The sequence below is a fragment of the Tamandua tetradactyla genome, chromosome 25 (genome assembly GCF_023851605.1).
Source record: "Tamandua tetradactyla isolate mTamTet1 chromosome 25, mTamTet1.pri, whole genome shotgun sequence".
NCBI classification, from domain to species: domain Eukaryota; kingdom Metazoa; phylum Chordata; class Mammalia; order Pilosa; family Myrmecophagidae; genus Tamandua; species Tamandua tetradactyla.
Window position 1 is genome coordinate 4,914,470 of NC_135351.1, and position 130,749 is coordinate 5,045,218.

A 130,749-nucleotide genomic window follows, 5' to 3' on the forward strand; every position below is an offset into this window, starting at 1 on the left:
GTTTTGGCTGAGAAATATGGACATCACAAAATTCAAAGCAGTACCCCTAATATAAACCCAACCAACAACTAAATCCTGAAAAGAGAGAGAAAACAACTTTTGGAATAGACCCATCAAGATAGTCTAGATGACCATATTGCAGCAAAAAATTACAAAGCTTACTGAAACTCAAGAAGAAATGGTCCTGTCAAAGGAACAGATAAAAAAGTTGAAGAAGACACAGAACCTGGAACAATTAATAAAAGTATGCAAACAAATCTCAAATCTTCTTCAATTCAAAGAAATAAAGGAAAATGTGTATAAAGAGATGAATGATGTTAAGAAGAAGAGCATAAAGAATTTGAAAGAATAGATGGAAAAATAACAGACATTATGGAAAAAAGGAAACCGTAAATGAAATTAAAAATACTGGAGACACACAACAGCAGATTTGAAGGGGCAGAAGAAAGAATCAGTGAGCTGGAAGGCAGATCAACCAAATTCAAATAGTCAAATGAATAAATGGAGAAAAAACAGGAAAAAAATTGAGCAGGGTCTCAGGGCATTGAATGACAACACAACACATGCAAACATATGCATCGTGGGTATCTCAGAAAGAGAAGGGAATGGAAAAGGGCCAAGAAGAATATTCAAGGAAATAATGCTTGAAAATTTCCCAGTCCTTATAAATGACATAAATAAAAATCTAAGAAGCCCAATGTCTCTGAATACACCTACTCCAAAACATATAGCAATCAAACAGTGATATATATAAAAAAAAAGTAGAAAATTCTGAAAGAGAAAAGTGATTTAGCATGTACAAGGGAAGCCAAATAAGACTAAGTGCTGATTTCTCATCAGACATCATGGAGGCAAGAAGGCAGTGGTATGATATATTTAAGATACTGAGGGAGAAAAATTGCCAGCCAAGAATTCTCTATCCAGAAAAGCTGTCCTTCAAAAGGGAGGGAGAGTTTATAATACTCCCAGATGAACAGAAGCTGAGAGAGTTCTTTACTAAGAGACTGGCCCTATAAGAACTACTAAAGAGAGTGATGCTGGCTGAAAACACAGGAAAGAAAGGTACAGAATTGAAGATTATTAGTAAGAATAACTTAAAGGATAAAGAGAGAGAGAGGGAAAAAAAGATCTGACAAATAAAAACCAAAGGATAAGAGAGCTGAATTAAAAACTGCCTTTACAGTAATAACATTGAATATTAATGGATTAAACTCCCCAATAAAAAGACACAGATTAGCAGAATGGATTAGAAAATATGATCCATCTATATTCTGTTTATAGAAGACTCATTTTAGAGCCACTGATACAAACAGATTGAAAGTGGAAGGAGGGAAAAAGATATTCTATGCAAGTAGCAATCAAAAGAAAGCTCAGGTAATTACACCAATATTGGGAAAAATAGACTTTAAATGCAAAAATGTTATAAGAGATAAAGAAGGGCACTATGTAGTAATAAAAGGGGCAATTCATCAGGAAGAAATAACAATCATAAATATCTATGCTGTAATCAAGGTGCCCCAAAGTACACAAGGAAAACGCTGGCAAACCTGAAGGAAGTAATAGATGCATCTACTATAATAGTGGGAGATGTCAACACATCACTGTCCCCAGTAGATAGAACATCTAACCAGAATCAAAACAGAAACAGAGAACTTTAAATAATACGAGAAGTGAACTAATAGACATATATAGGATGTTGCACCCCAAAACAACAAGATACACATTGTTCTCAAGTGCTCATGGAACATTCAGATAGACCGTAGGCTGGTGGTCTAAGTAAGTGTTAATAAAGTTAATAAGATTGAAATTATACAAAGCACTTTTCCTGACGATAGTAGCACGAAGCTGGAAGTAAGTAACAAGTGGAGAACTGGAAAATACTCAAATATATGGAAGTTAAACAACATGCTCTTAAACAATCCGTGAGTCAAAGAAGAAATTTCTGGAGAAACAGTAAATATCTTGAGACAAATGAAAACAAAAATACAGTGTATTAAAACTTATAGGATTGGGGCCAGGCCACGGTAGCTCAGCAGGCAGAGTTCTTGCCTGTTGTGCCAGAGATCCGGGTTCAATTCCCGGTGCCTGTCCTTAAAAAAAAAAAAAAAAAAAAAAAACTTATAAGATTAGATCGTGCAATGGTGGCTCAGTTGAAAGAATCATTGCCTGCTGAGCTGGAGACCCGTGATTGATTCCTGGAGCCTTCCCATGCCAAAAGAATGAAATAAACAAACGAACAAAAAAACCTGATATCGTGCACAGAATTCTCAGCTGCCATGTGGGAGACATGGATACAATTCCTGGTGCCTGCTCATGCCCCCCACCCCACCCCCCGAAAAAAAGATACTCAAGACCTACAGGATGCAGCAGAGATAGTGCTGAGAGGGCAGTTTATAACCCTAAATTCCTGCATTAAAAAGGAAGAAAGAACCAAAACTAACAGCCTAACTGAACAACTGGAGAAACTAGAGAAAGAACAGCAAACTGATCCCAGAAGTTTTCATTTGCTAAAACTGCCAGGGTGTAATATACCAGAAATGGATAAGCTTTTATAAAGGGGGATTTATTCAGTTACAATTTTACATTTCTAAGTCATAAAAAATGATCAAATTAAGGCATCCAGAGAAAGATAACTTGACTCAAGAAAGGCTGATGTATCTGGAACACCTCTGTTATCTGGGAAGGCACATGGCTAGTGTCTGCTGGTCCTTTGGCTTCTGGTTTCTAGCAGCTTCCCCAGGGGCGTTTTCATTCTGCATCTCCAAAGGTCTCTATCTGTGTTCACTCTGAGCTTTTTAAAAAACTTTTTTATTGTATAGTATAACCTATTGTGTTGGTTGAAAAGGATGCATGTACCCCAGAAAAGCCATGCTTTAATCCTAATCCCATTTTGTAAAGGGAACTGTTTCTTCTAATCCCTATTCAGTACTGCATATTTTTAACTGTAATTAGATTATCTCCCTGGAGATGTGACTCAATCAAGAGTGGTTGTTACGCTGGGTCTTGATTAGTTTACTGGAATTCTATAAAAGAGGAAACATTTTGGAGAATGTGAGAGATTCTGAGCAGAGCAGAACAATGTAGCCGTGAGAGGTAGAGAGTCCACCAGCCAGTGACCTTTAGAGATGAAGAAAGAAAATGCTTCCCAGGGACCTTCATGAAACAGGAAGTCAGGAGAGAAAGCTAGCAGATCACCCTGTGTTCACCACATGCCTTTTCAGATGAGAGAGAAACTCCTGACTGTGTTCACCATGTGCTTATTTGAGAGAGAAACCCTGAATTTCATCGGCCTTCTTGAACCAGGGTATCTTCCCCTGGATGCCTTAGATTGGACATTTCTATAGACTTGTTTTAATTGGGACATTTTCTTGGCCTTAGAACTGTAAACTAGCAACTTATTAAATTCCCCTTTTTAAAAAGCCATTCTGTTTCTGGTATATTGCATTCCAGCAGCTAGCCAACTAGAACACATAGATACAGAGCAAAGAAATTAAAAAAAAAGCAATAGTTTTCAAAGCACTCTTCAACAAGTAGTTACAGGACAGATCCCAGAGTTTGTCATGGGCTACTATACCATCCTCTCAGATTTTTCCCTCTAGTTGCTCCAAAATATAGGTAGCTAGAAGGCTTAAATATTTTTTTATCATAACAAATTACTTTTTCCTTCTTTTTTGTGAAAAATAACATATATACAAATAAAGCTATAAATTTCAAAATACAGCACCACAATTAGTTGTAGAACATATTTCAGAGTTTGACATGGGTTGCAATTCCACAATTTTAGGTTTTTACTTCTAGCTGTTCTAAGATACTGGAGACTAAAAGAGATATCAATGTAATGATTTAGCATTCATATTCATTTGTTAAACCCTATCTTCTCTATATAACTCTACCATCAGTTTTGATCTTTCCATTCCTCTTTTTAGGGGTGTCTGATCTATAGCAATTCTAACTTTTTCATATTAGAAGGGACTGTAACTGATATGGGGTAGGGAGATGGAATTATCTGATGTTTTGGAGAGGCTGGGCCTTCTAGGTTTCAGGACTTATCTGGACCAGGGACCCATCTGGGGTTGTAGGTTTCTGGAAAGCTACTCTAGTGCCTGGAACCCTTGTGGAATCATATATATTGTTCTAGGTGTTCTTTAGGACTGGCTGGAATGGTCCTGGTTGGGGTTTGGCAGGTTATGATACATAGCATAGCCTAGCTGAAGCATATGTAAGAGCAACCTCCAGAGTAGCCTCTCGACTCTATTTGAACTCTCTTTGCCACTGATACTTTATTAGTTACACTTCTTTTCCCCCTTTTGGTCAGGATGGAATTGTTGATCCTACAGTGCCAGGGCTGGGCTCATCCCTGGGATTCATCTCCCACATCACCAGGGAGACTTTCACTCTGGATGTCATGCCCCATGTAAGCGGGAGGGCAATGATTTCACTCCCCCGTGTAAGAGGGAGGGCCACATCTGAGCCACAAAAGAGGTCCTCCAGAAGTAACTATTAGGCATGCATAAAGGTAGTCTAACCTTCTCCACTGGCTGCATAAGCTACACAAGAGTAAGCCTCAGGATCAAGGGCATAGCCTATTGATTTGGTTGTCCCTAATGTTTGACACAGTATCGAGGGATTCCTTGATGGTAAAGTTTAATAGTTTCATATTTTTTCTCTCATCCCTCAAGGGACTTTGCCAGTATTTTTTATTATCTGCTTAATATACTCTAAGATATATCCAAGCATTGCATTAACCTATACAGGGTTAAAGGGCCTCTTTCTTATTCTGGGCCCCCTGTGTTTCAGTTGTTCTAATGACCTATATAGATAGGTTGAGTTAGATTACGCACTACAGAAAATTTCACTTCCAGACTAAATAAAGCTTTCTTCCTTTGTTCTCAAAGAGTGTGTGCAGTTCTAAAATATAGACACTGTCTCCCTTACCCCTATGTTCTGAATTACTTTAACCCCAACCTGATCAGCTTTGTTTTTATCTCTAGATATAAGGTTATATATATAACCTTATGTGTGTGTGTGTGTATAGCTTCTTGAAATCCAGAAATAATAATCATCACTCCATACTTAATGTGTTTGCTATTAAAGCTTACAATCTAGGCCCCTGTTTACTTATAACCATTTTCCAAAAGACACCATACCATTGTTGTTGTTTCATTTCTGGCTTATTTTGCCTCACCAAATGTTCCACGTGTTCATTCACATCGTTACATGCCTCATGACTTTGTTCCTTTTGTAGCAGCACAACCTTCATTCATAAGTATACACCATCACTTGCCAATCTACTTCTCTGTCAGTGCATCCTTCAGCCACCTGCATTCATTGGGCATCATGTATAGGGCTCACAGTCCACAGTCCATCAACATTCTCAATTTTACGTAATTTCATCATTTCCAAGAGAAAGAAAACCAATAAACACATACTCGCCAAATAGGAAATCTAAACCTCCTCTTAACTCCTGTCCCTCCCCCCAGTATTTACCTCTGCTGTTGCTGTGATAATGCTGATGGTTTCCTTTTGAACATGGCCCACAGCATGCAATAGCAGTTTTCCCCCTCTACCCTGGACTTAAACACTCTGTACAAGAATCATATCTTTGAAGTAGTTCTTGCAAGAACTAATTCATATTTCTTGTGTTAATCAGTGGAACACGTAGGTCTATACAACCCCTTTCAATTTTGTTCATCTTCAGTATGGTAATATTTCTTGTAGACCCATGAGAGAACTGCCTTCATTACTATCTATTCCCTTACACCTCATTAGCTAACCATTCACCCAACTCTAGCTTCTATATATCTCTAAGTCCCCTATATTCTGTACTGTAAGCCTTTGATTTTACCTTCATGTGGTCATAAAAATGGAATCACACAGTATCTATCCTTTTGTGTCTGGCTTATTTCACTCCGCATTATGTCCTCAAGGCTCATCCATCTTGTCATGTGCTTCAGGACATCATTTCGTCTTACTGCTACATAATATTCTATCGTATGTACATACCACATTTTGTCAATCCACTTGTCTTTTGATGGGCATTTAGGTTTTTTTCCATCTTTTGGTGATTGTGAATAATGCCGCTATGAACACCAGTGTGTAAATGTCTGTTGTGTCATTGCTTTCAGCTCTTCTGGGTATATACCAAATAATGCTATTGTTGGGTCATAGGGCAACTTGATATTTAGTTTCCTAAGGAACTGCCAAACAGTCTTCCATAGTGGTTGCACCATTATACACTCCCACCAGCGGCGCATAAGTGTCCCAGTTTCTCCACATCTTCTCCAATGTTTACAGTTTCCTGCTTGTTATAGTTTCTTGGTCGTTCTTATAAGTGTGAGGCGGTATCTTATTGTAGTCTTGAGCTGCATTTCCCTTATAGCCAATGAAAATGAGCATCTCTTCATGTGCTTTTGAGCCATCAGTATTTGCTCTTCAGAAAAATCCCTATTCATATCTTTAGCCCATTTTATAATTGGGTTGTTCATTCTTTTGTTGTTGAATTGTATGATTTCTTTGTAAACACAGGATATCAAACCTTTATCCAATATGTGATTTCCAAATATTTTCTCCTGTTGAGCTGGCTGCCTCTTCCCCTTTTTGACAAAGTCTTTTGAGATGCAGAAGCATTTGATTTTGAGACATTCCAATTTCTGTTTTTTTTTTTCTTGTGCTTTGTGCATAAACTTTAGGAAGCTACCTCCCATTACGAGGTCTTGAAGATGTTTTCCTACTATTTCTTTTTTTTTTTTTTAATTTTTTTATTAATCAAAAAAAAGAAAAGAAATTAACACAACATTTAGAAATCATTCCATTCTACAAATGCACTCAGTAATTCTTAGTATCATCACATAGCTGTATGATCATCATTTCTTACTACATTTGCATCGATTTAGGAAAAGAACTAGCAAAACAGCAGAAAAAGATATAGAATGTTAATATAGAGAAGAGAATTAAAATAATAATACTAATAATATATATATATATATATAAAGGGAAAAGAAAAAAAACAAAAACAAAAGATACAAACACACAAACAAACAAACAAAAAACCGTATTTCAGGTGCAGCTTCATTCAGTGTTCCAACCTAGTTACATTACACTTAGGTATTATTGTGCTGTCCATTTTTGAGTTTTTGTATCTAGTCCTGTTGCACAGTCTGTATCCCTTCAGCTCCAATTACCCATTATCTTACCCTGTTTCTAACTCCTGCTGGTCTCTGTTACCAATGATATATTCCAAGCTGATTCTCGAATGTCGGTTCACATCAGTGGGACCTTACAGTATTTGTCCTTTAGTTTTGGGCTAGACTCACTCAGCATAATGTTCTCTAGGACCATCCATGTTATTACATGCTTCATAAGTTTAGTCTGTCTTAAAGCTGCATAATATTCCATCGTAGGTATACGCCACAGTTTGTTTAGCCACTCGTCTGTTGATGAACATTTTGGCTGTTTCCATCTCTTTGCAATTGTAGATAATGCTGCTATAAACACTGGTGTGCAAATGTCCATCTGTGTCTTTGCCCTTAAGTCCCTTGAGTAGATACCTAGTAGTGGTATTGCTGGGTCGTAATCCATTCTGCCATTCTATGTCTTTTGATTGGGAAATTCAGTCCATTAACTTTTAGTATTATTACTGTTTGGATAATATTTTCCTCTACCATTTTGGCTTTTGTATTATATATATCATATCTGATTTTCCTTCTTTCTACACTTTACTCCATACCTCTCTCTTCTGTCTTTTCGTATCTGACTCTAGTGCTCCCTTTAGTATTTCTTGCAGAGCTGGTCTCTTGGTCACAAATTCTCTCAGTGACTTTTTGTCTATAAATGTTTTAATTTCTCCTTCATTTTTGAAGGACAATTTTGCTGGATATAGGAGTCTTGGTTGGCAGTTTTTCTCTTTTAGTAATTTAAATATATCATCCCACTGTCTTCTAGCTTCCATGGTTTCTGCTGAGAAATCTACACATAGTCTTATTGGGTTTCCCTTGTATGTGACAGATTGTTTTTCTCTTGCTGCTTTCAAGATCCTCTCTTTCTCTTTGACCTCTGACATTCTAACTAGTAAGTGTCTTGGAGAACGCCTATTTGGGTCTATTCTCTTTGGGGTGCGCTGCATTTCTTGGATCTGCAAATTTAGGTCTTTCATAACAGTTGGGAAATTCTCAGTGATAATTTCTTGCATTAGTTTTTCTCCTCCTTTTCCCTTCTCTTCTCCTTCTGGGACACCCACAACACGTATATTTGTGCGCTTCATATTGTCATTCAGTTCCCTGATCCCCTGCTCAAGTTTTTCCATTCTTTTCCCTATAGTTTCTGTTTCTTTTTGGAATTCAGATGTTCCATCCTCCAGTTCACTAATTGTAGCTTCTGTCTCTTTAGATCTACCATTGTAGGTATCCATTGTTTTTTCCATTTTTTCTTCTTTGTCCTTCACTCCCATAAGTTCTGTGATTTGTTTTTTCAGATTTTCTATTTCTTCTTTTTGTTCAGCCCATGTCTTCTTCATGTCCTCCCTCAATTTATTGATTTGGTTTTTGAAGAGTTTTTCCATTTCTGTTCGTATATTCAGCATTAGTTGTCTCAGCTCCTGTATCTCATTTGAACTATTGGTTTGTTCCTTTGACTGGGCCATATCTTCAATTTTCCGAGCGTCATCCATTATTTTCTGCTGGTGTCTGGGCATTTGATCAGATTTCCCTGGGTGTGGGACCCGGCTGGTTGAAAGGTTTTTCTGTGAAATCTCTGGGCTCTGTTTTTCTTTTCCTGCCCAGTAGGTGGCGCTCGTGGCGCTCGTCTGTCTGCACGACAGTCAGCCCGGGAAACCGCGCGTGGAGGCGGGGGTCGCTGGCCGCCGCGGCTTGGGAGAGTGCCGGTCCTAATTGCCCAGCTGGCCCGAAACGCCAAGCGTGACGGGAGGGCCCCGCTATCCAACGTTCCCAGTCAGACCGGGGAGCCACGTGCGTGGAGGGGACCCCAGTCGCCAGCCGCCCCGGCCGGGAAAACGCGCGCCCCTCGGGTATCTCACTGCAGCAGATTCTCCCTGCCCGTTCAGCTGTTCCAGAATGGGGTACGCTGTCTTTTTGGTCTCTGTCATGACTCCGGGAGCTGTTTCGTATTGTTTCTGTTTCTTTAGTTGCTTTTCTGGAGGAGGAACTAAGACCCGCGCATCTTACTAAGCCGCCATCTTCTCCGGAAGTCCCCTACTATTTCTTGTAGCAGCTTTATGGTGCTAGTTCTTATACTTAGGTGTTGATTCACTTTGAGTTAATTTTTGGGTAGGGTGTAAGATAGGGGTCCTCTCTCATTCCTTTGGCTATTGATATCCAGTTCTTCTATGCCCAATTATTGAAAAGACTATTTTGTCCCAGTTCAGAGAATTTGGGGCCTTGTCAAAAATCAGTTGACCACAGATTTGGTGGTCTCTTTCTGCACTGTCAATTTGATTCCATTGGTTTGTGCAATGACCATGCTGTTTTAACCACTATGGCTTTATAATAGGTTTTAAAGTCAGGGAGTGTTAATTCTCTCACTTCATTCTTCTTTTTAAGGATGCTTTTAGCTATTTGGGGTCTCTTTCCAGATGAATTTGGTAATTAGCTTTTCCAAGTCTTTAAAGTAGGTTGTTGGAATTTTGATTGGCAGTGTGTTGAATCTGTAGATCATTTTGGGTATAATTGACATCTTAACTATATTTAACCTTCCTATCCATGAGCAAGGAATGTCTTTTCAACTATTTATATCATCTTTGATTTCTTTTAGAAATGTTATGTAGTTTTCTGTGTACAAGTTCTTTACATTCTTAGTTAAGCTCATTCCTAAGTACTTGATTATTTTAGTTGCTATTTTGAATGGAATTTTTTTCTTAACTGACTCCTCAGTTCATTGCTTCTGTATAGAAATGCAATTGATTTTTGCACATTAATTTTTATATCCTGTCACCGTGCTGAATTTGTTTATTAGCTTAAGTAACTATGCTGTAGATTTCTCAGGATCTTCCAAGTATAGAATCATGTCCTCTGCAAATAATGAAAGTTTTACTTCTTCCTTTCTGATTTGGATGCCTTTTGTTTCTGTGTACTGCCTGATTGCTCTAGCTGAAACTTTTCACACAATGTTGAATAATAGTGGTGACAGTGGGTATCCTTGTCTTGTTCCTGATCTTAGAGGGAAAGCTTTCAGTCTCTCTCCATGAGGAGATATGCTATCAGTTTTGCATATATTCCCTTGATCATATTGAGGTAGACTCCTATCTTTTGGAGTGTATTAATGAGCAAAGGATGTTGAACTTTGTTGAATGCTTTTTCAGCATCAATTGAGATGATCTTGTGATATTTCCCTTTCAATTCATTAATGTGTTGTATTATATTAATTCATTATCTTGTGTTGAGCCATCCTTGCACTCCTGGAATAAACCCCACTTGATCATGGTGTGTAATTCTTTTAATGTCTTGTTGGATTCAATTTGCTAATATTTTATTGAGAATTTTTGCATCTATGTTCATTAGGGAGATTGGCATGTAGTTTTCCTTTCTCATAGCATCTTTGCCAGGTTGTGGTATTAAAATAACACTAGCTTTATAAAATGAGTTAGGTAGAGTCCTTTTCCCTCAATTTTTTTGGAAAAGTTTGAGCACAATTGGTGTTAGTTCTTTTTGGAATGTTTGATAAAATTCCACCATGAAGCCATCTGGCCCTGGGCTTTTCTTTGTAGGAACATTTTTGACGACTAATTGAATCTCTTTACCTGCTATTGGTTTGTTGAGATCTTCTGTTTCTTCATGAGTCAGTGTAGCTTGTTTGTGTATTTCCAGAAATTTGTCCATTTCATTTGAGTTATCTAGTTTGTTGGCATAGTAGCCTCTTATGATTTCTTTTGTTTCTTCAGGGTCTGTGGTAATACGCCCCTTCTCATTTCTAATTTTGCTTACTTGCATCCTCTCTCTCTTTTTTGTTTATCAGTCTTGCTAGTGGCCCATCAATTTTATTGACTTTTCTCAAATAATCAACTTTTGGTCTGATTGATTCTTTCTATTGTTCTTTTGTCCTCCCATCCATTTATCTCTGTTTTAATCTTTGTTATTTCTTTTCTTCTATTTGTTTTGGAGTTAGCTTGCTATTGTTTCTCAAGTTCCTCCAAGTGAACAGTTAAGTCATCGATTTTTGCTATTTCTTGCATTTTTAATATGGGCATTTAGGGCAATAAATTTCCCTCTCAGCGCAGTCTTTGCTGCATCCCATACATTCTGATTAGTTATATTCTCAATTTCATTTGTCACCATGTAGCTACTGATTTCTCTATCAATTTCTTCTTTGACCCACTTGTTGTTTAAGAGTGTGTTATTTAATCTCCATATATTTGTGAGTGTTCTCATTCTTTGGTGGTTATTGAGATTCAGTTCATTCCATTGTGATCAGAGAAAGTGCTTTGAATAATTTCAATGTTTTAAAATTTATAAAGGCCTTTTTTTGTACCCCAGCATGTGACCTATCCTGGAAAATGTTCCACGAGCACTAGAGAAGAATGTATATCCTTGTGTTTTGGGGTGAAATGACCTATATATGTCTGTTAGGTCTAATTCATTTATCAAATTATTTGACTTCTCTATTTTCTTGTTGATCTTCTGTCTGGTTGTTCTATCTATAGCAGAGACTGGTGTATTGAAGTCTGCTACTATTACTGAAACATCTATCACTCCCTTCAGTTTTGCCAATGTCTGTCTCAGGTACTTTGGAGCTCCTTGACTGGGAGCATAAACATTTATGACAGTCATATCTTCTTGGTGAATTGGCCCTTTAATTAGTATATCATGTCTTTGCCTCTTATGATGTCTTTACATTTAAAATCCATTTTGTTCAATATTAGTATAGCTACTCCTGCTTTCTTCTGGTTACAACTTGCATGGAAAATCTTTTTCCATCCTTTCATTTTCAATCTGTTTGTACCCTTGTGTTAAGATGAGTCTCTTGTAAGCAGCACATATCTGGATTATATTTCTTAATCCTTTTCACCAATCTCTATCTTTTAATTGATAAGTTTAGTCCATTATCATTCAAAGTTGTTACTGAAAAGGCATTTCATGAATCCACCATCTTATCTTTTGGATTTTATTCATCAGATCTATGTACTCTTTTCCCTCTTTCTCTTTTTATCCTTTAAGTTACCCTCACTGGTAGTCTTCAATTCTGCACCCTCCTCCAGACCTCCTTCTTCTGTCTTTTTTTTCAGCCAGCAGAATCCCTTTGATATTTCTTGTAGGACTAGTCTCTTGTTGACAGATTTGTTCAGGATTTGTTTGTCTGTGAAAACTTCAATCTCTCCCTCAATTTTTTGTAAACAGCTATTTTATTGATCAGTAAGTAATTATTATTATTATTTTTTTTTACATGGGCAGGCACTGGGAATCGAACCCGGGTCCTCTGGCATCGCAGGCAAGCATTCCTGCCTGCTAAGCCACCATGACCCTCTCCCTCAATTTTTAAGGACAGTTTGGCTGGGTATAGAATTCTTGGCTGGAAGTCTTTCTCTTTCAGGATCTTAAATATATCATACCATTGGCTTCTTACCTCCATGGTACTAGTTGAGTAATCTGAATTCAGTCTTATGTGGTTTCTTTTGTATATAATAGATTGTTTTCCTCTTGCTGCTTTCAGAGTTTTCTGCTTCTCTTCAACATTTGACAGGCTTATTAGTATGTGTCTTGGGGAAGGCCTATTTGAATTTATTCTGTTTGGAGTTTCAATTCAAATTTTTCCATCTTCTTTGTCATTTGCTGTTTTGAATGTTCAAAGTCAGTTATTGTGTCCTCTGTATCTGTTATTCTTTCTTCTGTCTCAGCAAATCTGTTGTTGTGTGCCTCTGGTATGTTTTTCATTTGGTCAACAGAGTCTTTAATCTCTGTGATACTGCTATTTTTCTATTTATTCTTTCAAATTCCTATTTATGCTCTTCTACTGTCTTCTTGATCTCCTTTATGTCATTTCCCTTCCCACTTATTTTATTAAGTAGAGTTATATGAACACCTTTGATTAGTTGTTCCAACATCTGTGTCTCCTCTGGTGTTTTAATTTGTTCATTAGGCAGGGCTATATCTGGCTGCGTTGTGATACGCTTAGTGATTGTGCTGGTTTGAAAGGATGTATGCTCCCTAGAAAAGCTATGTTTTAATCAAAATCCCATTTCATAAAGGTAGAATAATCCCTATTCAATACTGTATGTTTGAAACTGTAATCAGATCATCTCCCTGGATGATGTGATTTAGTCAAAAGTGGTTGTTAAGGTGGATTAGGTGACGACATGTCTCCACCCATTTGGGTGGGTCTTGATTGGTTTATTGGAGTCCTATAAAAGAGGAAATGTTTTGGACAATGAGAGATTCAGAGAGAGCAGAAGCAGAACAGCATAGCCATGAGAAGCAGAGTCCACCAGCCAGTGACCTTTAGAGATGAAGAACGAAAATGCCTCCTGGGGAGCTTCATGAAACAGGAAGCCAGGAGAGAAAACTAGCAGATGATGCCATGTTCACCATGTGCCCTTCCAGCTGAGAGAGGAACCCTGACCATATTCACCATGTGCCTTTCCAGATGAGAAGGAAACTCTGACTGTGTTTGTCATGTGCCCTTCCACTTAAGAGAGAAACCCTGAATTTCATCGGCCTTCTTGAACCAAGATATCTTTCCCTGGATGCCTTAGATTGGACATTTCTATAGACTTGTTTTAATTGGGACATTTTCTCGGCCTTAGAACTATACACTAGCAACTTATTAAATTCCCCTTTTAAAAAGCCATTCCATTTTTGGTATATTGCATTCTGGCAGCTAGCAAACTAGAACAGTGATCTTCTGCTGTCTTCATTGCATGTAAATATCTGATTTATTTACTTTGGGAGTTGATTTCTTTCAGTAGTCTAAGGCCTTGTGTTTGTGGGATGGATGTGAAATTGGGAGCAGGGTACAGGGTGGAGCACAACACTGTGGTAATTTGTTTCAGGGCAGATATAGGGGCAGGATAGGGATGTTATCCTGGTGCTTGTGAATGTGGGCACCAGTGTCCAGGGAAGATGTAGTGTGCATGTTCACCAGTCTGGGGGTCATGACCCTGGTATGCACTGGTCTAGGGTGTGTGGCCCTTTGTGTGCATGCAACTACCTGGGTAGCAGGTAGTTGTTATGCTGTCATGTGTTGCAGGCAGATGTGATCTGGCTGTTCAGGTCAGCACTTTCTCAGAGCTAGGAAGCATGCCTGAGGGCTGTGCACATGCATGGGTCTAGGAGTGCCATAAACTGTAATTTGCAGAATGAAGGATCTTTTGGGGATCTGTGTGCATGCATGGGTCAAGGAGTGCCACAAAGTGGTGTGCAGAGCTCCAGGGGAGTGGGGTAAGGCTGTGCAATACTATGGGCAGGTGATGGGAGTAGCCTGGGTATGGATGGAGGTTAGTGTCTGCAGCCTTTATGTGCTGGCAACAGCATCTTATTCCCTGCCTCCCAAACTGTGCACTCCTGTGGGCTCTGCACCTCTACACCAGAAATCATTTCTGTTCAGATGGCTATGGTCGAGATCACTGGTTTTAAATTCTGAGCCTCCAAACTAAATATGACTGGAGGGCCCTTTCTTTAGCACAGTGGCTTAAGCACCTGAGATGCCCTCCTCATTTAAATCCTGCTCCTTTCACAGGCTCCAGGCTGTAGGTCTGCTCAGACCTGGCATTGCCAAGACAAGACTATCAAAATCACTTTGGCTTACAACAAGCCATCTACCTGACAAGTCTGGAGAATTTAAGAAAAATCCTCAGTTTTTGGTTCATCCTGCTAATTGTCACATATCCTCCTTTAAAAAAAACAAACAAACATGGTTCACAAATGATAAATTGCCTGAGGGAGCCAACACCTGCCCAACACACTGATCCCAATCCCATGGCTTTGACGAAGCCCCTTGTGTCCATGAGGTACCCTCCAGTACACTTGAGTATTGTTTGTAAGCCTGCAGAAGACTGGGCCAGCTTCACAGAGTCTCCAAACTCTAACACCCACCCAGGGTGAGCTTCTAGGCCTGGATGGCTTGACTTGGTCCCAGCTCCTAGGACTCACAGCTGAGCTGAGCCTGGAGAGTTAGGCTGTTGTCTGCTGACCTCTGGTGGTGGGTTGTGGGGTGAGCCAGGGTTCAGGCATCTGGCCTCTTCCTGTAAGAGATCAGGGCCCTCCTCTGGTTCTGGGTTCCATGGATAGATGCTTCTGTTTGATTCCAACTCTACCCTCAGACCATTCCCAGACACCTGACCCAGAGATTCATGCATTTTTTCATTGAGCACTGATTATAACAATGGAAGATGTTTATAGAATGTTTGCTTTGGGCCATGCACTATGCTACATACTTTGTGTGGTGTGTGTCATCTAATCCTCACAAGACTATGGAGTAGGTATGAGAGATAAGGGAACAGAGGCATGCTAGAGACCAAGAATATTGCTCAGTTAATGGATTACCGAGCCAGGTTAAGACCCCAGGTCTACCTTACTACAGAGTCCGAGCTCTTGCCCTCTGCTCTACTGCGTCACGCGGACCACTGGGTCTGATATGCATTGAAACCCACATTAGCATGACCTCCATCTTTGGTAACAGAGGACAAAGCATGGCCTACTACCAGTACTGAAGCTGTAGGCTGGTCGGTGCTAGTGCATAGGTGGAAGTATCCATGGGTATAAAGATCTAATCCAGGAATAGAAGACCAGTACAGGAACACAGCCTTTAACATTATACCTTGGAACCTTACCCAGATCAAGCCCAAGTTGGCCAGCAACATAGTATCCCAAGTACAGAAAAGGGCAAGACCATTCATCCTCTTTATCATGGGTCCTCCCTTGATTGGGTCCTTGATTTGAGCCATGTATGAGGAGCGAATGGTGCCCAGCATAGCTTTGAACAGCCCTCCTTGAAAATCCATAGAAAAAGGCCCTTTCTATGGGACAGAGTGCTGGCTACAGTGGTATGCAGGACAGTCATGGATTTGGCCCACACTCTCCCATCCCTACAGCCACATATGACGCGAACACTGTCTTAGTTTTCTTGACCTGCTATGACAAATACCACACAATAGGTTGACTTAAACAATGGAAATTTATGGGCTCACCGTTTTGAGATTAGAAGTCCAAAATTGAGGTGTCAGCAAGGCAATGCTTTCTCCCCAAAGTCTATAACATTCTGAGACTGGCTGCTGGTGTGCCTCTGGGTTCCTTGACTTGCATCCCTGCCTTGTGTCATGTAGTGATGTTCTCTCATTTCTCTTCCAGGTTCCAATGACTTCCAGTTTCTAGCTTCTCCCTGTGGCTTTCTGTCTGTCTGAATTTCTTCTGCTAATAAAGGACTCTAGTAATCCAGATTAAGGCCCATCTTCATTCAGTTGGGCCACATCTTAACTAAAATGAAATCTTTAAGCAGTCCTCTCTACAATGAGTTCACACACACAGGGATGTGGATTGAGATGAAGAATATACCTAAATCGAGATTCATTATTCAATCCACCACAGACATCATAGAATAAAAGGAATAAAATAAATCTGATTTATGTCAAACCTGCCTGATCCATCCAGGTGGATGACCCCTTTCATTCTGAATAGTTATCAGCTTATCTTTAGATAGAATAAAGATGCACTATGTGTGCAGGAATTCCCTCCAAACTGAAATGTTCATTTCCTTTGAGCCGCATCGGTCTTTTGTGTGGTCCTATCCCCAGTGCCCACTGTATTGATTCAGTGTGCCAGCTGTCCTGGATGGACGGGGTACTGTGCAAGGATTCTCTTTTGAGCCACCAAACTATTATGGATCTGGCTTCCTTCCTGTTTGTGCTTGGGGATTGGTAGACTTCTTGGGTTTATTAAGGAGGGTTCATAAAACTTTAGATTTCCTTACATGTTTCCCCCCCATCTTATCAAGTTAGATTTCCAATCTACTAGAGATGTTTGGGTTTTTTAATACAACAAATGTTCATTAAGAAATTATGTGCCTTGGGCCACGGTGGCTCAGCAACCAGAGTTCTCACCTGCCATGCTGGAGACCCGAGTTCAGTTCCTGGCGCCTGCCCATGTATAAAAAAAGAGAAATTATGTGCCTTCAGTGAGAAAAAAAAGATGATGAAAATACGGACCAAGCTCTAAGTGAATTATTAAACTAGAAGGGATGCAGATGCATAAGTAACTATAATACATCATGGCAGGGAATGTTGTATCTGTTTCTATCCCTGGCCTTGAATTTCTCTCCTGAGTTATTCACTCATTTATTTATCTGTATAATGTATGGCGAGGTTCACATTTCATTCTTTTTCCATATCAGTATCCTGTTATTGCAGCATTACTGTTGAATTTTTAATTGTTTTCTTTTTGTTTGTTTATTTGTTTGCTTGTTTGTTTTGGGAAGTGCATGGACCAGGAGTTGAACCCAGGTCTTCTGCATGACAGGCAAGAATTCCACCACTGAACTACCCTTGCACCCTCTCCTGGGTTATTATAGACACTTGAGCTGGATGTCACTTCTGCTCCTCGTCGGTTCTTGCCTTTTCCCTACTCCTCACCAGTTCTTACCTTTCTCCAGGATAAATTAGCATAGCTCTCCTTCATCATGGGTTGCATAGCAGAGATGTTCATCAAAGCAGGATCCAGTGGGGATTACCACTACTTCCTATGTCCCCTACAAATACTTCAACTATGACTTCTCCCTTGCAGCTGCATGTCACTCAACCCAGATGTATCTACCTTCTGTCTACCTCTTGCCCCTCCTCCGAGCAAAGGAGCAGCCCCTGCCTGGGTCCTTGGTCATCAAGGGTTATTTGAGAACTGATTCTGAACCAGAAAAAAAATTGGAAGATGATGCTGCATTTTGCCTCGTTTGTGCTTTCTCTAGCACTATGTGAATGGTAGAGAATGACTTCCACTCATAGGTGATGAACTAAGTTCTTTTGGATGGAGTCAAAAGCAAACTCTATGCACTGTTCTTCCTGTGGCATGACAAATTTTTCACAATTGTGAGAGCACAGGTAATAAGTGCTTAGGACAGCCCAGTAGCACAAGATCTGAAACAAAGTACAGTTATCCTAGAAACACTTCGGGAAGCATAGTCTTAAAGGAAGGAGCACAAGATGTTATTCCTAAGAAGAAGTCTTGTCTACTTAGAAAGGTGATGGGTGGTGGTTCTAAGAACTAGAATTCTGAAGGAAGTGAGGTGCTTTAGGCTCCTGTTGCTACAGGAGGCCACCAAAGTTCTTTGTCCCTATTATTATTACTTGCTATTTTCTAGTTATTATTATGTTGCTAATGGAAGGGATCCTCCCTGATGGAGAGAAATCGACTGTAGGTTTCTGTAAAAATGAAGTTTCTGCTGTCAGGTCAAGGACATAAAAGAGCTGCATACCTTGAAAATAAAAACAAAATTCAGTGGAGATAGAACAGATAATTTCATGAATAGTCATTGGAAAATTGGTTTTCCAAATGGAAATAAATTAGATCTCTACTGCATCTCTCTTATGAAGTTTCAGGTGCATTGAAGACGAAGTTAGGAAATATAAAAATATCAGATTCTTAAAAATATATATATATCAGAATTTATTTATGACGTAAGGCTGGGGAAGGATTTTTAAAATACATGTAATTCACAGACCATGAAGAAAAAATAGTAAGCTAGCCTATATAAAAACTGAACTGCACACAACGTTAACAAAATTCAAGGACAAGGGTCAGACCTGGAAAAAAATTCCTCATCACACAAAACTAATATATATTTAATATCCAAAATATGTAAAGAACTTTCACACAAGTAGGATAGAGTAAAAAATACTTGGGTGATGAATATGAACTAATAAAAGAAAACCTGGAATGACCAATAAAAATGGGAAAATTTTCCCAGTCCCCCTAGATGTCAGAGAAACTCAGGTAAAACCAGCTATGACCATTTCATATCCACCAGATTGCTGGGGTGTAAGTCTATTATCATGAAACATAGAAAATGGGAGTGTAGGTAAGTGCCACTACTATGGGAGCCATCTAGCAATTCTTGGTTTTGCTGAATGTGCACATTCCTTACTCCCAACTCTAGGTACAAGCCAAGAAAAATCACTGAGTGGGAAGCCAGGTACAAGGACCTTTCCTGCAGCATGATTTGTAGAATTGGGAAAACCTAGAAGCAAACTAAATGTCTATCAATAGGGACATATAAAATAAATTGGGTAAATTCATGTAATGCTTTATCCCACCGAAGATAAGATGAACAAACTAAGTCACAAATCAAGAACCTGGAAAAAAATTATCAGTGAAAATAGCAATGAAGAAGGTTGCTCAGTTCAATAGAATTCCCTTACACAAAGTTTAAGAACAAAACAATTCTGTCTATCGTTATAGCTCAAAAAATAACAGCCACAGGAAGGATATACTTGGACTGTGTGAGAGTATCAGCTGAAGCAAAAAGAACAATAAAAAACACGATGCCAACCCACACATTGCCTAGAGAAATATTCCTAACTTTAGCACAGTCATCATTTTCGTATTTTTCTTCATGGCTTTCATTTTTTGCACGTGTTCTTTAGAAAAACTTCCCCATCTTAAGGTCATAAATGTATTCTTGTATTTCATGTTCTAATGGTCTTTGGGTTCTTACTTTTCAGTCGGAGATATTTAATCTATCTGGAATTAATTTCTGTGTTTGGTAAAGTTAGGGATCCAGTTTGGTTCTTTAAATGACTAAAAAGTTGTCTTTTTATTTATTGAAATGTTCATGCTTTCCCTCATCGATCAGTATGCAAAGTAAATCAAGTTTTTTAAAGTGTAAGATTATATCTAGTCTATTCTTTTCAACCCACCAGTTTGTCTATCCTTTTGCTAATACCATTCCATCTTAAATACCACAGTTCTGTAATAATGCTTGATATTTGATCTCCACACCTTCTTCTCTGGGAGTCTTATCTATTCTTGGTCCATAGTGCTTCTAAATAAATCTTAGAGTCAGTTTCTCAAATCATGCACATATACACACATCTTTTTGTATTTTAATTGCAATTGTATTGACTCTATAACTCAATCCTTACAATACTGGGTATTCTAATCCATAAAGATGACATATATTTCCATTTATTTAGGACTGTGGTTGTGTGAAGCTGTATGTCCCCCAGAGAGATATGTTTTAAAATCTAACTCATTCCTGTGGAAGTGGAACCATTGTAAGTAGGATCTTTTTTTTTAAATTTATTTATTAATTAAAAAAAATAAAGAAATGAAATAAAACAACATACATAATCAGTAATTCACAATATCATCACTTAGTTGCATATTCATCATTTCTTAGAACATTTGCATTGATTTAGAAAAAGAAATAAAAAGATAACAGAAAAAGAAATGAAATGATAACAGAGAAAAAAAGTTATACATACCATACCCCTTATCCCTTGCTGTCATTTTTCACTAGCATTTAAACTAAATTTATTTTAGCATTTGTTCCCCCTATTATTTATTTTTATTCCACATGTTCTACTCCTTTGTTGACAAGGTAGATAAAAGGAGCATCAGACACAAGGTTTTCACAATCACACAGTCACATTGTGACAGCTGTATCATTATTCAATCATCCTCAAGAAACATGGCTACTGGAACACAGCTCTACATTTTCAGGCAGTTCCCTCCAGCCTCTCCATAACATCTTGAATAATAAGATGATATCTACTTGGTGCATAAGAGTAACCTCCAGGATATCCTCTTGACTCTGTTTGGAATCTCTCAGCCATTGACACTTTGTCTCATTTCCCTCTTCTCCCTTTTGGTCGAGAAGGTTTTCTCAATCCCTTGATGCTAAGTCTCAGCTCATTCTAGGGTTTTTCTCAATCCCTTGATGCTGAGTCTCCGTTCATTCCAAGATCTCTGTCCCACGTTGCCAGGAAGGTCCACACCCCTGGGAATCATGTCCCACATAGAGAGGAGTAGGGTGGTGAGACTGCTTGTTGTGTTGGCTGGATAGAGAGGCCACATCTGAGCAACAAAAGAGGCTCTCTTGGGGGTGACTCTTAGGCCTAAATTTTAAGTTGACTTGACCTATCCTTTTGGGGTTAAGTTTCATATGAACAAACCCCAAGACTGAGGGCTCTGCCTATAGCTTTGGCTGTCCACACTGCTTGTGAGAATATCAAGAATTCAACTTGGGGAAGTTGAATTTCTCCCCATTCTCACCACTCCCCGAAGGGGGCTTTGAAGATACTTTTCCACTCACTGATCGAATCACTCTGGGATTCATTGGGGCATCACTCTGGACAAACCAGCAAAATCTCATGTCTTACCTGAGATTCCAAGTACTTATGGCGTTCAATCAAACTATCTGTAAGTAGGATCTTTTGATGAGCCTACTTCAGTTAACCTGTGGACCAGACGAATTAGGATGGATCTTAATCCTACTATTGGAGTCCTTTATAAGCAGAATGAGATGCAGAGAAAGAAAGAGAACGCCACAGGAAGCAAGAAGTGGAACAACAAACGAACATCGAAGGGAATGGAGAGGCTAGGTGATACCGCCATGTGTCACGACATATGACAAACTAAGGACCATGAATGGCTGGCAGCTAGCCCTAGAATGCCTACGTCTTCAGGAAGGAAGCATTTCCTTGATGACATCTTGATTTGGACTTTTTCCCAGCCTCAAACCATGAGTGAATAAATTCCCATTGTTTACCCTGACCCATTTCATAGTATTTTCTTGAGCAGGATAGGAAACTTGAAAACAATGCCTAATCTCATTCAACAAAATGTTATACTTCTCCCTAAAAAGGTCTTACACAGGATCTTAAGACCTATTTCTTGGTACTCTATATTTATTTAATGATATTATAAATGGAACTTTATTTTTTATAGTTTCTTCTTGCTGCTGATGTGCAAAATCCTATTGGAATGTTTATTTGCATCAAGTATTTCTCTTATTAATTCCAATAATTTTTCAGTAGAATTTCTGGATTTCTTCCATATGTGTGTATGATGTTTTTTTCCTTTTTTCCCAACCCTGCACATTTTTCTGTCTTTTTTGTGTTTTTAGGGGGATCTCTTGTACAATAGTGATAGACACCTCTATCCTGTCACTAATCTTAAACTGAAAGCTTTTAATGATGCACCTTAAGTGTGATGTTTGTGCAAGCTTTCTTGTAAGTAATGGCTTATCATGGTTTGGAAGTTCCTAGTCATCTAAGAGTTTTAAATTATGAATGGTTGTTGAATTTTATCAAATATTCATATCTGAGATAATCATGCTTTTAACTTTAACCTGTTTATATAGTGTGCTGGTTTGAAGCTGTTACATACCTCAGAAAACGCCATGTTCTTTTAACCCCTTCTTGTGGGGGCAGACCTATTGTAAGTGGGATCTATTAATTACATTTTTTCAATTGGGATGTGACTCACACAATTCAAGATGGGCTCTAATCCTTTACTTGAGTCCTTTATAGGAGGATATAAGGCAGAAATATGGAGAGAGAAACACCCAGAGAAGAAAGCAAGGAACCACAGAAACTGAAAGAGCCAGAACCTGAAGGCAATGAAACCCAGGAGAAAAGGATCAACAGATGCCAACCATGTGCCTTTTCATGTGACAGCAAAACCTTGGATGCCATCAGGCTTTCTTCAGAGAAGGTATTGTCCTGTTGATGTCTTATTTGGGCCATTTTCATGGCCTTAGAACTGTAAATTTGTAGACTGTTAAATCACCAATGGATTGACATTGTAAAAGCTAATCCATTTCTGGTATATTGCATTCCACAGCTTTAGCAAACCAAAACACATTGTAAATTTTATTGACTGTTTTTCTAATTTTAAACTACACTTGCATTCCAGGGAAATCAACTTTGGTCAGAGAACTCTAACATAACCCTACCCACCCCCTAGATACACAATCCATCACTTTTAAATTTTGGACACATTTGCCATTATCTATCTATCTATCTATCTATCTATCTATCTATCTATCTATCTATCTATCTAATCTATCATCTATATAGCCTATCTATACTACCTATTTTTCTGTTAACCTATTTAACAACCCATTTTCTGAACACCTGAATGTAGGTTGTACACATCATGCTCCTTGGATACTTAATACTGCCATGCATATTTCTCAAGACGAGGATATATTGACTTATGTAACTACCTAAAGTACAGTTATCACATTCAAAAAGTTTAACACTGATACACAGCTTACAGTCTATATTCCAATATTTTCTTGTCCCAATAATGTCCCTTAAAGCTTTTACGCCTCTCTTGTTAGATCCTGTTCTAGTTTGCTAGCTGCCGGAATGCAATATACCAGAAATGGAATGGCTTTTAAAAGGGGAAATTTAATGAGTTGCTAGTTTACAGATCTAAGGCCGAGAAAATGTCCCAATTAAAACAAGTCTATAGAAATGTCCAATCAAAGGCATCCGGGGAAAGATACCTTGGTTCAAGAAGGCTGATGAAGTTCAGGGTTTCTCTCTCATCTGGAAAGGCACATGGCGAACGCAGTCAGGGCTTCTCTCTCGGCTGGAAGGGCACATGGCAGACACGGCGTCATCTGCTAGCTTACTCTCCTGGCTTCTGGTTTCATGAAGCTCTCCGGGAGGCATTTCCCTTCTTCATCTCCAAAGGTTGCTGGCTGGTGGACTCTGCTTCATGGTGCTGCAGCATTCTCTGCTCTCTCTGAGTCTCTTTGAATCTCCAAAATATTTCCTCTTTATAGGACTTCAGTAAACCAATCAAGACCCACTCAAATGGGTGGAGATGTCATCCCTAATCCAGTTAAACAACCATTCTTGACTAAATCACATCACCTAGGAGATGATCTTATTACAGTTTTAAAATACAGTATTGAATAGGAAGTATTCTACCTTTAAGAAATGGGATTTATATCAAAACATGGCTTTTCTTAGGGGGCATACTTCCTTTCAAACCAGCACAGATCCCATCCAGGATAATTTATTCCATTTAATTGTCATGGTCTCTTTAGTTGCTCTTCCTCCCTCCTTCCCTCCCTCCCTTCCTTTTCTTTTTTGAATTGTGGGAACACAACATAAACTTTCCCATCTCAACCATTCCCAAGCATAGCATACTGCACGATAGGATTAATTACTTAAATAGTAATATGGTACCTTTACCTCCTTTCATTATAAAACTTTCCCATCCCCCCAAACAGAAACCCTATACCCATTATGCATGACCTCCCCTATTCCTTCTGTTCCCTGCCATTGGCAACAATAAACTTTAATTTCTGTCTCTATGAGCTTGCATATTCTCCAATATTTTCTTTGTAGTTACCAAGGCTATTTCCTTTGTAGTTACCAAGGCTTTAATGTAGTATCTTAAATCTATAACTATCTCTATTCCTTTGACACCAGCTTAATTTCAATAATATTCACAATGTGCCTATATCATCTGTATAGGGATAGATATGTAGTTCTTATTATAATTATACATTTATACTTTATGAGTCCCAAGTCGCTGATTTATTAATAAATTTTAAGCACTTGCCTTTTAGATTCTGTTGGAAGTAAAAAGTGGAGTTAAAAACAAAAAGTTTATAATAATACTGGCATTTATAACTACCCATATCATCACCCTCACTGGAGATCTTTATTTCTTCATGCAGCTTCAATCTATTTTCTAGTGTCTTCCTTCCAGATGCAGAACATTCTTTAGCATTTTTTATAGGTCTGATCTAGTGGTAACAAATTCCCTCAGCTTTTTTTTTTTTTAAATCTGGGAGTGTCTTAATACTCATTTTTGAAGGACAGTTTTTCCACTTAGAGAATCCTTCATTGACAACTTTTTGCTTTTGACACTATAAATATGTCATCCCACTGATGATCCCAGTGGATGACCATCCTTATCTCCATGGTTTCTGATAAGAAGTTGGCACATAATCTTATTGAGGCTTGTACCCAACACATTGCTTCTTTTTGCAGCTTTCAACACTGTAATTATAATATGCCATGACGTGGGTCTATTTCAGTTTATCTTGCTTGGAGTTTGTTGAATAACTAGATGTATATATTAATATAGTTTATTAAATTGGGGGAAATTTCAGCCATTACTTCTCTGAATATTCTCTCTGATCCTTTCTCTCTTTCTTCTCCATTTGTGATTTCCACAATGCAAATAGGTACAGTTGATGGTGTACTACATGTTCCTCAGGCTCTGTTCACTTTCCTTCATTATTTCTTTCTTCTGCTGCTCAGACTGGGTGCTTTCAATCGTCTTATCTTTAAGTTCACTGATTCTTTCATCTGCAGCTCCACTCTGCTGTTGAACCCCTCTAGGAAACTTAAAATTTCTGTTATGTTGTCTTCAGCTCTCTTTGGTTCCTTACAATATTTTCCATCACTCTACTGATATTTTCTTTGAGTCCACCGACTGTTTTCCTGGTTTCCTTTAGTTCTTTGTCCATGTTTTCCTTTAGCTTTCTTAGCATATTTTAAAGGTTTATGCCTGGTAAGTCCCGAGACCGGTCCTCCTCATTAATGGTGTCTAAGACTTCGATCTTCTTCTTTGCATGGCCCTTCACTTTCTGTTTTTTGTATGTTTTATAACCTTTTTTGAAATCTGGACATTTTGATATTTTGATGTCTCATCACTGAAATTTAGACTCTAAAGAGTCTGTTCCTTAACCTTATATCCAGATAGTGCTGTGTCAGAGCTTTCCTTGGATTCAGGAGCTAATGGAAAAAAACAAAACACCTTTCCCAGTCTTTGCATATCGACCTGTGTCAGTGCTTTTCTTTGGTCTTACCCATACGATGAGTTTAGAGAATAGCACCAAATATAGGGGCCTCCCTGATCCTGTCTGCACATGTGTTTTGTCTTGGGCATGCATGAGCAGTCTTTGGAATTTCCCTGTTTACACAATTCTAGTAGTCCCTTCTTCCTTAGGAAACAAGTTTCCTCACTGTCCTGGGCACTGCATTGTATGTCCTACAGCCAGCGATCCTCACCCTAGGCTGCAAGACTTGACTGCTGTCCCACAACATTTTGTAGGAAAGTTCTGTGAACTGCCTTCTACCCATAGGGAAACTTCTGGGACAGCGAGTCCCTCAGGCCACCACCAAACAGATTGAACCAGACATAAAAGTTCCCAGTAGGTGCATGAGGGACACTAAGCAGGTCCAGAACCAGGACCTGGGATCCACACTGAGAGTTTGGAATGTCTCTGTGTCACACTGGCAAGAGATCGTAAGGAGCCAGCCAGAGAACCACAATATCGTAAGTGTTTTAAGTAGCTGGTTCATTGATTTGGCACTCACCATGCTACTGCAGTCGTTAAGCCATTTTCTGGAGCTTAGTGGGAGATGTTCCTGCCAGTTTTTGCTGATTGCTTAAAGCTTACAAGGGGGGGATGGACCCTGAAGCAGCTGACTCTCCTGTCTTGATTGGGGCAGGGTCTTATATATATTATCTGTTTTATGCCTTGATGAATTTTGTTTGTTAATAATTGGCTTAAAAGTTTTATGTTTTTGTTTTGTTTTGTTTTGTTTTTATTCTTCATTCAGTGTTTTGACATAATTGTATGACAGTTAGGTAGCATTGTGCTGTTCATTTCTGAGTTTTTATATTCAGTCCTGTTGCACAATCTGTATCCCTTCAGCTCCAATTACCCAATAGAAGTTTTATGTTTTATCAACTTATGTTGATGAGTGAAGTTAGTCTGTAATTTTCTTTTTCCTTCTGTCCTTGTCAGATTTGGATATGACACTTAGTCTGAAAAATATGTGTTAGTGCAGTCTTTGTATACTCTGGATGGACTTATTAAGAATTAAATAATTCGTTCCTTCCATGTCTGGTAAAATCCACCAGGAAAACCATCTGGACCTAAAGTTTGGCTTTATGGGAACAAAAATAAAGTCCTGGTTTTGGTGCTAGATTAGATGGAGTAAGCATACTCTACCCTATCTCTCCAACTGAATACAGCTTTATAAAATCTGGACGTACTGTCAGGGCAGCTATTTCAGGAGTCTCAAAAGAAAATAGTAGTAGGTGTATTGGGGAGAAGACCAAGTGAGTTTACCTTTTCTTTTCTCTGGTATCCCCCAACATGAATTCAACGCAGCCCCAAATCCTGAAGGAGGTATGATTGAAGACAGAAACAACTGCAAGAAAAGCTCAAACATCAGGAATTACAATTCTGATGATCAGGGAGAGTGCAAAATCGCCTCGGTTATTTTTTTTTTTTCTGTTTTCTTTCACATTCCAGCTTGCAAGCAATCCTGCAGTGGAAAGAAATGGAGCCTGCAAAAGACAAAACCCTGAAAGAAGTTCTGCTTCACTCAGTGACACTGTGTTCCCAAGAGTTTGGGAACAAATCCTGTTGCTTTCTTTCTCCCTTTGTCCTTTCACCACTTGGCTCCTTTGCCAGTTTGAAAATATTATGTACCCCCAAAAAAGCCATGTTTTAATCCTGATCCAATCTCTTGGGGGCAGCCACTTCTTTTAAATAATTCAATATTGTAGGTCAAAAACTTTTGATTATCTCCATGGGGATATAACATACCCAATGGTGGGTGTGACCCTTTGATTAGATGGAGATGTGACTCCACCATCCCAGGAATGTTTTACTGGAAGCCTTTAAAAGGGTAAACATTTTGGAGAGCACTCAGAGCCAACAGAGTGAGCTGCTGTAGACATTTGGAGATTGAGACATAAATAGCCTGGTTGCTAAGCAAAGACTCACAGAAATAGCCAGAACCTGAAGAGAAGACATCTCTAACCTGGGCAAGTGCTAAGCTAAGAGATGAAACCCAGAGCAGCTAAGTGAAGGCTCACAGATGCCAAGTGAGAAACCTCACAGGTAACAGAGGCTGAAAGCAATGGAGCCCAGGAGCAAGGGACTAGCAGTTGTCAGCCACATGCCTTCCCAGATGACAGAGGTGTTCTGGATAGTATTAACTTTTCTTGAGTGAAGGTAATCTCTTGTTGGTGCCTTAATGTGGACACGTTCATGGCATTAGAAGTATAAACTTGTATCTTAATAAATTCCCTTTTTAAAAGCCATTCCATGATTGACATATTGCATTCCAGCAGCTTAACAAACTAATACAGTATTTTCAAAAAAGGATTAAAAATAATTAAATAATTGGAGGAGATAAAGGACAAATTTTGGGTAAATTGAAATACCATGGATCAATGAGAGGGAGGGGTAAGGGGCATGGGTTATTTTTCTTTTTTCAATTTTTTTTATTTTTCTGGAGTGATGCAATTGTTCTAAAAATGATGATGGTGAAGAATACACAGCGATGTGATGATATCGTGAGATACCGATTGTAAAATATGGTTGGACTGTATGTGTGTGGATAAATATTTTTTTAAAAAATGAAAAAACAAACAAAGTAATATAACTCCCAACAAGAACATCCTTGTGGAAGCATGTGGCAGAGTAGGATAACTAAAGACTTAGAATTCTGTTGGAGTCTGTAAAGAGGGCCCCCCCAAACCAGAAAGTACTGGGGAGGCCAGGAAAAAAGACCATAAAGTTTTATATGAACTCCTAGGCTCAACCCAAGCAGCATATGCATGGATCTTATGGTAATCAGCACACCAAAGACTTAAAGATAAACTACTGTCCAAATCACAGGCTGGCCACCGAGGGGTGCACATATGAAGTGGATGTGAAGAGTGCTGGGAAGATTTCATAAGCTGGGCTGACTTGGGAACCACAGCCCACTGAATGCACACTGGCACTTGTGGCCAGAATCTAACCAGGTCAATCACCTAGTAAAACAAAAATAACAACATTTTCCATAGGATTTAAATAAGATCCAGAGCTTCATAGTATGATATTAAAAATAATCAGAATAGAATCTAAGATTACCTGGTATTCAAAGAACTAGGAAAATCTCAGCTTGGATATGGAAAGAAAGTGAAGTGATGTTAATTCCGAGATGACACAAACATTAGGATTATTTTACAAAGATTTCACAAGAGATAGTGTAAGATGACCCAGAGATCATTCACAAATACTCTAGAAACTAATGGAAAGATAGAAAGTCTTAGGACAAGCAGAAGATAAACAAAAAGAAACAAATGGAAATTTTAGAACTGAAAACTACAGCAAACAAATGAAAAATCTTAGCAGAATGGAAAGAGTCAGTCAGTGGGTTTGAAGCTAGATCAGTATAAACTATCCAATCTGAATGAAAGACAGAAAATTTATCTTTAAAAATAAAAACAGGGCCTCAAGAATCTAAATAATAGTTATAGATTGGTGATATTGGAGTTCCAGAAGAAGAAGAGCAAGAGTCACTGTGAAAAAATATTTGGAAAAATAATGGATGAAAGCTTCCTATATTTGATGAAAGACATAAAGCTCACATTCAAATTGCTCAGCAAAGCTCTAACCAGTTTGAACCCGAGGAAACCTACACCAGTGTATATTATAATGAAACTATTGAAATTAAAGACAAAAAAAAATCTTTGTAAGCAGCCCAGAAAAGCATAAGTATTACCTATTAGGAAACAACAATTCAAATAACTGCATATTTCTCACCAGTAAACATTTAGCTCAGTAATAGATAAAATAAGAGACAGAGAAGCATCGAGATAAAAGAACTGAAAGTTACTATCAACAAACTAGATCTAACCATTTTAATTTTTAAAAATGATACCATGTAAAGTATGGTCTCTGACCATAATGGAATTAAGCTAGAAGTCAATAAAAGAAATGCAATAGAAAAATCACTAATAACTTGTAAGTTAAGCAACATACCTCTAAATAATTCATGAATCAAAGAGGAAGTCTTTAAAAAATTAGAAACTAATTTAAACTGAGTGAAAAGATAAATACAACACATGAAAATATGTGTGCTGCAGCTAAAGCAGTGCTTAAAGGGAGATTTAATGGTTAAATTGGAAAACAAGAAAGTTCTCCAATTAATAATCTGAGATTCCACCTTTGACCATATTCACCTGTAAAATTTAGTGCTGTCAACTGCACTCATAATAAAGTGCTGCCATCACAACCATCCATTTCCAAACCTTTACCATCAGCTAAATAGAAATTTTATGTAGATTAAGCACAAACTCCCCATCACCTAACCCCAACCTATATCCTAGATTATCTATCTATCTATCTATCTATCTATCTATCTATCTATCTATCTATCTATCTAGGTTCTAACTCTATGAGTTTACTTATTCTATTTATTTCAAATCAATGAGATCAAATAATATTAGTCCTTCTGGCTTATTTCATTCAGATAATGTCAAGGTTCATCCATGTTGTTGCATATCAGGACTACACTCCATTTTAAATTGAATAATATTCCATTTATGTGTAACACATTTTATTTACCCATTCATACATTGATGGGCACTTGGATTGCTTCCATCTTTTGGCAACTGTGAATAATACTGCTGTGAACATCAGTGTGCAAATATCTGTTTGAGTCCCTGCTTTTATTCTTCTGGGTATATACCTAGTAGCAAGATTGCTGGATCATATGGCAATTCTACAAATAGGTTCTTAAGGAACTGCCAAATTGCCTTCCACGGCAGCTGCACCATTTTACATTTTCACCAGCCATGAATGAGTGTTCCTATTTCTCCACATCCTCTCCAGCACTTGTGGTTTCCTGTTTGTTTAATACTGGCCATTCTAGTGAGTGTGAAAAGATATCACATTGTGGTTTTGACTTATATTCCCCTAATAATGATATTGAGCATCTTTTCATTTCCTTTTTACCCATTTGTTTATCCTCTTTGGAGAAATGTCTAATAAAATATTTTGCCTATATTTTAATTGAGCTGTTGGTCTTTTTATTGCATTGTAGGATTTCTTTATATATTCTGGATATTAAACCCATTTTGGATCTGTGGTTTCAAAATATTTTCTCCTGTTGAGTAGGTAATCTTTTCACTTTCTATGTGAAATTTTGGAACACAAAATTTTTTTATTTGATGAGGTCCCATTTATCTATTTTCCTTTTGTTGCTTGTGCTTCAGTGTAAAATCTAAGAAACCACTGTCTAACCCTAGAGCTTGAAGATGCTTCCCTACATTGTCTTCTAGGAGTTTTATATTCCTGGTCCCAATGTTAAGGACCTTGATCCATTTTGGGTTAATTTTTGCATATAGTGTGAAATAGAGGTTCTCTTTCATTTTTTTTCTTATAAATATCCAGTTCTCCCAACACCATTTTTTGAAGAAACAATTATTTTCCTGTTGAGTGGACTTGGAAGACTTGTAAAAAAAAACATTTGACTGTAGATGTGAGGGTCTATTTACGAACTCTCAACTTTATTCCATTTGTCAATATATCTGTCTTGAGCCAGTGCCATGATGTTTTGACCACTCTAGCCTTGTAATGAGCTTTAAAGTTAGGATGTGTGAGTCCTCCAATTTTGTTCTTTTTTTTTTTTTTCAAGATGATCTTTGGCTATTCAGGGTCACTTACTCTTTCAAAGAAATTTAGTAATTACCTTTTCCATTTCTGCAAAGTAGGCTGTTGGAATTTTGTTTGTGATTGTGCTGAATCTGTAAATCATTTTTGGTAGAATTGACATTTTAACAATATTTGGTCTTCCAATCCATGAACACAGAATATCCTTTCATTTATTTAGGTTGTCTTTGATATCTTTTAGCAATGTTTTGTAGTTTTCACTGTACAAGTCCTTTGCATCCATGGTTAAATTTATTTCTAGATATTTGATTCTTTTGGTTGCTGTTATAAATGGAATTTTTTCTTGATTTCCTCCTCAGATTGCTCATTACTTGTATATAGAAACACTACTGATTTTGTGTACTGATCTTGTACCCTGCCACTTTGTTAAATTTGTTTATTAGTTCTAGTACCTTTGTTGTAATATACAACAAAGTGTAATGTCCCCACTCTCATTTCTAGATTTAATTTATTTGTGTCTTCTCTCTTATTTTTTTGTCAATCTAGCTAAAGGTTTGTCAATTTTAGTGATCTTTTCTTACCTGACTGCTCTATCTAGAATTTCTAGCACAATGTTGAGTAACAGTTGTGACAGTAGGCATCCTTGTCTTGTTCCAGATCATAGAGGGAAAGCTTTCAGTCTTTCACCATTGAGTATTATGTTAGCTGTTGATTTGTATATTTGCCCTTTTTCATGTTAAAGAAGCTTCCTTCTCTTTCTATTTTTCTAAGCATTTTTATTAAAAAAAAAGATGTCGGATTTTATAAGCTGCCTTTTCTGTGTCAATGGAAATGATTATGTGGTTTATTCTCTTCTCTTTGTTAATGTGGTGTGTTACATTAATTGATTTTCTTCTATTGAACCATCCTTGCATACCTGGGATAAAATTTGATTGTGGTGTATAATTCCTTTAATGTGCTATTGGATTCAATTTCCAAGAATTTTGTTGAGGATTTTTGCATCTATAGTCAGAAGATACATTGGTCTGTAATTTTCTTTTTTTATAGTATCATTATCTGGCTTTGGTATTAGGGTGATATTAACCTCATAGATTGAGTTAGGTAGTGTTGCTTCTTCTTCAGTTTTTTGGAAGAGTTTGAGCAGGATTGGTACTAATTCTTCCTAGAATGATTGGTAGAATTCACCTGTGAAGCCAGTTGGTTCTGGGATTTACTTTGTTGGGAAGTTTTGATGACTGATTCAATCTTTTAAGTGTAATGGGCTATTGAAGTCTTCTATTTCTTCTAGCGTCAGTGTAAGCTGCTTATGTTTTTCTAGGAATTTGTCCATCTCATCTAGGTTGTCTAATTTGTTGGCATATAGTTGCTCATAGTATCCCCTATGATCCTTTTTATATCTTTTGGGTTAGTTGTAATGTCCCCACTCTCATTTCTAGATTTAATTTATTTGTGTCTTCTCTCTCTCTCTCTCTCTCTCTCTCTCTCTCTCTCTCTTTTTTTTTTTGTCAGTCTAGCTAAAGGTTTGTCAATTTTAGTGATCTTTTCAAAGAACCAGTTTTTGGATTTGCTAATTCTCTGTCTTTTTTTTATTATTCTCAATTTCATTTATGTCTGCTCTAATATTTATTTTTCATTCCTTCTGCTTCTTTGGGATTAGTTTGTGGTCCTTTTTCTAGTTCTCCCATGTGTGCAGTTAGGACATGGTTTTACCTCTTTCTTCTTGCTTTAATTTAAGCATTTATGGCTATAAATTTCCATCTTAGCTCTGCCTTCACTGCATCACATAAGTTTGGATATATTGCGGTCTTGTTTTCATTCATCTCAAGATATTACTGATTTCTCTTGAAATGCATTCTTTGACCCACTAATTGTTTTAAGAGTGTGTTGTTTAATTTCCACATATTTGTAGGTTTTCCAGTTGTCCACCTGTTATTGATTTCTAGCTTCATTCCATTTTGGTTGTAGAAGATGCTTTATATCTTTAAAAAGATAGATCATTTCTATTTTTTTTAATTTTTGGGGACTTGTTTTTTTGACCAAACATGTGGTGCATCCTGGTGAATGACCCATGTTCACTTGAGAAGAATGTAAATCCTGAGGTTTGGGGGTACAATGTTCGGTATACATCTATTTAGTCTATTTCATTTATTATATTATTCAAGTTCTCTATTTCCTTATTGATCTTCTGTAGAGATGTTCTATTTGTGAGAGTGATGTGTTGGAGTCTCCAACTATCATTATAGAGTTATCAAACACTATTTAAGAAGGAATCTCTAGGGGAGGTCAGACCAACAGGAAAGACAAGAAAAGGACAGCAGAGAATGTTACTCTCTAACAGGTACAGCTTAGCACACTGCAAACATAGCCTATCTTCTACCAAGATAAACACAAAACCTCACACTAAAGGTCTATTTACCTCAATTCCTTTTACTCAATATATCATGTCTGGCTTTCAATTAAAAAAGAAAAAAAAAGGCATGCTAACTGGCAAAAACCAAAGTATGAAGAGAGGGCATGTATCAGAATCAGATTCAGATATGAGTATATCTTTCATTAATCGATAAGGAATGTAAAATGCCTATGATTAATACAGTAAGAATCTAATGAAACAAGTAGACAACATGCAAGAAATATGGGGGGCGGGCCACTGTGGCTCAGCAGGCAAGAATGCTTGCCTGCCATGCCCGAGGACCTGGGTTCGCTTCCTGGTGCCTGCCCATGTAAAAAAAAAAAGAAAAAAGAAAGGAAAAGAAATATGGGTAATATAAGAAGAGAGATGGAAATGCTAAAAAAAAAAAAAAGAATCAAAAGGAAATGGTAGAAATAAAATATTTTTTAACTGAAATAAAGAATACCTTTGATGGGCTCATTAGTAGAATGGACAGAGCAATGAAAAGAATTAGTGAACCTGAAAATACAGCAATAGAAACTTCCCAAACTGAAAAGCAAAGAAATTAGACTCTAAAAAAATAGAAAAGAATATTGTTTTAGTTTGCTAAAGCTACTAGAATGCAATATACCAGAAATGGAATGGTTTTATAAAGGGAATTTATTAAGTTGCAAGTTTACAGTTCTAAGACCACAAAAATTGTCAAATCAAGGCACCAAAAAGAGATTCCCTTCACTCGAGAAAGGCAGATGACACACAGAACACCTCTGTCAGCTGAGAAGGCATATGGTTGGTGTCTGCTGGGGTCTTTGGCTTCTGGACACCTCTTTCAGCTGGGAAGACACATGGTGACATCTGCTAGCTTTCTCTCCTCATTTCATAAGGTTCCCTTGGAGTATTCTCCTTCTACATCTCAAAAAGTCTCTGGCTGCATGGGCTCTGAAGCTTTTTCTAAAATGGTTCCCTCAAAAAGGACTCCGGTAAGCAACCCCACCTTGAATGGGGAAAGACACATATACATGGAAACCACCAGATCAAAAGGTCCCACTCACAACTGAATGGGTCACATCTCCATGGAAACAATTTAATCAAAAGGCCTACCTACCAATACTGAATCAGTGTTAAAGAACATGGTGTTCTAGTTTGCTAGCTGCTGAAATGCAACACACCAGAGACGGATTGGCTTTTAATAAAAAGGGGATTTATTTTGTTGGTTCTTCAGAGGAAAGGCAGCTAACTTTCCACTGAGGTTCTTTCTTATGTGGAAGGCACAGAATGGTCTCTGATGGTCTTCTCTCCAGGCCCCTGGGTTCCGACAACTTTCCCCAGGGTGACTTCTTTCTGCATCTCCAAAGGCCTGGGCTGAGCTGCGAGTGCTGAGATGAGGAATGCCGAGCTGCTAGGCTGTGCTACATTGTGCTCTCTCATTTAAGCACCAGCCAATTAAGTCAAACCTCATTCATTGCAGTACACAGCTTCCTAGCTGACTGCAGATGTAATTAGCAACAGATGAGGCTCACGTACCATTGGCTTGTGTCTGCAGCAACAGAACTAGGTATGCTTACCTGGCCAAGTTGACAACTGAATCTAACTAACACACATGGCTTTTCCGGGGTACACAATAGTTTCAAACCAGCATATTCTACCTTCTGGACCCCCCCAAAACAAATTCCTTCCATATACAAAATGTATTCATTCCATCAAATTATCACAAATCCTTAACCATTTCAGTAACAATACAAACAAAATATACAAAGTCAGAAATAGTACAAAATCTCATCAAAGTCAACTCCAGGCATGGTCTGCCCTAAGTCAAAATTCCCCTGTGGCTGTGGACCTGTATAAAACTCAGAACATGTTATCTGCTGCCAATAATCAAAGGTGAGACAGTCATAGGATATAAGTTCCCATTTTCCATAGGGTGAAAACAGAAGGAAAACAGGGGTCAAAGATCACAAACAGTTCAAACAACCAGCAGGGAAAACTCCACTGGATTTCGAAGCCTGAGAATGATTTATCCTTAGGGCTTTAGAAAGCAGCAGTCATACCCTTTCCAAGGCTTACACAGAAACCCTATTCTCTCCAAATGCACCCTTGGGGGACACTGGGGAGAGCACCTTTTTATCACCTTTAGGGCACACACTCAGCCCCCTCAGAACATTGGAGGTGGCTGCAAGGATCTCCCCAACTCCCAAGTGATGTGCTCAATCCTGTCCAAGGCCTGAGGCAGCACAGTTCTTCATGGGTATCTAGGCAGAAGGCCCAACCTCAGCCATCAGGGCAAATTCACCCTCTCCAAGTGCTAAGGTGGGTCCACTCTCCTAGCCTGAGGTTTCTAGGCTTCAGACCTTAGCCCCCATGATTCTGCCTTTGGAGTTATTCTTTCTTCAGTTTGTCCCTTTTCTGTCCCTTTTAGTCCAGACTGGCAGTGGTTCCATTTATATAGATCCCACAACACTCTTGTTGGTTTTCTATGCAGTTTGCAGGGATAATAGCCATCAGACAATAGGCCTTCCCACAAATCCTGTCCGGATAGTCCATTTCAAATCCTTGCTTATCTTGTAATGGCTGACTGGTTCCATGCTTGGTGAAATCCTCATGTGGGGCACTATTCTGGAAGCCCAGAAGTTTGCAGACCACCAATTTCTGGTCTTTGTACCTAAGAGTTTAGTTCTCAATGTATCCCTTTCCTGTTGCATTTTACTATAAGCTGCAAGGAGAAAACAGGTTGAATTTTCCACATTTAGTTTGGAAATTTCTTCTGTTAATTATCCAAGTTCATCACTCTCAAATGCTTCCCTCTGTCCAATTCCAGTCCCTAATTTTGACATATTTTCTTGAAAACAAGGATCATCTTCCTTCCAGCTTGCAATAACATGTACATCATTTCTGCCTAAGGCCTTATCAGAGGTTATCTTTAGAGTCCACATTTCTACCAATAGTCTCTTCAAAGCGTTCTTGTCCTTCTCTATCAAGCTCCTCACAACTATTCCAGGATCTTCCCCTTATCCATTTAAAAATGGATGTTTTTCCAACATGTTACAACATGTTTGGTATTTGCAAACTGCAGCAGCACATCACTTTTCTGATATTAAAATTTGTTTTAGCTTGCTAAAGCTGCCAGAATGCAATATACCAGGAATGGAATAGCTTTTAAATAGGGAATTTATTAAGTTGCAAGCTTATAGTTCTAAGGCCATGAAAATGTCCAAATCTGGCACCAACAAGAGGTTTCTTCACTCAATAAATGCTGATGCCATCTGGAACACCTCTGTCAGCCGGGAAGTTGTGTCTGCTGGGGTCTTTAACTTCTGGACACCTCTCTCAGCTGAAAAGGCGCATGCCAACATCTGATAGCTATCTCTCCTCATTTCATAAGGCTCCCTCGGAGACATTTTCCTTCTGCATCTCCTAAGATTTCTGGCTGTGTGGGCTCTGAAGCTTTTTCAGAAATGGTTCCCTCTTAAAGTTTCACTTAAGCAATCCCACCTTGAATGGGTGGGTCATATCTCTATGGAAACAACTTAATCAAAAGATCCCACCCAGCAATACTGAATCAGGGTTAAATAATATGGCTTTTCTGGGGTACACAATAGTTTTGAACCAGCACAAATATCCAAGAACTTTGGGACAATTACAAAAGGTATAATACATGCTTGTGCTACTTAGAAGGTATTATGTACCCCAGAAAAGCCATGTCCTTTAATCCTCATTTAGCATTGCTGTGGGATCTTTTTTATTGTTTCCAATGTGATGTGACCCACCCAATTGTGCATGGTAACTTTTGATTAGATGGTTCCATGGAGATGTGTCTCCACCCATTCAAGGTGGGATTGCTCACTGGAGCCCTTTAAGAAGGAACCATTTTGGAAAAAGCTTTAGAGCCACGACAGCCACCAGAACTGACATAGACACCAAAATGGACTGAACCTCGGGGAAGCCGTTGAAGAGAAAGTTAGCAGATCTTGCCATGTGCCTTTCCAGCTGAGAGAAACCCTGAATGTCATTGGCCTTCTTGAGCCAAGGGAGCATTCCCTGGATGCCTTAGATTGGACATTTTATAGCTTTGCTTTAACTTGGACATTCTCATGGCCTTAGAACTGTAAACTTGCAACTTAATAAAAGCCATTCGATTTCTCATATATTGCATTCTGGCAGCTTGCAAACTAAAATAATGCTTAATGGAATGCCAGAAGGAGAAAAGAGAGTTAAAGGAATAGGTGAAATATTTGAAGCAATACTGACTGAGGATTTTCCAGGGTTATGGTCAGACATCACACCACAGATCTAGGAATGTCAGAGAACACCAAGCAAGATAAATACCAACATACACCAAGTCATATGATGTTCAAATTTCAGCAAATGAGAAAATCTTGAAAGAAGTCATTGGGAAAAAAATCATACCTATATAGGAACAAAGATAAGGATTATATTAGACACCTCTTCAGAAACCATGCAAACAAAAATAGAGTGAATTGAAATATTTAAAGTGTTGAAATGAAAAAATCCACCAACTAAGAATGCTGTGTACAGTGGAATTATCCTTCAAAAGTGAAGGAGAAAAATATTTTCTCAGATAAAAAAGATCAAGGGAATTTTTTGCCAGTAGACACACTTCGCAAAAATGTTAAAAGAAGTCTTCAGAGAGAAGGAAAATTACATGGATCAGAAACTCAAATCTATAGAAAGGAAAGAAGAGCATTTGAGAAGTAATAAATGAAGATAAAATATTTTATTTTTCTTATTCTTAATTTATCTAGCAGACAACAATTTATTTAAAATTATAACAGCAACAATATTTTGGCTTATTGATGAGTGAAATGAATGACAGCTGTGCTACAAGGGGCAGGAAGGAGGAAGTAGGAATACTCTTTTATAATGTACTTACACTATCAATAAAGCAGTATAGTACTATTTGAAAATGTACTTAGATGATAAGTAAATGTACTTTGAAAACTCTAGAGTCATCATTAAAGAAATTTTAAAAGAAATAAAATTGATAATGCTAAAAGAGGAGGGAAATGGAGTAATATAAAATGGCTAGTTTTATCTTTCCTGGGAAGGAAAGATAAAAGTAGAAGACAAAAATAATAGAGGAAGGGAGAGAAAGGGTGATGAATAGAAAACTGTTAAAATATCATGCTGATGTGAAAGTGTCATATACCCCAGAAAAGCCATGTTCTTTAATTCTCATTCAGTATTGCTGGGTGGGATCATTTTTATTGTTTCTATGGAGATGTGACCCACTCAATTGTAGGTGGGACCTTTAGATTAGGTGACTTCCATGGAGATGTCTCTCCACCTTTTGAAGGTGAGTCGCTCACTGGAACCTTTAAGAGGGAACCATTTTGGAAAGCTTTAGTGCCAGCAGAGCCCACACAGCTAGAGACCTTTGGAGATGGAAGAAAATGCCCTTGGGGAAGCCACTGAAGAAGCCAGGAGAGAAAGCTAGCAGATGTCACCATGTGCCTTCCCAGCTGACAGAGGTGTTCAGAAGCCCAAGACAACAGCAGATGCCTTTTCAGTTGACAGAAGCATTCCAGACAGTATCAGCCTTTCTTGAGTGAATGTAACCTGTTATTGGTGCCAAATTTGGACATTTTCATGGCCTTAGAATTGTAAGCTTGCAACTTATTAAATTCCCATTTTAAAACCCGTTCCATTCTTGATATATTGCATTCTGGCAGCTGTAGCAAACTAAAATGGATTTGGTACCAGATGAGTGATGTGCTGCTGCACTTTGCAAATACCAAACATATTGGAACAGCTTTTTAAATGGACAAGGGGAAGATTCTGGAATAGTTGTGAGGAGCTTGATAGAGAAGGACTAGAATGCTTTGAAGAGACTGTTGGTAAAAATGTGGACTCTAAAGATACCTCTGATAAGGCCTTAGGCAGAAATGATGTACATGTTATTGCAAGCTGGAAGGAAGATGATCCTTGTTTTCAAGTGGCAGAAAATTTGACAAAATTAGGTCTGGAGTTGGACAGAGGGCAGAATTTGAGAGTGATGGACTTGGATATTTAGCAGAAGAAATTTCCAAACTAAATATGGAAAATTCAGCCTCTTTTTGCCTCTCAGCTTATAGTAAAATGCAACAGGAAAAGGACACATTGAGAACTGAACTCTTGGGTACAAAGACCAGAAACTGATGGTCTACAAACTTCTGGGCTTTCAGAAAGGGAGACCCCAGAGAATAGTGCCCTACATGAGGATTTCACCAAGCATGGAACCAGTCAGCCATTTCAGAAAAAGCCAAGATTTGAGATGGCACTATTCATGAAGGATTTGTGGGAAGTCCTATTGGTTGATGGTTATTATCCTTGTACACTGCATAGAAAACCAACAAGAGTGCTGTGGGATCTGTATAAATGGAACCACTGCCAGTCTGTACTAAAAGGGACTAAAAGGGACAGAAAAGGGATACATTGAAGGAAAAATAACTCCAAAGGCAGAATCATGGAGGCTAAGGTCTGAAGCCAAGAAGGGGGCCCACCCAAGCACTTGGAGAGGGTGAATTTTCCCTGAAGGCCGAGGTTGGACCTTTCACCTAGAAGCCCATGAAGAGTTGTGCTGCCTCAGGCCTTGGAGAGGGTTGAGCACGTTCCTTGGGTGTTGAGGAGAGCCTTGTTGCCACCTCCATTGTTCTGAGGGGGTTTCACATGTGCCCTGGATATGGCAGAGATCCTGGGTGCCGCCCAATGTTGGGAGAGGGTGAACCCCGAAAAAAGTGGTCTCCCCAGTGTCCCCCAAAGTTGCATTTGGAGAGAGCCAGGCTACTGTGTAGACACTTGGAAAGGGCGGGACTGCTGCTCTCTAAAGACCTGAGGATAAATCACTCTCAGACTTTGAAATCTAATGGAGTTTGCCCAGAAGGTTTTCGGAACTGTTTGTATCCGATGACCCCTGTGTTCCTTCCAATTTCTCCCTAGGAAATGGAAACACGTATCCTATGACTGTCCCTCCTTTGTATGTTGGCAGCAGATAGCTTGTTCTGAGTTTTACAGGTCCACAGCCAGAAGAGAATTTTGCCTTAGGACAGACCAGGACTGTAGCTGACTTTAATGAGATTTTGTACTGTTTCTGACTTTATATTGTATTTGTGCTATTACTGAAGTGGAATGATATTGTAATGGAATGAATATATTTTATATATGGAAATAACATACCTTTTGGGGGTCCAGAGGCTGGTATGTGCTGGTTTGAAAGTGTTGTGTGCCCCCAAAACCCATGTTCTTTAATTCTCATTCAGTATTGCTGAGTGGGATCTTTTTAATTATTTCTATGGAGAGGCGACCCACCCAGTTGTGGGTGGGACCTTTGATCTGGTGTTTTCCATTAAATGTGTCTCTCCCCATTCAAGGTGGAGTCACTTATCGTACCCCTTTAAGACAGAACCATTTTGGAAAAAGCTTTAGTGCTGACAGAGCCCACACAGCTAGAGACCTTTGGAGATGAAAGAAAACGCCCATGGGAAACTGACCAAGAATCAGGAGAGAGAGCTCGCAGATGTTGCCATGTGCATTCCCAACTGACAGAGGCGCTCTGGATGGCAGCAGTCTTTCTTGAGTGAAGGTAGTCTCTTGTTGGTCCCTTAATTTGAACATTTTCATGACCTTCGAGCTGTAAACTTCCAACCTAATAAATTCTCTTTTTAAAAATCATTCCATTTCTGGTATATTGTATTCTGACAGCTTTAACAAACTAAAACAGGTATTTATTAAGAAGACTATATCAATAATCACTTACATGGGGATGGTCTAAATCCACCAACTAAACATCAGAGATGGTCAGAGTGGATAAAAAACAAGACCCGAATATATGCTGTCTTCAAGAAATCTACTTTAAATATAAAAACAGATGGATTAAATGTAAAGAGAAGGAGAGAGATATACCAGGCTTAAACTAAACAAAAGAAAGCTGGAGTAACATGAAAAAGTCTTTTTAATGGATGATGGTGATTATAGCATTAAGTATATACTTAATGATGGTTAAAATAGGAAATTTTATGTTATATACATGCTACTATATAAAGAAAGATGGAGTAGCTGTAATAATTTCTCACAGCATATCTCATAGCAAGGAAAATTTTCAGGGACAAAGAAGGGCATTACATAGTGATAAAGGGTTCAATTTTCCAGGAAGATATACCAATCCTAAATGTGATAACAAGACCCTCAAAATACATGAGACAAAAGCCCATAGAATTGCATGGAGAAATAGACAAATCCACTATAATTGTTGGAGATTTCAACAGCTCTCTGTTAGTAATTGACAGAATCAGCAGGCAGGAAATCAGTAAGGATCTAGTTGGACTGAACAGCACTATTGATCAACTTGATTTAATTGACATTTAAGGACTACCTTATTCAAGAAGAGCAGCATGCACCTTCCTGTCAAGCTCATATGGAACATTCATCAAGACAGACCACGTCTTATGCCATAAAACACACTATAACAAATTTAAAAGAATAGAAATCATACAAAGTACATTCTCAGACCATAATGACATTAAACTGGAAATCAATACCAGAAAGAGAGCTAGAAAACCCCCAAATATTTGGAGATCAAAATATTCACTTCTAAATAACCTAGGGGTCAGAGAAGAAGTTTCAATAGAAATTTAAAGTTATTTTGAACTACATGAAAATGAAAATCCAACTTGAAATTTGTGGGATGCAACAAAAGCAGTGCTTAGAGGGAATTTTATAGCATTGAATGTATATATTTTAAAAGAAGAAAGATCTTGCGTCAATAATCTAAGGAAACTCAAAATAAAAGAGCATATTAAATCCAAAATGGCAGAAGAAAAGAAAAATTAAAATTATAGCAGAAATCAATGAAACTTGAAACAGGATATAATAGGGAAAAAATCAACAAAGCCAAAAGCTTGTTCTTATGAAAAGACCAATAAAACTGATAAATTTCTAGGTAAGAGAATTAAGAAAAAAATAGAAGATACAAATTATAATACAGAAATGAAAGAGGTACACCATAGACATTACACAAATAATAAAGGACTATTCTGGACAATGGTATGCCTGAAAATTTGATAACTTAAATGAAAGGGACCAATTCCTAGAAAGATACAATCTACCAAAGCTCACACAAGGAGAAATAAATTATCTGAATTGGCTTATGTCTTATAAAAGAAAATGGTTTCACTAGTGAATTCTACCAAACACTGAAAACAGAAATGATACCAATTCTCTACAATCTCTTCCAGAAAATAGAGGCAGAAGAAATACTTCCTAACTCATTCTGTAAGGTCCCCATTACTGTAATACCAAAGCCAGACAAAGTCATTACTATGAAAGAAAATTATAGACCAATATCTTTCATGAACACAGATGCAAAAGTCTGAAAAATATTAGCAAATCAAATCCAACAAGGTATAAAAATAATTATATATCACAGTTGAATGAGATTTATTCCAGTTATACAAAGCTGGTTCAACATTCAATAATCAAAGTACTCTACCAAAACAGGCTAAAGAAGGAAAATCATACGATCATATCAACTGATGCAGAAAAAGCCTCTGACAAAATCCAACATCCAGCCATGACAAAAACTTTCAACAAACTAGGAATGAAGCAAAACCTCCTCAACTTGATAAAAAATGTCTACAAAAAACTTGCAGCTAGCATAGTAATTAGTGGTGAGAAACTAGCTGCTTTCCCCTTAAAAGCAGGTATAAGAAAAGGATGTCTCCTTTTACCACTCCTATTCAGCATCATAGCAGAAATCCTAACTAATGCAGTAAGGCCAGAAAAGGAAATAAGTGAGAAATAAAATGGACTTTGTTTACAAATGATTCAATTTTCTGTGTAGAAAGTCCTAAAGAACAGACAAAAGGACTGTTGGAATTAATAAGCAATTATATTAAGGTTGTAGGATACAAAGTTAATATACAAAAGTCAACTATTTTATTTTTAATCAGTGATATACAATTGAAATGTGAAATTAACAACACAACACCATTTCCATTAGCATAAAAAAACCTGAAATACTCAGGTATAAATATAATAAAAAATCAAAGAAGACCTAAATAAATGAAGAGATATTCTGTGTTCATGGTGTCAGCTCTTCCCAACTTGATGTATGGATTGAATGCAATCCCAATGAAAATCACTCTCTCTGTGAATCCATGCTGGCCTGGTCCCACACCCTTCCACCCCCAACCAACTGGTGGCTACTTTTCATCCCATCAGACTCTAAGCTTTGGAGGAGCTCACGCTTGCTCCAGGCTCAGCTCTTTCCTATCTACCTTCCCTCATCTGATGACATTATTGCATGGCTTTAGATATTATCCATATACTGATGACCTACTAATTTATATCCCCAACCTGGACCCTTCCCTAAACTTCAAATTCATCTATCTACATGTCTACTTGACATCAGGTGGGCTTTAATCCACTATGACTGAAGTCCCTATAAGGAGAGGCAATTTGGGCACAGACGAGAAAGGGGCCGGCCAGGTGACAGAGGCAGAGACTGAGTTACAGGTTGCCAAACTAGCCACCACTAGAACACTTAGAGAATTCAGAGAAAGCATGATCTGCTGATACCTTGATGTTGGCTGTCTAGCCTCCAAAACAGAGAGACAATAAATTTCTTTTGTAAGCAAATCAGTCTTTAATATTTGCTAACAAACTTGGCAAACTGAACCAGTGACTAATAGGTATCTCCAGTCAGTATGTTCAGAAGGAGACATCTATCTGATGTCTCAAACCTACTGTTCTCAAAGTCCTCAGTGCCTCAATTTCTCACATCCTGTTTCTGAACTCTTAAGTGCATTGAGTAAATCCTTTTAGCTCTACTCCGAATTTATCCAGACTCTAACACCTTCTCATGCCTCCATTGCTGTCACTGTAGCCCCAGCCATCCTCTTGTCTGTATTATTGCAATAGCTCCCCAATTTGTCTACTGCTTTGCTTTTGCCCCTTTTGGTCTATTTTCAACTCAGCAGCCAGAGTGATCCTATCATAGCCTACTTTAGATCGTGAGCCTCTGCACAAAACTCGCAAGTGACTCCCCAATTCACTTAGAGTAGAACATGACTGACACGATCTGTTCCAGCCCCACCCACTTGGCCACTCTGACCTCATCTTCTATCACTACTTTTCATCTTATTCCTTCTACAGGGACCTCCTTGCCCAGCCCCACCTCAGAGCCCCTTCTTTGGCTCTCCCATGTGTCTGCCCAGTGTGTTTGCCCCCAGGATATCCTCCTGGCTTCCTCCCACGATTCCTTTAGCTCTGTGCTCAATGTCACCTTCTCAGTAAAACCATTCCTGGCCACCCTGTCTTAACTACAACTCACTCCCCACACATTCACACACATTTCCTACCCAATGGTGGTGCTTTTTTTTTCTCTCTCTGTCTAACATAACTATACAGCTTACTTATTAATCTTGTTCCTTTTTTGTCTTCCCCATGCAAATGTAAGCTCCAGGAGGGTGGAGACTTAGGTTAGATTTATTCACAACTGCATCTTCTCTGCCTAGAACAGGTGCTCAATACACATTTACTGAATGAACTTGCTCTTCATTCATTATATATATATTTGTATCACTGGTATGGGTCACTAGATACTCTTGTATCTAGTGCCTGCATAGCACACAGTAGGTGGTCAAAAATGTTTATCTCATGGGTAGGTGCCCCTTTCATCTTTTATCATCTGTATACACATTTTTACAGTATGTGATCATGGTGTGAAAACAACTTTATAATTGTTATACATATATATGCATATATATATAATTTGCTCTTTCTCTCTCTATATATTTTCCTTATTAGAGAAATTGTGGGTTTGTAGAACAATCATGCATAAAATACAGGATTTCAGTACACCCCCCCCACCACCACAATGTTGCATTGATGTGGACTATTTGATACAATCGATGATACCACATTTTTATAAATGTACTATTAACTAAAGTTCATGGGTTCACTGTGTAGTATAGGTCTATGAAATCTTTGATAAGTTTTGAAAAATTCTGTTACATATTTAACAGCTATTAGATTGTATACTTGCTTTTTTTTTTTTTTTAACATTTATTTTATTTTATTATTTTTGTTTGTTTGTTTGTTTTTTGTACATGGGCTGGGGCCGGGAATCGAACCGGGGTCCTCCGGCATGGCAGGCAAGCACTCTTGCCCGCTGAGCCACCGCGGCCCGCCTATACTTGCTTTTTAATGTAACATTAGAACACGTATTTCCTTTTTTTTTTTTTTTTTTTTTTTTTTTTCAGAAATAGACCCTCACATCTATGGTCAATTGATTTTTTTTTTTTTTATTAATTAAAAAAATTAACTAACACAACAATAGAAATCAATCCATTCTACATATGCAATCAGTAATTCTTAATATCATCACATAGGTGTATGGTCATCATTTCTCAGTACATATGCATTGATTTAGAGAAAGAAATAGCACTACAACAGAAAAAGAAATAAAGTGATAACACAGAGAGAAAACACACATAAAAATAAAAAGTACAAAAATATATAAGAGAAAAACAAACAAACAAACAAACAAAAAACTATAGATCAGATGCAGCTTCATTCAGCGTTCCAAGATAATTACATTACAATTAGGCAGTATTGTGCTGACCATTTTTTTTTTTTTTAGACGTCATACCATTCTACATATGCAATCAGTAATTCTTAACATCATCACATAGATGCATGATCATCGTTTCTTAGTACATTTGCATCGGTTTAGAAGAACTAGCATTATAACAGAAAAAGATATAGAATGTTAATATAGAGAAAAAAACTAAAAGTAATAATAATAAGAACAAAACAAACAAAACAAAACAAAACAAAAACCTATAGCTCGGATGCAGCTTCGTTCAGTATTTTAACATGATTACTTTACAATTAGGTATTATTGTACTGTCCATTTTTGAGTTTTTGTATCTAGTCCTATTGCACCGTCTGTATTCCATCAGCTCCGATTACCCATTATCTTACCCTGTTTCTAACTCCTGCTGAACTCTGTTACCAATGACATATTCCAAGTTTATTCTCGAGTGTCGATTCACATCATTGGGACCATACAGTATTTGTCTTTTAGCTTTTGGCTAGACTCACTCAGCATAATGTTTTCTAGGTCCATCCATGTTATTACATGCTTCATAAGTTTATCCTGTCTTAACGCTGCATAATATTCCATCGTACGTATATACCACAGTTTGTTTAGCCACTCGTCTGTTGATGGACATTTTGGCTGTTTCCATCTCTTTGCAATTGTAAATAACGCTGCTATAAACATTGGTGTGCAAATGTCTGTTTGAGTTTTTGCCCTTAATTCCTTTGAGTAGATTCCCAGCAATGGTATTGCTGGATCGTATGGCAATTCTATATTCAGCTTTTTGAGGAACCGCCAAACTGCTTTCCACAGTGGTTGCACCATTTGACATTCCCACCAACAGTGGATAAGTGTGCCTCTTTCTCCGCATCCTCTCCAGCACTTGTCATTTTCTGTTTTGTTGATAATGGCCATTCTGGTGGGTGTGAGATGATATCTCATTGTGGTTTTGATTTGCATTTCTCTAATGGCCAGGGACATTGAGCATCTCTTCATGTGTCTTTTGGCCATTTGTATTTCCTCCTCTGTGAGGTGTCTATTCAAGTCTTTTTCCCATTTTGTAATTGGGTTGGCTATCTTTTTGTTGTTGAGTTGAACAATCTCATTATAAATTCTGGATACTAGACCTTTATCTGATATGTCGTTTCCAAATATTGATTCCCATTGTGTAGGCTATCTTTCTACTTTCTTGATGAAGTTCTTTGATGCACAAAAGTGTTTAATTTTGAGGAGTTCCCATTTATTTATTTCCTTCTTCAGTGCTCTTGCTTTAGGTGTAAGGTCCATAAAACCGCCTCCAATTGTAAGATTCATAAGATATCTCCCTACATTTTCCTCTAACTGTTCTATGGTCTTCGACCTAATGTTTAGATCTTTGATCCATTTTGAGTTAACTTTTGTATAGGGTGTGAGGTATGGGTCTTCTTTCATTCTTTTGCATATGGATATCCAGTTCTCTAGGCACCATTTATTGAAGAGACTGTTCTGTCCCAGGTGAGTTGGCTTGACTCCCTTATCAAAGATCAAATGACCATAGATGAGAGGGTCTATATCTGAGCACTCTATTCGATTCCATTGGTCGATATATCTATCTTTATGCCAATACCATGCTGTTTTGACCACTGTGGCTTCATAATATGCCTTAAAGTTTGGCAGCGCAAGACCTCCAGCTTCGTTTTTTTTCCTCAAGATGTTTTTAGCAATTCGGGGCACCCTGCCCTTCCAGATAAATTTGCTTATTGGTTTTTCTATTTCTGAAAAATAAGTTGTTGGGATTTTGATTGGTATTGCATTGAATCTGTAAATCAATTTAGGTAGGATTGACATCTTAACTATATTTAGTCTTCCAATCCATGAACACGGTATGCCCTTCCATCTGTTTAGGTCTTCTGTGATTTCTTTTAGCAGTTTTTTGTAGTTTTCTTTGTATAGGTCTTTTGTCTCTTTAGTTAAATTTATTCCTAGGTATTTTATTCTTTTAGTTGCAATTGTAAATGGGATTCGTTTCTTGATTTCCCCCTCTGCTTGTTCATTGCTAGTGTATAGAAATGCTACAGATTTTTGAATGTTGATCTTGTAACCTGCTACTTTGCTGTACTCATTTATTAGCTCTAGTAGTTTTGTTGTGGATTTTTCCGGGTTTTCGACGTATAGTATCATATCGTCTGCAAACAGAGATAGTTTTACTTCTTCCTTTCCAATTTTGATGCCTTGTATTTCTTTTTCTTGTCTAATTGCTCTGGCTAGAACCTCGAACACAATGTTGAATAATAGTGGTGATAGTGGACATCCTTGTCTTGTTCCTGATCTTAGGGGGAACGTTTTCAATTTTTCCCCATTAAGGATGATATTAGCTGTGGGTTTTTCATATATTCCCTCTATCATTTTAAGGAAGTTCCCTTGTATTCCTATCCTTTGAAGTGTTTTCAACAGGAAAGGATGTTGAATCTTGTCAAATGCCTTCTCTGCATCAATTGAGATGATCATGTGATTTTTCTGCTTTAATTTGTTGATATGGTGTATTACATTAATTGATTTTCTTATGTTGAACCATCCTTGCATACCTGGGATGAATCCTACTTGGTCATGATGAATAATTCTTTTAATGTGTTGTTGGATACGATTTGCTAGAATTTTATTGAGGATTTTTGCATCAATATTCATTAGAGAGATCGGCCTGTAGTTTTCTTTTCTTGTAATATCTTTGCCTGGTTTTGGTATGAGGGTAATGTTGGCTTCATAGAATGAGTTAGGTAGTTTTCCCTCCACTTCGATTTTTTTGAAGAGTTTGAGGAGAGTTGGTACTAATTCTTTCTGGAATGTTTGATAGAATTCACATGTGAAGCCGTCTGGTCCTGGACTTTTCTTTTTAGGAAGCTTTTGAATGACTGCTTCGATTTCTTTACTTGTGATTGGTTTGTTGAGATCATCTATCTCTTCTTGAGTCAGAGTTGGTTGTTCATGTCTTTCCAGGAACCCGTCCATTTCCTCTAAATTGTTGTATTTATTAGCGTAAAGTTATTCATAGTATCCTGTTATTACCTCCTTTATTTTTGTGAGGTCAGTAGTTATGTCTCCTCTTCCATTTCTGATCTTATTTATTTGCATCCTTTCTCTTCTTCTTTTTGTCAATCTTGCTAAGGGCCCATCAATCTTATTGATTTTCTCATAGAACCAACTTCTGGCCTTATTGATTTTCTCTATTGTTTTCATGTTTTCAATTTCATTTATTTGTGCTCTAATCTTTGTTATTTCTTTCCTTTTGCTTGCTTTGGGGTTAGCTTGCTGTTCTTTCTCCAGTTCTTCCAAATGGATAGTTAATTCCTGAATTTTTGCCTTTTCTTCTTTTCTGATATAGGCATTTAGAGCAATAAATTTCCCTCTTAGCACTGCCTTTGCTGCGTCCCATAAGTTTTGATATGTTGTGTTTTCATTTTCATTCGCCTCGAGGTATTTGCTAATTTCTCTAGCAATTTCTTCTTTGACCCACTCGTTGTTTAGGAGTGTGTTGTTGAGCCTCCACGTATTTGTGAATTTTCTGGCACTCTGCCTATTATTGATTTCCAACATCATTCCTTTATGGTCCGAGAAAGTGTTGTGTAAGATTTCAATCTTTTTAAATTTGTTAAGACTTGCTTTGTGACCCAGCATATGGTCTATTTTTGAGAATGATCCATGAGCACTTGAGAAAAAGGTGTATCCTGCTGTTGTGGGATGTAATGTCCTATAAATGTCTATTAAGTCTAGTTCATTTATAGTAATATTCAGATTCTCTATTTCTTTGTTGATCTTCTGTCTAGATGTTCTGTCCCTTGATGAGAGTGGTGAGTTGAAGTCTCCAACTATTATAGTATATGAGTCTATTTCCCTTTTCAGTGTTTGCAGTGTATTCCTCACGTATTTTGGGGCATTCTGGTTTGGTGCGTAAATATTTATGATTGTTATGTCTTCTTGTTTAATTGTTCCTTTTATTAGTATATAGTGTCCTTCTTTGTCTCTTTTAACTGCTTTACATTTGAAGTCTAATTTGTTGGATATTAGTATAGCCACTCCTGCTCTTTTCTGGTTGTTATTTGCATGAAATATCTTTTCCCAACCTTTCACTTTCAACCTATGTTTATCTTTGGGTCTAAGATGTGTTTCCTGTAGACAGCATATAGAAGGATCCTGTTTTTTAATCCATTCTGCCAATCTATGTCTTTTGATTGGGGAATTCAGTCCATTGACATTTAGTGTTATTACTGTTTGGATAATATTTTCCTCTAACATTTTGCCTTTTGTATTATATATATCATATCTGATTTTCCTTCTTTCTACACTCTTTTCCATATCTCTCTCTTCTGTCTTTTTGTATCTGACTCTAATGCTCCCTTTAGTATTTCTTGCAGAGCTGGTCTCTTGGTCACGAATTCTTTCAGTGACTTTTTGTCTGAGAATGTTTTAATTTCTCCCTCATTTTTGAAGGATAATTTTGCTGGATATAGGAGTCTTGGTTGGCAGTTTTTCTCTTTTAGTATTTTAAATATATCATCCCACTGTCTTCTAGCTTCCATGGTTTCTGCTGAGAAATCTACACATAGTCTTATTGGGTTTCCCTTGTATGTGATGGATTGTTTTTCTCTTGCTGCTTTCAAGATCCTCTCTTTCTCATTGACCTCTGACATTCTAACTAGTAAGTGTCTTGGAGAACGCCTATTTGGGTCTAATCTCTTTGGGGTGCGCTGCACTTCTTGGATCTGTAATTTTAGGTCTTTCATAAGAGTTGGGAAATTTTCAGTGATAATTTCTTCCATTAGTTTTTCTCCTCCTTTCCCCTTCTCTTCTCCTTCTGGGACACCCACAACACATATATTTGTGCGGTTCATATTGTCCTTGAGTTCCCTGATACCCTGTTCAAATTTCTCCATTCTTTTCCCTATAGTTTCTGTTTCTTTTTGGAATTCAGATGTTCCATCCTCCAAATCACTAATTCTATCTTCTGTCTCTTTAAATCTATCATTGTAACTATCCATTATTTTTTCTATGTTTGCTACTTTATCCTTCACTTCCATAAGTTCTGCGATTTGTTTTTTCAGTTTTTCTATTTCTTCTTTATGTTCAGCCCATGTCCTCTTCATGTCCTCCCTCAATTTATCGATTTCATTTTTGAAGAGGTTTTCCATTTCTGTTCGTATATTCAGGATTAGTTGTCTCAGCTCTTGTGTCTCATTTGAGCTATTGGTTTGTTCCTTTGACTGGGCCATATTCTCAATCTTTTGAGCATGGACAGTTATCTTCTGCTGCTGGCGTCTGGGCATTTATTCAGATTTCTCTGGGTGTTGGACCCAGCAAGGTTGTAAGATTTTTCTGTGAAATCTCTGGGATCTGTTTTTCTTATCTTGCCCAGTACGTGGCGCACGTGGCACACGTTTGTCTCAAGTGTTTGGAATGGGTCTCCCCCAGTCACCGATCTCCGTGGCCTGGGGCTTTCGGATCCAAATCTCTCCGTTGGTTCAGGGGCCGCGCGTGGTGGGGGCATCAGCTGCCGCAGCTTGAGGGGACCCTGTGGCTGGTTGCGGGCCGCAGCGGGCCTGGGGGATTCCCCACCGGACCAGGAAGCCTCCCGTGGGGGGGGGGCTTCCGCGGCTTGGATAGCCCTCCTATCTGAGACTCGTATCCGCGGACTCAAAGCAGAGACTCGAAGCCGCCCGCAAAAGAGGGGTGCCACCTGCCTCGGCTTGGGAAACTTGCTTCTCCAATACTCTCAGCCGGCCCGGAAAGGGGGGAGGGAGTAGCTCGGACCACCGCAGCTGCCGCTGATCGGGAGATCGCACGCCGCTCGGGGGTCTCACTGCAGCCGAGTCTCGCAGTCAGTCTAACCAGCCCAGACTTTGGATAGCCCTCTGATCCGGGACTCGTAGCCGCGGACTTAAAGCCAGGACTCGAAGCCGCCTGCAAAAGAAGGGCGCCGCCTGCCTCGGCTTGGGGAACTTACTTCTCGGATACTCTCAGCCGGCCCGGGAAGGAGGGAGGGATTAGCTCGGACCGCCGCAGCTGCGGCCGCTCAGGGGTCTCGCCGCAGCCACGTCTCACAATCAGACTTGCCAGCCCAGACTTTGGATAGCCCTCTGATCCGAGACTTGTAGTCACGGACTCAAAGCCGCCCGCAAAAGTGTCGCGCCGGCCGCCTTGGCTGGGAAGCTTGTCTCTCCGAGTCTCTCAGCCAGCCCGGAAGGAGGGAGGGATTAGCTCGGACCGCCGCCGCTGCGGCCGCTCGGGGGTCTCGCTGCAGCAAGACTCGGAATCAGATTTGCCAGCCCAGACTTTGGATAGCCCTCTGATCCGAGACTTGTAGTCGCGGACTCGAAGCCGCCCGCAAAAGTGTGGCGCCGGCCGCCTTGGCTGGGAAGCTTGTCTCCCGTATTTCCTTTTTCTTTTTTTTTTTTTTTTTTTTTTTTTTTTTTTTTTGCTTTAGACCTCCCAAGCTCCATTTTATAAGGCTGTAGAAGAGACACCTCATTAACTCCCCTACAGAGTGGATTTCGCTGCCCCACTTACCGGATGCAGAGTGCTGGCCAGCGCGCGCCAAGTTTCTGGCACTGGGCGGCGTAGCCCGGCATTCCCCTGCGCCCGCCTCCTCCCGCGGGGGTGGGCCCCAGGATCTGGTAAGTCTTTTGGTCTTTGTACCCGCTATAAAAGGCAGGATAAACGCGATCCTCTGACAGAAGCTCTGGCCTCCTGAAGTGAAAGGGAGAAGGCTGCTCGCCGGAGTTTGTATCTGGGAGATCTGACAAGGGCCGAGGTAAAGCCCACGGGCGGTGGAAGGGCACTTGGGCTTCGCGAAGTTTCTTGGACACCCGCCCCACTCCCGCCGCCCCAGCACCCACGGATCACGGCGAGCCGGGCGACGGGGGCGAGCGCCTGGCTTCCGGGGTACAAGCTCCTGGAGGAGGGGCAGGAGGTGGGGCAGCAGCTGTCCACGCCCTTCGTGGTTTATCGATCTCCTGTCACGAAGAGCCGAGCTGGGCGCGGGGCGCGGCGGGGCTGGCGGGACTGAGGACGCTGGATGCTGCGGACCCCGTGAACTGCCGTGGACGGCGGGGCCAAGGGAGCTGGACGCTGTGGACTGCCGGGCTGAGCGCGGGGGTGAGCGGGTTTGGTGGGCGCGGAGCTGTGCGGGGCCAGGGCGCGGGGCGGCCGGCGCCAGGCTGCCCTCCCCTGGGCTCTGTCTTCTTACACTTCTTGCCCGGGGGACCCTTCGGTCGGGGTTTTCTGCCTTAGTCCCGGCGGGGCAGGGCCTGCGAGCCACGGAAGCGAAAGTCAGCCTGAGCGCGGAGCGTCTGCGCCGAGGCCGCGCCCCCGGGGCCGCGCGCGGCGCCTCTAGGAAAGGCCGAGCTTCCGCTTCCAGCGCGCCGCCGGCCGCCCAGGCTGGACGCCGCTGTCCCGAGCCAGGATGTGGCGGAACGGGCACAGCCCCGTCGCTGCTGCAGTTGTCGTTGGGGGAGTGATTACTTTTTATTTGCATTGCAGTATCGTTAAGGAAAAGCGGGGCCTGGTGTGGCCCCGGGAGGGCGACAGCGATTACCAGGCTGGGCAGGGCTGTTTTCTGTGCACTTGGGGCGGTTGCGGCGACACTCAGAATCTGTCCCTTCTTAGAAGCATGTTTCCACGGGAGCCGGCCTGTGTTGCGGGGAGTATAGGTACCCCCTATATGAATGTAGGGGGTAGCAAACTTTCTTAGGACTCAGTGTTAGAGAGTAATTAAAGAAGGTTCACTAACATATTACCATCTGTTATCATAACTCATTTCAACTTACAGTGTGATGGCGTCCATTTATAATGGAATTTGTTCATTATTTTGCATAAAATGGCTATGAATTTTGGCACTTGGAAGCAAGTTTGCTCTATTGAAATGAACAGGAAATTCCAAGAAAATTCACAAATTACCTCTAAGGCAGGGCAAGTCTGTATACCAAAATATTCATATTAACTTTCACTAGTAAGTCTGTTTTTAAATAGACTTACTTAATACTTTCCCCATTTTCCAAAGATGACCATACATAAGAATGTGATGGACACTTCTGGTCACCTACCCAACTGCCATTGCAGCAGTTGCGGTCCCCCGGCTACAGCGACAAAAGGGCGACAGGAGCCGGGGACATTTGCATTTAAGAAGCACAACAGGGTTCGGGACAGCACAAGCTGAACTGTGCTCTCCTAGCCACTAGATAGGAAGCCACAGGAGCCGGTTGTTCGTATCCTCGTCCTTTACTCATTGCTTGCCTCCACCTTGGCTCAGAACTCTTTTTATCTTGGGCAGCCACGGGGCGGTTATCATCCAAGTAGCTGGGAGAAGTCCTTCGTGTTGACATGACTCTTCATCCTTGCTGCATCAGGCTTCATCCCTGATTTACCCATGGAGAAACCAAGGCACCGAGTGAAGTTTGATGTACAGCGTGATTTCATACTCTGCATTTGGTAACTACTGGCGAGGTCATGATAAGAAAAATTGTAGTCAGTTTAGAAATGTGGGAGACGGTAGTTCTTCAGTAACCAAGAAGTGAAGACTGGTCTTGTTTAAAATGAAATCTGGAATGTATCGTCACTATCAAGACTGATAATCATAATGATTACCTTTAACTTTTATTTTCCTCTATGCTGTATTGAGCCCCAGGGATACATTGTATTTTCGGGATTATGAATATTAAGAAAAATTCCCCAAATATCAACTTTCTAACTGCTATTTGATGTCTATTAATCCATCACATGTTAATACCACTAGCATGATCTGGGAATTTGGAAACAGTAGGTAGTTTTCTAGGCCTTGGCTGGATGTTATATTCTGGTAAAAATGATTGACTGTATTAACCTGTAGAATATTAATTTTAAACCACATATTTCTGTGTGATTTTAAAATTTAGGCCATATGTGCCTCATGCTTCCTCCCGTAGCATACTCGTTTAATACAGGTGAGCAAGGCTATCAGATTGGGTCTTTGCATCTGGAGTTTTCCAAGGACTTATTATTGTTTGTAACCCAGAGAAGTGGCATGTGTTACCTGACAGAGCGTGGAAGTTTGAGTGAAGGGATACAGGCAGTCCTAGAATCTGCCACTTTGGTCAAATCATTTAACTACAAATCTCAATTTCCTCTTTTGTAAATTGAGAAAGATGATAGTCAGACCTACTTGCCCAGGGTTGTAATGGAATAATGTATATGGTGATGCTTTCTTAAGCTGGATTGCACTCCCATTGTGTCTTCCTGCTCATTTGTCTTAACCTTAACCAAGTTCTTGCTTACCTGGGTCAAAGCCCAAGGCTGCCATCACAGAACCTGTGAGAAGTACTTTGGTCACATTGGGATGCATGAGTAAGTCAGGATTCTGTTAGCAAGGAAGGGGGTGGGCAATGGCAGTTGGGTAGGTGACCAGAAGTGTCCATCACATTCTTATGTGTGGTCATCTTTGGAAAATGGGGAAAGTATTAAGTAAGTCTATTTAAAAATAGACTTACTAGTGAAAGTTAATATGAATATTTTGGTATACAGACTTGCCCTGCCTTAGAGGTAATTTGTGAATTTTCTTGGAATTTCCTGTTCATTTCAATAGAGCAAACTTGCTTCCAAGTGCCAAAATTCATAGCCATTTTATGCAAAATAATGAACAAATTCCATTATAAATGGACACCATCACACTGTAAGTTGAAATGAGTTATGATAACAGATGGTAATATGTTAGTGAACCTTCTTTAATTACTCTCTAACACTGAGTCCTAAGAAAGTTTGCTACCCCCTACATTCAGTGTTTATGTGGCTCTTGGGAATCCCTCACTAAACTAATTCACAAGGCTTTCCTAAGATATACACTGCTTAAAAAATTACTAATGGGGCAAAAGAGGGGCATGCATTGAAACAAAAGAAATTATTGGAAACCTTGTGAAAGATGCACTCAATTAAGACTGGACTAAAGTAGCAGACAGTGTAAGGGGAATTTATGGGCTAAGGGGCCAGGTCCAGAAAGTCACAAGGATGGACAGGGAAGCTTTCCCTCCTTCTCTGAGCTCTGCTATCCTCGCAGGACCCGCTGGAGCTCTGGTTGATCTTGGCAGATTTAAGGAGACACGGTTCAAGCTGATACAGTAGAGATACCAAATAAAACTCCTCATGAATTGAAATCTTAGACCCAGATGCGTGATTTTTCAGGGCATGACCATATTTCCTTTCTGTTTCTTTACTCTGTGAGCATATTTTGAGTTATTTAATGTTCATATACAGCATCATTTTCAAAAGCTGTTAGAAATATTTCAGAGTATCAGAGGGTTAAACTTAATTGAACCAGCTAATTGTACATTTTTTTATTATAAATGTAATTCGTGTTGTTTGTAGAAAATTTGAAAAACGTAAAGTGCAAAGAAGAAAATGAAAATCACCCTACCGTCTAGATATAATTTTTGTCAACATTTTTGTTTTTATTTTCTATACTTCTCTTTCTCTCTCTCTCTCTCTCTATATATATTATATATTTATTATACTTTTCAGACTTATTTAAAAACAATTTTGAAAGGCTGTATAGTATTCCATCTTATGAATGTGCTATGATATATTTAATATAAACTTTAAAAATTTTTTGAGTTTGTAATAATTTCAAACTTAACAGAAAATTTGCAAAAATAGTACAAAATAATGCAGAGAAGCCCATTTTTATCAACTTTTAACTTTTGTCAAATGTATTATATCATTCTGTGTATATATCTACATACTTTCTAAACATTTGAGAGTAGGTTGTATAGATTATGTTCCTCAAACACATAACATTTCCATGTACATTTCCTAAATAAGAACAAGGATATTCCCTTATGTAACCAGCTTCAGCACAATAATCAAGTTCAAGAAATTCAACAGTGATTTAAAGCTTACTGTCTATATTCCATTTTTTTCATTTGTCCCAATAATGTCCTTTTGGACCTTTTCTCTTCCCTTATTAGGTCCAGTCCAGGATTATGGATTGCATTTGTTATTGTCTGTTTAGTCTTCCTCTCTCTTTTTAAAATTTGTGTAACATATATACAACACCACATTTCCACTCTTAGCAACTGCCAAACACGCAAGTCAGTGGGATTAATCACATTCACAGTGTTGTGCTACCCTCACTACCATCCATTACCCCAATCAGAAGCCCTACACCCATTATGCATTAACTCCCTATTCCCCCTCCCCACCCCACCCCCACCCCAATACCCTGTATTCTACTTTCTGCCTCTATGTATTAGCGTATTCTAGTTATTTCATGTAAGTGGAATCATGCAATATCTGATCTTTTGTGTCTGGATTATTTCACTCATGTCATCAAGCTTCATACGTGCTGTAGCATGTATCAGAACTTCATTCCTTTTTATGGAGGAATAATATTCAATTGTATGGATATACCGCATTTTGTTTATCTGTTCATTTCTTCGTGGATACTAGGGGTGCTTCCACCTTTTGGCTTTTATGAGTAATGCCATAGGTGCTGTGGACATTGGTATACAAATACATTGGAAGTGGATATTGGTGTATGAATATCAGTGCTTAAATTGCTGCTTGCAACTTTGGGGATTATATACCTTGAGGTGGAATTGCTGGGTCATATGGGAATTCTGTGTTTAACTTTCTGATTAAAGAAAATATTTTTCACCGATAATGACCCATTTTACATTTCCACGGACGACTTATGAGGGTTCCTATTTTCCAAAATATTCTATTTTATTTCTTTTGTTGCTCGTGCTTTTGGTGTAAAATCTAAGAATCCATTGCTTAATACAAGGACCTGAAAATATTTCCTTTCCAAAAGTTTTACAGTTTTAGTTCTTAATATTTAGGTCATTGAGCCATTTTAAGTTAATTTTTGTATATGGTATGAGGAAGAGGCCCACTTCAATTCTTCTGCATGTGGCTATCCAGTTTTCCCAGCAGCATTTGTTGAAGAGACTATTCTTTCTCAGTTGAGTGGACGTAGCAGCCTTGTCAAAAATCAATTGGCCATAGATATGAAGGTTTATCTTTGTGCTCTCACGTCTATTCCATTGGTCTATATGTTTGTCCTTGTGCCAGTACCACACTTTTGATTATTGTTGCTTTGTAATAAGTTTTGAAGTTGGGAGGTGTAAGTCCCTCAACTTTGTTCTTCTTTTTTGAGATAGTTTTGGCTATTCGGAGCACTTTACCTGTCCATGTAAATTTGATGATTAGCTTTTCTACTTCAGCAAAGAAGGCTGTTGGGATTTTGATTGGGTTGGATCTGCAGATCGCCTTGGTGGTATTAGCATCTTATTAAATAATGTCTTCTAGTCCATGAGTATGATTTTCCATTGATTTAGGTCTTCTTTAGTTTCTGTCTGGATTGATTGTAGTTTTCCATGAATGTGTCCTTCACATCTGTTCTAGTTTCCTAGGCTACTCAAGCAAATTCCATGAAATATGTCAGGCTAAACAATGGGAATTTATTTGAGGCAGGAAAAAACGTCTAAATCAAGGTATCACTGAGGCAATGCTTTCTTCCTGAAGACTGTGGGGTTCTGGCACTGACTGCTGGTGATGTTTGGTCCTTAGCTTGTGCATGGCAAAGAAGCATGATGGCATCTCCTGGTCTCTCTTTTCAGGTTCTGTTCATGTTCAGCTTCATGTTTCCTATGGCTTTTTCTTTCTGTGTCTGAATTTCATTCTGCTTATAAAGGACTCCAGCATTTGAATTGACTTACCCTGATTGGGCTGGGCTATACCTTAAGTGAAGTAACTTCATCAAAAGGTCCTTCTTACAATGGGTTCACATCCACAGGCATAGATTAAATTTAAGAACATGTTTTCTGGGTTACATACAGCTTCAAACCACCACAACTTCCTTGGTTAAATTTATTCCTAAATATTTTATTATTTTAGTTGGCATTATAAATGAAAATCTTGACTTCTTTCTTGGATTGTTCATTGCCGGTGTATGGAATCACCTCTGATTTTTTTGCCTGTGAGTCCTGTATTCTGATACTTTGCTGAATTAATTTATTGGCTCTAATAACTTTCTTGTAGATTCTTGAGGATTTTCTGTATGTAGAATCATGTCATCTGCAAATATTCATAGAGGAATATTCCTATTTTGCTGAGAAATTCTATCAAGAAAGCATGCTAGATTTTGTCAAATGGCTTTCTGTATCCATTTCCACTATTGGAAATAGAATATTGAAGTCTTCTGTTATTATTGTATTTCTCCCTTCAAAGCTGTCAGTGTTTGATCCACATATTTAGGGGCTCTGTTGTTAGGTACATATGTTTCTTTCCCCACTCAATTTTATTTGCAAACCGTCCAGTTCATCCAAGGTGTACAGTCATGGGTCTCAGTTTAATTATAAAGCTGTGCTTTCATCACCACAGTTAGTTACAGAATATTTTCATAGCTCCAAAAAGAAAAACCACATGCACCTTATACCTCCTCTCCCCCATTATTGACACTTAGCTTTGGTATGGTATTTTTGTTACAATTGATGGATACTATTGTTAACTATAGACCATATGTGCCGTAGTGCATTTTCCCCCATATACCACCCACTATTAACACCTTGTAGTTGTGATGTACGTTTTTTCTAGTTCATGTAAGAACATTTTTTTTATTTGTGCAATTAACCAGTCTTTGTCCACAATGGGGTTCACTGTGTTATACAGTCCATTGTTTCGTCCTCTAACTTTCCTTCGTTGAAACACATGACCCTAATCTTCCCCTTTCCACACAATCACAGGCACGATTCAGCACTGTTATTGACACATACCACCATTATCTCTATCCATTTCCAAACATTTACAATCAACCATATTTTAAAATTCTGCACAAATTAAGCATCCGTTCCCCATTCTCTATTCTCATTCTATCTTCTAATAACCCCTCTTCTAGATAATAACTCCATGAACTTACTCATTGTATTTAGTTCATATTAGTGAGATCATACCTTATTTGTCCTTTTGTGTCTGGCTTATATCACTAAACGTAATGTCCTATCCTCCAGGTACATCCATACTGTTGCATGCATCAGGACTTCGTTCTTTCTTATAGCGTCGTTCTTTCTTATATGATATTACTCCATCATTATCTATCTATCTATCTGTCTATCTGTCTGTCTGTCTATCTATCTATCTATCTATCTATCTATCTATATCTATCTACTACATTTAATCCATTCATCTATTGATGAACATTTGGGTTGTGTAATGGTTTGTTAATGGTGCCAGAATGCAATAAACCAGAAAGGGAATGGCTTTTATAAAGGAAATTTATTATGTTACAAGTTTACAGTTCTAAGACCGTAAGAATGTCCAAACTAAGGCATCCAGAGAAAGATACCTTGGCTCGAGGAATGCTGATCTGGGAAAGCATATAGCTCGTATCCTCGTCCTTGTTCCTGGTTCTGTTGCCTCCAGCTTCTGATGCCAGTGGTTTCCTCTCTAAGCATCTGTGGACCTTCACTTAGCTACTCTGAGACACAACTCTGGATTCTAATTGCTTAGCATCTCATGGGAAAGCACATAGTGACATCTGCTGGGCTCTGCCCATGTCTAGGCATCTGTTCTCTGTCGGCACTTCAGGCGTCTGCAAACATCCCCAAACATCTGTATCTCTGTCAGCTCTGAAGCAACTGTTCTCCAAGCATCTGCATCTAAGATTTCTCCAAAATCTTTCTCCTTTTAAAGGATTCTAATAAAACTAATCAAGACCCATCTTGAATAGGTGGAGTCACATCTCCAGCTAATCAAAAGGCCAAACCCTGAATTGGGCAAATCACATCCTCATGGAGATAATCTAATTAGGTTTACACCCTACAATACTGGATCAGGATTAAAAGAAACGGCCACAGACTTCCAGAGAAGATGGCGGCTTAGTAAGACGCGCGGATCTTAGTTCTTCCTCCAGAACAGCTACTAGGGGAGTAGAAACGATACAGAACAGTTCCCAGAGCCACGACAGAGATAAAAAAGACAGCGTACCCCATCCTGGAACGGCTGACTGGCTGAGAGAACCCGCTCCGGTGAGATCGCCGAGGGGCGCAGGCTTCACCGGGCGGGGCGGCAAGCGACCGGAGTTCCTCCCTTCCCCCTTCCCGGGCCGGCTGGGAGAATTGGACAGGCGGTCCCCTCAAGCCGCGGCGGCTGGCGCCCACACCACGTGCGGCCCCCCGGACCAACTGAGAGAATTGGATCGGAAATCCCCAGGCTGCGGAGAATGGTGAAGGGGGCGGGGGGGGCCCTTCCAAACACGTGACTCCCCGGGAACGGTGCACTCTCCCGGGTGGGCCGCGGCGGCTGGCGCCCTCCCGCCACGCTTGGCGCCCCGGGCCGACTAGGAAATTCGGACGGGCACTCTCCCGGGCTACGGCGGCCGGCAACCCTCCCCGCGTTCGGACCCCAGGCCGGCTGGTACTCTTCCAAGCCGCTTCGGCTGGTGAAACTCCCCCACGGCGAGAGTTTTCCAAAATTAAAGGACCCACAGCACCTTTTACTGGTGGGACCCGCAGACAAACGTGTGCCACGAGCGCCACCTACTGGGCAGGATAAGAAAAACAGAACCCAGAGATTTCACAGAAAAATCTTCCAAATTGTTGGGTCCAGCACCCAAGGAAATCTGACTAAATGCCCAGACGCCAGCAGAAGATAACGGATCACGCTCAAAAAATTGAAAATATGGCCCAGTCAAAGGAACAAACCAATAGTTCAAATGAGATACAGGAGCTGAGACAACTAATGCTGAATATACGAACAGAAATGGAAAACCTCTTCAAAAATGAAATCGATAAATTGAGGGAGGACATGAAGAAGACATGGGCTGAACAAAAAGAAGAAATAGAAAAACTGAAAAAACAAATCACAGAACTTATGGAAGTGAAGGATAAAGTAGAAAAGATGGAAAAAACAATGGATACCTACAATGATAGATTTGAAGAGACAGAAGATAGAATTAGTGATTTGGAGGATGGAACATCTGAATTCCAAAAAGAAACAGAAACTATCGGGAAAAGAATGGAAAAATTTGAACAGGGTATCAGGGAACTCAAGGACAATATGAACCACACAAATATATGTGTTGTGGGTGTCCCAGAAGGAGAAGAGAAGGGAAAAGGAGGAGAAAAACTAATGGAAGAAATTATCACTGAAAACTTCCCAACTCTTATGAAAGACCTAAAATTACAGATCCAAGAAGTGCAGTGCACCCCAAAGAGATTAGACCCAAATAGGCATTCTCCAAGACACTTACTAGTTAGAATGTCAGAGGTCAAAGAGAAAGAGAGGATCCTGAAAGCAGCAAGAGAAAAACAATCCATCACATACAAGGGAAACCCAATAAGACTATGTGTAGATTTCTCAGCAGAAACCATGGAGGCTAGAAGACAGTGGGATGATATATTTAATTTACTAAAAGAGAAAAACTGCCAACCAAGACTCCTATATCCAGCAAAATTGTCCTTCAAAAATGAGGGAGAAATTAAAACATTCTCAGACAAAAAGTTACTGAGAGAATTTGTGACCAAGAGACCAGCTCTGCAAGAAATACTAAAGGGAGCACTAGAGTCAGATATGAAAAGACAGAAGAGAGAGGTATGGAGAAGAGTGAAGAAAGAAGGAAAATCAGATATGATATATATAATACAAAAGGCAAAATGGCAGAGGAAAATATTATCCAAACAGTAATAACACTAAATGTTAATGGACTGAATTCCCCAATCAAAAGACATAGATTGGCAGAATGGATTAAAAAACAGGATCCTTCTATATGCTGTCTACAGGAAACACATCTTAGACCCAAAGATAAACATAGGTTGAAAGTGAAAGGTTGGGAAAAGATATTTCATGCAAATAACAACCAGAAAAGAGCAGGAGTGGCTATACTAATATCCAACAAATTAGACTTCAATGTAAAACAGTTGAAAGAGACAAAGAAGGACACTATCTACTAATAAAAGGAACAATTCAACAAGAAGACATAACAATCATAAATATTTACGCACCGAACCAGAATGCCCCAAAATATGTAAGGAATACACTGCAAACACTGAAAAGGGAAATAGACACATATACCATAATAGTTGGAGACTTCAATTCCCCACTCTCATCAATGGACAGAACATCTAGACAGAGGATCAATAAAGAAATAGAGAATCTGAATATTACTATAAATGAGCTAAACTTAACAGACATTTATAGGACATTACATCCCACAACAGCAGGATACACCTTTTTTCTCAAGTGCTCATGGATCATTCTCAAAGATAGACCATATGCTGGGTCACAAAGCAAGTCCTAACAAATTTAAAGATTGAAATCATACACAACACTTTCTCGGATCATAAAGGAATGAAGTTGGAAATCAATAATAGGCAGAGTGCCAGAAAATCCACAAATACGTGGAGGCTCAACAACACACTCTTAAACAACGAGGGGGTCAAAGAAGAAATTGCAAAAGAAATTAGTAAATACCTCGAGGCGAATGAAAATGAAAACACAGCATACCAAAACCTATGGGACGCAGCAAAGGCAGTGCTAAGAGGGAAATTTATTGCCCTAAATGCCTATATCAGAAAAGAAGAAAAGGCAAAAATGCAGGAATTAACTGTTCAATTGGAAGAACTGGAGAAAGAACAGCAAACTAATCCCAAAGCAAGCAAAAGGAAAGAAATAACAAAGATCAGAGCAGAAATAAATGAAATTGAAAACAATAGAGAAGATCAATAGGACCAGAAGTTGGTTCTATGAGAAAATCAATGATTGATGGGCCCTTATCAAGATTGACAAAAAGAAGAAGAGAGAGGATGCAAATAAATAAGATCAGAAATGGAAGAGGAGACATAAGTACTGACCTCACAGAAATAAAGGAGGTAATAACAGGATACTATGAACAACTTTACACTAATAAATACAACAATTTAGATGAAATGGACGGGTTCCTGGAAAGACATGAACAACCAACTTTGACTCAAGAAGAAATAGATGACCTCAACAAACACAAGAAATAGATGACCTCAACAAACAAAAATCACAAGTAAAGAAATTGAATTAGTCATCCAAAAGCTTCCTAAAAAGAAAAGTCCAGGACCAGACGGCTTCACATGTGAATTCTATCAAACATTCCAGAAAGAATTAGTACCAACTCTCCTCAAACTCTTCAAAAAAATCAAAGTGGAGGGAAAACTACCTAATTCATTCTATGAAGCCAACATCACCCTCATACCAAAACCCGGCAAAGATATTACAAAAAAAGAAAACTACAGACCAATCTCTCTAATGAATATAGATGCAAAAATCCTCAATAAAATTCTAGCAAATCGTATCCAACAACACATTAAAAGAATTATACATCATGACCAAGTAGGATTCATCCCAGGTATGCAAGGATGGTTCAACATAAGAAAATCAATTAATGTAATACACCATATCAACAAATCAAAGCAGAAAAATCACATGATCATCTCAATTGATGCAGAGAAGGCATTTGACAAGATTCAACATCCTTTCCTGTTAGAAACACTTCAAAAGATAGGAATACAAGGGAACCTCCTTAAAATGATAGAGGGAATATATGAAAAACCCACAGCTAATATCATCCTCAATTGGGAAAAATTGAAAACTTTCCCCCTAAGATCAGGAACAAGACAAGGATGTCCACTATCACCACTATTATTCAACATTGTGTTGGAGGTTCTAGCCAGAGCAATTAGACAAGAAAAAGAAATACAAGGCATCAAAATTGGAAAGGAAGAAGTAAAACTATCACTGTTTGCAGATGATATGATACTATACGTCAAAAACCCGGAAAAATCCACAACAAAACTACTAGAGCTAATAAATGAGTACAGCAAAGTAGCAGGTTACAAGATCAACATTCAAAAATCTGTAGCATTTCTATACACTAGTAATGAACAAGCTGAGGGGGAAATCAAGAAACGAATTCCATTTACAATTGCAACTAAAAGAATAAAATACCTAGGAATAAATTTAACTAAAAAGACAAAAGACCGATACAAAGAAAACTACAAAAAACTGTTAAAAGAAATCACAGAAGACCTAAATAGATGGAAGGGCATACCATGTTCATGGATTGGAAGACTAAATATAGTTAAGATGTCAATTCTACCTAAATTGATTTACAGATTCAATGCAATACCAATCAAAATCCCAATAACTTATTTTTCAGAAATAGAAAAACCAATAAGCAAATTTATCTGGAAGGGCAGGATGCCCCGAATTGCTAAAAACATCTTGAGGAAAAAAAACGAAGCTGGAGGTCTCGCGCTGCCTGACTTTAAGGCGTATTATGAAGTCACAGTGGCCAAAACAGCATGGTATTGGCATAAAGATAGATATATCGACCAATGGAATCGAATAGAGTGCTCAGATATAGACCCTCTCATCTATGGACATTTGATCTTTGATAAGGCAGTCAAGCTAACTCACCTGGGACAGAACAGTCTCTTCAATAAATGGTGTCTAGAGAACTGGATATCCATATGCAAAAGAATGAAAGAGGACCCGTATCTCACACCCTATACAAAAGTTAACTCAAAATGGATTAAAGATCTAAACATTAGGTCTAAGACCATAAAACAGTTAGAGGAAAATGTTGGGAGATATCTTATGAAACTTACAATTGGAGGCGGTTTTATGGACCTTAAACCTAAAGCAAGAGCACTGAAGAAGGAAATAAATAAATGGGAGCTCCTCAAAATTAAACACTTTTGTGCATCAAAGAACTTCATCAAGAAAGTAGAAAGACAGCCTACACAATGGGAGACAATATTTGGAAATGACATATCAGATAAAGGTCTAGTATCCAGAATTTATAAAGAGATTGTTCAACTCAACAACAAAAAGACAGCCAACCCAATTACAAAATGGGAAAAAGACTTGAACAGACACCTATCAGAAGAGGAAATACAAATGGCCAAAAGGCACATGAAGAGATGCTCCATGTCCCTGGCCATTAGAGAAATGCAAATCAAAACCACAATGAGATATCATCTCACACCCACCAGAATGGCCATTATCAACAAAACAGGAAATGACAAGTGCTGGAGAGGATGTGGAGAAAGAGGCACACTTATCCACTGTTGGTGGGAATGTCAAATGGTGCAACCACTGTGGAAGGCAGTTTGGCGGTTCCTCAAAAAGCTGAATATAGAATTGCCATACGACCCAGCAATACCATTGCTGGGAATCTACTCAAAGCACTTAAGGGCAAAGACACAAACGGACATTTGCACACCAATGTTTATAGCAGCATTATTTACAATTGCAAAGAGATGGAAACAGCCAAAATGTCCATCAACAGACGAGTGGCTAAACAAACTGTGGTATATACATACGATGGAATATTATGCAGCTTTAAGACAGGATAAACTTATGAAGCATGTAATAACATGGATGGACCTAAAGAACATTATGCTGAGCGAGTCTAGCCAAAAACTAAAAGACAAATACTGTATGGTCCCCCTGATGTGAACCGGCATTCGAGAATAAACTTGGAATATGTCATTGGTAACAGAGTTCAGCAGGAGTTAGAAACAGGGTAAGATAATGGGTAATTGGAGCTGAAGGGATACAGACTGTGCATCAGGACTAGATACAAAAACTCAAAAATGTACAGCACAATAATACCTAATTGTAAAGTAATCATGTTAAAACACTGAATGAAGCTGCATCTGAGCTATAGGGTTTTTTTTTGTTGTTGTTGTTGTTGTTTTTGTCTGGTTTTTTTTTTTTTGTTTTTGGGGTTTTTTTTTACTATTATTATTACTTTTATTTTTTTCTCTATATTAACATTCTATATCTTTTTCTGTTGTGTTGCTAGTTCTTCTAAACCGATGAAATGTACTAAGAAACGATGATCATGCATCTATGTGATGATGTTAAGAATTACTGATTGCATATGTAGAATGGTATGATTTCTAAATGTTGGGTTAATTTCTTTTTTTTCTTTTTTTCTGTTAATAAAAAAAAATTAAAAAAAAAAAAAGAAAGAAAGAAACGGCCACCCCCACAAGATTGAATCAGGATTCAGACATGGCTTTTCTAGGGTACATAATAGTTTCAAACCAGCACAGGTTGCTTCCATCTTTTGGCAATTATGAACAATGCTACTATGAAAATCAGTGTGCAAATGCCTGTTTGCATCCATGCTTTCAGTTCTTCTGGGTATATGCCTAGTAGTGGGATTGCTGCATCATATGGCAGGTCTATACTTAGCTCCCCAAGGAACTGCCAAACTGTCTTCCATAGCAGTTGTAACATTTTACATTACCACCAGCAGTCAATAAGTGTTCCTATTTCCCCATATCCTTTGAAACACTTGTAGTTTTCTGTTTGTTTAATAGCAGCCATTCTTGTAGTTGTGAGCTGATATCTCATTATGGTTTTGATTTGCATTTCCCTAATAGCTAGTGATACTGAACATCTTTTCATGTGCTTTTTAGCCATTTTTTGTATCCTCTTTGAAAAAATATCTATTCATGTCTTTTGCCCAATTTTTAAAAAATAATATAATCAGTGGTTCATGGTATCATATAGTTGTGCATTCATCACCACAATCAAATTTTGAATATTTTCATTACTCCAAAAAAGTAAAAGAATAAAAATTAAAACAGTAAAGAACACCCAGACCATCCCATACTCATTATACCCCCATTATTTATTTATTTTTGTCTTTATTTTCTTATTCTCTGTCCATACACTGGATAAAGGAAGCGTCAGTCACAAGATTTTCACAATCACATGGTCATACCGTGAAAGCTATATAGTTATACAGTCATCTTTAAGAATTACGACTACTGAATTACAGTTCAAAAGTTTCAAGTATTTCCTTCAAGATATTCTAATACACTAAAACCAAAAAAGGATATCTAAGTAATGCTTAAGAATAACCTCCAGAATGACCTCTTGACTGTATTTGATTTTGCCCATTTTGTAATTGGGTTGTTGGTCTTTTTATTGTTGAATTGTGGGATTTCTTTAAATATTCTGGGTATTAAATCCTTATCAGATATATGGTTTCCAAATATTTTCTCCCCTTGAGTCATCTGTCTTATCACCTTCTTGACAAAGTCTTTTGATGCATAAAAGTTTTCAATTTTGAAAAGGTCCCATTTACCTATTTTTCCTTTGTTGCTTCCGTATTGGGTGTAAGGTCTAAGAAACCACTGTCTACCACAAGATCTTGAAAATGCTTCCTTAACTTTTCTTCTAGAAGTTTGATGGAACTGAGTTTGGTATTTAGTCTTTGATCCATTTTGAATTAATATTTTATAAGGTGTGAGATAGGGGTCCTCTTTCATTCTCTTGGGTGTGGCTATCCAGTTCTCCCAGCACCATTTATTAAAGAGACTGTTTTCCCAATAAAGTGGTTGCCGGAGCCTTGTCAAAAATTAATTGTCACACAGCAGTGTTCCTGATCCACAATGGAGGTGGCCCAAGGGTACAACGACTAAGGAATGGAAGGGGAACTATGGTGTCTACATACAATGAACTACTGAGCAGTTGCAAGAAGGAATGATGCTGTGAGGTGCGCAACTAAGTGAATGAGTCTTAAGGACTATACGTTGAATATAAATGTCAGGAACAAAAAGACAAATATTATGCCTCAATCATAAGGACTAACCGTAGTATAAAAACTCGGTGACCTAAAGTCAGGAGCATAGGTTACCAGGTTGGGGCCTGTTGTAAAGGGTCCTAGATTGTAAGCTCTTTCAGCAGTCACATATATTCTGGAGGTTTAACTGTTAATTATGAATTCTGAGATATTGAGTTGTTTGTATATAACACGGTCATTCTCAGAAACTTCGGTATTTATGTAACACCTGAGACTCAAAGTTAGAGCTCTGAAGCTATGAAAGTCAGCAGTACCCCACAGAGGAACTGTTAAAAAAAAGTTGAAAAAGTGATCAGACATTGAGTGTGAATGAAGATGATCTGGCTAGGACTAAGGTATATCACAATACAAGGTAAAGGATGATATTGTCCATAATTTAAAACTTCAACTTCTATGTGAGACTAAAGGGAGAGATGTTTATTGGGTACAAAATTTATATTTTGCGGAGTACATTTCCTAGTTTAACTTGTATGGTCAGTTTAGGTGAACACCGTAAGTATGTGGAATAATCTCACATAAGTAAGATTTTGTTGGTTTGTCCAGGTTAGTGTGTTGCCCCAATAAATCACAGAATAATTTTGGCAATGAATAAAGAAGTATTTGCAAAGTCTCCTTGGGGGAATAGGGAAAAAGGAGGAAATATTCAGTGTCCCCATCTGGACAATTTCTGATATTCTTGCAAGCAGCAGGGACAACCATATCAATAGGCCAAGCCCTTGATCTTGGGTTTTGCCCCTATGAAACTTATTCCTGCAAAGGATAAGCTATGCCTACTTAAAATTAGGTCCGAGTCACCCCCAGAGAACCTTCTTTGATGCTCAGATGTGGCCTTTCAGATGTGGCCTCTCTCTCTGAACTCACTGCCCTCCTCCTACTTGGGACATGACTCCCAGGGATGTAAATCTCCTTGGCAACTTGGGACAGAAATCCTGGGGTGAGCTGGGATCCAGTATCAAGGGATTGAGAAAGCCTTTTTAACCAAAAGGGGGAAGAGAGAAGTGGGACAAAAAGTTTCAGTGGCTGAGAGATTTCAAACAGAGTTGAGAGGTTATCCTGGAAGTTATTCTTATGCATTATACAGGTATCACCTTTTTTAGTTTATGATGTATTAGAGTGGGAAGTACATGAAACTGTGGAGCTGTGTTGCAGTACTACAATCTTGAAGAGGATTGTATAAAGATGCAACGTTTATGATATGACTGTGTGATTATGAAAACCTTGTATCTGATGCTCCTTTTATCCAGGGTATGAACAGATGAGTAAAAAAATATGGATCAAAAAATAAATAATATGGGGGACAAAGGGTAAAATAAATTAGGTAGATGAAAATACTAGTGGTCAAAGAGAGGAGGGGTAAGGGTTATGGTATGTATGAGTTTTTTCTTTTTTCTTTTTATTTCTTTTTCTGGAGTGATGCAAATGTTCTAAAAGATGATCATGGTGATGAAAATACAACTATGTGGTGATATTGTGAGCCATTGATTGTACACCTAGTATGGAATGTATGTGTGTGAAAATTTCTCAATAAAAATATTTTTAAAAGTTTAAAAAGATATTATAGAAGCATTTAATCCCATCGTTATTTGTTCAGTTTCATTTTTAAATCCTTATTAAAAAATCAGTTGGCCATAGATGTGAGGTTCTATTTCTGAACTCTCCATTAATCAATATATTTGTCTTTATGTAGCACCATGCTGTTTTAAGTACTGTACCCCTGTAATATGCTTTAAAGGCAAGAAGTGTGAGTCCTTCAACTTCATTCCTCCTTTTCAAGATGCTTTTGGCTATTCTGGGCCCTTTACCCTTCCAAAGTTATCTGATAGTTTGCTTTACCATTTCTGCAAAGTAGGCTGTTGGAATTTTGGTTGGAATTGTGCTGAATCTGTAAATCAACTTGGATAGAACTGACATCTTAACAACATTTTGCCTTCCCATTCATGAACATGGAATGTCCTTCTATTTATTTAGGTCATTAATTTGTTTCTGACTGTAGGCCCTTTACATCCTAGATGTTTGATTCTTTTAATTGCTATTGTAAATGGACTATTTTTCTTGATATCCTCATCATTATGTGCGTGTAGAAACACTACTGAAGTTTGGGTGTTGATCTTGTACCCTGCCATTTTGCTGAACTCATTTATTAGCTCCAGTAGCTTTCTAGTAGATTTCATGGGACTTTCTAAATATAGGATCATGTTGCCTGCAAATAATGGAAATTTTACTTCCTCCTTTCCAATTTGGATGTCTTTTATTTCTTTTTCTTACCTAACTACTCTAGCTAGAACTCTAGCACAGTGTTAAATAACAATGGTGAACAGTAGGCATCCTTTTCTTGTTCCAAATCACAGAGGGAAAGCTCTCAATCTCTCACCATTGAATATTATGGTAGCTGGGGGTTTTTTCAGATAAGCCCTTTATCATGTTGAGAAAGTTGCTTTGATTCCTATCTTTCAAAGTTAGTTTTATCAAGAAAATACTCTGCATTTTGTCAGACGTCTGTTCTGCATCAATTGAGATGATCATGTGGTTTTTTTCCCCTTCAATTTGTTAATGTTTAGTGTTACATTAATTGATTTTCTTGTGTTGAACCACCCTTGCATACCTGGAATAATTATCATGGTATATAATTCTTTTAATGTGCTGTTGGATTCAATTTGCAAATATTTTGTTGAGAATTTTTGCATCTGTGTTCATTAGAGTAATTGGTCTGTAGTTGTCATTTCTTGTAATATTTTCATCTGACTTTGTTATTAGGGTGATGTTGACCTCATAGAATGAATTAGTAATGTTCCTCCTCTTCGTAGTTTTTTTGAAGAATTTGAGCAGGTTAATATTAACTCTTCCTAGAATCCTTGGTAGAATTCACTTGTAAAGCCATCTGGTCCCAGGCATTTCTATTTTGGGAGGTTTTGGTGACTGATTCAAACTCTTCACCTGTGATTGGTTTGTTGACGTCTTCTGTTTCTTCTAGAATCAGTGTAGGCTGTTTGTGTGTTTCTACGAAATTGTCCAGTTCTTCTAAGTCGTTTAATTTGTTGGCATACAATTGTTACTATATATATCCTCTTATAACCTTTTTAATTTCTATGGGTCAATGGTAATGACCTCCCTCCTCTCATTTCTGAATTTAATCCTTTGCATCTTCTCTCTTTTTTCCTTTGTCAGTCTAGGTAAGGGTTTTTCAATTTCATTGATCTTCTCAAGGAACCAGCTTTTGTTTTTATTGATTCTATCATTTTTTGTTCTCATTTTCATTTATTTCCGCTCTAATTCTTGTTATTTCTTTCCTTATTTTTGCTTTGGGAATAGTTGCCGTTCTTTTTCTAGTTCCTCCAGGTGTTCAGTTAGCTTTTTGACTTTAGCTCTTTCTTCTTTTTTAATTTAGTCATTTAGGGTATAAATTTCCTCTCAACACTGCCTTCTCTACATCCCATAAGTTTTGGTAAGTTTTGTTCTCATTTTCTTTTGTCTTGAGATACTTACTGATTTCTTTTGCAGTGTCTTCTTTGAACCACTGATTGTTTAAGAATGTGTGGTTAAATTTCCATATATTTGTGGATTTTCCAGTTCTCCACTTGTTATTCATTACCAGCTTCATTCCATTATGGTCAGAGAAAGTGCTTTGTATAATTTCAATATTTTCAAATTTATTACAGTCTGTTTTGTGACCTAACATGCGGTCTGGCCTAGAAAATGTTCCAAGAGCACTTGAGAAAAATATATATACTACTGTATTGGGATGTGATGTTCTATAAATGTCTGTTAGTTCTAGATCATTTTTTCATATTGTTTAGATCCTCTGTTTAGATGTTCTGTCCATTGATGAGTGCATTGTAATGAAGTCTCCCACTATTATTGTAAAGGTGTCTATTACTCCCTGCGTTTTTGCCAGTGTTTTCCTCATGTACTATGGGGCACCTTGATTAGGTGCACAAATATGTATGATCATCATCTCTTTTTGGTGATTTCCCTTTTTATTAATATATAGTGTTCTTCTTAGTCCCTTGCAGTATTTTTACATTTAATGTCTATTTTATCTGATAATGGCATATCTACCTCAGCTCATTTTTGGTTACTGCTTGGGAGAAATATGTTTTTCCAGCCTTTCACTTTCAGTCTATTTGTATCTCTGGATCTAAGATGAGTCTCTTGTAAACAGCATATTGATTGACCGTATTTCTTAAATTCATTCTGCTAATCTATGTCTTTTGACTGGGGAGTTTAATCCATTGACATTCAGTGCTGTTACTGTAAAGGCAGTACTTACTTCAACCATTTTATCCTTTGGTTTTTATATGTTACATCATTTTCTTTCTCATTTTATCCTTTTAATTACCCTTACTGATAATCTTCACTTCACCTCCAGGCCTCTCTCTCCTGTCTTCTCTTTTCAGCCTTCAGAATTCCCTTTAATATTTCTTGTAGTACAGGTCTCTTATTAATGAATTGCTTCAGCTTCTGTTTATCTGAGTATTATAAACTCTCCTTCATTTTTGAGGATCAGTTTTGCCAGATAAATAATTCTTGGATAGCCATTTTTCTCTTTCAGTATCTTAAATATATCATACTACTGGAGCCTTTGCGCCTCCATGGTTTCTGATTGAGAAATCAACACTTACTTGGTCCTATTTGGTGTCCCTTGTATATGGTGAATCACTTTTCTCCTTCTGCTTTCAGGATTCTCTCTTTATCTTTGGCATGTGACAGATGATTAGTATGTCTTGGAGTGGATCTTTCCAGACTTATTCTGTTTAGAGTACACTGTACTTAATGGATGGGCATATTCATGCCTTTTATAGGAGTTGGAAATTTTTCAGCCATTATTTCCCCAGATATTCTTTCTGCCTCTTTTTCCTTCTCAACTTCTTCTGGGACACCTGTGATACATAAGTTGTGTACTTCATGTTGTCAACATTTCCCTAAGTACCTGCTCAAATCTTTCCCTTCTTTTCTGTGTCTATTCTTTTGTTTGTTTGAATTTGGATGCTATCTTCTAGCTCACTGATCTTTTCTTCTGTCTCCTCAAATCTGCTGTTGTATACCCTAGTGCATTTTTAGTTTCATCTGTTGTTCCTTTCATTCCCATAAAGTCTACTTTTTTTTGCATGGTTTCAAATTGTTCTTTCTGCTCACAATGTTTTTGTAATATCCTTTATCTCTTTAGCCATCTCCTTGAATTGATGTAGGAGATAGATTTGTTTGAACATTTTTGACCAGTTATTCCAAATTCTGGATCTCCTCTGATTTTTAAAATGTTCATTTGGGCCATATTTTCCTGTTTCTTAGTATGGCTTGTAGCTTTTTGCTGTTATCTAGTCATCTGATTATCTTGATAGATTTATTCTGAAGTTGGTTTCACTTCCTTTTCTGGAGTTTTGTTGTTGATTGGGTTTGTGTTAAGGCTCTTCTATGACAGTTGGGTTGCCAGTTATTTCCAAGTCAATACAGAGCCAGCTATCCATTCAAGGGACACAGACCATATCCAAAGCATTCTGCAAGATCAAGAAAGAATCCAAACAACCTTTATTTCCCCTTTCCACTTTTCAAGGTTGCCCTTTTCTAGCCTACCCAGCAGATGGTGCCCTTCACCAACCCTCCTTTTTGACGTTTCCCTGCATGTCTGCTTTCCTGACCTTCCCAGCAGAAGGCAATGTTTAACAACCTATTCCCCTCAGCCCTAAGGAGTCCCTTTACCAGGTCTGCCTCTGATGTGGTCAGAACAGTGTTTTAATCTGTTGCCTAGTGTGGTGGTTTGAAGCTTTATATACCTCAGAAAAACATGTTCTTAAAGTTAATCCATTTGTATGGGTTTGAACCCATTATAAGTAGGACCTTTTTGATGAACCTGCTTCAGTTGGGGTGTGCCCATCTCTATCAGGATGGGTCTTAATCCTATTATTAGAGTCCTTTATAAGAGAATGAAGTTCAGACAGAGAGAAAGCCACAGCAAGTAAGAAGCTGAAATCAACAGACCCAGAAGAGAAGGAAGAAAACAGGAGATGCTGCCATGTGCCTTTCTGTGTGATAAAATAAGGACCAAGGGTCACCACCAGCCATCCCCAGAATGCCACAGTCTTGGGGATAAAGCATCACCCTGATGATGCCTTGATTTGGACATTTTCCAGGCCTCCAAACTGTAAGCTAATAAATTCCATTGTTTAAGGCCACCCATTTCATGGTATTTGCTTAAGCATCCTAAGAAACTAAAATACCTAGAATCCTTTCCGTTCTACCTGAGCAATTTCATTTAGCATTTCTTGTAGGCCCACTCTAATGGTGATGAATTCACTCAGTTTTTTGTTTTGTTTATCTGGCAATGTCATAATCGTCCTCTCATTTTAGAAACAAAGCTTTGCCAAATATTGAATTACTTGTTGGTGAGTTTTTTCCCTCTGCACTTTAAATGTGTCATCCCACTGCTCTCTGCCATCCATGGTTTCTAATGAAACATCAGCACTTAATCTTCTTGAGGCTCCCTTGTACATGATGGATTGTGTCTCTCTTGCAGCTTTCTGGATTCTTGCTGTGTCTTTGGTATTAACAGCTTAATTATAATGGGTCTTGGTGTGGACCTCTTTGAGTTTATTCTTTTAGGTGTTCATTGATATTCTTGGATGTATATATTCATATTTTTTGTTAAATGTGGGAAAATTTCAGCCCTTATTTCTATGAATATTCTCTCTGCCCCTTTCTTTCTTTTTCTCCTGGGACTCCCACATGCATATGTCGTTATGCTTGATCATGTAGCCTCTCAGGCTCTGTTCACTTTTTAAAATTTTTTCTTCATTATGCTATCCCGACAATGATTTCAGCTGTCTTATTTTCAAGTTCATGGGTTATTTCTTCTGCCAACTCCAATCTGCTGTTGAATTCCTCTAGGGATTTTTTTAAATTTCTGTTCCTGTGGGCTTCAGCTTTATTTGGTTCCTCACAAGTTCCATCTCTCTGTCAGTTCTTTGTGTTCATCTGTCATTTTTCTGAGTTCTCCTTAGTTCTTTGTCCATTTTTCCTTTAGCTCTTTTAGCATGTTTAGGACCATTTTTTAAAATTCCTTATCTTGTATGTCCCAGGTCTGATCCTCCTTGTTGATGGTTTCTCATGCTTTAAATCTTCTCCTTTGTGTAGACCATCGTTTCCTGTAGTGTGTGTGTATGTGTGTGTGTGTGTGTGTGTGTGTGTGTGTGTGTGTGTGTGTGTGTGTGTGTTGGGGAATCCTTTGTGAAACCTTGGCATTTTAGTACTTTAAGGTGTTATCCTAGGAATTTAGGCTCTGGGGTATCTGTTCCTTTAGTGTGTATCCATCTATTGTTTTGACCAAGCCTTCCTTGAATGCCAGGAGCCAACAGAGAGAGAGAGGGTTGGGGTAGTGGGTTGGGGCGGGGACAAGAGAGAGGGAGAAGGAGAGAGGACGTAAACACCTTTTCCAGTCTTTGCAGACTTGCCTATGTAAGTACTCTCCTTCTGTGCTCATGATTTAAGAGAATAGCTCGAGGCCACCATGTAAGAGCCACCTGGATCCTTTTTGTGCATGTCTCTTATCTTCAGCATATACTTGTATCACTGGGAGTTCTCCTGTTTGTATGGAGAATGTCTCCTCTTCCTTAGGAAACAGCTTCTTCACAGTCTCACACACTGGACTGAATGTCCTACAGCCAGCAATCCCTTGTCCTAGGCAGCCACTTGACTTCTCTCCCAGTGAGTCGGTGATGGGGAAAAGGGGCCATTCAGGGCACTGAGTGCCTATTGCTTTTGAGTAGCCTTTTTCTTTATTTGGTGCTTGCCCTGATCCTGCAGTCCTTTAACTGTTTTCTGGAGCTTTGAGAAAGATACTTCTATCAGTTCTTGCTGGTTGTTCAAAGCTTCTAGGGGATGGGGAGTGGGCCATTGAAGTGTTTAACTCTGCCATCTTGATTGAGCTTCCTATTTATTTTTAAATTGTTTTTATTTATTTATTTATTTTTGACATGGGCAGGCTCCAGGAATTGAACCCTGGTTTCCAGCATAGCAGGCAAGAACTCTGCCACTGAACCATGGTTGCCCGCCCGGGCTTCCTATCATTTTTAAGTTGCCTTTTTTTTGTTTGTTTGTTTTTTGTTTTTTGATTTTTTTTTAGTGCTCACCCAGTTACTGCTACCCTTTAAGTGTTTTTCCAGTACTCTGAGAAAGATGGTTCTGCCTAGTTTTGCTTGTTGTTTAAAAGTTTTTTGGGGAGAGTAGAACCTGGAGTATCTCACTTCTCTATCTTGGTGTCATTGCCATAGCCTCTATTTTTAGATAGATATTTCCTTTTTAGAAAACATTATCCATTTAATGATCACCCACCATGTGTTAGTCTTGCTAGGACACACAGCCTCTTGCCTTCTGGGAGCTAATTAGGGATAATCAGCCAAACACATCTGTCCCAGCTACTTGGGGGTGGGGGACAGGGCACCGTGAAAATGTTTGGCGGGGACTCAGGGTTATCTTCTCGAGGAAATGACATCTCACTGAGCCCTTAGGGTCAGCAGCATCTAGCCAGGTAAGAGGCTGGGAGGTGAATGCCCCCTAAAGGCCTGGGGGGGGGGGGCAGGGGTTACTATTACAAGATGGGGAGACTGCAGCCTCCAGTAAAGGAAAAAGGAGGCTGACAGCAGTTGTTCTTTCTTGTATGCAGTCTTACTCTCTGGACCACCTTCTCACGAGAATGGACCATAGGAAGCTGTGAGCTGAGTGATTGCATGCAGGCTTTCTCAGGGCCCTATGAAACAGGAATCAGCACCTGGATGTGTCTGGGTGCAGGGCCAGCTACAGACAGAACTGTCAGGCAGGCGACATATAATCCTTGCCATGGGGCTGTGAGGCAGGCACTAGTATTTCCGTCTACAGATGAGGAAATTGAGGCCTAGTAAGTTACCCAAGGCCACAGAGCTAAGAAATTACAGAAGTCAAGTTCAAACTCAAAAGAGAAAAGTCTAAGCTCTTTCTGCTCTCATATCCGCTCCCTTATATCCCCATAGTTCAGCCTTAAACCCCTGTCTTCCCAGCCTTTATCTGGGCAGCCTCTCCCCAGCTGACTCCTGCCCCAAGATTACCTTTTCCTGAAGTACCTCCTCCTGTCTGTGTCTGCAGTGTTCAGCTCCAGGAAAGAGGGTCTGTAGTGTCCAGAAGAGGGGAAGAAGGATAAAGAGATTTGACATTGCACACTTCATGGCCCTGATAGATAAATTCTCCACATCTTCTTCCTTCTTCATATCTTCTTATTCTTTTTGAAATATTGCATTCTTCTTTATATATTTTTCAAATTTCTTCTTTTGTTTGGAATCACTGTAAAGTTATTTTCTAAGGCTGTTCAATAGTTTAAGTTTCTGCCATTTGTTGTGTCTGCTGGGACTGGTCCAGGGTGTTTTCTCATTCATGTTTTGTAATTTTGGAAAAGGAGCTCATGTTCAATCAGGCCTTCTTAAGGGTTGGGAATCCTGTCTGGCCTGGTTTGAAGGTATTTTGTGTTTGCTTTAGCTTTGTAACCTGGGGTTGTTCCCAGCCATGACTCCTTTCTACATACAACTTCTTAGTTTGGGGGTTTTAGTTATCAGAGGAGTACAAATTCAGAGTTCAAACCGATTTGCAGAGAGCCCTATAGTTAAAGGTTCTCACTGAAACTTTTATTTATTTGTTTATTTTTTTACTGTTCCATACCCAGTCCAAGAAAATGAGTTCTTTTGCCAGTGGGCTACTTTTTTCTAGACCGTCCTTTCATTGAAAGGAGAGCACATTGTGAAGTATCACATTAAAGGGGTGGGAGGTGTCTTAGTTCCAAGCCTTTTTCTTTAATGCCCTGAACCTCAGCTGCTTTCTCTGGGCTTTCAGTTTTAACCTTTGGTCGGTGAGCTTGGCAGTACCCTCGCTGGGATGCCCTTTGGGTTTTTACTGCCTAGGTTCGGTGCTCTATTTCCTATCCCTGGATTTCTTTTGCTTTCCAGTGAGTCCAGCTCTGCATTTGAGTGATGTTTGTAATATTGTATCCAACATATAGAGGTGTTTTGTGCCCAGAGGCTATTTTTAGAAATGCTCTTCCTTCTAAGAAATGGAAGTTATTGTCTTCCATGATTTCTTAGAAATACGAAAAACAGCTCATCCTAGAGACGTTTCATCTGATGTCAAAAAGCAAGATGGTGGAACTTTGCCATAAGTTCTGTGGACGGTGATAGTTTTGACTGCTGTGTCCTGTCCATTTTCTTTACAGGGCACGGTTCTGAGGGGAGCCAGAGAGCTTCCGGAAGGCAAGCAGACATGTCCTTGGATGACATCAAGATGAGCTCTTCCGACTTCCTGGAGAAGAAGCACATTGACAGTGGGGGCTTTGGAACAGTGTCTTTGTGCTTCCATCGAAGCCATGGCCTTGTGGTCCTGAAGAATGTGTACAAGGGACCCAAGTGCACAGAGTGAGTGGACGCACGTGCGGCCCACCCCGCACAGCGGGGGCCATGGAGACGCTGGTCTGCGCGCAGGAGAAGGCTCGCTTCATAACTTCCGGGTCTTACAAGGGCTTTCAAGTGAGGCAGACCATAGTTTAAATCTCAGGATGCAGACTCCGCCAGGTGTGTGACCACTCCACCAGGCGGTTGTCATTCTTGCCCCCTTAGCTCAGTTCAGGCACCTGGAGCTTGAGGCTAGTGAAAAGTTCACAGCTAGTAAACAATGAAAGGCAAATGAAGGGGGAGGAACTAGAGAAAGGGGAAGAGAGACAGGGTGATGAGGGAGGCAATGCAGAGAAAATGGGGGTAGGCAGGGATCAGTGGAATGGGGCTGATTTCCTAGCTTCACAGTTTTGGCCAGCGAGTGTGAAAATAAAGGTGGCTCACTCAGAGGTTCACAGAACCCTCTCTTATAAAGTAACTGGTGGGGTAGTTTTACATTTTCCTTCTGGTTATGAGAGTGGCTGCGTTTTGTTTTTATTATACTGACCAATACCATCTGTTCCCAAGCTATGTTGCTGCCCTCCATGAATTTTTCATTCATTTTTTTATTGAGTTAACGTTTATTGAACACCCATAGACTGTTGTTGGGAGGCAGGAAAACAAAGATGGACAAGAAACCTGCCCTGCTTCTTACAGCTGTTAGTCTGTCCCTGGAAGAGATCAGTATGTACACAAGTGATTCTACAAGCATGGGGGACGCCATGCGTTGGAGGCATAACCCATCCTAACCTAGTCCCTCTGCTTCCCCAGGTACAATGAGTCCCTCCTTGAGGAGGGGAAGATGATGCACAGGCTGAAACACAGCCGTGTCGTGAAGCTCCTGGGCTTCATCATGGAGGACGGGATCTACTCACTTGTGATGGAGTACATGGAGAGGGGCAACCTGATGCAGGTGCTGAAGGGCGAGGTAGGTGCACCCTGCCCCTGGTGACTTGGTGCCGTGTGCCTGCCAGAGTCATCTCCTGGGGTTCTCTCGTACCTTGTCAACCTAAAATACTCCCTTTGTGAGTTGCTAGATATTTGGGACTTTCTGAAGTTAGCCTCTTGGTCAGTCTTCCTTGACTTCCCTGACCCTATCAGGAAGTCTTTCCTGCCTCTCAGTTCCTGCAGGTAGTTCTCTATATCACTCACTTGAAAAGTCACCTCTGTATCTCTGTATCGTAGTAGGCTTTTGACAATACCCATCAACCACTCTAGTTCCACAATTCAGAGGTAGGCCACATCTTAGTTTTCCAGATACTATGACAAAGACCACATGTTGGGTGGCTTCACAACCAGTATTGGCTCAAGGTTTCAGAGGCTAGAAGCCTTACTTCCTCCCAGAGTTGGAAGCTTTCTGGCTGGCTGACAATCCTTGGGTTCCTTGGCCTTCCCATCGTGTGGCAATGCTCTCTCCTTACTCTTCCACTGTCTTCTCTTCCAGTTCCATCTCTGGGTTCTTTTAACTTCCTGCTTCATCCCCTCTACATGGCTTTCTCTTCATAAAGACTCCAGCAGTGGGATGAATGCCCAACCTCATTCAGTTGGGATACACCTTAACTAAAAATAACATCTTCCAAAGATCCTGTGTATGGTGGATTCATAGCCACAGGAATGGATTAAGATTAAGAACTTTTTTTTTCTGGGGAACATAATTCAACCTACCACAAGTCATATCTTCATGAAGCACGTGTTCTGATGTGAGGTATGTGTATAGTGGCTAACAATTAAATTGTGATTGATTGGGTAAATCCTGCACACTAGAAATGACTGCAGGATAAGATGGAATATTAATGATTATACTTTGATACCATCCAAGAAACATTTATGTTAGATTAAATATAGAAAGTATAGGCAGCAACAGTGGATAAGAGTTAAAACCAGAAAAATAAAAATTGTTATCCATACCCAATAATTTAAAAACATTTTTGGAGTTTATGCAATTACTAAGAGCCAGGCTCTGTGCTAGTTGCTATGGAATGAGTAACAGATATGGCATAGACCAGGAAAGGAGGCAGATAAGTAAAAGGAGGCTATGGATATATGATACTCTGGTATCATCAGGTGCTGTGGGGGCTCAGGGGAGAAGCACCCATCTCAGCTTGGCAGATACAGCAAAGGCTTGAGCCAAATTTTGAAGTAGAAGTAGAAGTTTTGAAACTGGGAATTAAGGAGCAGCATTCTAGGTCAAGAAAATGACATGGGCCAAGGAGGAAATTTGGGGAGCTGAAAGTGACAGAGCATAGAGTGCATATAAGGAGTAGCAAAATATGATCGCCATTGTGGTAAAGGCAGAATCCCACTCTCTTACCCCACAACTGCCCAAAGCCAGGCCAGTTCTTTTAGGTCAACAGACATCTCTCAAAAAATACAAATACCTGTGAGAAGGATGATCTATACACATCATACAGTAATTTGATCAGATTGCTCACCTCCCCGAAACTAGATCAGATTGGCTGCATGAAATCAGCATTTTGATTGGACGAGTCGTTTGAGACACAAAGTGTTCTGCAAGACCAGGCAAACATAAGGGGCACCAGTTGGGGGTCAGGAAGAAAAGAGGGGGTGGGGGGTAGCAAGCAGTTTCACTGGCTCAGGTTTTCTCTTCCAAGTCCACCATATACTAAGGAAGAGGCCAGAAAAGTCTCCTGCTACTTTTCATACAGTAGTGTTACAGGCTGTTAGCTCTGAAGTTGAATTACAATTTGAATTCAATATTGTTTAGGCGATTGATTTGGGAAACTAACTTACATCATTAAAATTGTCTTTCCTGTTTACCAAAAAGCATACACATACATTTTTAGGAAACAGCCTGTTCTTTTCAATGTTAAGCAAAATGAATATTTAATCACTCTACTAAAAACTGCAATTGTCTATTAAGGCCAATGTCCATTTAACTGGAGTACAATGGGAAGTAAGGGTGGGCTGAGGATTGACACAGACCTGAAGCATCAAATCACCAAACAGATCTTAAATTCTCTTCAGAATGGTTTTAATATCACGCTATCTCATAGATTAATTTTCTGTGGTCATAATCAGGGAGGGCACATTCCCTTGCATTCTTTCTTCTCTTAACATGATTTCATGTACGTTGTTCCATTACATTGTTCACATATTTGATGTCAGTATAGTAACATATCATAGGAATGCACCACAGAGAATGTTTGCCTTTATATTCATTTATCCACTCATTCAGTAAGCATCCTTCTGTCCCAGATACCACATTAAGGACTAAGGATACAATCTTAATAATAATAATAATAATAATGACAACAACAACAGTTTTGTTCTCAAGGACCATAATTTTATAGTATTTATACGTTGCCAGCTTGGCATGGGATTTTTATTTCTACACTGACAAAATTCAACCTTAATACCTTGAGGATCCAAAATGAAGTCTTTCTTGGAAAGGGGGCTGGTCTCACAATTTACCGCAGTGCCGCACAAGCAGGGTAGAAAAAGATCTGGTGAACAGACTTGCAGGTTCAGATCCCACTACCCTTTAATGACACAGATGTTTTGGCCTGTTTGATGACTTTTCCATTTCACAGAGTTAATATCACTTGTTTCAGATCAGCATCCCACTTTCTTTAAAAGGAAGGATAATTTTGGAGACCGTTGAAGGGATGCTCTACTTACATCTTGAAGGTGTGATCCACAAGGACCTGAAGCCTGAAAATATCCTTGTTGATAACGATTTTCACATTAAGGTAAATCATAATCTATAAGCTTCTAGAAGGCTGGGGTTATTTTTGAGCTTAGCTTATAATTAGTGATGCCAAAAGGCTCTACCAAGATAAAAAGAAACAGACTTTATGGAGTTGGGAAAGACTTGTAAGGATATAACTCATATCTTCTTGGAAGAAGCGAAATTGAAAGCTTCTTTCCTAGATATTTTCTTCCTCCTCCATTAGAGACATTGAGATGGCAACCTTCAAGGGTTACCTTGTTCACCTTGAATGGGCCATTCTCCTCATCATTTTCCCCGGGAAATCTCTGTGACTCTCTGAGACCCACTACCCTCCTCTGAGGGTGTGTCCAGCAACACCCTTAAAATCCAGAAATGACCTGAGAGCCCAGTCAGCAGTGAGTTGGCCGTTTTGGCATAAAGAAAACCTTCTGTTCTGAAATTTGGCTGCATCAGTAGTTTTTATTTGGTCATTTACCTCCACCTCCCCTTTTTTGTTTCAGTTTCCTTTTGAAAACTCTTACCGGAAGTGGCTTTCAGGGGAAGGGTTCAGGAACTGCTTACACAGGTGGCCCACTGGACCAGAAGATTCTACTGTCATTAACACTTTGTTCTAGTCTTGGGAAGACTTTTATTCCTATGTCTTCAAAGGAAGGTTCTTTCTTTACATTAATAATGTAATCCATTTTGTTCTGGGCGAAACCAAGATAGAGTAGCCTTGCTGTGGATTTTAAGATAATCCCATGCCAAAATTCATCCCAGAATATTTTCTTGGATTATTAGCAAAAGTGTAACTGTCCCCTCTGACTCTTTTTTAACTGTGTCAGTCTGTATTTTGTCCTGCAATCTCTGCTTTATGAATGACCTTGATGTGTTTCTCTCTGCTGCTTTGTTTTTCTCCTCTTTCCCATCCCATCTTCTCTTAGGTTCATGCTACCAACTCAAAACAAGTAGCATCCCAGTCATTATCCCCAGTGTGTCTTTGGAATTCTTGGAAACCCACTTCCATGGGCCTCTGGACACCATCTGGGAAAACAGAAGGTGGATTACTTAGTCACCATCTGCTATACGAATAGGAAGTCAGCTGAGAAGAAAATACCTTTTTTTTTCCCTACCCACAGAATTAGTTGAATAGACAGAGTAAATGAGGAATTAGAATAAACATGCTTTTTTGTTGTTTTTGATAATGTCAAGAATGTCTTTTGCTTTTCCCTTCTCCCACCCCAGCAAATTCCCTTCCTCTATTGCATAAGAATTCTGATACCAGAATTTTACCTGGATATTTCTTGGGGTGGGATGTTGGGGGGATTTTCCAGATTGGCTGAGAAAACATAAAAGTTTCTATGAGTCTGTGACTGGCAGTCATCTTTCATTTAAAACAGAAGTAGCTGTTTTAAACCTGCCTAGTGCAATCATTTCTGGAAAATTCACTTTATCTCACATCTACTGGATAAGCCCAACATTTAAAGCCAACCCTGTCTTGCCTTGTGTCCTTAGCAGAACAATCCCAGTGCTTTGATCTCTTTTGCAGATAGCTGATCTTGGCGTTGCTTCCTTTAAGATGTGGAGTAAACTAACTAAAGAGAAACATAATGAGCAGAGGAAGGTGACAGTGACAGGAACTTCTAAGACAAATGGCGGCACCCTCTGCTACCTTGCCCCTGAGCACCTGAATGATGTCAACGCAAAGCCCACGGAGAAGTCAGATGTGTACAGCTTTGCCATAGTACTCTGGGCAATTTTTGCTAATAAGGAACCATATGAAAGTAAGACATTTGTAGACGAGTGGGATTTGGGTACTAATCAAAAGTTCTCATGTGAAATAATGGACTTCAGTGAAATCAATTAAGATACATACTTCTCTCTTTAATGTCCGTCTCACACACTAGACTATACTCCGAGGGCTGGGACCACATCTGATTTATTTACTGCTGTTTTCCTGGCATCTTAGCCCACAATGCCTGGAACACAGCAGGTTATTGTTGAATCAATGAGTGACCCCAGTTGAGGAGTAAGGGATCACGGAACCGAGGGCAGCTGTGATAAGGGATCACGGAACCGAGGGCAGCTGTGATAGCGCCTCTGAGTTTGAGAGGTGCTGAAAATTCCAAGGGTCTCCCTGGACAGGGCAGCTTGCTTGCTCCTGCTTCTGAAGACTTGCCTTTCCTACTCCAAGGCATATGCTTTGTACTCTCATTCATTCACTTACTCCTTCGTTCGAATAATTATTTTTCCCAGTGTCTATTGCGGGCATTCTAACTGGCATTGGAAGTATAAAGGTGAGTGAAACATGGTTCATGCAGGAGAATGGTTACATAAATAAGCATTCTTCATGTTTCAGTACCTAAACATATGGACATTTTCCTATCCATTCTAAGGGTGGTTTTTAAATTACGTCTCTTTGCCCACTGTCTCTCAAATCTCTCTCTCTCTAGCTCTGGCCTGGATCTCCAGGCTCCTGTAAGTCAGATCCATTACCTATCCCAGTGGATTCTCTAAAGTAGCATTTCTCCAAACATGTCCATCAGTGAAATGTTCTCCATGTATCCCAGCCACTTTCCTCCTCTTCTGAGATTCAGAAAATGGCATCACCATCCACCTAACTAGTTACCCAACCAGAAACCTTAAGAGTCTCCCCAGATTTAACCTTGTTCTTCATCTCCCATGTCCAGTCAGACATGAGAACCTGTGACTTCAGGATATATTTTCTATCTAGCTAGCTATCATCTATCTCTCTGTCAATTCAAGAGGTACCTTGAATCCATCCACTTCTTCCTCTCTATTTTGTTCAAACCCTTCTTATTTCTCTATTTTGTTCAAACCCTTCTTATTTCTCTTGCAGGCTCCTTGTCTATCTCATTTGTATCCTCATCCAGGCCATCAATCACACTTCAGCCCAATGGTTGTCCTAAAAGGCAAATATCTCAGTCCCCGTGACACTCCCCAGGGCATCAGGATGGAATACCGGACTCTTTATGTACTGGCCTTTATTTTTCTGTCTGGTCGTATCTCTCCTTACCATGCAGTCTGCCTTTGTCAGTGTGCCAAGTTATACTGAATTACATCTCATTTCTGTGATGCATCATGCTTTTACTAACTTCCCTCTGCTCAGATCCTGCTCACCCAACTTGGAATCTTCCTGGAATCCTCCCTCCCATTCTTTACCTGGATAACTCCTTCTTATTTTTCTGAACTCAACACAGTCTTCTTCTCTGACCTTCCAGAGCTGGTGTGTTACTTCTTTTGTATCAATTATTCCTTTGTGTTTCGTGTCACTGTCATTGCACTGAGTTCCTTTAAGGCTAGTGGTGGGCTCTATTTGTTTTTGTTTTAAACTCTGGAGTATGCTGTTGGCTTTACCCAGATATTTCATGTATTCTCTCAAGAGACAGCTTTGCTGCCAGTTCTGTCTTTCATCTGCAGAAATTAAAATGCAGTTTGATCATCTCTGCAAAGGGATATATTGGCTCCTTGTCCCAAGCCCATGCTACCCCTGCTTGATGGAAAGCATGCCCTAGGCAGAGAGGGATTGGCACCAATTGTCCCGATTCTGTCACCTCCCTGCCCAAGAGAGGCGCAGTGCCTGGGAATTGCAGCTCAAGCCCCTCTTTGCCTTCTAGATGCTATCAGTGAGAAGCAGTTGATAGTGTGCATTAAGTCCGGGAACAGGCCAAATGTGAATGAGATCATTGAGCACTGCCCAAGGGAGATCATCTGCCTCATGAAGCTGTGCTGGGAACCAGACCCAGAAGCCCGGCCAACGTTTACAGGTAAAAGCACACTTGACGACTGTGTAGGGTCCATCCCCTACAGTGATGTTTTTGGGAACTTGGTTGGGTCTTCTGAAGATCAAGTTCCCTTTATTCATAATTGCAAACGATTTTTGTTCAATGAAAGATGCTATCCCACCCAAACTAGGAAGGTGTATGAGGTTCTCATTTCATGGCTCTTTTTATTTCTTCTCCCCTCCCCTTGCTTAGCTGCCATCTCTGTAGTATATTTTATAATTTAGACTTGGAGAAAGTAAGGACGGGAAGGTTTGCACATCCTTACACCTCTTCCCCATTTCCGTGTTTTATATAGGGTCTTGAGAAGGGAGTAGAGGAAAGAAGAAAATCAGGTGAGAAAATAAAAACAGTGGGGAGGGGGTACAAGGGTAGTTCAGTGGTCGAATTCTTACCTGCCATGTGGAAGACCCAGGTTTGATTCTCAGTCCATGCACTTCCCCCAAAACAAAAGAAAACAAACAAAAATTCAACAAGTGGTGCTGCAATAATGGGATACTCACATGGAAAAATAATGAAATGTGACCCCACCATACAGCATACAAAAAAAAAAGTAGAAAGCACTAAGGAGGCTACAAGGAATTTTGCCACCATGTTTCTGCTCTGAGAAAACAAAATTCAAGCACCACCACCCACCCATCCCCACCAGAGAAGTAGAGGGGTCCTCCAATTTAGTTGTCTGTTTTTTAATGCTCTCAGCCTTAATCGTCTCCTAGCTTCGTTACTTCTCTTCTCTCATGTCTTTTTCAGCATTTTTTTTTTAACTAAAGCTTTTATTCTGAGATCATTGTGGGTTCACATTCTGTTGTATAGTACAGAGAAATGCCATAGACCCTTTCCCCACTTTCACCCAATGGTGACATCTTGCAAAATTGTTGAATGATATCACAGCCAGGACACTGACAATGACACAGTCAAGATACAGAATGTGGACCTGGCCAAAGGATCTGTCACATTGCCTTTTGTAGCCACACCAATTTCCCTCCCACCCCTACCCTTGTTCCTTCCTGGCAACTGCTAATCCATTCTCCAATTCTAGAATTTTGTCATTTCAAGAATGTATTGTGTATTTGGAACTGAAGGGATACAGATTGTGCAGCAGGACTGATTGTAAAAATTCAGAAATGGACAGTACAATACTACCTAACTGTAATACAATTATGTTAAAACATTGAATGAAGCTGAATGTGAGAATGATAGAGGGAGGAGGGCTGGGGGCACAAATGAAATCAGAAAGAAAGATAGACAATAAAGACTGAGATGGTACAATCTGGGATGCCTAGAGTGTATAATGATAGTGACTAAATGTACAAATTTTAAAAATGTTTTTGCATGAGGAAGAACAAAGGAATGTCATTACTGTAGGGTGCTGAAAATAGATGGTAATTAATATTTTAAAATTTCAACTTTTGTGTGAGACTAAAGCAAAAAATATTTATTTGGTACAAAAATTATATTTTGACTAGAGCATTTCCTAATATAACTTATGTCGACAGCTTAATTGAACACCATAAGTACATGGAACCTTGAGTAGGGCATGAGATTTTGTAGGTTTGTCCAGAGTGATACCCCAATAAACCCCAAAGTGATTTGAACAGTGAATAAAAAAGTATTTGCAAAGCCCCCTTTGGGGAATGGTGAGAACAGGGGATATTATTGATATTCTCACAAACAGTGTAGACAACCAAAGCTATAGACTGAGCCCCAGTCTTGGGGTTTGTTCGTATGAAACTTAACCCCACAAAGGTTAGGTCAAGCCTACTTAAAATTAGGCCTAAGAGTCACCCCCAAGAGAACCTCTTTTGTTGCTCAGATGTGGCCTCTCTCTCTCCAGCCAACACAACAAGCAAACTCACCACCCTCCCCCTGTCTATATGGGACACGATTCCCCGGGGTGTGGACCTTCCTGGCAATGTGGGACAGAAATCCTAGAATGAGCTGAGACTCAGCATCAAGGGATTGAGAAAACCCCTAGAATGAGCTGAGACTCAGCATCAAGGGATTGAGAAAACCTTCTCGACCAGAAGGGGGAAGAGTGAAATGAGACAAAATAAAGTGTCAATGGCTGAGAGATTCCAGAGTCGAGAGGTTATCCTGGAGGTTAGTCTTATGCATTAAGTAGATATCACCTTGTTATTCAAGATGTAATGGAGAGGCTGGAGGGAACTGCCTGAAAATAAAGCTGTGTCCCAGTAGCCATGTTTCTTGATGATGATTGAATAATGATATAGCTTTCACAATGTGACTGTATGATTGTGAAAACCTTGTGTCTGATGCTCCTTTTATCTACCTTGTCAATAGACGAGTAGAACATATGGAATAAAAATAAATAATAGGGGGAACAAATGTTAAAATAAATTTAGTTTGAAATACTAGTGATCAATGAAAGGGAGGGGAGGGGTAAGGGGTATGGTATATATAAATTATTCTTCTGTTTTTGTTTTTTTTCTTTTTCTGAATAGATGCAAATGTTCCAAGAAGTGATCATGATGATGAATATGTAACTATGTGATGATATTGTGAATTACTGATTATATATGTAGAACGGAATGATCAAAATAGGAATGTTTGCATTTGTTCGGTGTTTTTTGGCATTTAAAAAAGTAAAATAATTGAAAATAAATAAATAAATAAAAGAATGTTAGATAAATGGAATTGTACAGGATATAACCTTTGGGTATTGGCTTTTTTCCACTCAGTATAATTTTCTGGAGACCCATCCAGGTTGTTGGTGGTAGAGAGAGTTCATTCCTTTTTATGGCTGAGGAACTGTCCGTAGTATGGATGAACCATAGTCTTTTTGACCATTCACTCCTGATTTTTACATTTTCTTTCTTTCTCATAAAGACTCTGGATTTTATTCAAACCTTCAGTGTTTGTTGACCTTCTCTGGCATCGCCCCAGTGGGGGAAGGAAGGCTGCTACCTTGTTAGTGCCAGGTGGAGGTAGAAGTCCAGGTTTCCCCCTCCCCCACCACTGACACCTGAGGTGGGGCTCCTCATTACTTCAGGTGGGGGGGGGGAGTGCCAGTGGAACCCGTGTGGTCTCCACAGACGCTGTGATGGAAGTGACCTCATTACTGCTGGATGACAAAGGGCCTAAACTCTCCACTAGGCCTCCTCTGACATGTGCCTGGTAAGGGGAAAGGGGCCCCTCATTATTGCCAGATAGGGTGGAATTCCAGGCTACCTTGTGGTCACCACTGGCATCGTATGGTTGGCCTTCTCTGAATCAAATTTGTGGGGATACAGGGGTATCTCATTACTGCCTCATGTTCAAGTCCAAGATATTCCCCACTCAGCCTTTCCTGGTGGGGATGGGGCTGGAGCTCCAGTTTCTTCTGTGGTATTTGATTCGAGTAGAGTAGTTACTATCTGAAGGTTTTCTGTCTTGGTAGGATGCCCCTGCTTAGTGCTTTGTCTAGAGAGAGCAGGCTTTAGGTGGGGCTTTTTTGGTATGTGCCTGTTGGCGTCTCTGGGTTACCAGCTTCTTCAGGTCCAAGTCTGAGATATAAGAGGCAAAAAAAGCCCTAGCAAATCCACTGTTGCACCTTTCTTCAGATCCTGAGGTTCCTGACTGGTCTGCCTTCTTCTCTTCACCATTCCAAGTCTTCTTATGTTTGTTTTATACGTAATACCTAGGGGGGTTTTAGTGGAAGATTAAGAAAAAGTATGTTCTAGTCCATCTTCCCGGAAGTGGAAGTTGATTTTTTTTTTCTTTTAATGCTAGTAACTAACACTTTACACAGAGTCTGTACTCTGAGTACCTCTCCTATCATGAACCTGATGCCAGAGGCCCAGGTACAAGGACTCCACCCATCCCTGTGCACTCAGAGATGAACTCACATCAGGTAGCACTGAGCCAGTTGGCATGGCATTACAGGTTATTAGTGAGGAGCCCCTGGTTTCAGTATCATCCTATCCCTTATCTGTCTGGTCAGTCTTTTTATCAGAGTCAGTGATTTGGAGCTTATATTTTTATTTTACTGCTTTGCCCACAGATTGAGGTGTGAATAATTCAAAGATTTTAGATTACTCATATTTTAAGTTTTAATTCAGAAAGTACTTAAGAAATTTAAAGTACTCTTTTTTTCCATATAGGCATTGAAGAAAAATTTAGGCCCTTTTATACAGAACAATTAGAAGAAAATGTAGAAGAAGATGTGAAGAATTTAAAGGTAGGTAATATAGCAGATGCCCAAAATATTAACTTATCATGACATAGATATTATTGATCATGAAAACAGTATGATTCCTTACTGAGTTTTGAGGTAAGCTAGCTTGTTAAACAAATTTTTTAAAATTAGTATTTTTATGCAAAATCATCAAGTTGGCCTGCCGGATCCATTCCTCCATCAAAACTCATGAAATGAGAGAAAATATATATAGCAAATACGAAAATAGAAGTACAACATCTCAAGAAAAGAATGGAATAGGTGAGTCAGTCGTCTTGAGGATTCTTGAAAGATAGAAAGCCAACAGATTTAAATCTGCTGAGCTGTAGCAGAAAAAGTATTTACCCAAGCTATAATGCTTAGGCAGAAGTAGAGGGGGGAACAAGCGTTGAGTCAATGTTTAGAAGAAACAGCACAGTCACCAGGAATGTTGGACGGGGAAAGTCATATGAGAGAGCCATACTTTTGCCAGCTAGAAAAGTTGGCTCTTTCTCTTATTTCCTCGTGCTAAGTTACAGATGGGAGCAGCATCTGCTTAGGAATGAAGCAGGGAGTTTGTTACCTAGGGTCAGAGAGTCCAAGTACCACCCAACCCCAAGAGACCTCCACCACGAAACATACTCGGGAACAAGCTCCTGCCATAATTCTTCCCACAACACACCCCCATAGTCATGAAATTCAGAAGACTGAAGTAAATAGAGATTTTAAACTCCAAAACAAAACTAAAACAGAAAACCAAGAATTGCCAAACTTTGAGGGAAATTTACACTGTGAGAGAGAGGCATTCAATGTAAACCAAGAAAACAGTGAAGGAGACATCAGACAAAATAGACATTAAGGCAAGAGAGCATTATTACAAACAACAAGGATTACTTTGTAATGAATAAAAATTCAATTCACTGAGAAGATAATAACAGCATTAAATACATATATGCCCTTACAAAGCAAGAACTTAGAGAACTAAAAGGAGAAACAGACAAACCCACAGTCATAGTTGAAGAATGCAGTACAGGTCTCTCTTTAAATTATAGACCAGACAAAAAATCAGTAAGGATACAGTAGATTTGAAGAACATGATTAGCATACTTGACCTAATGGAAATATATAAAGCATTGCACCTAAAATTCAGAATATCTGCCTTTAAAGAGTTTTCCAGAACATCAGAACATTTAAAAAAAAAATGACCACATACTGGGAAATAAAACAAGTCTCAGCCAATTTAAAAGGACTTAACCACATAAAGAATATTCTCTGAAGGTGTTTCAGTCATGCTAGAAATTAATAAGAAAAAGAAAATTTGAGATTCACAATGTGATGAGAAGATGGGTACAAAAAATAAATCACAATGGAATTTAGAAAATATTTTGAACTGAAGATTAACAAAAACTGCATCTTAAAACTTGTAGACTGCACATTGCAAAGAAGTACTTAGGACTATCATCTTAAATGTATATATATTTGAAAGGAAGAAAGGCTGAAAGCCAATTATCTAAACATTATTTTCAAGAAGATAGCAAAATAAACGTAGAGAAAATAGAAAAAAGTTAATTATAAGGAAAAGAGCACAAATTAGTGACATAGAAAACAACTAATAGAGAATCACGAAAGCCAAATGTTGGTTCTTTAAAAAGGCTAATAAAACTGAATAATTAAAACTGATCAAGATTCACCAAGACAGGGCTGAAATAATGAATAAGGAGGTATCACCACAGCTTCTGAAGACATTAAAATGATATTGAGGATATTATGAACAACTATTTGGTAATTAATTTTAAAAATTGAATAAATACAGATTTCTAGATAAAAGGATAACTTATGGAAACAAACTAAAACAGAAAACCTAAATATTCCCATAACTATTAAAGAGATTGACTTAATAATCAAAAATCTTCCCACAAATAAAATTCCAGAACCAGATGGCTTCTTCAGTAATTTCTACTAAATATTTAATGAAGAAATTAACCCGGTCTTATGCAAACTTATTTAGAAAATAAAGACGGGAATTCTCCTAATTTATAACCTGATTCCCAAGTCTGAAAAAGAATTTTCAGGTAAAGAAAATTCCAGGCCAATCTCACCTAACAATATAGATAGGAGAATCCTAAATAAAATAAAAACAGATTGAATCCATCAGTGGACAAATGACCAAACTGGGTTTACTCCCAGAACGCAGTCTGTTTAACCTTGAGAAATTCTGTTGTAGATCACTACAATATCCTGTTAAAAGAGAAAAAAAATAGTATATTTTCAATAGATGTAGCAAAAGCAATTGATAAAATGTAATATTTATTCATGATTAAAAATGCTTAAAAATACTTAAATTATTTTTGAGATAGAATAGTAGTTTAAGAGCAGGAGATTGGTAATCAAAATGCTGCTTGGTTTCAAATCCTTCTTTCACCATTGACTGGCCATATAGCCATTGGTGTGTTACTTTCATGCCAACATGGCTGTTTCTTCATCTGTAAAATGGGATAACAGTTTTTACTTCATAGGTTTTTTTATGAGGATTAGAAGAGGTACATCCTACAAAGCACTGAGCAAAGTGTATGTACATGCACGGCTCTCAATACATTATTGTTGTTGTTATTAAAAACATTTTATGTCAATTTTAACAAACATGATATAACCACACATGTATGAAAAAATCTGATAGTAACTCTTAGGAAATTAAAATGGTTCTGCCTCCTTCATGTTTATTTGAAATTGCTGTGCCTTGAGCCTCATGACCAAGAAGCCAGTTATCAGGAAATAGATTTTCACGTTAACTACTCAAATCAAGGCAAAATATTATACTCCATCTACAATAGAAGCAATAAAAGCATCTACAATAGAAGGCTAATCAGAAAGTAAGTACTTTTTCTGTTGTGTCCCTCAGATAAGCTAGTGTCCTGTCTGTGCTAAAAAAAAAATTATAGTATTAGCAAAGTAGAAATAAGAGGGAAATTCTTTACCTAGTCTGATAAAAGGTTGTTTTGAAACACCCACAGAAAATAGACTTACTTATGAAATGTGAACAGCTTCATCATTTCAAGTCAGCGTGGTACTCAAAGCACTATTTACTTCATTAGAACAAGAGAAAGAAGAGTTATAAGGTTGGAAAGGAAGAAACAAAACTGGTCGTTATTCATAGGTGTTGTATGTACATAGATGATATGTACACAAAAAATTCACAAGAATCTTTCTGAGTCAGTAATACTGTTTAGCTGGTTATTAAATCATTATATAAAAATCAATTATAACCCTGTGTATCCACCATCAATAATTAGAAAATGGAAAGTTTTAAAAGATAGCATTTATAATAGCATAAAAATAAATTACTAGGTAGGAATAAATCTAACAAAAGATATATATTCTATGGGGAAAGTATAAAACCTTCCTGATAGACATAAAACAAGACTGGAGTAAATGAAGAAATATACCATTTTACTTTGTGGATTGGAAATCAAAATACTGTAAAAATGCCAATTCTTCCCCAATTGATCATTGATCTCTAGAACTTTTTAGTTATATACTATAGTTTATATTCATGCATGTGTACACACACACACACACACACACATACAATGTTAGTTTTGTGGCAAGTCAGTGGAGGTAATGGAACTTGATAAACTCATTCTGAATTTAAGAGTAAACAAGATACTCTAGAAGAAGAACAGGACTAGTGGTGGGGAAGGGTTTGTCTTATCAGATTTTTATCGAAAATTATTAAAAAGCTATACTAATTAAGACATAGTGGTATCATTGTAGGATAGACAGAGACCATTGAAATGGAAGTGAGAGATCCACACATGTACAACAGCTTGATTTTGACAGAGGGGTCACTGCAGATAGTGTTGTCAATAAAGGGCATGTAACTATTGGATATCCATATGGGAAAAAAATGAAATTGGACTCCTACCTTATACTATAAAAAATCAAGTCCAGGTTGATTTCTGATATAAAATGAAAATCAAAATTCTATAGTTATTGGAAAATATAGGAGAATTTCTTCATGTCCTCAGTGTAGGGAATGGTTTTTTAAACAGAACCCAAATGCCTTAATTGTAATGGTAATAGGTAAATTTGATTAATTAAAGAACATTTTTTCACAATCAAAAGAAACCATTAAGAGAATGAAAAGAGAAACCATACAATGGGAGAAGGTAACTGCAGTACATGTAACTAACAAAGGTCTTAAATGTATACCATATAGAGAAATCTTACAAATAAAAATGAAAAAGACAGGCAACCCAATTAAGAAATGGATGAAGTATTTAAATGGGCACTTCACAAAAGAGAATATTCATGTGGCCTATAAACAGAAACAAAGGTACACAACCTTACTGAGTTGTCAGAAAATGCAAATTAAAACCACAAGGTGGTGGTGGTTTGGTATATGCGAATCCTGTATGATTGCTCTGTAAACCCACAACTTCTCTGGTAAAGAAAAAAAACACAACAGATATACCCATCTACTATGTTGATGCACATGGAGAAACTTTACTGAAGGACATAAAAGAAATCTAAATAAATGGTGAGATGTGTTTGTGGGTGGAAAGACTTGATATAATCAAGCTGTCATTTCTATCCAACAGAATTTATAAATGGAGGGCATTCCTAATTAAAATCCCAACAAACTGTTTATGGAACGCAACAGCTGAATCTTAAGTTTGCATGAAAGAAGAAATGCATAAGGATAGCTAAGAAAATTCTGAAGAAGGAGATTCAAACAGTTTAGCATTGGTGCAGGGAAAGTCAAGTGTATTGATAGAACAGTCTTTCTCAAACTGGGTTCTCCACAAGCAGATGCTGAAGATGGAGAGTGAGGTACAAGGAAAGAGGAGGAATTGAAAGTGAGCAGGGGAAGAAGTCAAATTGCAATCTACCCTGAGTGACAAAGAGATAATGGCAACCTGGCAGGCAGGGAATTCTGGAAAAGTTGCCCATCAGAGTCATCACACATGAGGCTGAAATGGCCGGGCCTTTAAACCCCTGACCTCTCTCTGTCCCTCAATGTGGGTTACCTGGGAGGGGCTGACCTTGCAAGGCAGACTGGAGTAGTTGAGCAGACTCAGTTGCTGACAGCAGGAGGCTGCTGACTGAACTCCTTGGAACTGGACAGCAAATCCTTCTGTGAGGCATTTGACGGGCACATTGCTGTGTCTACTACAAAGTCCAAAATCAGGTCCATGTCTATCTCTTAAGCTAGACAAAATTCACAAGACATAAAAAGATTATTGCATTTGACTTCATGGAAATGAAAACATTAAAGGAGAAAATACTTTCATTGCATTTAAGAAATGCAACAAAACAAAACCAAAAAATAAATATATATATTTATAAAATAAATATAACCTCAAAGGAAAAAACAGGCAAAGCAGGCAATAAAAGAAGAAATATAATTGATCAACACAGTTCAGAAAAGACATTTGGCCTCAACATAGAAAAGCAAAATGAGTCAAGTATAAATTTTCATCCGGAATACTGGCACCATTTTTGAAAGATTGATAATGTTAAGTGTTTGTGACAATGCAGAATAACAAGCAGTCTCTTACACTATTGAGAGTGTAAATTGGCGATATTGGAAGGTAATTTTGAAGCACCTATCAAACTTTTGCTACAGCTCTTCTTTATCCTTTTCACACATGTGTGCAAAAGTGTAGCTTTTGGAATTCTTTGCCCCTTGGTTTGTAAGAGTGAAAAGCTAGAAACAACTCACATCCATAAATAGATGCCCTAGATTATAATTCATTCAAACTACAGAATACTATAAGCCATTTAAAAGAACACACTAGATTGATATGCAATGGCCTAGAAAGATCTTCAAGTCTAGTTAGTGAAATGGTGTTACAAAACAATCCTTAGACTGTGATTCTTTCAATGCTTTAAAAAAAATTATTTGTATATTTCCAGAATTATGTATGCAGATGCATAGAGAGGGAATGAGGAAGGAGCACATCAAATTCTGGGCAATAATCACTAGTAGGGAAGGGGAGAGAGTAGAGGGTGGGAGGAAGGGCATTCAAGTGTTGCTGTGTGTTGTGTTACTGCATCATTTGAATTTTTAAAAGGGGTGTGTATTAACATATTTTGTGTAAAAAAACTATTAAAAGAAAACTGTTGCCTTTATCAACATATAGTGACATAAAAATGCTTATCAGGTCAAGTAAAAAGCAAAGTACAAAGTGTTACAAAGTATGAACAGGAAATTCTCTTCATTTTCCCCCAAATCATTACTATATTTATTCAGTTATTTTTTGACCACCAAATTATGTAGCGGGCATTCTGCTAAGGACAAAAAGCAAATGTAATTAGGAAAAAAAACTTGGAAGGGCCACTACCAACAGAGTTATGTTTCCTCTTTGGGTGAAGGTACTATAAGCAGATTTTCTTTTTTTTTTTTAACATGGGCAGGCACCGGGAATCGAACCCGGGTCCTCTGGCATGGCAGGCAAGCATTCTTGCCTGCTGAGCCACCGTGGCCCGCCCAAGCAGGTTTTCTTTTTAAACTAGTTTTCTACATTTTCCATAATGAATATTATTACTTTTATAAGGAAAAAAACCATTGCTTTTTGTTTAAATACACTTATTACCTTAAGAACTATGTGAAATTTCTGCCTTCTGAAAGAGTTATTACTCTCATTAAAATTTTCTGGAACTGAATATTTTCTGGCTGTTTACTGAAGTGTATATTTATGCTCTTAATTAATAGGAAGAGTATCTGGAACAAAATGCAATCATGAAGAGAGCACAGTCAGTCCATGTGGATTGTGTCGCAATACCTCCTAGCAGATCAAATTCAGGTAACTTAACACTATTATCTAAAATATATTTGTTCGTTTTTGTGTTTACTCCTTCATTTACTCTCTAAATTACTATGTAGGACCATATGGGAAAGAGAAGAAACTATAAAAGGCAACACCTGGTTTAAAGGAATTTATAATATACGGAGTAGCTGAGATACACATATCTAAAATATTAAGTAACAAGGTACTCACCAAAATCACAGAATATCCTAGATATACAAGCCTAGTGTATCTCGTTGAGGGAAAGTGACAATTTTGGAAAAAGAGGGAACATATGTGAGAACAAAGCCTTTGCAAAACTCAAAGATGACAGTATCTGGAGTACAAGTAGAGAGGTCAGTCTCAGATTCAACTGGGATACTCTTTTCATTATGACAAAGGGAAGGCAGAGTGTAGGATATCCAAACCAGTTATTAGCTGTTTGATCTAGGGCAAATTACTTAACCCCTTCTAAAGCTCCTTCATCAGAGTGATAATAATTGAAACTACTTGCTTTGGTTTGCTAAAGCTGCCGGAATGCAATATACCAGAAATGGATTGGCTTTTATAAAGGGGATTTATTAAGTTACAAGTTAGAATTCTAAGACTGTAAAAATGTCCAAATTAAGGCATCAACAAGAGGATATCTTCACTCAAGAAAGGTCGATCATGTCCGGGGTTTCTCTGTCACATGGGAAGGTACATGGCAATGTCTGTTGTCCTTCTCTTCCGGTTTCTGGATTTAAATGGCTCTCTCAGCTCCTGGCTTCTCCTGGGGCATTTCCTTCTGCATCTTGAAAGTCTGTGTCTTGATTTCATCTCTCTGTTCTGTGTGTTGGCTCTGAGCTCTTTCTTTCTCCGGGAGCTCTTTTAAGGACTTCCATAAACTAATTAAGACCTACTTTGAAACATCTCCATGGGAATAATCTAATCAGAAGGTCCCACCCACAACAGGGTGAGTAACATCTCCATGGAAACAACCTAATCAAAAGATACCTACCCAAATAATAGGTCTGCCTTCAAAAGATTAGATTAGAAAAACATGGCTTTTATGGGGTACATAACAATCTCAAACGAACACTCCATTCTATAGGGTTTTTAAAGAATCAGAGAATCCATGGAATGTGTACAAAGCTGTTGTGTGTATATTCCAGTCCCAAATCACACTAAGGAGGCGTCCACCTTCTCAGCTCAAACTTAAGTTCCTTTCTTCCTTGTCCATTCCAGTGACACCCACCTTCCTGTTGGTTGTAATTTCCCTAGTACTCTCTCTTTCCCAGGCAGGGGTTCTTATTTAGTATCTACATAACTCTTAGGAAGAGGACCGTCTAGTAAATGCTTTTTAATTGTTCCCATGGTTCTTGGTATATTACTCTGAGGTCCAGATCTATGACGCGGTTCTGATTTTATTTTACTTTTCAATGGCTCATGAAATTTATTCCAATGTTGATCATTTCTTCTCAGCCACAGAACAGCCCAGCTCGCTGCACAGTTCACAGGGACTCAGGACAGGTCCTGTGGAGGAATCCTGGTTTGCTCCCTCCCCAGAGTACCAGCCAGAGGAGAATGAGCCTAGCCTGCAGAGCAAACTTCAGGATGAAGCAAACTACCATCTTTATGGAAGCCGCATGGATAGGCAGGCAAAACAGCAGCCCAGGCAGAAGGTGACTTATAGTAGAGAGGAGGGCAGTCAACAAAGGGTCTCCCATGACCCTTTTGCACAGCAAAAACCTTATGAGAATGTTCAGAAGCCAGATGTAAAAGGCTTCACTTATCCCAGTGCAGCCAGCCAAGGACACACGTTGCAACAGCCATCGGGGCTCACCAGCCAACCCCAAATGCCATGCTGGAACAATGGCATATATAATCCGCTTGGTTTTGGAGCAAGGTTGTTGGATCCAAGAATAACAAGTCCAAGAGTTTGGCATAGCCCAGTGTCAAGTTACATCCCTGGCTTGCACTCAAATCCGGTGCCTGAGACCAACCTCCTGGGAAACACACCCACCATGACCTTCAGCAACTTGCCACCATTAGGTAAATAGGTTTTTTACAGTCTCAGTCTTACCTTTTTTATCTTTCATTTGTCTGATAATAAAGCAACTATTGGCTCTGTTTTAGATTATATGATATGATGGGGACCAAGGACAAGTTTTTCAAAGTCTTCAGCTGCCAGATGCAACTTGCTACCATGGAATGGCTTTCCTCAGACCACTTGGCCTGGGTACCTTTCAGTTTTGGTCTAGGAGTCATCATAACTGCCCACAAGCTTTGGGTTACATATATATCCTTTTAGTCAATAGGCATCTTCCATGATAACCTATAGAGCACGGTACAACCATCAGACCCAATCTCTGATGGATAGATATGCATCTCGGTGGGATGTTTATGACCGCCCTCCTTTGTCTTTCCAATATGGATAAATGAGTATTTCCCAAACTGGATAGAATAGTCTTAGAATTTGTATCTAATGAAAGACAGGGAATAAATGACACTTACTCCAAAAGCAGTCATCCTTAAGCTCTGGTTATATCCTCAAGCATGTATTGATTAGGCTCAAGACTCCAGCTAAAAGGGGACCTGAATTTCTAGTTCCCATTTAAACTTCTTCCCCAAAAGTAGAATAGGACTTTGTAAACATGTTAACCTTTTAGGGCAGCTGTTCATTTTGTGTGTTTCCTTTTAAACTGGAGATTGAAATCTATAATCAGAAAGAAAAGGTTTTTCAAGGAAACATAGCTTTATATAATTTATATTTTGGAATGCTCTGGTCCATAGACCATACTTCAGGAATCAGTGTCTTAAAAGTAATGCAAATCAACTAAACAAAAGTGGAGAGAATGGCTCCCTTTAGGGATTTATTCATTTATTCAACAGACATTTCAGAGTGCCTACTACATGCTAGGTACTGTTCTAGTCAAAAAATAAGATATACCCCCTAAAAAATGAACCTGTGGATCCTCCAGAAAAGCCAAAATAGCCATTTTCCCTCTTTAGCCATGTCATGAAATATACTTTAAATGGAAGTGCACATCAGCTTCCCTGCCATTCCCACAGAACAAGTAACTTGTGAGCAAATTTGTTCACATTAACAGCTTATTTTCCAGTTGTTCTAAAATGACTTTCAAGAGACAGGAAGCAATTCATGTAGATGCTTGCATTCTGTGAGTCAGGGACTTTTTCTAAGTGTTGGAATGCTTGATAATGCTTTTATTAATCTGGAATCTTAATGGCTTCCCTTTTGTACTGCAGTTGGCACTGCCCACAAGTGTCAGGTTGCATGACCTTATAACTGGGAGGCAGTTTCTACTGTAACCTGAACAGAGGTTGTCTGTTACACCCACCTGGTAAATGGGTGGATTTTTGCTTACATTCTTTTGCTTGCTGTTTTCTGAACGTCAGAAGTAAGTTTATTTCTACTGCCTAGAGTCCAAAACTAACATTTGTAATGCAGATGGTAGTTTTGCAATACAAAACTGAGAGTCTAGAGAAGAAGTGATTTAGTATCTAGCATCAGTATCAAATAGTACTTAGCAAAGGCACCTTATGAATGCCATCTATCAATGATACCTGCACTGTGTGTCCTGAGTTCTGGTCTGATTTGTGCCAGTCATTATCTCTCTGACTTTGGACAAGTTGTTTTGCCTCTCCAGAGTTCAGTATCCTTAATTATAAAATAAAGTTATATCTGAAAGTTTATATCTTGTAAGCTCTAAACTCATGTTTCCAATATTGCAGCAGTTTTGCATTTTCACATCTTTTCTGGGTTTTCTAGTGGCCAGATTTGGCAAGGCTTTATAAAGCACTGGTTCTAAACCTATTAGCTCTAGTGGAGAGAGGTGCAGAGTAAAATCCCGGCTCAGAGTGATGTTCTCTCTGACTTAGCCTCTGTGCCTCAGAGTGTTAGGATAAGCTGGAAGGTCATGGACTGGGAGGGTTAAAGGGGATAAGACATGAACACAATATAGTCCTGGGCCTGACACATACATGATAAGAGCTCAGTAAATGGTAGCTACCTTTATCATCTCCATTATTATCATCATTGACGACATATAGCACTTTGGAGCTGGATGGCTCGGGGATTCTTGATTGGGATTCCAAGGACCCCAGTTTCAGTGGTTTCATGAGCCACCTTAGATTATACACATAGACTTGTGCATGCACTCCTGTACATTTCTTCTAATTTTTTGTAGGGTCCGTAGTTTCCATAATTTCACTAAAGAAAACTCAACAAAGTATATGTGGTGTCTAATCCTGTGGGACTGCTTATTTTAGGGGCAAATGTGCTGACTTAGGTGCCTAGAGCTAAATTTTATTATTCTTCCCTTCAGACCTATCACCTCTTCTACCTTATCTTTCATACAAATATATGCTAAATGCTTTTTAGTAACATGCATAAGATGTGACTAATTCAGTTCATTCTTAATGTAATTAAACCTCTGCCATGCACAAAGACCTGGGCCAGAGAGAAAAAGGAATGCCAAAATGAATGAATATGGTTTCTACCTCTAAAAACTCAGAGGATAGGGGAGAAGTCAAACATCTTGAACTCTGAGACCAACAGCCTGTGACAGGGTATTTCATCTAGGACAACAGTGGAACCTGATTGAAGGATATAGAATTCGAGCTGGGACTTTGTAGGAACTCCCGGATAGATATGGGAGAGTGCCAATTCAGGCAGAGGGGACAGCTGAGTGAGTGGGGCCACTGTGTGGATCATTGCAGAGGTGGTGTGTCTGGAGTAACTAGACCAGAGAGAGGGAGGGGCAGTGAGAGACAAAACAGACAGAGAGGCAGGGGTGAAGCTGCGGCTGGCTTTGAGTTATGACCGGAAACGTTTGGATTGTATTGTTCAGAGAGGCTTGAGTAGGGGGTCCTGCTGGAAAATGGGGCCGAACCTTGCTGTGTTCTTTACCACCCGTATTTTCTGACTTGGTAGCAGACACATTTTAAAGGCCAACGTTTCAAAAGGTGACATACGTTAAAATAATTTAACTTAAATGTTTGGAGTAAAGCCCTGATCCTTTATGGTACTGTGTACGTTTTTCTCTTTCTTGAAATTTAGAGGTGCTTACACATGTGTTTCTCTCTATTTAGATGAGTCCATAAAATGTACCATATATAATAGTACAGGTGTTCAGATCGGAACCTACAATCATATGGAGACTGGGGGAGTCAATTCACCTGTACTGGACAGCACATACACAAACTTTAAAGAAGAGCCTGCCTCTAAGTATCAAGATATCTTTGGTAAGATGCCATTTAAGAACACAATGTCTAGCAATCTTGTACTTCTTCCTTGTTAAAAGGGATAAAATGGAATCCTAAAATTTCTCTGATTAGAAAATCCTCCCTAAAAGTTGACCCATCTTTCCTCTGTAATTTCTATATAATTCCTTTGTAATTTCCTTACTTATAATATGGGGATCATAACAATTATCTAATTCATAGGTTTGCTGTGAAAATTAAATGAGTCGATACGTGTAAAGAACTTAGAACTGTCTGGCACACACTAAGGTCTAGAAAAGTATTAAATTATCATAATCATCATTGTTTTGGCTTGCTAATGCTGCGAGAATGTAATATACCAGAAATGGGTTGGCTTTTATAAAGGGGATTTATTAAGTTACAGGTTTACAGTTCTGAGGCCATAAAAATGTAAGGCCAAACTAAGGCATCTAGAGAAAGATTCCTTGACTCAAGAAAGGCCAGTATCTGTCACATGGGAAGACATGTGGCTAGATTCTGATGGCCCGTGTTCCCAGTTTTATTGCTTCCAGCTTCTGATGCCAGGGGTTTCTTCTCTGAGCATCTGTGGGCCTTCACTTAGCTCCTCCAGGACACAACTCAGGGTTCTGGCTTGCTTAGCATCTCATGCTAAGCACGTGATGACATCTGTAGGGCTCTACATCTCCAAACGTTAGTTACTAGGCATCTGCTCTGTCAGCCCTCCAAGCATCTCCAAATATCTGTGTCTGTTTTGGCTCTGAAGCAACTGTGTTTTCTCCAAAATGTCTTCCCTTTTAAAGGACTCCAGTAAACTAATCAAGACCCACCTTGCATGGGCGGACTCACATCTCCATCTAATCAAAAGGCCACACCCAAGATTGGGTGTGTCACAGCTCCATGGAAATAATTCAGTCAGAAGGTCCCACCTACAACTGGGTGTGTCACATCTCCATGGAAACAATTTAATCAAGAGATGCTATCCTACAATATCGAATCATCATTAAAGAAACATGGCTGCCCTCACAAGTTTGGATCAGAAAAAAGGACATGGCTTTTCTAGGGGACATAATAGCTTCAAACTGATATAGTCATTATCAGTGTTACTACTCCTGCCTGGAGAAATAGCTTCCATAACACCTTGTTACAGAGGATTCTGTAAAAGAAACAAAACTCTACCCTCAACAGAACCTTTCTAATAAAAATGGGAGGCCTTACTTCTGTAGGCTTCCATAGTGCAGGCTAGTAACATTAGTAACAGGATTTAAGAGCTCAGCTTTCCAATGAACCAGGGATCGGCAAACATTTTCTATAAAAGGCCAGACAGATATTTTGGCTTTGTGGGCCCTGAGGTCTCCTTGCACCTACTCAGCGCTATTCATTGTTGTGTAAAAGTAGCCAAAGACAATATGTAAATAAATGGGTATGACTCTGTTCCAATAAAATTTTATTTACAGAAACAGGCAGTGGACCAGAATCAGCCCCCCAGGCCATAGTTTGCCAACCCTTAGCTAAGCCCATTTGAAGGATAGCATTTAAAATATCTACAGCAGGGTTTTCTAACTTTTGGAGAGGCAAGTGCATCTTTGAGAATCTGATGAAACCCAGGGTCCATTTTCTAGAGAGATATGGACAAATACCTCGGGAGATTCTTAGACCACTCATGTCCAATGGTGGGAACAGAACCCCAGCTGGGCTGAAGAGATACTGGCAAAATGAGGTGTCTTTTTCCTTCTACTCAGTTTGCTGAGATAGGATCAAGATCATGCAGTATGGTTTGTTTGTGGTGGTTGTTTTATACTTTGTTTCTTTTTACTAATTGTTTTATGAAGGACTAAAAGGAAGGGGGGTGGGTAGAAAAAGAGAGCTGTGGCTATAAGAGAAGAAGAGAATAGCAGTTGAGGGGGAGGAGTAAGTCCAAAAACAGACCTTGAAGAGTGTATGTACCTCAACCCTTGCAACACAAGGGAAGACATTGTAATTGAAAGAATTTACATTTGATGGTCTCAATTTCCTTGACTAAGTAAGAGGAAAGTGAACTATTAAATGAGGGGCATCAGGAGTTGGTAGCCTTGACCCTAGCCAGATATAAGTGGGAAATGCCTAAAAAGAACAAAAATGGTGTTTTTTCCCCTTTACGTTAAGAAAGATTCACTGTAGATGGGGCTGTTGGCTAATATAGAACACCATTCTATAATGGTGTATAGAACATCTAACCTAGTAGCCAATAGAGGCTGTTTGCAAGACCATCAGCTGTGGTTCAGGGATGAATCTACTCAGAGGAAGGGATGTATGCCCTATTTTAATTCACACAGAATGGGCTAACAGGTGTGAAAAGTATAAAATCCAATGAATTAACTCTATAGTAAATTATCTTTTTGCTCTCTCCAGTCTTCACTTTCCTTGGGTTTCTCAGCAATTCAGGAAGTTGGAATGTGCATATGGGTTATGTCGTGATGCCTTCTTCTCTTTTCCATTTGGCAGATAATACTACTAGTCTGACTGATAAACACCTGGACCCAGTCAGGGAAAATCTGGGAAGGCACTGGAAAAAATGTGCCCGTAAACTGGGCTTCACCGAACCTCAGATTGATGAAATTGACCACGACTATGAGCGAGATGGACTTAAAGAAAAGGTTTACCAGATGCTCCAAAAGTGGCTGATGAGAGAAGGCAGCAAGGGGGCTACAGTAGGGAAGCTGGCCCGTGCACTCTTCCTGTGCTCAAGAATAGATCTTCTGAACTCTTTGGTGTATGTCAGCCAGAACCAGCTCTAGAAATAACTTTGGTGGCTTGAAGTAAACTCCTCACTTAGTAGCCCACTGAAAAGTGTGCTGCCTCAGATTGTTCAGAATTCTTTCCTCACTGATGCGGCCTCTGTGTCTGAATAAAGATCATTTCCTGCACTTCATAGCTGGACAATGGGGGAAAACCTGCAGCAAACAAGCCACATTCAGGAAAGTATAAGCAGGAAGACCTACCGGTGCCCCAGGACCAATCAGAAAAGAAGACAAATTGGGTTTTGAAATGAAGAGAAGAGATACTTAAGAAAGGATAATTTTCTTTAGTTCATGCTGTGACTTTACATTATGCTGTTCATTCAGTTTCCTGGAGTTTTGTTTGAGTGAGAGGAAAAAAAAATTAGAGAACACAGAGTAAATTGGCTTTCTTATTGTTTATTTCCTTCTCCATGTAAGTTCCTGCCATGACTGAAGTACAGTAAAATACTAAAGTTTTCTCCAATTTCTTTTTGAATTGCAACCACAGTTTCTCCACAAGTAGAGTATCCGTTAACCTCAGAATCAAATATAACTATATGTAAATCTCATAAATTAACTGAAGGGTTATTAAGGAGTACTAAAGAGGAAAAAAAATAGAGAGTAAGGTAAAGTATAGGAATTTCCCAGTCAGTTTTTGCAAGGAACTGCTAGTAATTGTGAGTATTACAAAAATTCCCAATTAATTTTTTTAAAAGTTATTTCCTAGCATTGTATTTTATGCCATTTCTCAACCTGTATGCCCTGAAGAGGCAACAGGATGCAGGGAGTATTGGTCTGGTCACCCCTGGGTATGACTGGAGCCTCAGGGCTCCAGTTGTTGAGCAGCTTCCTCAGTATACCCTAGTGTACCACAGAAATATTCTTTTTTTTTGTGATATGAAAAAAGACAGCACCAGAGTCCGGAAATTGTGCCTCCAGCACTCAAGCTTTCAAAGCTCTCATGAAACCAGAAGAGAATAAAGAAACTAGAAAATGAAGCTGACCAGGCCATCTAAGCCTCATTGCTGGCACTTTGTTAAATATGAGCAGGCAGGCCGTCATGCTAAGCCCTCCCAGGAGCCAGGAGAGGAAGGCTCAGAAAGCACTCTGTTGTCTTGTGGGCTGAGAGCAGTAGTGTTGGTACTTTTGATTCTGAATCCCCTCTAGCCCCATATATATATGGGCTACGTATATATATATATGTACAGCCCTGAAGTGTGACTGTACAGCAGAGTTTCTAAATCCCAGCACTACTGACATTTTGGGCAGGATAATTTTGGGGGTTGGGGTGAGGTAGAGAGGTATCCTCTACATTGTTGGGTGTTTTAGAAGCATCCTTGGCTTCCATTCTCTAGATGGCAGTAGCATGTCCTCTTTCCCCCATCCATTGTAAGCAATGAGACAGAGAATGTCTCTAGACATTGCCAATGTTCCTGGAAGGGGAAATTTGCCCCCAGGTGCGAACCACTGCTGTAAAGTAATGAACCTCATTTTTCCTGTCCACACAAAACCCGGTCTCACTACTTGACAGCCACACAGCATTAGTTCATGTTTACCAAGAAGAAAATTGGAGGTCAAGAATTCCAGGCTTTGCTAGAGGAACCTGGATTTTACTTTTTATAAATGTATCCCTTGTACCTTGGTCCTACAGTTTTGCAAATGCTTTAAATTTCAAAAAGGTTGAATGATCAATGTTAAGTAGCAAAAATGAATGGTATTTTTAATGAATTTTTAAAAATAAAATAATATATCACAAATATAGGCATGACATGATGTGTGTATTTATATAAATGAAACAGTTTGAAGTTTTCCACTGGTGCCTCTATAACTTAGGTTGGCATTTCCTATACATTCTCCACTGTTCACCCATTCCCAACTATTAGGAGAGAGGAAGCTGATGGTACAAAGAGAAGCTTCCAGATGGATTCATTTTAGTCCTCAAGTAGACAACCAGCTGCCCCAAGAGCCTCAGCACTGTGTCTCTCAGACATGGGTCAGAAACCTTTCTTTCATCCCTACTCCCTAAACACTGGGTTGAAAAGAGCATATTTTTCACTGAGGAGTTTCAATAAGCACCACAAAAATATCAGGTAGAATATTCTTGGGCAGAAACCAATTAAGCACGGGAACACAGACTAGAAAATGAGAAAGAAGACTATCCATACTGGGTTCCAAATAAAGACACTCAAACTCTAAGGTTATTAATAAATGAGACCCACTTCCATTCTCACGGTCTTACTTGGCAAATTTTCCTCTTGTTGCTCTGATCATAATCTTTGCTTTGGGTCCACAATGCCAGGTGAGGGTATGAGGAATAAGAAAAGCAGTTCTTCCTCACAAAATGTTTTAAATGGTATTTTTTAATGGTATTTTGATGTACATTTTAAAGTGTATTTCTAAAACAAAGCTATTCTAACTATAATATAAGGATGTAAATAAAAACAGGAATTTAAATTAAGAAGCATCTAATTACAAAGAAATCAACTGCAATTCATTACTACCACAATGAATTACAAAATATGTAATAATTCAAGTACAAGTTTCTGAAACAAACAGGTTTAAATTCCCCTCTATCATTCTCTAGCCCCAGGACTTAGGGCATGTTGCCTCATATCTCTTAGCCTTAATTTCCTCATCTATAAAAGTGGAGGAAAACAGTACATACAGTTAATGTGAAGACTAAAATAATACATCATAAGGTGCCTGGGACAAAAATGGTAGCTATTTTTTAAACTGTACATGTGCTGGTTTGAAATTCTTACATACCCCAGAAAAGCCATGCTCTTTAATCCTGATTCAGTATTTTGGGTAGGATCTTTTTTATTAAGTTGTTTCCATGGAGATGTGACCCACCCAGTTGTGGGTGGGGCCTTTTGATTAGATGGGTTTTCATGGAGATGTGTCTCCACCCATTTGGGGTGGGTTGCTTACTAGAGTCATTAAGAGGAAACCATTTTGGAAAAAAACTTCAGAACCCATACAGCCAGAGACCTTTGGTAATGCAGACAAAAAACACCCAAGGGAAACCATTTGAAACAAGAGGCAGAGAGAAAACCAGCAGAGGTCACCATGTGTTTTCCCAGCTGACAGAGAAACCCCAAGCATATTGGCCCTTTCTTGAGTCAAGGTATCTTTCTCTGAATACCTTAGCTAGAACATTATTATGGCCTTAGAACTGTAAACTTGCAACTTAATAAATTCCCTTTACAAAACCAACCCATTTATTTCTGGCAGCTGTAATAAACCAAAACAGCACAATAAATTGTGACACTGATAACCTAAAAACTCACAGTGCTACCATTTTTGTTTAACAATAGGATCACAGGTATTAAAATTGTGCAAACAATTATTTTTAACCATGATCATCTGTTTTGGTTTGCTAATGTTGCTGGGATGCACTATACCAGAAATGGATCAGCTTTTATAAAGGGGATTTATTACGTTTCAAGTTTACAGTTTGTGCCAGTTTGAAAGGATGTATGTACCCTAGAAAACATGTTTTAATCCTAATCCCATTTGTAATGGCAGCCATTTCTTCTAATCCCCATTCAGTACTGCATGTTGGAAACTTTCATTAGATTATCTCCATGGAGATGTGACTCACTCAAGAGTGGATGTTAAACTGGATTAGGTGGAGACATGTCTTCAGATGGTCTTGAATACTTTACTGGAATCCTATAAAAGAGGAAGCATTTTGGAGAAAGCAGGAGATTCAGAGAGAGAAGAATGATAGAGCCATGAGAAAGCCACAACAGAGAATGCCACAGGACCACGAGGCAGAGAATCCACCAGCCAGGGACTTTTGGAGTTGAAGAAGGAAAATACCTCTCGGGGAGCTGGAGAGGAAGCTAGCAGATGATGCTGTGTTCACCATGTGCCCTTACAGCTGAGAGAAATCCTGACTGTGTTCACCATGTGCCTTTCCACTTGAGAGAGAAACCCTAAACTTCATTGGCCTTCTTGAATCAAGGTATCTTTCCCTGGATGCCTTAGATTGGACATTTCCATGGCCTAAAAACTGTTAACTTGAAACTTATATTCCCCTTTTTAAAAGCTGTTCCATTTCTGGTATATTGCCTTCTGGCAGCTAGCAAACTAGAACACAGTTCTAAGACCATAAAAATGTGGCATCCCAAGAAAGATATCTTGACTTCAAAGAAGGGCTGAATGGTGTCCAGGATTTCTCTGTCAGCTGCAAAGGCATGTGGCTGGTGTCTACAGTCCTTGCTCCCAGTTAATTGCTTTGTGCCTCTGATTTAGTGGCTTCCTGTCCAAGCATTTATGGGCCCTCACTTAGCTTTTCTGTATGGGCTCTCTCCAGGTTCTGGCTTGCTTAGCATCTCATGGGAAGGCACATGACAATGTCTGCTGAGCTCTGCTTTCCAGTGGCTCTCTAAGCATCTCCAAATGTCTTTATCTGAGCTTTCTCCCTCCATGAGCTCTCTTAAAGACTCCAGTAAACTAACTAAGACCCACCTTGAATGGGCAGAGTCACATCTCCATCCCAAAAGGTCCCACCCACAATTGGATGTGACACATCTCCATGGAAATAATAAAATCAACAGCCCCCACCCTATAATACTGAATCAGGATTAAAAGAAGATGGCCGCCCTCCAAGATTGAATTAGGATTAGAAGAGCATGGCTTTTCTGGGGTTCATAATCATTTCAAACTGCACATAATCTTTAACAAGAAATCCTTATCTAGATTTCAGGAAAAACATAAGGAAATGTTGAATCTACCAAGGATTTCTCAAAGTCAAATGATATGGAAATCAGCTGAAACATTCTACATTTCTCTTCCCTTCTATGCAAGAAAAAAATTGATGTGGTAGATTTACATTAAAAGTAGAATATAAACACTTCTTCAAATTCTATATCTAGGCCATACCTACCTTTACTACTCAAGAAACACCTATAGGCCAATGAGGGCACTACAGGCCATAGAATATTCCATGGCTGGAACCTTAAAAGCACTGTGGATAGAAGGGATATCTGTGGCCAAGATAAAGGCAAAGGTGTGGAATTTAGTTTATCCACGAGAACTAGTAAATAGCCAGGAACTTTCCGGAACAACTGTTTGAGAAAATCTGCATCTGGACACACATTGTTCACCAGTCTGGAATAGGTGGAAAGGTGAGATCATAGCACAGAACTGTAAGTAAAGGCCCCAAATTACAGAGGCTGGTACCCTTCCCCCACTGGCATGGCAGGGTTTGTTGAAGACACTTCTCTGAGGGAAAAAGAAGCAGCTTCTACTAGGAGCAAGGGAAGATAGCTCAACTATGCTCCAATACCGATTATAATTTAAAAATTCGGATTGTTGAATATAAGCTCTGAGCACAGATAAATGGGAAGAAAGCAGGAAATTGACTCTCCTGGCAGAGACACCCAAGAAAAGGGGCAGATAGCGCCGGGTGCCAACTCTGAATCTTGATTGGTGTACCTTGGGGGCTGGGGAAACTGGCTCTGAAAATGGATTTTATTTATTTTTTCTCTCTTTTTTTTCTTTTTAAAAAGTATTCTAAGTAGTTCATTAGAGAAAGCCTTAGGAATTTTCAACTGTCAGTGCTGACCCAGGCAAGGACAGAGTTAAGATAGGTCTGAGAGACAAAGTCATAAGTCAGTTGAAGGAGATAATTCCTTAAAGGGCATATCTTCCCCCAAAAGAAGGGGGCAGGGCCCAGCTCAAGTGGCAGCCCTCCTTCAGATAACTCAGACCCCAGGGGCTGGAAATCAGAAACAACTTAAGTTTGCCTTCCACCTCAGCCTCTTTCTCAACCATGCCCTTGATAGGCTGAGAATTAAAGGCACCACACCACATCACACCTGTGGGGAGCTGTGGGCTGACAAGTGCCACCTGCATGGCAGGGTAGAAAAAGCATAGAGCCTAGAGACGCCACAGGAAAGTCAAGTAATTGGTTAAGTCTCATCCTGAGGGAAACTTGATACTGATTGCACCCTCCCTCTGAGACCTGGGACTGCCTTGTCTAGGAAAATCTGATTGGGGTCATCCTATCTGGGGAGACTCGCCTCAAAAAAAAGTCCTATATAGGCAGGCCAAGGACCTAAAAAACAAGAGATGAAAAATTCTGATTAATTAAACAGAAGCTATGCTAGAAGTCTAGTAAAAGTTGAACTGAATGCGAAAGAAAAGATAGAGAGCACAGCAAACTGAAAAGGTATGACCCAGGCAAAGGAATAAACCAATACTTTAAACAAGATAAAGGAGTTGAAATAACTAATTAAAGCTGTTCAAACAAGTATGCTAAATTAATGAGGGAAGATATGGTAAAAGAGATGAAGGATATAAAAAAGTCATTGGATGACCATAAAGAAGAACTCAAACGCTTGAAAAAACAAATGGCAGAACTTACAGGAATGAAAGAGACAACAGAAGAGATGACAGACACAATGGAGAATTACAACAGATTTGAAGAGGCAGAAGAAAGGATTAGTGAACGAAAGAACAGAATATCTGAAATCCTACGTACAAAAGAACAGATAGGGAAAAGAATGGAAAAATAAGAGCAGGGTCTCAAGGAACTCAATGACAACATGAAGTGCGTGAATATATTTTGTTGTAGGTATCCCAGAAGGAGAAGAGAATGGAAAGGGGGCAAAATGAATAATGGAGGAAATAATCACTGAAAATTTCTGATCTCTTATGAAAGACATAAAATTATAGATCCAAGAAGTGCAATGTATCCAAAACAGAATAGATCCAAATAGACCTACTCCAAGACACTAATCATATTGTCAAATGTCAAAGACAGAACTCTGAAAGCAGAAAGAGAACAGCAATCCATCATATACAAGGGAAGCTCGATAAGACTACTTAGCAGAAACCACTGAGGCAAGAAGGCAGTGGATTACTTAGCAGAAACCATTGAGGCAAGAAGGCAGGGGTATGAAATATTTAAGATACTGAAAGAGAAAAACTGCCAACCAAAAATTCTACATCTGACAAAACTGTTGCAAACACGAGGGTGAATTTAAAATATTTTCAGACAAACAGACACTGAGATAGTTTGTGAATAAGGGACCTGTTCTACAAAAAATACTAAAGGGAGACTACAGCCAGATAGGAAAAGGCAGGAGAGAGGGGTCTGGAGAATAGTGTAGAAATGAAGACTATCAGTAAGGGTAAAAAGAGAGAAAAATAAGATATGTCAGAATAAAGTCGTGACACATGCAACAACTTGGATGGACCTTGACGATATATGGAGTAAAGTTGGGCAAAAACAAAAAGAAAAATACTGTATGGTCTCACAAATATAAACTAACATTAATGAGCAAACATTGAGTGTTAAAGTTGAGGACACAGGTAATTAGGAGATACAAAGAAGGTAGATATTGGGCATCTGATCACAGGCCTACAGAATATTCAACAGGATTGACGGTAAACATCCAGAAATGGACAGCGCAATATCATCTGACGGCACCAAGGTATTGTAAGTATGCGGAACAAAGCTGAGTGTGAGTATGGTTGGAAGAAGAAGGCTAGGAGTGTGTATGACACCAGAAGGAAAGATCTGAAAGATAGAAGATAAAGACTGGGACTATATAACTTAGCAAAACTTAGAATGGACAATGATGGTAATTAAATGGACAAATAGAAGAATGTTTTTACATGCAGGAGAATATATGAATGTCCACAGTGCAAGGTAATGAAAATGGAATAGTATATGAAAATATACAATCACTGCAAACTAGGACCTATAGTTAAGAGTAACATCATAATATACTTACAGTAAGTGTAACAAAGGCAATATACCAAAGCTAAATGTCAAAAAAGAGGGTGATATAATGGAGAGGTATGGGATGCTTGTTTTTGTTCTTCTTTAATCTTTTTACTTAATTTTTAATTCTTTTTTTTTTTCTCTTCTTCTTTCTTTGCAGAATAAATGGAAATGTCCTCATATAGATTGTGGTGGTGGATGCATAACTGATTATACAAGGAACCATTGATTGTTTACTTAGGATGGATGGTATGGTGTGTGAATAAAACTGTTTAAAAATAAATAGAAAACATAAATTTAGTAGATTGAAATGCTAGTGATCAGCGAAAGGGAGGGGTAAGGGGTATGGTATGTATGAATTTTTTTCTGTTTTCTTTTTATTTCTTTTTCTGAATTGATGCAAATGTTCTAAGAAATGATCATGATGATGAATATACAACTATGTGATGATATTGTGAGTTATTGATCATATGGTAAGAATGTTTGTGTTTGTATGTGGTTATGTTTATAAATAAATAAAAATAAATAAATTCAAAAAATAAAATAAATAGAAAGATAACAGGTGCTGGAAAAAATGTAGGGAAAGATAAGTACCTATTCACTGTTGGTAGAGAAGTAGAATGGCACAGCCCCACTGGAGAGCAATGTATGGTTCCTGCAGCCCTGCTATTATGTATATACTTAGAGGAACTGAAAAAAGAGACAGGAATGGCCATTTGCACACTGGTGTTTATGGTCGCAGTATTTATGATCTGCAATGAATGGAGGTGGCCAAAGGGTACATGGGCTGAACAGAAGAGGGAATCGTGGTGTATACATACAATAGGATATTGAGCAGCTGCAAGAAGGAAGGAAATTGTGAGGCATGCAATTAGGTGGATGCACCTTGAGGAAGTATGTTGAGTGAAAGAAGCCAGAAACGAAAAGTCAAACATAATGCCCAACTAATATGGACTATGATATGCTAACTCTAAAGGTTCCTAGAATGTAAGTTCTTACAGCAGTCACATCTCTTCCAGAGTTGTAACTGTTATTTCTAAATTTTGAGATGCTGAGCTCTTTGTGTAAAACCTGGTCATTCCCTGGAACTGCAGGTATCTGTGTGACACCTGAGACTGAAAGCAGGAGTTCTGTAACCATGAAAGTCAGCAATGCCCCATACAGCAACTGTTAAAAACACTGAAAAAATCATTAGACTTCAATTAGAGATATGAATGAAGCTGCTCTGCGTAGGACTAAGGTAAATCGGACTAAAGGGTAAAGAATGTAGTTGACTGTATTTTAAACTTCAACTTCTGTGTGAAACCAAGGTAAGAGATGTATATTTGGTGCAAAATTTATATTTTCTCTAGCACACTATCTAATTTAACTTGCATGATCCATTTATTTGAACACCATAAGCACATGGAACCTTGAATAGGGAGTGTATTAGTCAGGGTTCTTTACAGAAATAGAATCAACAGAAGAAATCTGTAAATATGAGATTTATAAAGTTCTCTCACACAACTGTGGGAATGGCAGAGACGAAAATCCATAGGGCAGGCTGTGAAGCTGGTGGCTCCGAGGAAGGATCTGGATGAACTCCACAGGAGAGGCTCGCTGCCTGAAGAAAAGTGAAAAAGTCTCTCTTCTCCCTTAAAAAACCTTCAACTGATTGGATTATCTCATTGGTAGAAGTCATGCCTTAGTTGATTGCAGATGTAAGCAGCCACAGATGCAATCAACTGACTGATGATTTAATACACCAGCCTTCTGGTTTACCAAACAGCCACAAAATATCCTTGCAGAAACAGTCAGGCCAGTGCTTGCCTGACCAGACAACTGGGCATAATCACTTCACCAAGCTGACACCAGAACCTAACCAACACAGTTCACCTCTTGTCAACTTGGCAGCTATACACAGCATGTTGAAACATGCTTAATTTCCAAATAGAACATAATAACAGACATATGTTTTGTCTAACAGTATTCAACTGTCCTGTGTACAACCAGAATGCACTGCATCTCTACAGAATAGGGTGCAAGTCCTTAGTTTACATTCACTCTTAGACATCATATCCTGTGACTCAAATAACATAACATGAACAATACAATTTATGTCACATGTTAAGAGGAGAACAAGATATTTGCTGATGTACAAATTCAAACATACACAACAAAACAGGGAGGAAATAGTCATATAATCACAGTCCTCATTTCTGTAACTAGTCATGTAGTTCATATTTATCACTACACTTCTTGTGCTACCCATTCTATGTTCCTTTTACCCTCAGCAAGCATTTCAGCTGGCTGTGATTCTTTGCCAGGTGGGGTGACCAAAACCTTCACTCCTGAAGTTCCTGGGCCATTGGAAGGCCTGCCTGGATTGGGTTCTTGCAGTTTTCCATTGACTTTAATCACAGGGAATGGTAGTACTAAGACATGCCTTAGGGGATCTTCTGTATTCCAGGAAAACTCTTCTTTACCTCCATTGTGTAGTTGAAGTCATATTTCCCCTTGATAGGATCATTCATCCTTGACAGAACAGTAATCCCCTTTTGTACCTATTGATTCAGTGGCATGAGAAGCCCGAAGTAGCCAGGTGGCAGTCTTAACTTCCAACTCAGTGGAATCATTGTTGTGTCTCTTGGTAGGAGCACTCCTCCTTTTGGAACTAAGACCTGTAGACCAGCAGAGCTTAAGGCTTCAGGGACAAGAACCAAAAATTTTCCTAGTGGATCACTAGGGGTATAGTGAGTGGTACCACTCCCATTTCCACTCCTTGATTCCTGGACCCCTGAACCCTGGCTATGGGAGAAACTCCAACATATAGTAGATACTGATTCAGAGCCATACACAGCATACATTGCCCCAGCCCTTCATGGTATTGCCACCTAGTTGGTGCCGTAATTGGGACTTCAAAAGGTCACTCCACCAAAAGGTTCTACCAACCCACCTGCCTCTGGATGATGGGAGAACACGGTAAGACCAGAGAATTTCATGAGCATGTGCCCATCCCTGCACTTTATTTTCTGTGAAGTAAGGTTTCCTAGATCAGAAGCAATACTGTGTGGAGTACCATGATGGTGGATAAGGCATTTTGCAAGTCCATGGGTGGTAGTTTTGTGGAAGCATTGCATACAGGGAAGGCAAATCCATATCCAGAGTATGTGTCTACTCTAGTTAGTCCCTTCCATGATGGAAATGGTCCAGTGTAATCAACATGCCACCATGTAGCAGGATGATCACTTTGGGAAATGTTGCCATATTGGGGACTGAGTGTGGGTCTCTGCTGCTGGCAGTTTGGGCACTCAGCAATGGTCACCGCCAGGTCTGCCTTGATGAGTGGAAGTCTGTGTTGCTGAGGCCATGTATAACCTCTAGCCCTACCACCATGCCCATTTTGTTCATGAGCCCACTGTGCAATGGCAGGAGGGGCTGAAGAAAAAGGATAACTGTATCCATAGCACAGGTCATCTTATCCACTTGATTATTAAAACCTTCTTCTGCTGAAGTCACTCTCTGGTGAGCATTCACAAGGGACACATATATCTTCATGTTCTTTACCCACTCAGAGAGGTCTATCCAGATACCTCTTCCCCAGAACTCTTTGTCACCAATTTTCCGATTATGTTCCTTTCAAGTCTCTGAACATCCAGCCAAACCATTAGCAACAGTCCATGAGTCATTATACAGATGCAACTCTAGACAATTCTCTTTCCAAGCAAAATGAACAGCCAGGTGCACTGCTCAAAATTCCACCCACTGGAAGGATTTCCCCTCACAACTGTCCTTTAAGGACATCCCAGAAATGGTTGTAGCACTGTAGCTGTTCACTTCTGGGTGGTCCCTAAATCATGTAGAAACATCTGTAAGCCAGGTCTGAGTTTTCTCTTCCTCAGTCAACTGACTGTAAGGAACTCCCCAACAGGCCATCGCTCTGATCTGGGAAAGAGAGGGTAATGTGGCAAGAGTGGTGGCCATGGGCATTTGGGCCACTTCTTCATATAACTTACTTGCGCCTTCAGGACCTTCTTGAGCCCTATCTCTTATATACCACTTCCATTTTATGATGGAGTGTTGCGGTGCACACCCAATTTTATGGCTTGGTGGGCCAGACCACACCTAGCTCATGATAGGCAACTCTTGTCTCATGGTAACTTGGTGGCCCATGGTTAAGCATTCAGTATCTACTAAGGCCCAGTAGCAGGCTAAAAGCTGTTTCTCAAAAGGAGAATAGGGCAGCACGATGGTGGCTCAGTGGCAGAATTCGTGCCTGCCATGCTGGAGACCCGGATTCAATTCCTGGTGCCTGCCCATGCAAAAAAAAAGAAAAGAGAGTAGTTATCTGTAGAAGATGGTAAGACTTTGCCCACAATCCTAAGGGTCTGGGTTGTGATTCTCCTATGCAGGCCTGGCAGAGGCTCCAGACAGCATCCCTATTTGCCACTGACGCTTCCAACACTATTGAATCTGCTAGATTATATGGCCCAAGTGAAAAGCAGTTTGCACAGCAGCCTGGACATGTTGCAGAGCTTCCTCTAATTACAGTCCCCACTCAAAACTAGTAGATTTTCTGGTCACTTGGTAAATGGGCCAGAGTAGTACATCCAAATGAGGAATATGTTATCTCCAAAATCCAAAGAGGCTAACTAGGTGTTTTGCCTCTGTTTTGGTCACAGGAGAGGTAAGATGCAGCAGCTTATCTTTCACCTCAGAAGGGTATATCTTGATATGCTCCACATCACTGGACACCTATAAACTTCACTGAGGTGGAAGGCCCCTGTATTTCTGTTGAATTTATCTCTCATCCCTTGGCACGCAAATGCCTTACCAATAAGACTAGAGTAATCACTACTTCTTGCTCACTAGGTCCAATCAGCATTACACTATCAATATAATGGAGCAGTGTGATGTCTTGTTGGGGGGAGAAATGATCATGGTTACTGTGGACAAGACTGTGACACAGAGCTGGAGAGTTGATCTACCCCTGAGGCAGGACAGTGAAGGTATACTGCTGTCCTTGCCAGCCGAATGCAAACTGTTTCTAGTAGTCCCTACTCACAGCTATTGAGAAAAAACCATTTGACAGATCAATAACTGCATACCAGGTACTAGGTGATGTTGGTACCTGGTTTGTTGGTTTGGTCATGTACCTGGAACAGCAGCTGCAACTGGAGTCACCATCTGATTAAGTTTATGAAAATCCACTGTCATCCTCTGTATTGGCTAGGGTTCTCTAGAGAAACAGAATCAGCAAGGGATATCCATAAATACAAAATTTATAGAAGTGTCTCACATAACCATGGGAATGTAGAGTCCAAAGTCTATAGGGCAGGCCGCAAGCTGGTAACTCTGATGAAGTCTACAACAAACTCTCAGGAGAGGCTGGCTGGACAGCCATGGGGATGGAAGAGTCCAAATCTGTAGGGCAGGCTGTGAAGCTGGTGACTCCAACAAAGGGTCTGGATGAACTCCACAGGAGAAGCTCGCCAGCTGAAGCAGGAACAGTGACAGTCTCTTCTGAATCCTCCTTAAAAGCCTTCTGCTGAATAGATTAAGCATCACTCATTGCAGAAGATACTTCCCTTAGCTGATTACAGACACAATCAGCTGTGGATGCAGGTGGTGTAATCATGATTTAAGTCAATGACATGTCCTCATAGCAACAGACAGGCTGGCGGTTGCCTGACCAGATGACCGGGAACCACTACTTGCCAAGTTGACACATGAATCTGACCATGACATCCTCCAAGACCCATTTGTTTTCTGCACAAATAGGAGAGTTGAATGCAGATGTGGAGGGAACCACCCCTGCATGCTTCAAGTCCTTAAGAGTGGCACTAATCTCTGCAGTCCCTCCAGGAATACAGCATTGCTTCTGATTCCCTATTTTGCTAGGTATTGGGCTATTCTAATGGCTTCCACTTAGAGTTTCCGACCATAATAGCTTTCACTCCACAAGTCAGAGAACCATTGTGGGGATTCTGCCAGTTAATGAGTATGTCAATTCCAATTAAGCATTCTGGAACTGGGGAAATGACCACAGAATGGGTCCAGGGACCAATGGACCCACTATGAGATGGACCTAAGCTAAAAATCCATTAATCACCTAACCTCCATAAGCCCCTACTCTGACTGGTGGACCAGAATGATGTTTTGGGTCTCCTGAATTAGTGTTGCTACTGAGCCACTGTCTAATAATCACCCTAATATCTGATCATTTCCTTTTTTCCCAGTGCACAATCACCCAGGTAAAAGGCCTTAGGTCTCTTTGGAGAAGGCTGGGGGGAAGGTTGGCAGTGTAAATTTTGGGCAGTGTAAAAGAGTCCTTCCCCAAGGGTACCCGACCATTCCCTCATTCCAAGGGCTCTGGGTTTTTAAACTTTCTCAAGTCTGGGAATTGATTAAAGGGCTGTGACTCTTTGTGTAATTCAAGTTAAACTTCTGTCCACTTGACCTAGAATCCTTCTGCTTATACAGCTCAAACAAGAATTCAGTAGACTGCCCATATATTTTACTTCTAAAATATAGTAGATCTAGTAGGGGAGTATTCTAGTTTGCTAGCTGCCAGAATGCAATATACCAGAAACAGAGTGGCTTTTAAAAGGGGAATTTAATAGGTTGTTAGTTTACAGTTTTCTCTAAGGCCAAGAAAATGACCCAATTAAAACAGTCTACAGAAATGTCCCATCTAAGGCATCCAGGGAAAGATATCATGATTCAAGAAGGCCGATGAAGTTCAGGGTTTCTCTCTCAAGTGGAAGGGCACAAGGTGAACATGGTCAGGGTTTGCACGTGGCGAGCACAGCATCATCTGCTATCTTCCTCTCCTGGCTTCCTGTTTCATGAAGCTCCCCAGGAGGCATTTTCCTTCATCTCCAAACATCGCTGGCTGGTGGACTCTGCTTCTGGTGGCTATGTCATTCTGCTCTGCTCTCTCTGAATTTCTTGCTTTCTCCAGAATGTTTCCTCTTTTACTGGAATAGTAAGCTAATAAAGACCCACCCAAATGGGTGGAGACATGCCTCCAGCTAATCCAGTTTAACAACCACTCTTGATTAAATCACATCTCCAGGGAGATGACCTAATTACAGTTTCAAACATACAATAGTGAATAGGGATTAGAAGAAACAGCTGCCTTTACAAAATGGGATTAGGATTAAAGCATGGATTTCAAACCAGCACAGGGAGATAGACACATACATGGGGTACATGGTTAGAACTATGTTTCAGTAAGAACCTATTATTATGTATAAAGTAGGCTGGGCATGAGAAATGAAAAGAAGCAGAGAGGCTACTAAAATTATTTAAGTGTAGGAGGAAAAGAGATATGAAAGGCTGCTAAGCATGACTTAGCTGGAGATTGGATGTAGGAAATAAGACAAAGAGAAGGTAAATTACTCAGAACTGTATGGGTGATTCCATGAACTGAAAGAGCAAGCAATGGAGGGGCAGAGTTTGTGAAAAGAAAATCAGTACATAAAATCCTTCTGTACAGAAATAAAGTATCTGGAATACAGGAGGCACAATCAAAAGGAAATGGCTAATTATTTAGACCAGCAATGGAAGTACCTCAAAAAATGAGAGTGCTTCCTCCCACTTCTGTCTAACCATCCAAAATTTCCCAAAATCTCCTCCACTGAAATATCATAGTGCCTAAAATTTATTGAATTAATGCCTATCTACAGGCTTGCCTCCCTTGTAAGAATAAAAACAAAAATATGTGAAAATTATTCAATTCAATGAGTCATCATCTAATTCTCTTTCATACAATTCACTGAACCTTCTGGTGGAACTCAGGAATTAATCCTCATCCTTGTCTTTTAGGAGCTGACCATCTAATAAGTAGTAAAATAGACAAAGGTAATTCCAATTCTAGGCTGAAGATATAAGTTTTGTGCTAAGAGAAAGTTGTAAAAGTTGGGGAAGACCTTCAAGCATGAGAGACAACATAAGGGAACGATGACAGAAGAGAATGACTTTGTTCCCCCACTTCAAATTCTGGTCAGATTGACTGCTTCCAAGGATCAGAATGAAACAAAAAGGTACTCCATTCCCATTATAAATCTAGTCTCTTAAGGGAGAAGAGGAATAAAAGCTCTTACATTGGGTCTTTAAAAAAATTTACTTTGGGGTGGGCCACGGTGGCTCAGCAGGCAAGAATGCTCGAACCCAGGTTCGTTTCCCGGTGCCTTCCCATGTAAAAAAAAAAAAAAAAAAAAATTTACTTTGATGGCAAGAAATTAGGGGAAGTGGAGAATGTTGCACAGAATTCAAGTTGCACAGAATTCAAGTGTACCTGGCTTATGAAGAAAACTGTAAGTGGTTCTGCATGGCTGGAGCACCACTTCCATGATAGCTGTAAAGGGATATTTTAGGATCCTGATACGTATACAAAGCTGCCAAGCACTAAACAGGATATATGCCTAAGACCAAATTGCTGCCTCCTAGAAACTTACAGTTAAAATACAAGGTGCAGGGGGGGCAAGATGGCAGCTTAGAGAAGTGTGGAATTTAGTTCATTCTCTGGTTTGTCCTCCAGAGCAGCTAGTAAATAGCCAGGAACAGTACAAAACAACTGCTGGGGTTACATCAGTGACCAGACACACAGCATACACCAATCTGGACAAGCTAGACTGGCTGAGACCCCACACAGAACCGTAAGTCCTCCAAGCCACAGAGGCTGGTGTCCCTCCCCGACAGGCACAGCAGCTTGGTTCCCTGAGGGGAAAAGAAACAGACTCTAATGACAGCAAGGGCTTAGCTCAACCAAGCTCCACTTGACGAATTAATGAATAAATGCTGACTACTGAAAAAAGGCCCCCAGCACAGAGAAATCTGGAATAAGCATTAAAGGTACTAGGAGTTTTTGCCCTGGCAGAGAGGGGCTTGGGCTGATGAAACAACAACAACAACAAAAAAAAAAACTCCAGGCTTTTTGAGTCAGACAGCACAAAATACTGTAAAAGGGCTGGATCCAGGGTTCCGGGAAGATGGTGGAATAGAGGGTTCTGGGAAGATGGCAGAATAGGATAGGTCACATTCATTCCTGCTCCAAGGAACAGCTAGAGAAAGGATGGGAGGGTGACTGAGATGGCAATTCCAGGTGTAAGTGGCCCAGGAGGATCTTCTACACCACATTGGGAGGCCCTGGTTACAAAAGCTGAAGAAATGAGACACAAAGAACTGGAGGCCGTCCAGCTGGTGCAAACAGCCTAAAGCGCCTCTTTCCAAATGGAAGCCCAGAGCCCTTAGGAGTTTGGGAGACTGGGACTAGGAATGTTCTATCTCTGTGTCTCCCATGTTGCACTCTACTCCTACACTCCAAAGTCTACCTGAGTTGCACCGCATACCCACACCCCCACGCTGCACTTCTACAACCCTGTGACATGCACGTCATGCTCAAAGGTACCAACATAGCATCCCCAACCTGTGCCTATACCTGCACTGCAATGTATCAGTGCACTGCTGTGCACCACCCCATGACCCATATCTTGCTCCACATACATCCCACAAATATAAAGCTTTAGACTACTGAAGGTAATCAAATTCCAAAGTAAACCAATCAAGATAGCTAATGCTGCGAAGAAAACAGAAGATCACTAAGCATATTAAGATGCAGGCAGATATAGCCTAGCCTAATGACCAAATTAAAACACCGGAGGAAACACAGACTTGGAACAACTAATCAAAGATGTTCATATAACTCTACTAAATAAAATAAATGGGATGGCTAATAACATAAAAGAGAACAAGAAGACATTAGAAGAGCATAAAGAGGAATTTGAAAGAATAAATAGGAAACATTGCAGATATCACAGAAATTAAAGGTGCTATAGACCAAAAAATACATACTTGAGACACACAACAGCAGATATGAAGAGGCAGCATAAAGAATAAGTGAATTAGAGGACAAAATAACTGATTTTGAATACTCAAAATAGCAAATGGCAAAAAAAGATGGAAAAATTTAAATTGGAACTTGGGGAAATGATGGACAAAAACAAAGAACACAAATATAAGAATCAATGGTGCCCCAGAAGGAGAAGAGTAAAGGGCTATGAAGATTAGCTGAGGATATAATGGGGGAAAACTTCCCAACCGTTATAAAGGACATGAATATGCAAATCAAAGAAGCCCAACAAACTTCAAATAGAATAAATCCAAATAGGCCTTCCCCGAGACACATACTAATCAGTCTGCCAAATGTTGAAGAGAAGCAGAAAATCCTGACAGTGGGAAGAGAAAAACAATCTACTACCTAGAAGGGAAACCACATAAGATTGAGTTCAGACTACTCAACTGGCACTATGGAGGCAAGAAGACAGTGGTATGATATATTTTAAGATTCTGAAAGAGCAAGACTTCCAACCAAGAATTCTCTACACAGCCAACTGCCCTTCAAAACTGAGGGAGAGATTACAATTTTCACAGACAAACAAATCCTGAAAGAATATGTTAACAAGAGACCAGCCCTACAAGAAATACTAAAGGGAGTTCTGCCAGTTGGAAAAAAAAAAGACAGAAGAAGCAGGTCTGGAGAAGGGCATAGAATTGAAGAATGCCAGTAAGGGTAACTTAAGAAATAGAGGGAAAAGAATATATAGATCTGACAAACACAATCCAAAGGATAAGATGGTGGATTGAAGAAATGCCTTTTCAGTAATAACTTTGAATGTTAACGGACTAAACTTACCAATTAAAAGATACAGATGGCAGAATGGATTAAGAAATATAATCCAGCTATATGCTGCTTATATGCTGTTACAAGAGACTTGTCTTAGACACAAGGATACAAATAGATTGAAAGTGAAAGGATGGAAAAAGATGCTCCATGCAAGCTGTAACCAAAAGAAAGCAGGTGTAGCTATACTAATATCAGACAAAATAGACTTTAAATGTAAAGTCATCATAAGAGACAAAGAAGGACACTATATATTAATAAAAGGGACAATTCACCAAGAGGAAATAACAATCATAAATGTTTATGCTCCCAATGAAGGAGCTCCAAAGTACATGAGAGAGACACTGGCAAAACTGAAGGGAGCAACAGCTGTTTCAACAATAATAGTAGGAGACTTCAATATACCACTCTCCTCTATAGACAGAACAACCAGACAGAGGATCAACAAAGGAAATAGAGAAGCTAAACAACTTGATAAATGAATTGGAACTAACAGACATATATAGGTCATTACTACCCCAAAACACCAGGTACACATTCTTCTCTAGTGCTCATGGAACATTCTCCAGGATATCATATGCTGGGGCACCAAACAGTCTTTATAAATTTAAAAACATTGAAATTATTCAAAATACAATGTGGAATAATTACCACAATGTACAGAATGCAAAATGGTAAAGGATTTAGAAGAAAAATTACACCTGAGTTTCAGCCATCAACACATGAGGATACTCAAAAGCTTTCTGACAGCTAGTAGTAACCCATCCCTGAGGGGAGCAGAAGTCAATGTCCTTAGACAATAGCCCTGACAGAACTGGGTAATAAGACAGACAATTATATGAAAATAGAGAAAATCTAGGTAGGAAACTGAGCTATGGATAAGCATTTATGGGAAGTATATAAAATGTGGTAACTTTCCTTTGTTTTCCCTAAGCTCTAAGCTTTCTACAGCAAACCTTAGTCAAGCTGGTGGTCCCTGAAGGTACTTCTCCAAGCTACTTCAATAAATCAATTTGAGACCCTGGACTAATCAATTTTGAGCCTTTTTTTAAAATAAAATGAAGGAGTTGTACAAATTATCCCATAAGTTTTTTCCAGCACTAACATTCTATGATTCAAAGATTCTAGGAGTCTCTCCTGCTCCTTGTAGTAATATTCAGAATAGGAAGCAGAAATGTTCTAATGTCTCTTAAAAATATTTTTTTCATATAAATCATAAATGATTCCAAGAGCTAAATTCCACTTCCACCCCACCCTTCTTCTACATCTTAACATTTACCTAAATGAATTTATTGCTAACATGATGTCCTACAATCTAAAGTGTGCACTGAATCATACATAAAAGGAAGTTCTATTCTCTCCTTCTTCCTTACGTCAGCTTCCTGTGGTAAGATTTTCATTTAAAAGGGCCAAATTAGTATACACATTCTTCATTAAAAACATTTAAGAATTTAAATGAAATCTAAAGCTGAACGTGTTAACATTATAACATGGGGAGTGTCAATAACCAAAGTGGTTAGTTATAGCAATACTTAAAACTGTTTCTATCCAGATTAAACAGAATATAATCTTCCCTCTAATTACTACCTAACGTAAAGACAAAATTCTCATAAGTAGACTCCTGAAAAAAAATAATTTGTTAAAGTAATTCAGTGGTGAATTTTTGATAAACATTCCTTAATTTGTTTTTTTTAAAAAACTAAGACACACTGCATGCATATCCCTTGGAAATCTGTGACACTAGACACATTTCAAAGTACTGAGCATGGGAATTTCTATAATTAGCCAGATGACATGCTCTAAGGAAATAAGAGTGGAACTGATTCCCAATACTTTTTTCCTCTTACCTACAGGGGACTAAAATAATGTAACAGGATCAAGACTGGGAAAGATGGGAGACTTGTTTACCAAGCAAGTCATATAAACAAAACTTGAACAACCTTGATTCTAAACCAATACATATGCATTATCAAAACCAAAACTGGTTAAAGGTTTTAGGCTACCTCTAATCACCATTTAGGCCATTATTTAAGACTGTTACATAAAAGGATGACAAATTAAGTCTAATTTCAATATTATCCTAAAGTAGATACATATTCACTACAAAGAATGTAAATAGAAATAACTTTTATCTCATTGTGCCATCATTTCTCCTTTACTGTAGTCTAGTAAGAGTTCACAAACTTACCTATGGTTCCCAAAACCCCAACATCACAGTAAACAAATGCAAACTTCAAAAAGACATTACTACCTTAAAACCAGAAATCCTTAATTTAGCCATCATCCAGTGTGGCACCCACCCTCCAACATTCCACACAATTTTTAAGTTTCTAAAACATTCTTTAGGTTTCTAGAACATGTGTGGAAATCTATCTCTAATTTGCTATCCATTTTTGATACATTAGAAGGTATAGCTAGGATCCCATATTCAAATAAATATTGAAGTTGCTTCTTTTACAAGGTTAAAAACTGCAGAACAATTATCTCATTTCTGTGCAATACCTACAGAAATTTTTAAGTAGCACAAAAATAAAACTTTGAGACATCTTTAGATCAGTAGATTTGACAAGTGCAATCATTTACTCAGAAGAAATAAGCCACTCAGCATAAACAATGGTCTGTAATTTAAAATTCATAAGACCATTTCAATATATATTCTAACAAATGCTTTCTAAAGTGCCACATTTTCCACCAAATCATTAAAAGGATTTTCAAATACAGGAATAAAATATCAGAAGATGGCAATTAACAGCACAAAACAACTGCTATAAACTCACCTGGATTATGCTATAATAAAAATTATTGTTATTCACATCCAGATTTCAAGTTCATACTAAATGTATTCTCAGAGATGAGAAAAGAATTGAACAAATCACTATTATTGTACTACAACAGAGAATCTGTAACCAAAAGCCTATATTTAATTATCTTCTTTATCCTACAGGAAATAGAGAACAGTAATGCTAAACCTGATTTGAATGTTTTCCCACACTCAGGTTTCCATACAGCAGTAGTTACCTTACTGTTATGTCCTATTCTCTAAATAAGTCATTCAAATGTAAACAGGTAGACATTATGGTTCCTCAGAAAAAAACAACAGTTTAGGAAGCCAATTTGCTACTTGCTACATTTGTGACCTGGAAGCCTAGTTATTTAACTGCTCTGTTATTCCTTCTTTGTCTATTTCTGGGGGATAATATTACCTAATCCATAGAGTAGTTGTGAAAATTTAAATAGTTTTCTAAACTAAAACTAAAGTGCAATTCAGCTAACACTGTGGGAGTAACCTATTCATCAAAAGACACATAATTATTTTTTAATTATCCATTCCATTACTCCCCAGCAATAGCTCAAAAAGTTTAGAACACAGGAAAACACAAGTCAACTTTGCCATGAAAACATACAAAATTATTTTTATAAGGCCCAAGATCATTTATTTCCAACAAGTCCTAAAAGACTGACATACACTCAACTAAGCAAAAATACTCATGAGTCAGGAGTTTTAAGTTCAACAGTCAAGAACTGTACACTGGGCCATTCCCAAAGATGAAAAATTAAAATCTGAAAAATTTAAATGTGATGAGCTGGTGCTGCCCATAGGAACTCTTGCCCTAATCTATTTTTAACAGCTACTATTAACTTTAAACTTAGGTAAATCCATAAGACAAAGTTCTCAAAGGGAAAAAATGAAGCAAGAAATGATTAGTTGAAAAAGACTAATATTAAACCAAATGTATCCACAATTACTTTCACTTTCTAGCTGTGTGAATGTGTAGCTTTCTAGGGTCCTGATACTATTGTTTACATTATTGCTGATGGAATAAACAATGGCATGACGATTCTTAACAGTGATAACCATGATGCTAAATCTTATTTCTCAGGTCCAATTCTAATTATTTGAAATTATTGAGAAAACCTTTTGGTTTCTCAGACTATGGCAGTGATTTCCTGTGAAACGTAACAGACAGCATCTAGCACACTACCTCCCCACACTTAAAAAGACATATTTGGTGCAAATAATGGAAATTCAGATTAATAATTGTTGACCGAGAATATTACTATAATTCCTGAAAGAGATTTCCATTTCCTAATTAGTTCATTTTATTTATCTGAAGCTGTATTTCAAAATAATTAGTCTTTATTCCAGTTTTCCTCTCTCTCCTCGCAAACATAACAAGAGGAGGAACCATCAGTGTCCTCAATAGGTTTCCTTCATTTTACAGAGCATTTGGCATCCTTGGACCCTCAACCATCAAATGTGATGTCTCACCTCAAACCCTCCCAAAACTCACACATTTCCAAATGCTGTCTAGGAGGTGATAATAAGAATTCCTGTTTTGAAATAGATGTTTTAGGATTCACTTGTGTAAAATACTAAGTCATTCATAATTTATGATTTAAAGTTCCTAAAACAAAATTTTTTTTCAAAATTAGCAAGCTAATTTTCTTTCCACCACAAGTATAATAAAAGCTATAAACACACAAGCTGAATGTCTTCCAATTATCACTGCCATGGGTCAAATAAAGCAGTTACCAAGTAGTTATTTCAACTGATTCAAAAAACAGCCATATGACTCAGTTACATACATTTCTTTATGTGAAGGAGATACTAACAATTTTCAAATATTTGAGGTACTGAGGACCAAACCAAAAACAAATTTAATTTTAGTCTTTAGTTTAAAACTATACCCTTCAGCAAATAATTTCTTGGTAACAGCAAAAGAAACAAAATTTCCCTATTTTTTTATTACCCTCAAACAGCGGTCCTCAAGATGTGACAACATGGTTACCACCAAAGGCTTGCTTCACAAATGCGTAAACAAAGCCTTCATCCACATCGCACACAGCTCTCAACAAATAGCATTATATGAAAGTGAGTATTAGTATATATTGCCAGATTAAATTTTTTTCAGAAATATTTTAATAAAAATTGGCCATTCCAAGAAACACCCACTGCATGCCCATCAAATAAAAGAGAACCATAACAAAATAGAAAATTTACCATACGGCTATGATTTAAAGGGGAAAAAAACTAGGAGACACTCAAGTACATCCACATAGTCCAATATCAAAATTATATTCCTTCTTATGTGCTATGAATTTGTATACAAACTAAAGTAAAATTACAAATGTTGAACTATTTAGGTCAAAGAACCTCTATGGAAGCATCTGACCTCAAGGGCATTCCAGTTTGAGACTCAATTTCAAAATAAGGCATGACAAATGCTAATAGAAGATATATAAGGCAAAAAAAAAAGGGGGGGGGGAGAGTCTAAATTCCCCATATACTCTGAACCTGATAAAACAACCTAGAATTTTTCCTATTTTTCTATAAACATGGGCAATCAAGGAAAAATAGAAGCCATATCAGTTTTGCTCATTATTTTTCTCTCAGCTATTGTTTAGTTTTTTACAAAATCAAATTAAACATGAAAAAACTCTACGAAAAAATTTAGCAGTTCAAGAAAAGCATCAATTGCACTCTAGATATTTAAAACCCATCACAATCTAAATTTCAGTGTTACAAATGGTAGGTTTTAGAATTGTTTTGTGATCATACATCAGAAGGAAAAAAATTCTTAACACCTTTAATTTTTTTTTTTTTCATGGGCAGGTACTGGGAATTGAACCCAAGTCTCTGGCATAGCAGGTGAAAACTTTGCCTGCTGAGCCACCATGGCCCACCCTAATTTAGTTTTAAACCACACAGTGACATTCAAAAACCGTCATTTTTTCAAACACAACTTTCTCCACACCAGAGGGCAGTCATGACTCAAAGAAGAAACAATTTAGGGTTTTAGTGTTTTCAAAATATTTATCAAACCCTGTGTTTTTCACAGGCTTTTGAAACATGCAGAAAATAAGGAATATTGTAATGAATGAAATATTAAACGTTAGTAATAAGCAAGACAAATTCCATTCGGAAAATATCTGCTTTAAAAAAATCCTGTCTGTATAAGCAAAACAAGCAAGCAAATTCATTTTCTTTTTTTCTTCTTATGGTTCTGGTTCAGGATCAGGCTCTGGTTCAGCAAGTTTCCTCTCAAAGTTCTTCCAAGTCATTGCTGACAGTCTGATGATGGAAAGTTCCAGGATAATCAGGTCCCACCTCTGGTGTCTGCTGTTTTTCTTCAGGTTCCTCCATTTCCTCCTCAGACTCCTCCCGAGGCTCAGTGACAAAGCAACTAAAGACCTCATCTTGGTATCTGAAGATGTCATTGTGTATTTAGACCTTATTTGCAACAGAGTCCTCAGGAGCAAGGACAAAACTCTGCATGAATCTCCTCAAAGCCTGTTATTAGAGAGTAGTCCCATCACCTGAACCACTACACCACCATTTAGAGTGGCATGAGCACCAACATGGCAACTTTTAGTGTGGCAGCTGGTAAAGTTCCATAACATCACTTTCCCATGGACTTCTTTCTGTCCATAGAACACATCTACTGGTTTTCCATTTGAATCCAATCCCTCCTGGACATAAGAAGAGTGTTTTCCATAAAATCTGTGTAGCATGTCTGCGGCCTGGTTCAGCAG

At 39.0% G+C, this 130,749-nt stretch overlaps 1 protein-coding gene across 4 annotated transcripts; it reads left to right on the forward strand.

Annotated features, from left to right (window-relative positions):
- The first annotated feature begins 52,885 nt into the window (after positions 1-52,885).
- Positions 52,886-114,025, forward strand: RIPK1 (receptor interacting serine/threonine kinase 1). Of its 4 annotated transcripts, none has more exons than XM_077143423.1 (11): positions 52,886-52,996; positions 79,199-79,397; positions 80,184-80,340; positions 82,985-83,122; positions 84,632-84,866; positions 86,721-86,870; positions 90,986-91,062; positions 97,754-97,844; positions 99,291-99,860; positions 102,921-103,073; positions 105,534-106,287. In XM_077143423.1, the coding sequence occupies exons 2-11, from the start codon at positions 79,246-79,248 to the stop codon at positions 105,824-105,826; spliced, it is 2,016 nt and encodes a 671-aa protein (XP_076999538.1). In that variant the 5' UTR covers positions 52,886-52,996; positions 79,199-79,245; the 3' UTR covers positions 105,827-106,287. The 4 variants fall into 4 exon arrangements, with proteins under 4 accessions (XP_076999538.1, XP_076999539.1, XP_076999535.1 ...); XM_077143424.1 differs by lacking the exons at positions 52,886-52,996; positions 105,534-106,287 and adding exons at positions 53,010-53,133; positions 113,710-114,025; XM_077143420.1 differs by lacking the exon at positions 52,886-52,996 and adding an exon at positions 53,010-53,133.
- The last annotated feature ends 16,724 nt before the right edge of the window (positions 114,026-130,749 follow it).

Excerpts from the sequence above, each read along its gene's own strand:
- RIPK1 (XM_077143423.1), top strand. The coding sequence starts at position 79,246 with ATGTCCTTGGATGACATCAAGATGAGCTCTTCCGACTTCCTGGAGAAG. Across the intron at positions 91,063-97,753 it reads AAGATGTGAAGAATTTAAAG|GAAGAGTATCTGGAACAAAA; the intron begins GTAGGTAATATA and ends CTTAATTAATAG. Across the intron at positions 97,845-99,290 it reads TCCTAGCAGATCAAATTCAG|CCACAGAACAGCCCAGCTCG; the intron begins GTAACTTAACAC and ends ATTTCTTCTCAG.